Source organism: Mesocricetus auratus, unplaced genomic scaffold, assembly GCF_017639785.1.
Source record: "Mesocricetus auratus isolate SY011 unplaced genomic scaffold, BCM_Maur_2.0 Super-Scaffold_100062, whole genome shotgun sequence".
NCBI classification, from domain to species: Eukaryota; Metazoa; Chordata; class Mammalia; order Rodentia; family Cricetidae; genus Mesocricetus; species Mesocricetus auratus.
Genome location: NW_024429234.1, coordinates 3046477 through 3190655, shown reverse-complemented (window position 1 = coordinate 3190655; position 144179 = coordinate 3046477). Strand labels below are relative to the sequence as shown.

General features: G+C 42.5%; 2 protein-coding genes and 2 long non-coding RNA genes across 5 annotated transcripts in view; 2 read left to right on the top strand and 2 right to left on the bottom strand.

Annotated features, from left to right (window-relative positions):
- The window catches only part of LOC101844358 (liver carboxylesterase-like), a 21501-nt gene extending 2157 nt beyond the window's left edge, over positions 1–19344 (bottom strand). The window contains 8 exon segments of the mRNA XM_040736618.1: positions 125–205; positions 325–465; positions 739–837; positions 1962–2220; positions 2302–2435; positions 3091–3229; positions 18467–18671; positions 19203–19344. Of these exon segments, the coding sequence (XP_040592552.1) occupies positions 125–205; positions 325–465; positions 739–837; positions 1962–2220; positions 2302–2435; positions 3091–3229; positions 18467–18671; positions 19203–19281 (1137 nt within the window). The 5' untranslated portion in view covers positions 19282–19344.
- A 30778-nt stretch (positions 19345–50122) lies between these two features.
- Positions 50123–52239, bottom strand: LOC121136317. The gene is made up of 3 exons (XR_005873457.1): positions 52139–52239; positions 51387–51573; positions 50123–51308 (listed from the first exon to the last, which is right to left on the bottom strand). It is a non-coding gene; the product is annotated as an uncharacterized LOC121136317 (long non-coding RNA).
- Positions 52240–90949: 38710 nt separating this feature from the next.
- On the top strand, positions 90950–98327 carry LOC101844888 (acylcarnitine hydrolase-like). 2 transcript variants are annotated; one of them, XM_013126535.3, is made up of 12 exons: positions 90950–91149; positions 91776–91986; positions 93357–93498; positions 94146–94279; positions 94361–94616; positions 95370–95468; positions 95695–95835; positions 95957–96037; positions 96260–96404; positions 96757–96894; positions 97274–97346; positions 97784–98327. In XM_013126535.3, exons 1-12 carry the CDS (start codon positions 91074–91076, stop codon positions 97968–97970), a joined length of 1683 nt encoding a protein of 560 aa, XP_012981989.3. In that variant the 5' UTR covers positions 90950–91073; the 3' UTR covers positions 97971–98327. The 2 variants fall into 2 exon arrangements, with proteins under 2 accessions (XP_012981989.3, XP_040592574.1); XM_040736640.1 differs by having other exon boundaries at positions 91126–91149; positions 91776–91846.
- A 24930-nt stretch (positions 98328–123257) lies between these two features.
- LOC121136297 lies at positions 123258–125373 on the top strand. Its single transcript, XR_005873443.1, has 3 exons — positions 123258–123419; positions 123569–123766; positions 125271–125373. It is a non-coding gene; the product is annotated as an uncharacterized LOC121136297 (long non-coding RNA).
- Positions 125374–144179: the final 18806 nt, after the last annotated feature.

Genomic DNA, 144179 nt, shown 5'->3' with positions numbered 1-144179 from the left:
GGTAGCAGCTTTGGGAGAGCCCAAACTGAAGAACACACAGACACTATCCTTTAATTCTGAGCATGACATTTGGGAAGAATATATGGGACCCCTCTCTGTTAAGACAGGAGCCAAGGTCTCTTACCATCTGTGCTACTGTGCTCTTCATAACAGCTGGCAGGGTCTCTCTGGTTATGTTCTTAATGACATCATGAAGGCCTGTCAACTGGGGGAGAGAGGAGAGTCTTCTGTATAGGATGGGTTGGACCTAGATTAGAGTATCTCTGACTTTCCACGACCAGTCATTTGAGTTTAGGTTCCCAGGGGCTTAGAACAAGGCCTTACCAAGGGTATTACCCAGCCACACTCATCACTGTCTACACCAATAATGCTGGGGACAGGGTGGAAATCCACAGAGGCCAACAGCTCCCGAGGGTGCCTAGGTAGGAATGTCCCATCCACCACTGCAGGGATCAATTTGAAGACCTGTGGGGCATTAAGGATCAGTGTTGAAGATCATTCACATAAATATTATGATGCCCAGTAAATACACACATTTTTCCCCATTTCCTGTCTCATCTCAGGATGTTATGTTAACTGAAGATGAAACTGGTCATGAAAATTGCCCTATTTGTTACTTCTGTACATAGTACTAAAAGGAAACCTAACCACTGGGATTAGTTAACTGGTTCCAGTAGTAAGTACCATCAATCCCACATTATGGTGACCAGGTCTGTGAAGTCACACAATTCTCCCAACCTGGTTTATAGCCAGAATCTCTGCTTCAGTCTTGTCTCGTAGGCAGCGGACTATGGCCTCTGAGTCCTTGGCTTCACATCCTGATAAGTTGGCTACTATCTGTAAAAGAAAAAAGCAGTCTTTGGTTAGTCCTTCCCAGCATTGAACAGAGTTTCCTTGATTCCAAGTATTGTCATTGCCCCTAAATGTCTCATCCTACTGTTTCTTGTGAATTTTCCACTTAAGTGGAATTATTTACTCTTTTTTTGCTCAGAGGTTATAAACTGGGACAGGGACTGTTCTACTGTTTGTTTTTGTGTTTGGTGTTCATGTGTGACAATAAGCATGGAATGCCATGTTTGCCTCTGAAGGTCAGAGAGAGCAGCGATGGGTATCACTTGTCACCTTCTTTCCCTTGTTTCCTTTTGTCTACACCAGCTTACCTGGACTATGATGTCTCAGGCATTCTACTGTTTCTGCTTCCCATCTTTGCATAGGAGACTGGTTTTCATGACACATATGAATACTTCTAGCATTAAGTGGGCTCTGGAGATTTGAATTTGGAACCCCACAATTGAATAACAAGTATTTTTACCAGCTGGCCCTTTCCCACAATACATATGTCAGCGTTAACTTTTGTCAAGTTGACAGAAGGCAAAGTCATCTAGAAAGATGTCCTTCAACCGAGAAAAACACCTCTATTGGATTGTTCCAAAGGCAAATCCATGCATATTTCAGGTAAATGACTGAAGGTGAGGGCCCATCCTTGCTGGAGAGTACCACTTATGGGCAAGTGTAGAAAAAAGACACTGAGGAAGCCATGGGTAACAAGGCAGTAAGCAGTGTTTCTTCCTTGTCTCTGCTTTGGCTCTGGCCTACAGGGTCTTGACTGAGTGCCTATTCTCACTTCCCTTGAAGATGGACTATGAACTGGAAGCTGAAGTCAACCATTTGCTCTCCAAGTAGCTTTGGTCATGGTCTTTATCACAGACATAAAAAGTAAAATAGGACAGCATGCATATGTGTTTTTGCCAACTATGGAAGTCATCGTGTCCAGGATTTCTGTCAAATAACATACTCAGTAGACATAAAGCAGAGAGGTTGGATTCTAAATTTTATGCCTCAAAAATTGCTGTAAAGAAGCTATTTCCCATAATTGTTCTTTCCCTACTTATCATAGTAACAGAGTACCAGAGGCAAGGACTGATGCAGCAAGTAAGGACGATATTTTAGTGTATACTCACTGTGTAGACCATCTCATGGGTATCAGAGATCAGGTCAGGCAGCAAGGCTACTCCACTCTGCATAATTGCTCTGTGGAAGAGTCCTTTGGACATGGGGGACAGTACAAGTGAGGACACACTTGTGCCACCTGCTGATGCACCAAATATTGTGACCTGGCCTGGATTGCCTCCAAAGTAGGCTATATTCTGCTGGACCCACTGTAGGGCAGCTACTTGGTCCAGGTAACCCCAGTTTCCTCTGGCATGCTCGTCTCCAGTGCTGTGAAGTGTCAGGAACAGGAAACACAGGTTTGTCCATGTTCTACTCAAACAACATTACCCAGCCAAGTCCCAGAATTACCTGAAATATCCAAGGATACCCAAACGATACTGGATAGAGACTATCACTATATCCTCATTAGCTGTCAGTTTAGATCCATCAATCATGGAGGCCATTCCTACAACCAGTCCACCACCATGAATCCACACCATCACCTGAAGAAATCAACACAGATGTCATACCCATCACTAGCTCAACTGGACTGCCTATTAGATTATCAACTGCTTTTTTCTCTGTGCACATAGAATTACACACAGATCTCCTCAGGATTTTAGAACATGGTTCACCGGTGGAAAACTTTAGGCCAATAAGCAAATTCCACTCCATTTCCCCAACAGGAAATCTCAGCATGGATTAATGGTTCTTGCTCTAAAGTAATATCATTGTTACCCTCAGACCCATTAAAGTGGAGCAAATAGGGGTATCTCCATGAGTGTCTTCCTGAGTGTTGTTCAGAAGGGACATCACATCCCATTGGTATAACAGATAACTTGCAGCTAGAAATTTTCATAATGTCAATACGTAGCCCTCAAGCATTCTCCAGAGAAGTTCTGCCAAGTTCAACTTGGTAGAAGAATTTCTGTTTTAGTCAAACACTTAGAGCCTCTTGCCACTCAGAGCCTCAGGGCTCTGAGTCATACACCCAGGTTTAAGCATCTCACCAGGCCTGAGATGACCTTCTTGAACCTATTATTGTAAGACTACTAATTAGGGTCTAAACTATAGTGGAGCTCAGAATTAATGTGTCCCTTCCAATCTTCCAGAGAAAGAAACAACCTCTTCCCTAGCTGACTACAGTCTGACACTCACAGGTAGGTTAGAACCTTCATGGGCATGAGCTGGTGTGTAGATGTTGAGATACAGGCAGTCCTCAGACATAGACGTGGGAGGCACAATCAGATTCATTCCCTTTGCAACCACTAAAGTCATTATATCAGTCTGTGGACACCTGATGAAAATGGAAGACAGTTAGTCCCAGATATGTGATAATCAATCATAAATCTTTGTCTGAATTTTCCCTCAGCCACACCCAGATACCACTTTCCATGATTCACTGATAGTATATGAGTCTTCCCTACAGACCCATCCTAGCAAGGTAAAGACCACTAGCTTTGTAGAGATGGGGATAAAACAGGACCCTTAGGGAGGCCTCTGGTTGGATAGTAATATCCTGAGGTCTAGTGTATGAAGAATGTTGATATCCTCTATGAAAATGATTATCTTCCTGTACTGACATTCATCAGTGCTGTACCCTGTAAATTCTGGTGTTTTGCTTAGTTTTGATTGTTGATGTTCCATAATGTGGAATCACCTGGAAAATGAATCATAACAAGAAAGTATTTAGAACAGTGGTTCTCAACCTTTCTAATGACACTTTAATACAGTTCCTCATGGTGTTGAGACCACCCAACCATGAAATTATATTGTTGCTACTTGATAACTGTAATTTTCTACTGTTATGAACAGTGATGTAAATGTAAGATATGCAGGATGTCTCAATGTGACCTCTGGGGGCTTATAACCCACGTTGAGATCTCATGGTCTAGAGCCCGTTTGCCTTTGTCATACCTGTGGCAAATTAGCCTGATTACCTTCATTGGGATAGGAATGCCTGTCTATCGAAGAAGGCACCACTCCCTGGGAAAGGGTCTTTGCCTTGCCATCTCTCACACCACTCCATAGCTCAGGGCTATCAGGGGGAGCAAAACACTGTCAGCCTAAACTTAGCTTAATAATGGGAATTCTCAGGAAGGTTTTGACACCAAGGATTCCTGCCACATGTCCTCTGTGAGTGTGTGTGTGTGTGTGTGTGTGTGTATGTTTGTGTTTGTTACACACATGCATATTGTGACTGTCTGATTCATATCTTGTAAGTGGAAAGATTTCACATGGGGAATGAGACCTGGAAACCAGCAGATCCAGGGACACCAGGGGACCAGCTGTTCCAGCGGGACCAGAAACGGCAGGCTCTGCATCCGGGCCTGTGTTCCAGTGCCTGGGGATCACCTGGGAACTGCACTGAGCTTCCAATCCCGGCAGGAGCCAAGCACCCCAGACTCCAGATCTTCTCTCCCACCAATGAGACCAGGAAACCAGTGGATTCAGCAAAGGGACCAGGGGACCAGGTGGGAGGCTAAGCAGCCCAGAATCCTGGTCTTTTTCTCCACCCATGGGAACAGAGCAAAGGCAAGGAATAGAAGAACTACCAGATTATTGGACTTGCTAGCACCCACCAAAAGGGAACTCTGGTCCCCTAACCAAAAGACCAGTTAGGGACCCTTTCTGCACCCACTAAAAGAAGAGATGGGAAAGAGACAATACAAAAGCACACTCAGCAACAGAAAAATAAATATGACACTGCCAGATTCTAGACATTCCACATCAGCAAGATTCCAACATTCCAATGCAAATGATGCAGAAGAGAATGACCTTATAACCACTATCCTGAAAACGATAGAGGCCCTAAAAGAGGATATAGAAAAATCCCTCAAAGAAATGGATGAAAAAACAAACCAAAAAATGCAATAAGTGGAGGAAAAAACAAACCAAAAAAGGCAGGAAATGGAAGAAAAAAAAGCAAAAATGCAAGAAATGGAAGAAGAAGCAAACCAAAAAAGGCAGGAAATGGAATAAAAAACAAATCAAAAAATTCAAGAACTGAAAAAAACAAACCAAAAAAATGTGAGAAATGGAAGAAAGAACAAACCAAAAACTTCATAAAAGGCAACAAATGGACGAAAAGATGAACCAAAACTGCAAGAAACAATGCAAACAGTGCAAGGGTTGAAAACTGAAATAGAGACAATAAAAAAACACAATCCAAAGAAAGGCTGGAAATAGAAAAGCTGGGCAAACGGTCAGTTATTAATACAAGCATTACCAACAGAATACTAGAGATGGAAGAGAGAATCTCAGGTGTTGAAGATACACTAGGAGAAATGGATTCATCAACTAAAGAAAACCTTAAGTCCAACAAATCTTTAACACAAAACATCCAGGAAATATGGGACACCATGAAAAGACCAACCCAAGAATAATAGGTATAGAAGAAGGAGAAGAAAACCACCTCAAATTGGCAGAAAACATATTCAACAAAATCATAGAAGAAAACTTTCCCAACCTTAAGAAAGACATGCCAATGAAGGTACAAGAAGCCTACAGAACAACAAATAGAGTGGATCACAAAAAAAGTCCCCTTGCCCCATAATAATCAAGATCCCAAATATACAGAATAAAGAAAGAATATTAAGAGCAGCTAAGGAAAAAGGCCAAGTAACATATAAAGGCAAACCTATCAGAATTACACCTGACTTCTCCATGGAAACTCTGAAAGCCAGAAGGTCCTGGATAGATATTCTACCAACACTAAGAGACCATGGATGCCAGCCCAGACTACTATACCCGGCAAAGCTCTCAATCACTATAGATGGAGAAAGAAAGATATTCCATGACAAAACTAGATTCAAGCAGTATGTATCCACTAACCCAGCCCTACAGAAAGTTTTGGAAGGAAAACTCCAACCCAAGGAAGTTAACTACAACCAGAAAAACATAGGCATTAGAGAATCCATCTCTACCAACAGCCAAAAGAACAAAGGGGTGGAATTCCACACATAATTCCACCACCAACAACCATTCCAAATCAAAGAAGAATGAGCAGTCAATGGTCATTAATATCCCTCAACATTAATGGCCTTAACTCACCCATAAAAAAGCACAGGCTAGCAGAATGGATTCGAAGACAGAACCCATTCTGCTGCTGCATACAAGAAACACACCTCACCCTCAAGGACAGACATTACCTGAGAGTTAAAGGTTTAGAAAAAAATTTCCAATCAAATGGACGCAGGAAACAAGCAGGGGTAGCAATCCTAATATCTAACAAATTAGACTTTAAAATAAAATCAGTCAAAAGAGATGAAGGAGGTCATTACATACTCATCACAGGCGAAATCCACCAAGATGAAGCTTCTATCATGAACATCTATAACCCAAATACAAAGGCATTCACATTTATAAAAGAAACATTATCAAAATTTAATCACATATAAAGCCCCACACACTTATAGTGGGAGATTTCAACACACCACTCTCACCACTAGACAGGAAGATCAGACAGAAACTCAACAAAGAAGCAAAGGGTCTAATAGAAGTAATGACCCAACTGGGATTAACAGACATCTATAGAACATTTCATCCGCATAAAAAAGAATACACCTTCTTCTCACCACCACATGGAACCTTCTCAAAAATCGACCACATACTTGGCAACATGTCAAACCTCAGCAGATACAAAAAAAATTGGAATAACTACATGCATCTTATCAGACCACCATGCTTTAAAATTAGAATTCAACAACAACACTAATTGCAGAAAACCTACAAACTCATGGAAATTGAATACAGCTCAACTGCATCATTCCTGGATCAAAGAAGAAATAAAAAAATTAAAGACTTCCTCGTTTTCAATGAGAATGAAGACACCACATACACAAACCTATGGGACACTCTGAAAGCAGTGCTACAGGGGAAGTTCATAGCAATAAGTGCCCATATGAAGAAACTAGAGAATAGTTATACTAGAAAATTAACAGCTGAAAGCTCTTGAACACAAAGAAGCAAACTCCCTCAGGAGGAGTAGACGCCAGGAAATAATCAAATTGAGGGCTGAAATCAATAAAGTAGAAACTAGCAAAACAATACAAAGAATCAATGCAATGAAGAGTTGGTTCTTTGAGAAAATCAACAAGATAGACAAACCTTTGTCCAAACTTACCAAACAGCAGAGTGTGAACATGCAAATTAACAAAATCAGAAATGAAAAGGGGGACATAACAACAGACTCTTAGGAAATTCAGAGAATCATCAGGTCATACTTTGAAAACCTGTACTCCACAAAATTCAAAAATTTAAAGGAAATGGATGACTTCCTGGATATCTATCACTTACCAAAATTAAATCAAGAACAGATAAGAAATTTAAATAGACCTATAACCCCTATGGAAATAGAAGCAGTCATTAAAAGGCTCCCAACCAGAAAAGCCCAGGTTCAGATGGCCCCAGTGCAGAATTCTACCAGAAATTCAAAGAAGAGCTTGTACCAATTCTTCTCAAAGTATTCCACGCAATAGATGCATAAGGGTCTTTGCCAGACTCTTTCAATGTGGCTTCAATAACCTTGATCCCCAAGCTACACAAAGGCACAACGAAGAAAGAGAACTTCAGACCAATATCCCTCATGAACCTTAATGCAAAAATACTCAATAAAATACTGGCAAATCAGATCCAAGATCACATCAAAACAAACATTCACCATGATCAAGTAGGTTTCAACCCAGGGATGCGGGGATGGTTCAACAAATGAAAATCCATCAACGTAATCCACCATATAAACAAGCTGAAAAAAATCACATGATCATCTCACTAGATGCTGAAAAAGCTTTTGACATAATCCAACACCCCTTCATGATAAAGGTTTTAGAGAGATCTGGGATAACAGGAACATACTTAAACATAATAAAAGCTATATATAGCAAACCAAGAGCCAACATCAAGCTAAATGGACAGAAACTCAATGCAAGTCCTCTAAAATCAGGAACAAGACAAGGATGTCCACTCTCTCCATACCTTTTTAACATTGTACTTGAAGTTCTAGCCATTGCCATATGACAACAAAAGGAGATCAAGAGGATACAAATTGGGAAGGAAGCGGTCAAACTTTCACTATTTGCAGATGATATAATAGTTTATATAAATGACCCAAAGAACCCTACCAGGGAACTCTTACAGCTGATCAAAACCTTCAGCAAAGTGGCAGGCTACACGATCAACTCAGGAAAATCAGTATCCCTACTATATACAGATGATAAAGTGGCTGAGATAGAAATCAGAGAAACATCACACTTTATAGTTGCCACAAACAACATAAAATACCTTGGGGTAACACTAACCAAACAAGTGAAAGACCTGTATGGCAAGAACTTTGAATCATTAAAGAAAGCAATTAAAGAAGACCTCAGAAAATGGAAAGATCTCCCAATCTCTTGAATAGGTAGGATCAACGTAGTAAAAATGGCAATCCTGCCAAAATCAATCTACAGATTCAGTTCAATCCCCATTAAAATCCCAGCATAATTCTTCAAAGACCTTGAAAGAACAATAATCAATATTATACAGAAAAACAAAAGACCCAGGATAGCTAAACAACCGTGTTCAACAAGGCAATGTCCGGAGGCATCACCATCCCTGACTTCAAGCTCTATTATACAGATGTAGTCCTGAAAACAGCTTGTTATTGGCACAAAAATAGACAAGTAGACCAACGAAATCGAATTGAAAACCCTGATATTAACCCACACACGTAGGAACATCTGATCTTTGACAAAGAAGCTAAAAATATACAATGGACTAAAGAAAGCATCTTCAACAAATGGTGCTGACATAACTGGAGGCTGGCATGTAGAAGAATGAGGATCGATTCATGTTTGTCGCCATGCACAAAACTTAAGTCCAATTGGATCAAAGACCTCAACATACATCCAGCCACACTGAACCTCTTAGAAGAGAAAGTGGGTGGTACCCTTGAACGAATTGGTACAGGAGACAACTTCCTGAACATAACACCAGTAGCACAGACAGTGAGATCAACAATTATTAAATAGGACCTCCTGAACCTGAGAAGCTTCTGTAAGGCAAAGGCCACAGTCAGCAAGACAAAAAGCCAGCCCACAGAATGGGAAAAAATATTCACTAACCCCACATCTGACAGAGGGTTGATCTCCAAAATTTACAAAGAACTCATGAAGCAAGTCTCCAAAACACCAAAGGATCCAATTAAAAAGTGGGCTGCAGAACTAAATAGAGAATTTTCAATAGAGGAGTCTAAAATGCCTGAGAGGCACTTGAGAAAGTGCTCATCATCTCACTCCTGTCAGAATGGCTAAAATCAAAAACACCAATGACAATTTATGCTGGAGAGGATGTGGTAAAGGGGGAAACACTCCTCCATTGCTGGTGGGAGTGCCAACTTGTTCAGCCACTTTGGAAATCAGTATGGAGATTCCTCAGAAAAATGGGAATAAACATACCACAAGACCCAGCAACTCCACTCTTAGGCATATATCCAATAGACACCCATTCATACAATAAGGATGTCTGTTCCACTATGTTCATAGCAGCATTATTTGTAATAGGCAGAACTTGGAAGCAACCTAGATGCCCCTCAACCGAAGAGTGGATAGAGAAAATGTGGTACATTTACACAATGGAGTACTATTCAGCAGAAAAAAACAATGGAATCCTGAGATTTGCAGGCAAATGGATGACACTAGAAGAAACCATCCTGAGTGAGGTAACACAGTCACAAAAAGAGAAACATGGCAAGTACTCTCTCATATATGGATTTTAGACTTAGATCTGGGGAGTGCCAGCCTACCATCCCATGGCCAGAGAGTCTGGGAAACAGAACCTTCATTCAGTGGCTGATGGAAGAAGAGGCAGACTTCCACGGCTAATCACTGAGCTGAACTCAAGAAAGCCAGTAACAGAGAGGGAGGACTGATGACCAAAGGGAATAAGACTGGGCTGGTTTAACCCCCAGAAACAGATGACCTGACAAGGGTTAACTCTTGAATCCCAGGCTGATGCCTGGGAATCCAGCATGGGACTGATCAAGACCCCCTGAATGGGGGTGTCAGTGAGGAGGACTAGGTAATCTATTGAGCCTTGGGAAGTAGATCAGTATTCATCCCGAGTATACACATGGACTTTGGACTACTATCGAACAATGTGAGATGCTCTCTCACCCTGAACTCTTGGGAGAGGGTCTAGGCCTTGCCCTGAATGAAATGACAGACTATGGACACCTCCATGGAGGGCCTCACCCTCCGTCAGGAAATGAGGGGATATTGGGGGGGGGTTGCGGGCAGGGTGCGGGAGTAGGGGAGGGAAACAGAGAGGGAGCTGGAACTGACTTGTGAAGCAACCTTGTTTCTAATTTAAATTTAAAAATAAATAATAAAAAAAGAAGTACATGTGAGTGTACCTGCGGGCCTGCGTTGCACATGTTCAAGCATACCAATGCACACATACACCTATATAATTAGTTAATCAATGAATTCATAAGTCCCAAGATAAAAAATCAACATACAAAGATCAATCTTGCTTCTATAATCAATCAATCAGCTGAAAAGGAAATTATGGAAACAATTCTATTTGCAATAGTCTTTCTAAAACCTTAGGGAAAATTATTCAAGTAAGTGTGAGATTTGTATAGTGACCTACCAAAATGTTGAAACAAGCTTAAGACGACACAAATAAATGAAAGAATATATATATATATATATATATATATATATATATATGTATATATATATAATGATTCCATATGGGGAAGGTAACCTGGGTCCTCTTAGTTCGCTGTGGAGATGAGACCTTCTAGATTAGTTGGAATGGAAAACATGCTATTGCCCTTCTTAAAAATCATCAGGGCAGTTTTCTAGTCAACAAGGTGACAGGCTTGAAAGACCCCGGCCCAGCCTACACAGGCAAGCTGAGGCTCATGGAAAATTCCGTTTCCCCCACAGCTGAATAGTCATTTTTTTATCAGAAGGGAACTCTGCCCAGGGACACAGGTGTCTATAGCCAGCCCAGCAAGATTGGGCAAGCACAGAGACCTATTGTTCCTCAGATAGGGCCAAGGCCGAGACTTGAGTTCTGAGAGAAACCTTAATTGCCCTCGTTCTGAGCCCCCGCCTCATTTAAATTGCCCAATCAGGGTCCTGTAACTAGGCTTCTCGCTTCTGTACTGCGCTTTTTGCTATAAAAGAACCACTGAGTCCCCAGCTCGGGGCTCTCAGTTCCCGAGACTGAGATGCCCCGGGTACCCGTGTATTATCAATAAAGCCTCTTGCTGTTGCATCCAAGCTCGTGGTTTTGTTGCTCCTTGGGCTCGGGTCTCCCTCCCATGAAAGTCCCCCGCTTGGGGTCTTTCATTTGGTGCGTTGGCCGGGAAGTGAGACCCCGCCCAGGGACCACCGACCCACTTCTGGGAGGTAAGAATTGTCCGGACTAAATTTCTGTTGTTTCTGTTGTCTGCTGTCTGTCTATGCCTGTCATTCTCTCGCGCCTGCGTTTGTAGTATACAGCTGTATGCATTTGTAAGCTCCAGGAGACGTCCTGGTAGCGTTTGGAGTACTCTGTTGTTTGGGGCCCCGTTTGTATTTGGAGTACTCATTTGTAGGGGTGGATGTCAATCTGCCCCGTTTGTATTTGGAGTACTCATTTGTAGGGGTGGATGTCAATCTGCCCCGTTTGTATTTGGAGTACTCATTTGTAGGGGTGGATGTCAATCTGCCCCGTTTGTATTTGGGGTTCTTAAGGAACCGTTTGTTTGGGGTAGATGCCTAGGAATCTGCCCCGTTTGTATCTGGGAGTCCTTAGGGACTCGGTTGTTTGGAGTAGATGCCTAGGAATCTGCCCCGTCTGTTTGGGGAAATCCCACTGGCCGAGGGAGTTTCCATCCTGATAGGGGACAAGGACGGGAGCACAAGGCCCCCGTCCCCGATCTGAATTTGCTTTTGACTTTCGTCAAAGCCGCGCAGCGAAAATCTGTTTGTTTTTGTTTCTTATCTGTTCGTCCGTCTTAGTGTCGTTTGTCATCGCTCTCGAGAAAATGGGCCAGACAGTTACCACTCTGCTTAGCCTGACCTTTTCACATTGGCAACAGGTCCAGGAGTACGCTCGTAACCGGACTGTCGATGTGCGCAAGAAGCAATGAATCACCTTTTGCTCTTCTGAATGGCCAACTTTTGATGTTGGCTGGCCACGAGATGGCACCTTTAACCCTCAAATTATCTTCCAGGTGAAAGAGAAAGTCATGGATCCTGGACCCCAGGGCCACCCGGACCAAGTACCCTATATAGTTACCTGGGAAGTGCTGGTCTATGACCCTCCTCCCTGGGTGCGCTCCTTTGTACACCCAGGAGGTCACTCCTCCTCCTCTCCCCACCCCCTGGCCTCCGGACTGCGAGGCCGCAGGGAGCAGCCGCTCCGGATTCCACTGCCCTGCCTCCGGACGGGCCCTGATGGCCAGTTGCAGTACTGGCCGTTCTCTGCCTCAGATCTTTATAACTGGGAAAATAATAACCCCTCCTTTTCAGCAGACCCCGTGAGACTGACTGATCTATTAGAATCGGTTCTCACTACAGCGGATCCTTCTTGAAGCCCGGAAAAATTGTTCCTGGGACTGCCCAGACTGGGACTTCACCACTGAGGCAGGTAGGACCCATCTATTATTGCCAGTTGCTTGTAGCGGGTCTCCGGGGGTGCTCTACAAATTTGGCCCAGGTAAGACAGATAGTTCAGAAGGCAGAGGAATCGCCAGCTGCATTTTTTTAGAAAGACTTAAGGAAGCTTATGTATTGAGGGAGACAGAACGCATTTTTTTAATGAAAAGAGAAGCTCAGACAGAGAGAGAAAAGATGGAGACAGAATGTCAGAGACAGGAAATGAGAGAGAGGGACAGAAGGGGGCCTCACTTAGAAAGAAGGACCTTTCAGAGACCCAAACCCCCTGCCGGTCCCCCTGGAACATTCCCCTGTTGCCAGTCAAGAAGCCAGGAACCAATGACTATAGGCCAGTCCAGGACCTCTGGGAAGTCAATGAGCGGGTTGAGGACATACACCCCACGGTCCCCAATCCCTATAACCTCCTGAGTGGACTGCCACCTGACTATGTTTGGTACTCAGTCCTGGATTTAAAGGATGCCTTCTTCTGCCTGCGATTACACAAAGACAGTCAGCCACTGTTTGCCTTTGAATGGCAGGATGCAGACCTGGGAATCTCGGGACAGCTTTGACTGGGGGGAGAGCCAGGAGAAAGCCTTCATGGACATCAAGAAGGCTCTGCTCAGCTCCCCAGCTCTGGGGTTACCTGATCTGACTAAACCCTTTGACAAATTGACTTTGGGGCAGCCTTTGACTATCTATGCCCCCCTGCTATGGAGACGGTCATCAGACAGCCACCGGGCCGCTGGCTCACCATTGCCAGGATGACCCATTACCAGACTCTGTTGCTGGACAAAGACCGAATTCACTCCGGGGCTCCGGTGACCCTGAACCCCACCTCGCTACTCCCCCTTCCCGGGGAAGCAGAGACACATGATTGCTTGTAGGTCCTGGCTGAGGTCCATGGGACGAGAGCTGACCTCACGGATCAACCCCTTCCCAACCCTGACCTTGTCTGGTTCACGGACGAAAGCAGCTTTGTACATCAAGGAGAGCGGAAAGCCGGTGCTGCAGTGACCACTGAGTCAGAAACAATTTGGGCCGAGGCCCTGCCGCCAGGAACATCGGCCCAACGAGCAGAACTGATTGCCTTGACACAGGCCCTGAGACTGGCAGAAGGTAAGAAACTCACTGTCTACACAGACAGCCGCTATGCTTTTGCCACCGCTCACATCCATGGTGAAATTTATAGGCGAAGGGGGCTATTGACCTCAGAGGGCAGAGACATTAAAAACAAAAAGGAAATCCTGGCCCTCTTAGAGGCTCTGCACCTGCCAACCGCCCTCAGTATCATACATTGCCCAGGGCATCAGAAAGGCGACAGCCCAGTCGCCCGGGGAAACCGGAGGGCAGACCTGGCCGCCCGGGAGGCTGCCCTGGCCATGGAAAGCAGCAGTCACCTCCTCCAGGCAGCTGTAGTCCCTGTAACTAATGAGGCTTCCGAGAAGACCTCCCCGTCATGGGACTATGAGATAAAAGACTGGGGGCGACCCGAGTACATGATGGTCTCTGGACCTATCAAGGAAAAACTGTCCTTCCCCGCCTAATGACTAGATATCTGGTTAACAGCCTACACAAACTCACTCATTTGAGCTCCAGGAAAATGAGAGAACTGTTAGCCCGGGAAGAAAATACCCGCCACCTGTTGGGAAAATATACTAAAGCAAGTGACTGAGCGATGTGACGCCTGCGCCCGCGTAAATGCGACCAGGCTAAAGCTACCCATGGGGACCCGAGCTCGGGGGCACCGGCCTGGGGTGCACTGGGAAATAGATTTCACAGACCTCCTGGTTTTTGTTAACACCTTCTCGGGATGGACTGAAGCACACCCCACCAAGCACGAGACGACAAAGGTGGTCACCAAGAAACTTCTTGAAGAAATCTTCCCCCGTTACGGAATGCCACAGGTATTGGGGACAGACAACGGGCCTGCCTTTGTTTCTCAGGTAAGTCAGTCTGCGGCCACCTTGTTGGGGATTAATTGGAAATTGCACTGTGCTTACTGACCCCAAAGCTCAGGACAGGTAGAGCAAATGAATAGAACCATTGAGGAGACTCTAACTAAATTACCGCTTGCAGCTGGCACTAAAGACTGGGTCCTCTTGCTCCCCCTTGCCCTCTATTGTGTCCGGAATACACCGGGCCCCCATGGCCTCACCCCTTTTGAGATTTTATATGGAACCACCATTCCCTTTGTTCAGTTCTTTGACCAAGATATTTCTGATTATGCCAATTCCCCTTCTCTTCAAGCTCACCTGCAGGCACTCCAGCTGGTCCAGCAGGAAGTCTGGAAGCCTCTGGCCCAGGCCTACCGAGACCAGAGGAGACACCCTATCGTCCCTCACTCCTATTACGTGGGAGACAGCGTTTGGGTCCGGCGCCACCAGGCTAAGAACCTTGAACCCCGCTGGAAGGGACCATACACGGTCCTGTTGACCACCCCTACTGCTCTCAAGGTGGACGGGATTGCTGCTTGGATACATGCCTGGCACGTAAAAGCTGCCTTCCCTGAGGATCCGGACCCAGAATGGAAGGCTCAGCGCACTCAAAATCCTTTAAAAATAAAACTTACCCGCTCCCCTCCCTCCTGCTAATAGCCCTCCTCATAAAATCAGACACTGGTGTGGCCTCCAGTCCCCATACCGTTTATAAATTAACCTGGGAGGTTCTCTCCCAAGTGGGGGAGGTCATTTATGCTGTCACGGAACCACATGCACTTGGGACATGGTGGCCTACTCTGTGGCCTGAATTTTGTGATTTAGTAGCAGGGTTGGACACTTGGGACATTCCCCATTGCCACCCAAAGGTATGCGCCAGTGGCTCCCACTTTTACAGACGTCGACGTGCACTCATGGACTCCAGAGAAACCACCCCCGGATGTGTTGATCAAAGAGCCAGAGAGCAGCTAAGTTCAAAGGACTTCTATGTCTGCCCCCGAGATGGGCGTGCCTGGCAACAGGCCCAGACATGTGGGGGATATGACTACTTTTTCTGTGCAGCTTGGGGGTGCGAGACCACAGGGGACGCATATTGGAGGCCGTCCTCATCCTGGGATAAAATACAAGTACGCAGAGGCTGGGACAAAGGACAATCTGGAATGATAGGTATGCCTCTTGCCATTTCCTTCACTGCGCAGGGAAAGCAAGCCCCGGACTGGCAGACTGGGTATACTTGGGGTTTGCGTTGGTATCTGTACGGGCCAGAAAAGGGGGTAATCTTCAAAATCAGATGTAAGGTGGCTCCTGTCAATCCACAGGCCATAGGCCCTAATCAGGTCCTTGCTGATCAAAAGCAGCCTAGCCTACTCTGCCCAAGGCTGATACCAGGCCCCTGACCCTGCCTAAAACCACAGCTGCTCCCGCGCCTACAGAAAGCACTCCCAACCCCCCCCCCCCTCCTCAGGTCCCCCCCCCCCTTAAAGGCACGGGAAATAGAATATTAGCCCTGATCCAAGGGACATATGCCACTCTGAATTTAACTCGCCCAGATAAGACTAAGGAATGCTGGCTTTGTCTGACTCCGCAACCTCCCTATTATGAAGGCTTAGCGGTTGTGGGCAAATATACAAATCAGGCCACAGCCGAGGCAGGCTCTTTGTGGGACAGCCATGCAACATAAATTAACCATCTCAGAAGTGTCTGGAAAGGGGCTATGTATAGGTAAAGTCCCCGCTACGCATCAAGGACTATGCAATGCTACTGAGCCTTTGCCCCAAAGTAGCCGCTACTTGATAGCCCCCAATGGGACATATTGGGCATGCAACACTGGATTAACCCCTTGTGTCTCCACCACGGTACTTAATACCACCGTTGACTATTGTGTTCTGATCGAATTATGGCCTAAGGTAATTTACCACCCCTCTGACTATGACTTGATAAGAATTGGCCGCAGTAAGAGGGAACCTATCTCCATCACTACTGCCATCCTACTAGGGGGATTAACCATGGGAGGCATAGCAGCAGGAATAGGAACCGGTACTGTCGCACTGCAGGAAACTAAACAGTTCCAACTCCTACAACAAGTAATGCGTGCAGATATTCGGTCTTTAGAGGAATCTGTCGTTGCCCTAGAGAAGTCCCTGTCCTCCCTGGCAGAAGTAGCCCTCCAAAATAGAAGGGGACTAGACCTCTTATTTTTACAGCAGGGGGAATTTGTGCGGCCCTTAAAGAAGGATGCTGCTTTTACGCAGACCATACCGGAGTGGTAAGAGACAACCTGGCCAAGATAACCAGCAGCTAAAGCAAAGGGATTTCGAGATAGCAGAAACCTCTGAATGAAAGATTCCATTCAGTTACAAGAGCAATGGGGGAATGAAAGACCCCGGCCCAGCCTACACAGGCAAGCTGAGGCTCATGGAAAATTCCGTTTCCCCCACAGCTGAATAGTCATTTTTTTATCAGAAGGGAACTCTGCCCAGGGACACAGGTGTCTATAGCCAGCCCAGCAAGATTGGGCAAGCACAGAGACCTATTGTTCCTCAGATAGGGCCAAGGCCGAGACTTGAGTTCTGAGAGAAACCTTAATTGCCCTCGTTCTGAGCCCCCGCCTCATTTAAATTGCCCAATCAGGGTCCCGTAACTAGGCTTCTCGCTTCTGTACTGCGCTTTTTGCTATAAAAGAACCACTGAGTCCCCAGCTCGGGGCTCTCAGTTCCCGAGACTGAGATGTCCCGGGTACCCGTGTATTATCAATAAAGCCTCTTGCTGTTGCATCCAAGCTCGTGGTTTTGTTGCTCCTTGGGCTCGGGTCTCCCTCCCATGAAAGTCCCCCGCTTGGGGTCTTTCAGGCTCAGATACAAAGCAACAGGAAACAGAACAGGTAGGCCTTGCTCAGGAAGGAATTTGTACCTTTAGGGGTATAGGTGTCGAAATTTGGTTGAGCTGGGCAAAGTTCTTATTACAGGGGAATTGTTAAGGCAGAAGCTACAGGGAGTCAATAGTCAGCAGTCAGGGCAATGCCACCTCTGCACTTTCTGCACCTTCCCTGGCCTCTTGCATAAACCCAGCCCGGCATCTGAAGTCCTTTTGCAAAGAACACTGAGTCATCATAGAACAAATATCTAATATGCAGCATTTCTGATGTGCAACCCCTTAGAGGGGGTGTAACCCACAGGATGAAAACCACTAATCTAGATCCTGTTTGTCTGTGGAAAAGCCCAGGGCAAATTATCTTGATGACATTTATTGACAGAGGAATACCTGGCCTTTGCAGGAGGAAGCATTCCCTGGGAATGGGGATTCAGAATTGTATAACCGTGGAAAGAGTTAGTGAAGCATTCACAGGCATGCACGTGACCTATAGGCTTGGTTCCTGGTTACAGGTTTGTTGTGATCAGCTCCCTTAAGCTTCTGCCCCTGTGATTTCCACCTATTATAACCAGGAATTGTGACCCATAGTAAAATCTTTCTTCAGTATGTTGCTTTTGTCAGGATCCTCTGTCACAGCAACAGAACTCAAACTAAGATACTTGGGTATTGGGATGCTGTGCCAACATGGAATCTATGGAAATGAATGGACAATGTCATTGTGTAGTGAGACATTCTTCATCCCACTTCCAGACTCTCAAAGTACCTCCTTCTTCTACATAGTCTCTTCACAGGTGCAAGCATGTGTACCTGCTCCTTAGTCAGCAGTACCTGCACAATGAATGGTCACAGTGAAGGACAGACTTGGTTTCTTCTCCTCGCTCAAGAACCTGTAGCTAAATCCCTACAGATGTCAATTTCTTACCCAACAGTCTGGCACACTTGTTCTTCTCTAATTCTTAGCTCATTCATTGGGAAAATGCACTGGAGACTTCCCTTAGCACAGGCAGAAAGCTAGTATAGAGCTGAGACAGAGAGAACACTGCAGTGCAGCCTAGAGCTCAGGCAGAAGGTCCCATGAGCCCTAGAACTTACATGGCTGGGTGGGAGGTCCCATCTCTCACACCACTCCATGGCTCAGGAGGCTCAGGTGGTGCGAATCGCAGTGGTCCTACAGGTGGCTTGGCAAAGGGAATTCCCAGGAAGGTATAGACACCAACATCACTGTCTTTCACATGGACAAGGCTTCCTCTCACTTGCCCTGTGTGTGTGTTCCTGATGGGGCTGGCTGAGTCCTGTCCTGCAGATGAAGAGATGCCATCATCTATCACCACACTTGGAAATTCCTAGCTCATCATCACCATGGTATATGGGATGGTAATCTGGGTCCTCTCAGTTCAGTTGTGGGATATAGAGGTGAGGCTTTCTGGAAATCTGTCTATTGGCCCTTTTGAAAATTGTCATCAAGGTGACAGGTTCAGAGCCACTTGGCATCATGAAGGAATAATTGTCATTATCTGAGGTGGCTAGGAGTTCCACCCACAATCACACATAGAGGAGGGATATATATATATATATATATATATATATATACCCTTTGCTCTTCTGTCCTTGCTGGCTCCCTCTCTTAGACATCCCTAAACCTCCCAATGCCACAGGGCCCAGCCTGTGGGCTTTGGTGGTGATATTAGGGGGTGCCCACATCCACTCTCTCAGCTGTCATTTCTTCCAACTCCCCCGGCACTGATTATTCCTTCCAGCAAGTTCAGCCTCTAGCAGCAGAACTGGGCAGCTCTCACCTTGGTCCCTCTGCTCACTTAGATAGTCTCACCATGCACGTAGAGGAGGAGAAGCAGGAGCCCACAGGACACAGCATACAGCCATCCAGGAGAAAGCCTATAGAGTAGCATGTTGGAACTCAGGCCTAAATCTGTGCTGCTACAAGATGACAGTCTCTTGGCAGGAAACAGTAGAGGCGGGCCTTTCCCAGGCTGGGATTTATACCTTTAGGGGTGTAGGCGTCGAAATTTGGTTGAGCTGGGCAAAGTTCTTATTGCAGGAGAACTGATAAGGCAGAAACCACAGGGAGCCAATAGTTAGCAGGCAGGGAAAAGTGACCTTTGCAGTTTCTGCTCCTCCCTGGTCTCTTGAATAGACCCAGCATGGCATCTGAAGTCCTTCTGGAATGCCAGGATTCCCTGTCATTGAATGTGGAGTCGTCATGATCCCTGGCCCTTGTAGTCACCAACACACTGTAGATGTGCAAATGAATCAGGGAGAAGAAGTCTCTCACAGGAAAAACCATGGGGCATCTGTGAGTAGATACTCACTCAAGATGTCACAGATGGAGAGAAGTGAAAGGATGAGCTCTAAGTGGGACATTCATCACCGTGACTCCTCTCTGCTGTCCTGACCTATAGAATTATTCCTAGTGTCCCTTGTTGCTCATAATTATCTTAGGACCTGCAGGTACCCTCTCTGTTATGTCATGCTGGAATCATTGGTAGACACTGAAATTCTAGCTCTTCTGCCTAATGTCTTCAGGCACCAGAGCAAGGTTCTCAATCTCCCTAATGCTCTGACCCTTTAATATAGTTCAGCATGCTGTGCTGACCTCCAAACATAAAATTATTTTTATATCTACTTCATATATGTAACTTTGCTACTATTATGAATTGTATTATAAATATTTGATGGCTGATATGTGACCCTGTGAAAGGGTCATTTGACTCCAAAGTGGTCATGACCCACAGATTGAGAACCACTGTTCTAGTAGGAATCCCAGATCTCACCCCTCCTGCACTCAAAGGAGGGGCTTTCCTCTCTGCCCAGCTCCCGAGCCCAGCTGAAGCTCTTCCTCAATTCTCTCTGCTTACTGTGCTTAAAATTGGCATTACAAGAATCATGATTTTGGTAATGTATTCTGCTTGGCCTTCAAGACAATGAATAAAACTTTAAAAGCTAGTATCATACGATGACACAGGGTTTTTTTTTAATTCATCAGGCTTGGGAGTATCAATATTTGGAAACGAGGAATAGAGCTCTTTAACAACAGAAATAGAATTAATTGTGGGAACATAGAGGCAGATTGAACACCATTTGTTACCTTTGTATAATGGAATAAAGATGAAAGAGTTTTTAATAGAGGGTCTAGAAAAAGTTTATGGACAATAAAAAGTCAGAATATGAATAATGTGGAAGATGAAGGAGAATTCTTGTGTCACGTGAACCAAAGAGTTAATGGAGATCTGTGCAAGTTAGAAATAGCCTTCCTTAAATGATCAGGTCTTTGGGGAGGGGAGGATAGGATGCTCTTCTCCTGAATATTTCTGGACCTTCTGGTGCTCCCATCCCACTTCCTGAACAAACTTCCCATTCAAACATATTCACGGACACACCTCACAGTCAAACATATTCACTGATGTCCTGAGCATGAAACAAGAACCTCATAATATATCCAGGCCAAGAGGAATGGGGAAAAACTTCAACAGACTCCAACACACACACACACACATACACACACACACACACACACACACACTCACACACACGCGGAGGTGGAGAGACTCACACAGAGACACATGTACAACACACATAGATAAAGATAGACAGTCACACACACACACACACCACATATATACACACACAGTCACAGACACAGACACACACACATTCACTTATGCGTGCATGCATGTAATGACACACACACACACACATTCACTTATGCATGCACGCATGTAATGACACACCATCGTCTGTGCCAGCACTGACATATGATCTTCTGAGAGAAACACAGCAGTGACCTGCACACAAAATGCTGGCCTGCTGTGGTGGGGACCAGGAAATGAGGAGATAACACAAAGTCAATTAAGGACCTAAAAACCTACATGCTCTAAGTCTTGAAAATATGTGTTTGAACACCTTGGGTCTTTTATCTCTTTTTTACCTCAGAAAATCTCCCTGCTTTTGATATTGTGCCATCTGAAGCAGTCCTGGTTCTCTCTGCCTGGGAGTGCAGGGAGGTGTCCAGTGAGACCCTCCTTCTGTGTGTGTCTTCTCTATGAGCTTCTACCTCCTTAACACCTCCCCTCCCACACCACAACGTTCTGACATTGCAGAATTTGTCAGACCTGATGAGTCCAACAAGAAATGTTTAAAAGCCCCAAACTGGCCTAGTGAATCTTCTGTTGCAGGCCTCCTCCATTTGACCCACATGTACATAGCATCTTTGTTGTCACCTTTGTGAACAAGGCCGGCTACCTCTATCAGCCACCCAACAGTGACTTTTCAACATCTTTCTGAATTCATGAGCTCACTCTGTCCTGTAACCTGCTGCTTAAAGACAATGGCCTACCAGACAGCACCAGTGTTCATGTATCTCACTGAGGACTTCTACCTATGGTGCCTGAAAGCAATTGCTGCAGATGAAACCTATGGAAATGGTCCTTCTTAGAGCCTGCCTACACCCAAAAGGTTTTTTCTTCAAACAAAAATCTCCATGAAACCCCATGTAAGGAAGCAAAATGCCCTTCTAACTGGAAGCTAAAAAGCCATACTCATAACAAGAGTCATTGGTGAGAATCAAATTAGGTGAAGAAATTTATTCTTCTTCTGATTTTGAGATAGAGTATCATATGTAGTCCAGAGTAGCCTGCTATTTCAGCCTTCCAGGTTCTGTATAATAATACATGCAGCTAATACATTCCTAATATGTAATCCTGGGCATCATCTATAAGCCCCTGCCACTTTGATGTTCCTGAATGAAACAGAAGAGGACAGATATACTCCATCCCTCTTAGACAACCCACTCATGAGCACTGGAAGATGACTAGTGATTGACACCCGAAAACAACCACTGTCTGAATGTGATCTAGCTTTGGGTGTTTGGTTTCATGTGACTAAGCATATATGCATATGAGATATGTATATGAGGCTACCACAGACCACAGACCTGGCAAGCCATAGAGAAGTTAAGGGAATCAGGTCTATTTTCCCACATCATAAGTAGTTGACCCAGTATTTCATCACCTTCCTATTCAGAAGTTCCTCTTGCTCAGTGAGGCCTGAAATAAATACAAGTAAAACAAGGTTCCACGTCCAAGTCACCCCATATTGCTCCACTGTCATGCTCCACACTCACAATCCTGAAACTGTAGTCTGACAACTGGGAAAGTACTGATTCCAACTAATACCATCTTCCAGGTCTAGGCTCAACCCTTGCCCATTCTGCCGTTACCCATCCCAGCCTGTAACTAAATCTTACCCAGGCTTAGTCTTAATCAGGAGGCATCTTTTTCATAGTGTTACGGTGACACAGAGGCATCTTCTTCTAACATAGTGAAGCCATTTAGGAAAATACAAAGCCTACATACTCAGGTACTCTGATCCTTAAGAAACTCCCCTAGGTCCGCTCCTGGTTTCTCTGCCTTCCTGATATGTTCCATGATAAATAATAGAATTAATGAGTCAAAGATAGAATTGACATATAAAATAGTATTATGGTGTTTGTTTTTCTGAGCCTGTGTTACCTCATTCAGTATAATGCTTTTCCAGTTCAATTTACCTCCCTGAAAAATCTCATAATTGCAGTTATCTTTACAGCTGAATAAAATTCCACAATGTAGGCCAGGCAGCAGTGCACAACTTTAATTCCAGCTCTTGGGAGGCAGAGATAGATGGATCTTTGAGCTTGAGGTCAGCCTGGTCTACCTAGGAATTCCAAGACAGCCAGGAGGACATAGAGATACCCTGTTGTCAGAAGAAAAAAAAACGTGCATTATACAGATATAGTATTTTCATTATCCTTTCTCCAGTTGATGGGCATCTGAGTTGCTTCAATACCTTAGCTTTTCTGAACCTGAATATACAGGTATCATTATAGAGGATATAATGTTCAGAATGGTACATCTAGATCACATAGTAGTTTACATTCCAACCTTTTGAAGAAGCTCCAAACCGATTTCCATAATTGTTGTACCATTTTGAAATGCCCACAATACTGAATAGGGATTCCTTTTTCCCCTTTCCCCATATCTGTATCTTCATTTGTTTTTACTTTTATTCTTGATGATAGCCATTCTGACCAGGGTGAGATGGTATCTTAGCTCTGGTTTCTGCTGCTGTGAAGAGACACCATGACCGTAGCAACTCTTAAAAAGAAAACATTTCATCTGATGTCTTGCTTACAGTTCAGAGGTTCAGTCAGTCCATTATCACCATGCCAAAGAGCATGGCAACACATGGGCATACATGGAGCTGGCTGACTCTCAGTCAGAAGGCAATAAGAAGTGACTGGGACACTCAGTGTGATTTGAGCATATACAAGACTTCAAAACCTGCCTCCAGAGTGGCACACTTCATCCAACAAGACTGAACCTACTCTAACAAAATCAAACCTCCCAATATTGCCACTCCATTTGAGAACCATTTTCTTTCAAAAATACTCCAGTTCCTGGTCCCCAAAGGCTTATAATGCAAAAAAAATACATTCAGTCTAAAAGTCTATCACAGTCTCAACAATGTTTAAAAGTTCAAACCCCAACATCTCTACTGATATCCATGCAATCTCTTAACTATAATCCCCAATAAAATAAATAAAGTAAAATAAAGTAAAATACAGATCATATGCTCCCAACATATAATGGCACAAGATATACATCAACACTCTAAAATATATTGGAAAGGAGCACAATTTGGATATATTGGACCAAAGCCAAGTCCAAAAACCAGCTGGGAAACTCCAAATTGTGCATCTCCATGTCTGATGCCAAAATTCTCTTCAGATCTTTAACTCCTTTCAGCCTTGTTGACTGAAACACAATTCTCCTTCTTGGGCTGCTTTTGCTTCCTGTTGGCAAATTTCCTCAGCAAGTATAGCATGGCTCTTGTGGTCTCCAAATCAATCTAGCTTTCAACTTCACAGCTTCACAAAATGGCCTTTCTAGGACTCCATTCATGGACACCCCTGAAACATGCCTGGCTTTATTTAGTTACTGAGGCAAATTGTACAACACCTTTCTTCTACCTATGACTCCAGAACCACATGGCTGAGGCTGCCAAGTTCTTCTTCTTGATGGGCCTGGAACATGGCCCTCTCATTTAATTATATCTTCATCAGCTTTCTGTTTGCCTTCATTGACTAAGCTTGACTGTCCTGAAACTTTCTCTATAGTTCAGGCTGTCCTCAAACTCAGAGATCTGCCAGCCTCTGCTTTCTGAGCTCTGGAATTAAAGGCATGCACCACCACAGAAGACTCTAAGCTTTTCTTAAATTCCTTTTCACAAGTTTGAAACTTAACTGGGTGGGATCTTGTCCTGAGGTCATCACTGCCTTTCTTCAATTTCTTAATTTGTTCATCTCCTTAAACACAGGACTTATCTCCATTCTACTTCCTAGTGCCGATTTTCTCAATCTATACATTTTATATTATTGTCTGCTCAACCTGCTCCTTTACATTATAAATTTTCATTAGAGTTACCACTAATATCTCACAACAGAATCTATGCTAGGATGTTTTGAGTTTTTCTCTAACAACAGAATTAATCCAAAACTCTACTTTAGCCTGAGGCAGACTCTTGGGAGAAGAGCAAAAAGCATTCATATTCTTCACCAAAATATCACAAGACTGATCTCTATGTCATATATGAACATTCTTCTCCTCTGAAATCTGTTGATCCAGACACCCACAGTTCTACAAATCATACTCAGCACCAGTCCAACAAATCACATTAAGCTGTGGTTAAAGCATTCAACCAGAACTGTCAATGTCCAAACTCCTCCAAACAAAAACATGGTCAGTCCTATCCAGTATTATTCCATTCTGGGTACCACCTTCTGTCTTAATTACAGTTTCTATTGCTGTTAAGAGACACCATGACCATGGCAACTCTTACAAAGAAAACATTTCATTTGGTGGCTTGTGATGGGAAATGTTCTTCTGTATATATGTTGATGAATAAAAGACTGATTGTCAAGTAGCCAGGCAGGAAGTATAGGAGGGGCTACCAGACAAGGAGAATGATGGGGAAAATAGGCAGAAAGAAGCCACAAAGACATGCTATGAAGCCGAGGAAGGAGCAAGGGGTCTGGGCCCTTCTCTGGTAAGATAAAACCACATGAAAACACTTAGATTAATAGAAATGGGTTAATAACTAAGAGAGAGATATCCAATCAGAAGCCTGAGCTATCAGCCAAACAGGTTATAATTAATATGCCTCAGTGTGCTTACATGGGGCTAATTGACTGTGGGACCAGGCTGGAACGAAACTCCATCTTCAGGCTTGCTTACAGTTCAGATGTTCAGTCCATTATTATCATGATGGAGAGCAAGGCACCATGCAGGCAGACATGCTGCTGGCTACAACTTCATTGGAAGGCAACAGGTAGTGGACTGACTTACTGGGAATTGCTTAAGCACATATGAAACATCAAAGCATGTCACCATAGTGACACACTCCCTCTAACAAGGCCACAATTAATCCAACCAATCCACACCTCCCAGCAGTGTCACTCCCTTTGGGGGACATATTCTTTTAAACCAGCACAAATGGAATCAGAAAGTAAGTTCAGTTTTCATTTTCCTGGTGGCTAATAAGGTTGAAACAACTTTGTGCCTTCTGGCAATTTGAATTTACTTTTTAAGCCTGTTTCCTAATTAGATTGTCTGCTTTCTTGGTGTTTAGATACTTTACTTCTTGAATGAGATCTTTGTATACTCTGTCAGGTGTACAGCTGCCAAAGATTTCCTTCATTCTGTTGGCTGTCTCTTTACTCCGCTGACAGGTATTTTTTAGATGTATAGAAAATTTTTTAATGAAATGAGATCTCATTATCAACTGTTGATCTTATTTCTTGTGACACTAGACTCCTATTCAGAGAACCATGACCTGTACCTGTATGCTGAAGTATACTCAATACCTTTCCTCTGGCATTTTCCAGTACAGGTTTTATGTTGAGGCCCATTATCCCTTTGCAGTTGTGTGTCAACTGTCAGGAATCTAGCTTCATTATTCTACATGTTGATATCCAGACTTTGTAGTATGACTTATAGAAGATGCTGTCCTTTTAATTACATGTTTGGCATCTTTGTGAAAAAGGTCAGCTGGCCACAAACTTATACCTGGTTCCCATATTCTATTCTATTCCATTCACTTATATGTCTATCTTGTGCCATTCTATGCTGGTTTTACTACTATGGTTCTGTAAATTATATAATCTATGTTTTAGAACAACATAAATGTATCCCTACTAACTAAATTCTGTATAAATAAAGAAGTATTATGGTTGCTAGTCAGTCAGGCTACAAGATTCTCCAAATCATCATGACCTATTTCGCTTCCTTCCCTTGCCAAGAATATGGACCAGCAGAGGTAATCTACTTGCTGCAAGTATTGGGCTTTACCCAAAGTGTTTCAAGAGCCCCATGGATAAGAAATAGAAGGAACTAGAGTGAAAAGTTAAGAACTATATGTAAGTCATGGGCCAAAAGAGTTGAAAAAAGGTATGGCCATAATGAGTCTAAAGAAAAAAGCTATTGAGATCCCTTTTTGTTGGCTGCAGAGTATTAAGTTTTGCCCGCCTTGTCTGCCCCAGAGAATACTGCTTAAATAATAAAGTCTAATACTTGCTGATACTGTGGATTCCTTTCAAGCCTTGTGCTGCTTGAGGCTTGGCCTTCAGGCAGTGATTCCTGGAACACCCAGAACAGGGATATTGAAAGTATAATCACTTTCAAAGACTGCCCACGGTAGAGCAGCAGTTCTTCTCAGAGATTTAAAAGATAGAGGCATCTCCTAGGTGTAGGATACACTACCAGCCTACCCAATCCGCAGTTGCCCTGTCTGGGTGCCCAGGCCAGCCCGCAGGAGCATGTGTGGCAGGTACTTTCTCCCTGAGCCACGCCTGCTTCTAAGCCTAGAGACCACTGAGGAAGAGACACCTGACTGGAGATGCCAATGAGGAAAACAATGCAGCAGAGTTAGCCACCTTGGGCAGGGGTATGAAGGCAGCCATAACTTTCTTAATGAATGTGTCTGCAACATGCTCTGCTACTCACTGACTCCCAGTGCCTGAGTCATTGGTGCTGTGTCATCTCAGCCCTTCCCCCAAAGGGTGTCTGAGCAGGGTTGCCCGCAACACCTTTTGTGATTGTCCAAGAAGAGAGACAACCTCCTAATTGTCACAACTAGGACTTCACTAAAGGATGCTGCAGATCTCCAGTATAAGAAACACTGGGTGAGCAGTAAGAAATACAAACATGGGACATACTAACTCCTCTGAGAAATAAATGTATATTGATATCCTTTAAAGTTCCTTTAAAAAGGATATAAAAGTTCAAGAAGACAGTTTGTTAGAATTTTACAGTTTGTGTAAAAGACTAAACATTGGTTTGCAGACTGTGGAATTTTAGACTCAGAAGTTTGAAAAGTTGAAAAAGATATAAGCTGAAAAGGTGCCTATTCAAACAGTTTCTTTATGAGGACTTATTAAGCAAATTATGTCCGCAGAAGCAGGGGCATATCCTCCAGACAATGTTTCTAAAGAAATTTCTCCTGTTAAGGGGTGTGGAATGGTTAAGACACCTGTCTTACGGAACCCCTTTCTAAGCCTACTTTAATAAAGCATGGAGATTTAATTGGTTGGTTAAATGATGATTTGGAAACAACCAAGAATTTCTTAAGGAGCCTTTAGATCCTCATGATGCTTCTGATTTAGAAGAAGAAACTACAAAATATAATAAAGATTGGCCTCCACCTTATAATCTGCCCTCTGCTCCTCTTCTTAGTAAAAATAAAATGGAGAGACTTAAACATCATAGTTCAGGACTCTTAGGCTTGTCTGCACTGCTCGGGAGGCAGCTTTATCTGGAGATGTTCTTTTAAGATGCTTTCCTGTTAAGTTATAAACGGTGATTCCCCCACCCTCCCCTTAATGCCAACACTTGGGATAATTTTACTTACTCGTCTCTCCAGCTGTTTTTTCACTTTCCTACTCTGAGTATTTGTCTTTCCATTTCCTCTGGGCAAGTGCCACTACAGAGCTTCCTGTTTTGTTGTGTTCTACTAGAAAAATGACACCTGTGTGTCAGGAAGCTTTCCTTAGACCTACCAGCCCTCATCACAAGGAGAAGGACACCTCTCCTCTGTGGCTTGAGATATTTCTGACAAGTCTTTCAGTCCATTTGGACCATCCTGGATTGAAACTTGTTACCAGGACACTTAACCTCTCTGCTTCCTCATAATTCCTCTCAGCTCCTGTTTTAACTTCCTTACCTCTCACTAAAAAATGCCTACATTCTCCAATTCTCATGTATTCCTGAGAACCTTTCCTCTAATTATTTTGGTTTCGTTATTGTGCCTATTTTATTTCATGATGCACTATGAAAGGATTTATAAAATTAACTGTCTCTCTATATGTATTGTATTTATGATTAAAAGCTTTTGTTTCTAAATACTAAAAGAACATGAATTCAAAATTATTATTTCTTATACTAAATCTAACAGGGATAAAACATAACATAAATTTACACAAACGAGTAACCTATAACCTGTTAAAAATAAATTTGCTTAAATTGTGAACTATTGAGGATAATTAGGAATTCAGTTTAATGAAGTATGCTAAGTAATGTAAACAATTCCTTACTTATTCCCTGGCATTTAAAATGTTTGAGTTCCCCACTATAAACAATACTGTGCCATACCTTTTGCTTGCTGCCAAGGCTTTGTTTAAATTACACCTTTGGGTCATTTATAGTATATCTTTGTTTACCAGGTCTATAAATAATTTCCCTTGCTATCAAATTCCATATACAGGACATCTCACCAAAGAGGTTTCAAAATAACATTTTACTATTTCTTTTTTTAAAGGAAGTCACTCTACATTGGCTATACTTGTAATCAGTCACCTATGCATCTTGAATTAAATAGAAGATGTTTTAAGATGCAAAGATTTTTTAAGACTATAAGAGTTTAGTTATGAAGATGAAAGTACAAGTAAGTCATCAGAGTTTGAATATAGAAAAAGTGAGTTATAAGACATGTAGGCTTAAGGTATGGGGACATATGAAGGCTTATTTATGAAGAATATTTGGAAAAGAAAGAAATTAACTTAGGATATGTGAAATGCAAGTTATTGGGATAGGTAAAAAAGTTATGAAAATCTGAGAATGAGAATAATTAGGTGATGATAAAAGAAAATAAATTAAAGTGTATAAAAGAATGAAACATGTTACAGATTTTTTTCTATTGCTTTTTGATGATGTATTGAGACTCTAAAGGTTCTTAATTTTGACATTAATTTAATAAAATCCTGATAAACTACTAATCTGGCTCTGGCAAAATACCACCACTATTATAATTACCAAATATAATAGTAATGCTATGGAAATTTGTGTTTTAAGAAGGTTCTTATAGACTGGAGGCCCTTAACTGGAGCAAATCGCACCCCCATCCTGCCTCATGACACCCAGAGACCTGAAAGCAGCCCCAAAGCAACCAGGGTCACATCTGCTGCCATTAGAGCTTTGTCCCCAGCCTCATCGGGAGAGGTGAGTGCTGGGCCTTCTCCTGCCCCCACCCCCTATTGGAGGCACTTACCCAGGGCATAGCACATCCCCATCTTGCCTACCCAAACCCCAGAGACCTGGGAACAACCCCAAACTATCTAACACTATATCTGTCACCATTGCAGCCTTGACCCCACCCGCACCTAAGTCACAGGCCCCACCTACAACAATTGGAGGAAAAGATCCCCTGAATCACAGGCCCTACTTTCACCCACTGGAGGAAAGGCAGATGGAAGTTTAAGAACACATTCAACAACATAAAAAGTAATATGACACCACTAGAGACTAGGGATTCTACACCAGCAAAATCTGAACATCCTAACACCGATGCAGAAGAAAATGACCTTAAAAATAACTTTATGAAGAAGATAGATGCCCTAAAAGAGAAAATGAGAACTCCCTTAAAGAAATGAAGGAAAAGACAAACAAAAATGGAAGAAATGGAGGAGAAGGCAAATCAAAAATGCAAGAAATAAAACAAATCTCTTAAAGCAAGGAAAGCCAAGAAAAAACAATCAAACAGGGAAAGGAAACAATTCAAACAGTTCAAGACTTGAAAACTGAAAAAAAGGCAATAAAGAAAACACAAACTGAGGGAATGCCAGAAATAAAAATCTTGGTAAACAACCAGGAACTACAGATGTAAGCAAAACTGACAGAACACAAGAGATGGAAGAATCTCAAGTGTTGAAGATACACTAGAAGAAGTAGATTCATAGACCAAAGAAAATGATGAATTCAACAAATCCTTAACACAAAATATCCAAGAAATCTGGGACAATGTGAAAAGACCAAATCTAAGAATAATAGGTACACAGGGTGAAAAAGTTTATCTCAAAGGCACAGAAAACATACTCAACAAAATCATAGAAGAAAACTTTCCCAACCTCAAGAAAGTCATGCCTATGAACATACAAGAAGCTTATAGAACAACAAATAGACTGGACCCAAAAAAAGTCCCCTCACCATATAATAATCAAAATGCCAGACATACAGAATAAAGATATAATATTAAGAACAACAAAGGAAAAATAACAAGTAACATATACTGTATAGTCAGACTGTACAGACTGATCTGTATAGTCAGACCTATCAGAATCACACCTGACTTGTCGATGGAAACTCTGAAAGCCAGAAGGTCCTGGATAGGTGTTCTACAGACACTAAGAGACCTCAGATAATGGCCCAGACTACTATACCCAGAAAAGCTTTCAATCACTATAAATGGAGAAAACAAGATATTCCATGTCAAAACTAGATTTAAACAATACATATCACATAATCATTTCACTAGATGCTGAAACAGCCTTTGACAAAATACAACACCCCTTCATGATAAAGGTCTTGGAGAGATCAGGGATAACAAGAACTTATCTAAACATAATAAAAGCCATATACAGCAAAACAACTGCCAATATTAAACTAAATGGACAGAAACTCAAGGCAATTCCTCTAAAATCAGGAGTAAGACAAGTCTGTCTCTCTCTCCTTACCTCTTCAATGTGGTACTTGAAGTTCTAGCTTGAGCAATAAGACAACAAAAGGAGATCAAGGGCATACAGATTAGAAAGGAAGAAGTCAAACTTCCACTGTTGCAGTTGATAAGATAGTTTACATAAGTGACCCGAAAACTCTACCACGGAACTCCTACAGCTGATAAACAACTTCAGCAAAGTGGCAGGATACAAGATCAACTCGAAAAAATCAGCAGCCCTACTATATACAGATGATAAAAGGGCTGAGAAAGAAGTCAGAGAAACATCACGCAACTGAACCCAAGGAACCCAATGACAGAGAGAGAGGAGCGATGAGCAAATTGGCAAAGAATGGGTTGGCAAAACCAGCAGAGACAGCTGATCTGAACAGGGCAGAGCTCTTGGACCCCAGACCAACAGCTGGGAGGCTAGCATGGGAATGATCCAGACCCCCTGAATGTGAGAGTCAGTGAGGAAGCCTGGGCAACCTATGGGGCCCTGGGCAGTGGATCAGTGTTTATCCCTGGCATACAAACAGACATAGTGTGTCCATAACACAAAGAGGGATGCTCTTTCAGCCTCGACTCTTAGGGGAGTGCCTGGCCCCTGCCCTGAGTGAAATGACAGACTATAGATATCCGCTATGTGGAAGGAAATGGCAAGAGGGTGGGAGGCTGGGGGGATGGTGGGAGGTGTGCGGGAGGAGGGGAGGGAGAGGGAACTGGGATTGACATGTAAAACAAGCTATTTAAGATTAAAATAATAAAAAACAATTGCCACAAACAAAATAAAATACCTTGGGGTACCACTAACCAAACAATTGAAAGACCTGTATTGCAAGAACTTTGAGTCTTTAAAGAAAGAATTTAAAGACACCAGAAAATGGAAAGATCTCCCATGCTCTTGGATAGGTAGGATCAATGTAGTTAAAAAGGCAATCTTGCAAAAAGTGATCTACCGATTCAATGCAATCCCCATCTTACTCTTGTCAGAATGGGTAAAATCAAAAACACCAATGACAGTTTATGCTGGAGAGGATGTGGAGATAATATCTAAGGATGAGAATGTTAAGTCTTCAGAGTCATATGAAAGAAGAGAACATGAAACTGACTGATTTGATGAAATCGCTGGAAGTTTATATTGTCCAGGAAACACAAACACTCTAAGAAACAAAGGTAAATGGATTACAGGCCATAGAAAACCTTAAAACTGAGACACTAGAAGCTGAGGTATAATTGAAAGAGAATGAAAGGGATTTAACATCACCAGTACCTTTCATAGTCAGAGATGACTTACCAAAAGTCATAACATGATCACTTGCTATGGTCTGTCCTCTACTGTTACTGAAAGCCAGCATGTAAGAAACATCCAGAGAAGCCGGGCAGTGGTGGCACAGGCCTTTAATCCCAGCACTCGGGAGGCAGAGGCAGGCAGATCTCTGTGAGTTTGAGGCCGGGCTGGACTGACAGCCTCCAAAACAATACAGAGAAACCCTGTCTCGTACAAACCAAAAAAAAAAAAAAAAAAAAAAAAAAAAAAAGGAACATCCAGAGGGATTCGTGAAATATCATTGGGAGCCAACATCTGAAAGATTTAAATGGTATGAAGGAGGCAGTACTTTGTTATGGCATGCATTCACCAAATGTGAGGCAAATGAAGCCACTTAGTCTCAGGTGTCCTAGATATTGGTCCTCACAGGGACAAGCATTTTATGAAGGGAAGAGGACAAAGCCCATGAACTTCATGGCCAAAAAGAAAGGTTGTAAGTTCCCCAAGATACAATTCTTTGTGAATGTCTATTTATAAAGACTCAAGCTACACAAGATGAATCCATCTTGTCGCTATTCCATACAGCAGCCTTGAATGCTTGGGAAAACATTCAAGAACCAAGGAAAAGAATTGAGTCCTATACTAAGGTTATACAAGGCCCAATAGAACATTGTAATGAATTTTTGCAAAGATTGACTTAAGCGCCACAAATAGGGGTAGCAGATCCAGATGCTAGATGAGTACTCATTGAATCCCCAGCTAATTTAGAATGCCAAAAGATCCTTAGGGCCTTAAAGATCAGATCAACACCAATGGATGAACAGATCCTGACAACAAAAAAAATTCAGTCTTATGATTATAACAGACCATTGGGTATGAGGAGAAATCTCCAAAGTTATGAAAAGACATCAAAATGTCAAATGTTTTAATTGTGGTAGAATGGGATATTTGAGAATATTTTCTAGACAAGGCATTCCTAGAAATAATGCTTCTTGTAAGAATAACTCAGACAGAAGGCCCTAACCTTCCGAATTATGTAGAAGATGTAGCAAAAGTTGACACTAGACCAAAGAATGTATATCTTTGTGAAATAAGCAAGGAACCCTGATGGGGAAGTCCTGTGTGTATGTCAAGAAAGCACTGTTGGCCAATCGGGAAGCAAGATAGGTGGGACTAGGAGTCCAGGAGGAAGTTGGGTAGGAGAAACACAGGGAGTCACCATGTAGCCACCATGGGGGTAAGAAGTCCGGACCTTTCTCTGCTAAGAGAAATATTTAAGATTAACAATTATGGAGTAAATACTTAAGTCAGAGCTAGCCAGTAAGAAATAAGCAAGGCCAACAGCTTCATAAGTAATACAGCGTCTTGTGTGTTATTTGGAGACTACAATGTGGCAGAGCCCAGGTGACTGGTGGGGAAAAACCAAAGCGGCTGACAAGGAAAAGGCTTCTCTCTACAGAACTCCTTTACCAACGGGAAACTCCTTGAAGGCCCCCATTTTGAACATATTCCAGTCATTCCCAGTCCCTGTGAAGGACAATCCTCCTGAGAACAATCAGAAATCCAGTACCTATTGTAAAATACCATACCACTCTGGATGGTAGATAAGCTTTGGAGGATGAATCAAACATATGCTTTGGCAGACTTCAATAAATGACCAAATACGAAAACTTAGATACACTCTAAGGTTATACTCGAAGGTTGGCTTGACACTGAGAAAGATATTTCCATTATAACTCAAGAATTTCAGCATGCAAGTTTGCCTCTTCAGGAGGTAAACATTGAATTTTTAGGGATTGGAACCCTATATGTTGTAAAACAAAGAGCAATATGAGTTGAATGTATAGGGTCATAAGGACAAAGAAGAAGGCTGAGGACATATGTGGCTAATATAACAATAAAACTATGGGGTCGTGATCGATTGCAGCAATGGAATACCCAGATTAGCATTCCTCCAGTATCAGATATGAACAAAAAACAAACTCATGTTCGTGGAAAAAATATTGTAAGGTACTATATCAAACAGATACCAGCAATCCAGGCTGTGCATTAACAGAGTACAAGTGCCACACTAACAGAGGAACCAAAATCCCTAGCCTTAAAGTGGTTAACTGATGAACCTGTCTGGGTGGGGCAATGGCCTATGACATCTGAGAAACTAGAGGCTTTAGAAAAGCTGCTTCAGGAACAACTAAATGCTGGACATATTGAGGAATCTACCAGCACTTGGAATTCTGTATTTGTTCTTAAAAAGTATCTGTAAAATGAAGAATGCTTACAGACCTGTGAACCATCAATAAAGTAATTCAGTCAATGGGATCTCTACAGCCTGGAATGCCCATGCTTTCTTTGATACATAAAGAATGGCCTATTATAGCTACTGACTTAAAAGACTGTCTCTTCACTATTCTTTTCAAGAAAGAGATAAAGAAAAATTTGCCTTCATGGTGACTACTTACAGTAATTCTCAGCTGGTCTAGAGATATCAATGGAAGGCCCTCTCACAGGGCATGTTCATAGTCCCTTTCTCCACCCATGGAGATAGATAGGACTGGGCCTGTTTACATCCTGCCTTCCAGTGATCTGCACACAACTAGCCCAGGCCAGGGTACTATGCACTGCAGCTCCGACCCTGGCAGGAGACAGCCCTCCCAGAGACTGCCAGCATCCAAGTCCCATTCTCCACTCACAGGACAGGTGAGCCTAACTTCTGGTGCCCTGAGCAGAACCACCAGAAACCTAGGGACTATACACTGCAGATCCCGTCCAGACAGGTTCCAGCCTACCCAAAGATTGCCAAGGCCCTGGTACTAGCACCACATCCATCCACACAAGAGGAAAGCCACCAGAGTATTGGACCTGCTGGCACCCACCAGAAAGGAACCATGGTCACATATCCATCAGGAGGAATAGACACCTTCTGCACCCACTGGGAGACATGATGGGAAGGAGACAACAGAAAAACCAATATGACACCACCAGAGTATAGGGATGCTATAAACACGACCTGAACAGATGATAAAGACCTTAAAAACAACTTCAAGAAAATGATAGAGACCCCCAAAGATGATATGATAAAATATCTTAAAGAAATGGAAGAAAAAAACCAAAAAATGCAAGAAAAAACCTACAAAATCCAACAATTGCAAGAAATAGGGGAAAAGACAAAGCAAAAATTGCAAGAAACAATTCAAACAGTGCAAGGATTGAAAGCTGAAATACAGACAATAAAAAACACAGTCTGAAGGAATCCTGGAAATGGAAAAGCTGGCCAAAAGGACAGGTAAATACAGATGCAAGCATAACCAACAGAATACAAGAGATGTAAGAGAGAATCTCAGGTGTTGAAGATACACTAGAGGAAATAGATTCATTGACCAAAGAAAATCTTAAATCCAACAAATCCCTAATGCAAAATATCCAGGAAATAGGTGACACCATGAAAAGACCAAGCCTAAATATAATACCTATAGAAGAAGGTGAAGAAAACCACCTCAAAGGGGCGGAAAACATATTAAACAAAATCACAGAAGGAAATTTCCCTACCTGAAGAAAGACATGGCAATGAAGGTAGAAGAAGCTTACAGAACAACAAATAGAGTGGACCCAAAAAATCCCCTCAACACATAATAATCAAGACCCCAAACATACAGAATAAAGAATGAATATTAAGAGCAGCTAAGGAAAAAGGCCAAGTAACATAATACAAATCCAAACCTATCAGATTTACACATGACTTCTCTATGGAAACTCTGAAAGCCAGAAGGCCCTGGATAGATATTGTACCAACACTGAGAGACCACAGATGCCAGCCCAGACTGCTATACCCATCAAAGATTTCAATCACTATAGATGGAGAAAACAAGATATTGCATGAAAAACCACATGTAAACAATATGTGTCCACTAATCCAGTCCTACAGAAAGTCCTGGAAGGAAAACTCGAACCCAAGGAAACTAACTACAACTAGAAAAATTAGAATTCAAGAACAACACAAATTGCAGAAATCCTACAAACTTATGGAAATCGAATAATGCACAATTGCACCATTATTGGATCAAAGAAGAAATTAAAGACTTCCTAGAATTCAATTAGAATGAAGATACAACATACCCAAACTTATAGGACACTTTGAAAGCAGTGTTAAGAGGAAAGTTCTTAGCACTAAGTGCCCACATGAAGAAACTGGAGAATAGACACACTAGAGAATTAACAGCACAACTGAAAGCCCTAAAACACAAATAAGCAAACTCATCCCAGAGGAATAGACAACAGAAAATATTCAAATTGAGGGCTAAAATCAATAAAGTAGAAACTAGGAAAACAAAGAATCCATGTAACCAAGAGTTGGTTCTTTGAGAAAATCAACAAAATAGACAAACCTTTATCCAAATTTACCATTGGCAAAGGGAATATGCAAATTGACAAAATCAGAAATGAAAAGGGGGTCATAACAACAGACAGTGAGGAAAACCCAGAGAATCATCAGGTCATACTTTGAAAAACATGTACTCCACAAAATTTGAAATTTAAAGTAAATGGACAATTTTCTGGATAGATATCACTTGCCAAAAGAACAGATAAGCAATTTAAATAGGCCTATAACCCCTAAGGAAATAGAAGCAGTCATCAAAAGACCAGGTCCAGATGGTCTCAATGCAGAATTCTACCAGATATTCAAAGAACAGTTTATACCAATTCTCCTCAAAGTTTTCCACGCAATAGAAACAGAAGGGTCTTTGCCAAACTCTTTTATGAGGCTTCAATAAGCTTGATACCCACGTCAAACAAAGACAGAACTAAGAAAGAGAACTTCAGACCAATTTCCCTCATTAAAATTGATGCAAAAATACTCAATAAAATACTGGCAAATCAGATCCAAGAACACATCCGAAAACTCATTCACCATGATCAAATATGCTTCATTCCAGGGATGCCAGGATGGTTTAACATAAGAAAACCCATCAAAGAAATCCACAAGATAAACAAACTGAGAAACAAAAATCACATGATCAACTCACTAGATGCTGAAAAAGCCTTTGAAAAAATCCAACACTCTTTCATGATAAAGGTCTTGGAGAGATCTGTAATAATAGGAACTTACCTTAGCATAATAAAAGCTACATACAGCAAACCAACAGCCAACATCAAACTAAATTGACAGAAATGGAATGTGATTCTTCTGAAATCAGGAACAAGACTGTCCACTCTCTCCATACCTATTCAATATTGTCCTTGAAGTTCTAGATACAGCAATAAGACAACAAAAAGGGATCGGGGGGGATACAAATTGGAAAGAAAGAGGTCAGACTTTCACTATTTGCAAATGATATGAAGATTTACATAAATGACCTGAAAAACTCTACCAGGAAACTCCTTCAACCAAGTGGCAGGCTACAATATCAACTCAAGAAAATCAGTATCCCTACTATATACAGATGACAAAACGTTTGAGAAAGAAATCAGAGAAATATTGCCCTTTACAATAGCCAAAACCAACATAAAATACCTTGGGGTAATGCTAGCCAAACAATGGGAAACCTGTATCACAGAATTTGGAGTCTTTAAAGAAAAATTAAAGAAGACACAAGAAAATGGAAAGATCTCCCATGCTCTTGGATAGGTAGGATCAACATAGTCAAAATGTCAAGAAAAATGCAGCACAATTCTTCACAGACCTTGAAAGAACAATTCCTAACTTTATGTGGAAAAACTAAAGACCCAAGATAGCCAAAACAGCCCTGTTCAACAAGGGAATATCTGGAGGCATCACCATCCCTGACTTCAAGCAGTACTACAGAGCTCTAGTCCAGAGAAACAGCTTGGTATTGGCACAAGAATAGACAGATAGACCAAAGGAATCTAATTGAACACTCCAACGTTAACTCATACACATATGACCACCTGATCTTTGACAAAGAAGCTAAAATTATACAATGGAAAAAAGAAAGCATCTTTAACAAAGGGTGCTGGCATAACTGTAGGCTGGCATGTAGAAGAATGTGGATAGATTCATGTCTATCACCATGCACAAAACTGAAATCCAAATGGATCAAAGAAATCAACATAAATCCAGCCACACTGAACTTGTTAGAAGAGAAAGAGGGAGGTACCCTTGAACGAATTGGTACAGGAGACTGCTTCCTGAACATAACTCCAGTAGCATGGACACTAAGATCCACAATTAATAAGTGTGACCTCCTGCAACTGAGAAACTTCTGTAAGGCAAAGGACACAGCCAGCAAGACAAAAAGGCAACCCACAGATTGGGAAAAGATATTCACTAACCCCACATCTGGCAGAGGGCTGATCTCTAAAACTTACAAAGTACTCAAGAAGCAAGTCTCCAAAGCACCAAAGGATGCAATTAAAATGTGGGGTACAGAACTAAATAGAAAATTCTCATAAGAGGAGTCTAAAAAGGGGATAAGGACTTATATAGTCCAAGAATATTGTCAGCTGAATCTGAGAAAGAATTAGAATGTGTAGCAAATAGAATACTAGAGGCACACGTGGACCATGTGAATCCAAAGCTCAACTAAATTCTGATTATAGTATCATCTAGGAAATACACTTCAGGGATTTCGGTTAGAGGGAAGATACCATATTAGAATGGATATTTCTACCACATAAACAGAATAAAAATTACAAACATATATAGAAATGATTTCTCATTTGTTTTTTAAAGGAAAATTAAGACTTCCTCAACTGACTGGAAAGGACCCAGCAGAAATTACAGTACCTTTAACTAATGAGGAAATTTCCTCCTTATGGAAAGATAATGAATATTGGCAAAGAGCTTGCAGTAACTTTTTGGGAAAGATTAGCAACATTTATTCCAAAAGTGAGAGAATAAAATCATAAAGAACACCATTTGGATCCTACCACAGAAGGGCAGAGAAAGTCTGTGGGAGCACTTTATGATTGTTAGTTACTACCCAGTAAAACATCCATTTATCATTTGTCTTGTGTCTAGTGAATTCATTATCACCTGCCTTCTCAGTATCTGCTCTATCTTTTCAGAGCTCTCGGTGTTATGGGAACACAAGAATAGCATGGAGTGGTTGAGGCTTCTTGTGTCTGACTCAGATAAAAAGGACACAGGACACTGTTTATTCCATCAACAGAAATGCTCTTTTCCTTGATGAGGCTAGGGGAGTTACTTGATCAACATGCCTACATAAGGATGCTTTGCAGTTGTTAGGTGATGACAGGAGAATTCATGACAGCCAGTAATGCATGTGCCTCACTTGCCTAGGATTGACAACTACTCCACCACTGGGTCAGGACAGGCTTCCTGGAAAAGGGGTCCAGAGTCACTGGGTTGCCATTGAGATGATACCTGTTGTTTCATGTTTGCTGAGGATTTCATGGTTTATGTTGGTCATGTGACCATCGATGTGCAAATGCATTGGTTGCTTCTGGTTCATTCTGGAATGGTTGACCATATACAGGTCTGTGTTCATGATTATTTACTAGATGTTGCCTAGTGCATAGGTCCTAAATTCTAGTTGGATGAAGAAAAGGTTCAGACTCAAACATAGGAACCTACTTGTGCTGACTGTGAACATGGACTCCAATCTCAACTGGCTGCTAGGACATAGTGAGCTGCACCCACAGTTCCATCCTGACCAGTTGCGTGAAACTTTCTGAGCACAATTTGGGGTGTGTTGTGTGTTACATATATGCTCATTTCTATGTGTAGTTGTTCAAGAATCCATAAGTAAACCTCAAGGTTCTCTTTTCTTTGATCTTCCATGTTGATTTTTCTATTTTTTTCATTATATATAGAGTTCTGTCTGCATGTATTCCTTCAGGCAAGAAGATGCTTGTGAACTATCATGTAGTTGCTTGGAATTGAACTCAGGACTTCTGGAAGTCCAGCTAGTGTTATTAATCACCGAGCCATCTGTCTAGCCCCCCCCTACCTTGATTTTTCATAAACAGTCTATCATCAGTTTTGGAACTCACCAGTTCTCCTAGACACCTTCCTGACAATCTCAAAAGTAGGAATCACCACTGTGTGGTAGTGTGCCCATCACTGTGTCTGGGTATTGGACAAGGATGCAGGTCCTCATTGTTTTCTAACTAGGACTTTGCTGACTGACGCATATCACCAACACAAACCCCTAGTCTTACTTTCTTAAATCCAATATTCACCATGAATTTTCCTCTGTGTCTTCCTCATGAACTGGTGGTTCCTCAAAATGTGGAAGTCCATATTCAATTCCCAGGGCAGAGGGTAAGTGGTCCCTGTCCATCTGTGTTAATTTGACTTTGGCCTATGCACTGACCACAAGATAATGAATCAAATAAACAACACAAAGAAATTTCCAGCCTGTTGTTCAGAACTGTCATGAAATGCGGGCAGTTTGGCTGTGTGGATTCAGCATGACTCCTGGCCTCCTCATTCGTACCAGGAATTGTCTTAGCTGAGGCTTTGAGGGGACTCTGTCTCTTGTTTTTCTGAGCTTTGGGAATTGAAGGCAACCATTGTGTCCACTGATACTTTTCATCCTGTAATACCATTTCTGAGGTTTCTGACTCTTTTTCTCAGTGTGTCTGTCTGCTACGAAGGACCCACTCTACACTGTATACATTGAGAGCATTTACATTGATCCCAAGTGCAGAGGAGATTCCTTCTTCCATGTCCTGACACCAGGACTCCATATAAAATGGTTTATGGATGTACTTCAGTCAGAGTGCTGCCCCATCACACCACAGAATCTGTTACATGTTTGTATCCTGTACTGATGAAGACACAGGCCAATACCTGTAAGGTCAGCACTTGGGCAGTGGAGGCAGAAGGAGAAGGTGTCTGAGGTCACCATGAGATACATAGAGCCTTTGTTTAGCTTCAGAATAGGCAACTGGCCCTGTCCAAAGAATCAGAAATAAAAATAACATTAAAAGGCCTGGAGAGACCAATTAGTGGTTATGAGCATTGTATGCTCTTCAAGAGGATCTGGGTTCAATTCCAGGAACCCTCACATGGATGCTCACAACTGTCTGTAATTCTAGGGGAGAGGAAACCCATGGAAAAACATTAATGGACATAAATGAAAACCCTGCAATTAAAAATAGTTTGAAATAGGATTTTTGTATATGACTTTATTCCCAACACTCCTGAGGCAGAAACAGGTGGATATCTGTGAGCACAAGTCAGTCTCTTCTACACAGTTAGTTTCAGGACAGACTCAATAAACAAGACCTTGAGAGTCACAAACCATACCGAAAAAGTTTATATGATGCTTTATGAATCTCTGCATGATTGTGTGTGTGTGTGTGTGTGTGTGAATATGAGTGTGTGTTTCTTATTGCATGTGTGCAGACACACTTGTCTCTGTTTCCGTTTACACTATTTTGTTGTGTGTGCATGTGGAAGCCACAGGAAAGCCTCACTGTTCCTCAGACACATTCACTGTGTGTTTTTTGGAGACAGTATTGATATGGGCTTCAGTGATTCTGCTACGCTGGGACTGACAGTGAGACCCAAGCATCAGTATTTGCTGCCTTGTCAGTGGTGGGACTCCAAGCATATGCCAGCATACCTGTTTGTTAAAGGTGAGGGATGAAGTCAGGTCTCATGCTTGCCTACAAAGCAGTCAGCAGACATCACTCTCAAGCTTCATTTGCTTTTTTTCCATTCCTTTTGTTTGTTTGTTTTATGTTTGAAATTTCATGAGAGTGTTTCTCTGTGTAATGGCCTTTGCTATCTGGAACTCCCATTGTAGATATCTTGAACTCACAGAGATCCCCCTGCCTCTCCCTCCTGAGTGTTCTTCCTTTGTTTTCATTCTCATGTTTTCTCTAGCTGCTCAGAGGTCGTTGTGTGTATGAATTTCCTGATGCAGGTTTGTGCTGACGGCTGCACAGCTGAGGCAGGGCCATCTGAACTGAAGGACTCCTGTGACCTCGGCTCTCTCATTGACCTATAAATGGTTTCCTACCTGGTTGGAAGATTTACATCCCTTGAGGTCGCCTTTGCATTTGCCCATCCCAGGAAATGTCTGTGTTGTTCCCACCAATGAGAACCCAGTGACATGTGACCCTGAGAATAGCAGACCTTCCTAGTTCCTTCCTGTACTACTCACATCAATGCCATCAAGAAGCATTGGGTATCCGACAACCTGCAGACTTGACATATCTGTGGGATTCAAACACAGCTACCAACCAGATATAGGTGCCCTGACCCAAAAGATGCTACAAGTGTCAATACTACAGCTTTGGTACGGAACAGCCCCAGGAAGTCCATGCCACAGTGAAGAGCACTCAGGATTAGAAATCCTATCTGAGGAATTGTACTACAATATTTAATTTACTTGAGAAAGGATATCATAGGTTTCTTTCAAAGACAAGATATGGGTCAGGATGAAAATCAAGTGAACATTTAATAAAATAAAGAAATTTTCATGTCAGGCCAGGGAAATCTTAGTGCAACTACGGAGAGTGTAACACTGCTCCAGGTTCAAATACAGTCCTGATGTGTCAACATCAAACAGAAGTGACCCATAGGGTCCACAGTACTAAGTGAATGTGGGAATGGCTTCCACACACAGTTAACAGTTGCTGCTCTCTGGTGGTCACACAGAGGCTACTGCCAAGGGTTCACCCTTCAGTTCTTCATGGATTAGAACAGACTCATCTGAGACAAAAAGTAAATTGAAACCACAGTTATGTAGGAGCCTGTCACTAGAATGCTGGTGTACACAGGCATAATTATTGCAGGTTGAGAGACAGATCCCACATGAGAGAACAATTATTCATGAAATATGAAACCTTCATCATGTCTTGTTCTATTCCCTTTTCTTCATGCCTCCCATCTTTAGTGTGTATCTGCTTCATCCGTGTGTTCTGGAGCACTTGCATGTGATCACTCATATGTGATAGGAGGGATCTCAGTGTCCTCATGACCTGGTTTTCTGAGACACTCTCCTTGACTCTGGAGGTTGTCAATAAGCCTAGACCACCTTTACAAGCATCAGAAAGGACTTCTCCCTTCCATCTCCACAGAGGTGGAGTATATGCTCACACTGGTGTGCAAAGCTTTGATGAAGTAACTGCTTCTAAGCTCATGTCCTCATGTTTGCAGACCAAGTAGTTGGTGGAGTGAGTTACCCCTGCCTCTAGGGGGACAGTTTATGGCTAGATTCTCATCTGATATCTCTCAGGAGCCTACTGTAGTCAACAGAGCAATGGGTCATGGGCCCTTTGTGGTGGTCAGTTCCCTGTAGCAGCTGTGCAAGTGAAGCTTGAAAACCTTGAGGTTGAATATGGTCCTTGTGTTGTGGAGATTTGGGACTCATGAGAGCCTGCAAACTAAGGAAGACAAAAGTTATTATCCATCTCTTGCATGTGAGCAGCATGGGGAATCAGGAAGTATGGCCAAAAACCTTGAGGTTGAATATGTTCCTTGTGTTATGGAGATTTGGGACTCATGAGAGCATGCAAACTAAGGAAGACAAAGGTTATTATCCATCTCTTGTATGTGAGCAGCATGGGGAATCAGGAAGTATGTCCAAAAAAACCTTGTGTCTTTATTTGTGTTAAGGCAAGCAGTGCGGATTTGCTGACTAAAGGGGGCAGAGAAGTGACCATATGCATTACTGAGGAAAGACACCAGGGAAGGTGAGGCTTCGTGCCCTCGAAGCTTTGAAAGGAAGTGACCTGGCTCATTGGATGGGGTCCCTAATGGATTCTCTAACCTTGTCTCTTAGGACAAGGTTATCTCTCATTGGCCCTGGCTAGACAGACTTTGTTTTGAGGATAGATGTCCAGACATATGACCCGGGTTCTCTACTTACATGGTACTTAGACTAAGTTCTCTGACCATGCCCATCCCATCCCCTATTCAGCTTCACAATGACATGGAATAGATCATGAAGTAACAGTCACACACAGTTTGTCATTTTCCCCACTTCCAAGGCCCCATGGCCAAAACTGTGAAAATCATCCATTGTTGCTTAGAAGACTTTGCTGACCCAAGGAGCTTATTGACAGGACACTCCCTGAACTCCATGGTGCCCTGGGCTGGTCCAGCACTTACCTTTACATTGACTACTGTGTCTATGATGGACAGGGGCTGTAAGACCCTAACACTAATGTCGAATGTCCCACATGATTGAGAAGTTTCCACAGAGTCCGTGGCATGGGCTGGTTGACAGGTTATCCCTGTGGTCAGACCACATTGTCACATATGACAGACTACTGATGGTTTTGTGTGCTCTGCATCCCAATGAAAAATGTGGGGTGTACCTGTTATGTGTTCTTTTTCATAGACATAGTCTCATGATCAAGCCTATTCTCATGTTGTGAGGTAATCACAATCATCCAACTATGTTTGGGGTGCCAAACAGTGCTCCCCTAGTTGAAGGGCTCCACAAAAGAAGCTTCTTTGAGATAAGAGTGGAGAACAGGAGTCTCTTACATCTCTTATGTGTTCATGAAGGTGCAGGTCTGTAAATCTGGAATATCTTAATTGGAAAACAGACATTGGTGTTATCTGCTCTCTGAAAATGCAGGAAGAGCAGAGGGGTGGGGAAATCAACATATCTCAGTGTCCCAACCCACAGGACATTCAACGTGGGTCTGGTGGACACCTAGGAGAAAGATGGAGGACAGGGGATACAGGAATGGATGCCAAGACAGGATTCTGATGAAGGTGACAACTTTTATGCCAAGGGATTTATATAGGAGAACTGAGGAGGGAAAGGGGGAAGGTGTACTTGCAGCTGCAGGGGCAAGAGGTCAGTGGGAGAGGTGGTCTGCTGCGTTGCCTGGCTACCTAATCTACAGGGCAAGAGGTCAGGGGTAGGAATTCCTATGTTTCTTGCTAACCTGACAGCAGGATCAGATCCTATCTATTGTAATTTACTGATGCTCAGGCCTGTTTCCTGAGGACCTTGTAGTTTTTCCAATTAAGCTAATCTTTAACTGACTGGTAAACCCCAGGCTTGTTACTTGGAATTTGCTTTATGTCAGAAGGGGTGGCAGGGTGGTCTTAGTGTCATGTTGTCTCTATGAGTACATGATACAGCCTAGCTGACTGATGGCTGGAGGTCCCTGACATCTCCCCCTTTCTGGTTAAACAGAAAATAGGTGTAGCTGGAGTATAAGTTACCCCCCAAAACCAAAAAGATGATGGAGTCTGTCTTAGGATTGATCTGAGAGGCTTCACCCCTTACCTCTCATCAGATTACTTTGCCAGCCTTCAAAGCTCCTGTCTTGGGGGAGGGGGCATCAGAAGGGAGCCCGTCCATGGTCATCCATCAATAGTGGTGGTTATTTATTTTGTGGGTAAAGGGGCCTTCCAAGGCCCCTGGCTGGGGCTGCAGGGGGTGGGTCACGAGCAGATTATGTGCCCCAGGGGATTTTGTTTCCATTTGCTATGTGGAGACTGGGAACATTAGGCAAAGTTCACCTTCCTCCTTGCCATTACTATCATCAGCCTTCAGATAAGGACCCCTCTCCTTCATGGCCAGCCTCTGATAATGGATCTGGATAGGCTTTGTGACATGATTATCCATTTGCTGTTTAATAAAGTCTGTCACGCACCTAAGGGCCCATGGGCCAAAATAAATAAGCAATATAAAGCCTAAAGAAGGGGGCAGGAGCAAAATGTTGGGCAATAAGGTAGATAGTCAGGGAGAAGTAGAAAACCAATTATACCAGCTCTTCTGTTGCTCCCTCTCTCTTTCTTTTCTCTATACCCTCTCTGTTTTTCTTCATGCTATCTTTGACTCTCCTTGTTTTGTTAACATAGAAACAGCATTCTTCTTTAAGGGCTGAACAGATTCCTCCTTGTTAGAGAGCACAAGGAATGAAATCCTAGTGCCTGCTCCTGTGGATCCCAGCCCCAAAAGCACGTCGTGCTTAGAATAATAGTCAAGGCAGGGAACTAATTTAACTATAATGTAAAACATAGGGGCAGAATTTAGCAGGTAGTAAGGCCATGCTTGACAGGCTTACCATTCTCAGGGATCAGATAAGAGGAGGAGTTAGTATACTAGAAGAGAGTGAGGTTGCAGAGGTGAGGATGGCTTGAGGCAATTTGGAAACTGGGCAGGGGCGGGGACTGTGCAGTCAGGAACACTGGTTCAGCATGTTTCACTGGAGCTGGTTTGGACAGCTTTCCATGGTTTCAGGTCCGGTTTTTTCCTCACTCCATGCATCCCACCAAGTTGTTGGCAGCCACAAAGCTTTCTTCTTTTCCTGTAAGAAAACACAAACATTCCCTCCCCCCCCCAAATTGGGTCTTTTCCACTGTCTCGTGTATGGATGTTTTATCTGACAGATGCTCGAGTTCCATCATGCCAGAATCTGTCTGTAGCAGATTGTTTTGCTGGCATCCACATTTTCAAAGTTTAAAATGAAGGCTGCAGGATTTAATACATCATGTGGAGACAAAGGTGGTTTTATAGCCATTTTTGTAGGCAGCATGTGACTAACGTTCATTTTGGAGTATGTCTGAATTGCTACTGCCATGCCTGCAGAGCCAGTGGCTAAGGACCGATACTCCAAGTCCCACTAACAGGGGGATGAATTAGATGGCTCTCTTATGTCTAGGAATAAGATAATCTATGGTCTCACTTCCTGGAATAAACTCCACATCTGGGAGAAGTGTGGCTAATACATATAACCCTGTCCAATTTGTAGACAACATGGAAGAAGCCATTTCATTTTCACATGTAAAAACTTACCAGGTGGGGTTTAGTGACATTACTATTACTCCCCCCTTTTTAGTTTTTAGAAGTTGTATTTTAAGGAGCTATGAGCATGCTCTAAAATTCCCTGAGAATTGTAAGGAATACCTGGTGATTGATTTTCTATTGAGTACAAAGTAGCTGAATGTCTTATTAGAATATCCAGACTTATTGTATATTTTTTATCAACATTGGAACTCCCATGTAAGCAAAACATTTTAAACAGTGACTTATCATATGCTTGATAACCTTTTCAGTTTATGTGGTGGCCATCAAAAAACCTGAATACAATGTGTACATATTATAACTTGTCAAATTCTGTAACATAAATGTATAAATTTATTGCATGATTAGGAAGTAGGCCTCTAGGGTTCACTCCTAAATTAGTTACAGATAATTATTGTGGGCACATCTCATTGTTTGACAATTTTGATAAGCAGTCTCTATGGTTAAACCAAATTGCTTTCCTAGACTTTTGTTATTTTGATGATGAAAATTAATGAGACTGAAGAGCTTTCTCCACCAGAATCAAAGTGAGCAACTATGTTAGTTTGTTTGTTGACTCATTTCCCTTAGCCAATAGGCTGGGATGGTTTGAATGAGCTCTTATATTACCCACAAAACATGGCAATTGTATTTTGAATTTGTTTAAATAATTTTTTAACCTGATCATTGTTAGTTTTAATGTACTGAACTGTCCTTATTATTTGAGGAGATTTAAAAACATAATGATTGTCACTATACAATTAAGTGAATTATTTTCTAGAAGTTGAAGAACCATTGTAACATCTCATAACTTGACTATCTGAGCTGAAGACAGAGATGTTTGCTCTACATATTTCTTACAATCTATACCATAAGTCGTTCTTCCATTAGAATAACCATTAGTAAAAACTAGCACAACATTTTTTACAGGACTATGTTTTATTATTTTGGAGAACATAAAAGGATGTATTCGCTCAAACTTTAACAGCCTATGAGCTATAAACTGATTATCAATTCTCCCTGAAAACTGAGCAAATCAGTTGTCCACAAATCACTGTTCTGAAACAATCAACTTGTTGCTTGCTATATGCAACATGTATTGAGGAATTAAAAGATAAAATTAAAAGTTTAAAAACCTGAACCCTAAATCTATACAGAGAGAGGCAACTTAATGATAAAGGAAGATTTAACTCCTTAAATCAGGGGTGCCTGAGCCCCTGCTCTCAGAGAAGGGGAGGCAGCTGTCCACCACTCCTGTTAACATTCCTTTGCTAATTGTAGGTCACAAAGGTCCTCTGCCAGTTGTAAAGATTCTCTGGCCCAGGGACTAACTGACAGACCCTGGTAGCCTCAATAACTCTGTAAGTCTTATCTTACTCAGATACATCTAGCCCAAAACATATAGTTACTGTTTTACTCCAGATATTATATGACCCTAAGTAACCATGGAAACTGAAACTTGTGGCCCCCTTTTTAACACCCCCCCCTCTTTATTTTGTTGGTGGATATCTCATCTCCTCCATCATGGAAAGAAATCCAATCTGACAAGCCTGGACTAACACAACCTTTTTCCTTTGCATCAGAAGTGTCAACTCCTTGGGTTAGTCTCGGGGAATCCATAAACCTGGCACAACAGTATTACACTTTGTTTTCTGTCAAAATATCTCCCAGATTCTATGTGCTATTTCAGCACCATATAGACTACTGCTAAAATAAGGATTTAACACTTTGGCTGGGGAAACAGCATAAGCTTTCCATGGTATTGTATTGTTAGTATAACATCTGCTGATGCCAGACTATACTTTCTAACACTAAGCCTTGTTACCTTCTTTAGTCAACCATCTAGGTGAATTGGGATCACTATTTTCTTTTAGAATCTCAGTTAAGGGTTTTAAGTCACAGTAGAACACTTTAAAAAAGGACACAACCATTGAATATTTCCCAGCAATTTCTGAAAATCGCTCAAAATATTGTGAACTCTCCTTTTTTAATTGTCCAAATTGAGGTTTAATTTCTTTTAGAATATAACATATGTTCCAAATAACTTTTGAAAATTACTAAGTCTGTGAGGAATCTTTTCCAGTCTAACAGGAAGAGCTCTCACTAGCTGACAAGGCCTCATTTGTATCTTAGCTGACAAGGGCTAATTTGCATCTACACAGACACCTTTGGGGGTGGGGCCTGACCAAGACTAGTTCCCTGAAAAACCTTTTCAAATCATGTATTAACTTCTAACTTCTAGGTTTTGTTTTTTAACCATAAAAATTTAGGAGGATCTCTGTATCCTCTCCTTTGTTAAACTCCATAGAATCATCCATGCAGATTCTCCTGGCTCCTAGGCTTCTGCTATTTTCTATTGACTGTCTCTGAAGGCTTAAATCTTTCATCTCTCCTGTTAAGGCATTAACTGACTGGATGGATGCTCCTTTTGGCTATATCTAAAGCAATTTAGGTAGCTTTTTAGCTATGTCTGAAGTGATTTAAGTATCCTTTTAATCATATCCAAGGCAATTCGAACAGTTGCTTGTGTCAACATTCACACATTTACACTCACATTCCAAACATACTGGTGTGGCCACAGTTTATACACAGAACATGCACACATATCTCTCATCTCTCCTATTGCCTAGGTTATGATTAGTTAGTTGAAATGAAACATGCTTAATTGAAGTCTCTTGTAACCCAGCAGCTATAGCCAATTTTTGTTTTATGAGCATCCAAAATCTGAACAACTCAATTTATCTATGTTGTCTTTCTTTCTTTATAAGGCCCGCTATCTGAACAAATCTTTAATAGACTCGTTTGTGTCACTTTCCTTTCTATAAGGTCTTAGCATGGCCTGGCATGTTGTATTAGCATTTTATAAACTAGTTGTCTCAAAGATTTAACATCTGTATCTCCCCTTATTTTGGATGAAGCCTGCATTATCCTAGAGACAAAAATTTTTGAAACAACTCCTTAGGTCCATGCCTGCTCTTTCTGAAGCCTTTACTTAGCCTGTGTCCTGGCAGCTGGAAGCTTGTTCCAAGTTCTCTCTGCTGCTGGGCCAATCTGTTTATACACTGCTATCTCAAGCGTTAACTGCTGATCTATGTCTTTGTATTTGTCCTTCCTCAGGGAGCACCTTATAACAAACAGGAAGGTTTTGGGCTCTTTTTGTTTATTTGTATTGTTTGCCTCTTCTCTAACACTAACCTGCACTGAAGACATCTGACCTGTTGCAGCTGTTGTGACTTGAGGGGTGCTTGCCCCTAGGCTGCCTTAGACAAAGAACATTTCTCTGATCTGAGGAAACTTGAAAAGTTCTTATCTCCTGTGAGAGCGATTTTGCTAAATCTTTCAAGCCTCTTAGTTTTTGCTGAATTTCACCACTAGGTTTCTGTCTGTCTGTATTTCTAGTTCCTAATCTCTCTGTCCTGTACGGTTTTTGTTTATTTGTTTGTGTGTTTTCTGATCTAGCTGCTCCTCAGTAGGTACTGAGGTCTCTTATCATACTGCTAACTGGTCAGGGGCAGATATTTCCTGCTGTTCTGCAAGTATGCAAGTTTGCAGGTAGCACCTTCGCTTCCCCAGCCCTGGCACAGCACCTGTGATACAACTGCAGCAGTGGTTTCTGTGAGACGGGAAGGAGCCTTTAAAACTCCAAAGTCCTCTGCAGTTTTGCTTCATTTTAGCTCTCCTGGCTATCAAAACACACACAAGTGAATATACAATTATCTGACCAACAATTTCCTTCTTATACATTCCCTTAATAATCTTGAAGGCAGTTACCACCTTTTCTTTGTCTATATTTATCAGCCCCTCCAGGGACAAACATTTCCCATATTCTCATATAAGTTATAACCTCTTTAAACCTTTATTTTTAACCTGTGTTACTCCTAAGAATTGTATAAGATCCTTCTTTTTCACCCTAATTCCTCGTATCCTGAGGGCTTCTTTGAGCCTGGAAAGAAAGAGAGACTTTTGAGAGAATGCCTGTCCCATCACTTACATTGGCTGTAAGATCTGCGCCATTGCTCACCACCTCATCTGTCTTGCTCTTTTCGGCGGGTCACCAAAATGAAGACTGTGCCATCATCTGGGGGACAATCTGGAAGGGCCCTTCACTCCGTGAGCGGCATCTTCCTCCTGGCTATCCGACTTCAGTCCACGCTGGGCACCAAATATGTCCCAACCCGCAGGACATTTAACGTGGGTCTGGTGGACACCTAGGAGAAAGATGGAGGACAGGGGATACAGGAACGGACGCCAAGACAGGAGTCTGATCAAGGCTACAACATTCATACAAAGGGATTTATATAGGAGAACTGAGGAGGGAAAGGGGGAAGGTGTACTTGCAGCTACAGGGGCAAGAGGTCAGTGGGAGAGGTGGTCTGCTGTGTTGCCTAGCTACCTAATCTATAGGGCAAGAGGTCGGGGGTAGGAACTCCTATGTTGCTTGTTAACCTGGCAGCAGAATCCGATCCTATCTATTGTAATTTACTGGTGCTCAGGCCTGTTTCCTGAGGACCTTGTAGATTTTCCAATTAAGCTAATCTTTAACTGACTGGTAAACCCCAGGCTTGTTACTTGGAATTTGCTTTATGTCAGAGTGGTCTTAGTGTCACATCTTCCCTACGAGTGCATGATACAGCCTAGCTGACTGATGGCTGGAGGTCCCTGACATCTCAGTGCAATGCTACCCAAAGAGATTCCTTTCCAAGTCCCTTGTTAATAAGCAGTGTTGGTTAGAATAAGAGTGTCCCTCATAGATGAGCATGTTTAGGTACTTACCGCACTAGCTGAAGGTGAGAAGGAGCAGGAGGTGTGGCCTTGTTGGAGGAGGTGTCAGCAGGGGTCACAGAGCTTTAAAGATTCAAAATCCAAATCCATTCAAAGTCATCTCTGTGTGTGTCACGCTTGAGAATCAGAGGTAAGTCATCAGGTACAGCTCCAATGCCACGTCATCCTGCCTGATGCTAGTTTCCCATAACAATGGAAGTGTACTGTCACCCTCTGCAACTGTGTACCCTTAAGTCCCATGCTTTCTCTAAGTTGCCTTGGTCACAGGGCTTCTTCACGACAATAGGTTGGAAACAGCATGAAGGGAGTTAATTCAGTGAGTGAATGCCAGAAAAGAATGTATTTTTGCAGAGTGGTGGTGGTGCATATCTTTAATCCCAACACTTGGGAGGCAGCGGCAGGTGGATCTCTGTGAGTTTGAGGACAGCCAAGTCTACAGAGTGAGAGACAAGATAGGCTCCAAAGGTACACAGAGAAACCCTGTCTCAAAAAACGGAAAAAAAGAATGTACTTTGTGTCTGACATCACTACCTCCCAGGCCTTGGGCATCTGGGAAATGTTACACCAAACAGGGAGACAAGTGTCAAGCCCTCCTTGCCAAGACCTGCTGACCCACTGCCCCATCACTGCCAGTAGGACTGGGCATGTAGGCTTCCCTAGAAACTCTGTATGCAAGACGTCCTCAGATATGGCACGGGAGTGGATTGAAATGTGCCAAACTAATACAATGCCCATATTCCCAAGACCAATGCCAGGATTCTCAGCATAAAAAAGAAACCCAAGTTCATTGGTGAATTACGTAGAGATCATGTTTCAGAAACTCGTATTCCACCCAAAGAGACACTCATGGAACTCAAACTGCTTTATCTAAACCAGTGGTTCTAAACCTGATGGTCTCAAGCACTTTGGCGGTGTGTTGACCATTTCACAGGGTCACTTAAGACCATCATAATACACAGATATTTACATTATGACTCATAATAGTTATCAAATTATGTATGAAGTAACAACTAAAATAATTGTATGGTTGGAGGTCACCACAACAATAGGTTCTGTACAAAGGGTCACAACATTGGGAAGGCTGAGAACCACTAATCTACAGGATCCCCTCAAACAACACTCTGGATCCCCTGCCATCTGGACAGACCCTGCTGACTCAGTGATCTGATCACAGCCTGCGTGGTAACCAGGAGGACTCTACAGACACCCCACTCAGCAAGAATGCACATTACATCATTGACTGACATCTTGTACCAACCTAACAATGAATGTTTGCTAGACCCTGAATGTGGGCACTGGACACAAATAGTCCAAGGATGTTGGCCTTGTCTGGAGTGATGTTCTACAGCCTTCTCAAGCCCTATGGAAACATTCTGTCATTTTAGTCAATTGAAAGCAAAGGATCACTCACTGGAATAAAAATATTACACCAGGTTCTCGACTTCTAGGACAGGGGAAGAGCACCACGGGAGCCTGGTGGAAGTTGCAGGTGAAGAAAAGAATACAGATGTCAGTTACCTGATCAGTCCAAGACTGGTTAGAACAGAAAGGGAAAGAGGCTCATGGGAAGGGTTTGACTTGACCTCCCTGGGGTGGCATGCTCTTCTACTCATAGGAACCCATGCCCTGCACCCCCAACTCTGCTCTGCAGGAAATTTGCTCCTGCCCCTGCCCGTCCAACATCTCAGCCCCAACCACACATGCTCCTCCCTTTCTTACAGCTGCCTGACTGGAACTAGAACTTTCTATAGGAAGACTCTCCTCCCCTTCACCCAGCTCATGCCCTTGCCTCCTCACTGTCTTCCTTTCCTCTCCCTGGGTCATACACGCCCCTCTCCTCCTCTCTGCGCCTCTCCCTGGGTCTCCTCACATCCTGGGCTTACAGAGTGTATGCACTTATTTACATCTGATCATTGATGAGCATGAAGATTAGGGGAGGAGTGATGTAGACCTCAAGTCATGTGGAACACGAAGTTGTATAACATGGTTGCAGAAGCTGGACAGTTGACTCTTTAAAACAAGGTGGCCGTGTGGCTGACTTCTCTGTCTTGCAATAGTTCTGGGACAGCTGTGAGAATGAGTTGTAGGAGCTGACAGCTTCCACTGCAGGGAGAGGAGGAGGGGTAGAGAGCTTGTGTCCTTGTTGCTGGAGGTATCTGGTAGGGAACACCATATGTGGGGTACACAGCTCTGTCAGGTTCTGGCCTGGCTCCCTCCTATGGCTGGTAGGCCACACCAGGCCGAACTGAGTCCCGTGGCTTAAGACCCATGGGCCCAGGCCTGTTCTTCAGACCTTGAAAGAGGCACAAGAAAAGGACTCTGTTAGTGACTGTGACATCGGCACAGTGACTTAACACTGAGCCACCCTGATGTCCCATAGCTCTCCATGTGATTCCTCTCCCCTAACCTTTTCTCAGTCCCCAGGCCCAACTCCCATCTCCTCCTCTGAACTGTCTCTGGCTGCATCTTTTGCTTGTCTGTTTCAGGCTCTACTTCCCCAGGATCCACATAAAGCGGTCCAGTGAGAAAGCTCCTTCTTGGGCCACAGACATCTTAGGGCTCATGTCCTACACATGGGAGCAGAGTATCAGTGGCTACGGGCCTTAAGATTCAAAGATGAAATACGTAAGGGAAAGTCACTGACCATTCCTACTGGGTTTCCTTGGGACTCCATTTCCCATGCCTTGCTGTCCCTTACCTGGGGACTGTATCTTCTGTCTTTGGGGTGAGGAGGCAACAGAATAAGCTGGAAAACAGATGACTAATTTGCCTCCTCACCCCTTTCCAGCCCCTTCTGTGCTTCTTCTTGGAGGCCGTGGCTACCTCCTGGGGCTGGTCCTTGCTAGATTTTGGTGGTGACTCCTCAACTTTTATTTCGTTGTCATCGAGGGGTGTGATACTGAGCATGGTGTCACTGCCCGTCTCCTCACTCTCAGCCTCCTCAGCATCGTGGGGAGTTGAGTTATAATAAGCACTGGTGTCCCTCAGGCAGGAGAGGGAATCCTCAGATGTGTCACTGTCATCAGATGAGGCAGTGCCGTCTGTGTCCTCTGTTGTTTTATTCTTAATGGGGGCAGGCACAGGAGAAAACCGTGGGGCAGAATTCCAAGGCCAGCTCATATCCAGCAGCTTGTGCAAATCTGGAGAGCTGGACCTAGAGGAGCTCTTGCTTTCTGTCACTTTATTTATCTCCTGCCCTTTGGTGTCTTCAGATGCCACGAATGTGGGCAAGGCGGGTTCACTCCTTGCCCTCTTTAGGGTAGGACGGGCAGTGGGAGGACCTGTAGGACTCTTGGGAGAATGGGTCTTTGGGACATGCCATATTTCTCCTAGGATGTTACCACCACGTTTTCTCCCGCTGATCACATTGATTTTTGTCGGGGCATCATTAAGCCTATTTTTTTTCTATGAGTCCCAGGGTTTCTTCGGCCATGGGGCCTAAGCAACACATAGCACCTACAATGGTGGATATGGACAGCCTGGAACCAGTTTCTCTGGATGGTGATGGAAAATCTCCATCCAAGATATTCATGAACAGAAATTGTTCCTCCATGTTCACCACTGTGACAGATGGAGTTTGGACTACCACAAGATGTTACAAGTAAAAAGACAAAAGTATGTTTAGGAGAGGAGTTTGTGGCTCTAATTTATACTTCATGAAAATTATAGCTACCTCAACATCCTAATGATAATCTTGGGGTCAGAGGTTTTAAAAAAAACCAACCCAAACCCCAAAGCAATTATGATTAAGCATAAAGAAGCTCAGAGTTGAGATAAGTGGTTACTTAGAGATTGAAACAAATACCAAAGGAACAAAGATCAAATGGAAAATTTGGTGATTTGAAAGGATGAAGAAGTCTGACAACCCAGTGTCACCCAGAGACATGATAGGAATCAGTGAAATGTAAGACAAGACACATGTATGAACGAAAGACAAGTAAGATCTAGGGCATCGTGTGAGTGTGTGTGTGTGTGTGTGTGTGTGTGTGTGTGTGTTACGAATTAACTCTAGAGAGGTGATATTCATGAAAGAAGGCAATTTCTTTAACTATGAAAAGTCACCAGCATTGATAAGTTGTTATTAACTCTACATACAACCTGCTGCCTGCCACCTAATATACTCTGTGTGCGATGAATATTTGTGGACGTTACAAAACATGCAAAGGGATCAATTTAGGGATAAGATGGAAAGGGTAATACAATTTCTGCTAACAAGGAAACACCAGGCCAGCAGATTGCCCGATGGATTTACCTACAGACCTCACAGTATACTAGGGACAGATTCTCCTCAAGAAGAATCACCAGACACAAGGATACATTAGTCTTGACATCCAGTATTCCCCTGAGGCCAAATCCATAACATGCACACACACAGTGCTGGTGCACAAGTGAACATTCATGCACATACACATACTACAAATAGGTACATGCATGCAGAAACACATAGGTTCAGGCACTGAAACACACACACTTACTCACACGTGCACACAAGTATACTCCAATGTCCTTGATGAAAATTCAGTTGTACATCTGTTAGCAGCTTAGTAATTCACACAAAGTTCAAAAACACATGAAACAGCTGATGTTCACAGTGAGTTCAACAGGGATTCCTAGGATAATTCCCCAGGAAAAATATTGGACAAGAAGCATGGAAGGAGATCCAGTTAGGAGGCCCATGCTCAGGTACAAAAAATGGAATTGTGTTATTTTCTGAAATAGAAATAGACACAAGGCTTGTGTCTGTAACCCCAGGTCCAGAGAGATGGTGATCCTGACTAGAGCCATAGAGCAGTAGGTGGACCCTTAACTGAAATGGAACCTTTTGTGGGACATAAAAGGGGCAGCTGCAATGTAACAGAGCAGAGGTAATGATCCCAGGTCACTATGCAGTTCCAGAAGCATTACAGAGGACTGACTTACATCACATACTTAAGATTTAAAACAAGAAAATGAAACCAAAGTAAAATATGGCAAAAGATTTTTAAGCAAACAAAGTTGAACACAAACATAAACCCATGCCTCAACCAAAAGCACTGAGTGCATGAATCAAGACAACAAACAAACAACAAAATCCAACCAAAAAGAAGAAATCTCCCAATGCCAAGGTCCAAGAGATTTGGAGAATCCAGTTGATCACGACAAATGTAGAAGTCTGACTGCTCTCCACCCACAAGAGTTGCTCTGCATCTTCAAGACAAGCCCAGCCCTCTGCAGGGACTATATGAACCAATTTTCATTAACTTCTCACCAAGGTTTTTTGTGATGTCACACTAAGAAATGGTCCAGTAGCAGCCGGGAATAACCCAAAGCTATTAATCTATCCAGCTTCAGGGAATGCATACCTTTCGTCAAATTTGTGAGCAAATCCCCAGGAAGATGCACCTTAAAGAACAACAGGAAACCCTACTCTCTCTTAGGCTCTCAGAGGACATGGAGCTATGACTGATGAGGAGATGGGGACTTGACAAGATGGGTGTGAAGCAGATGGGTATATGATTTTGGCCTGCACCTTATGCATCCGGTCACCCAATTCCTCCTGCGGTTCCCACATCCCTGGACTTTTACAGCCTTCCCAAAGCTCACACCCTGCTAGAGCCCAAGAATTTAGACACCTGAGAAGTTTGATACCACTCATTTCAAGCCTGAAGAGGACACTTGGACTTTAAGAACCTAGGGACTAGGTAACATAGTAACAAGGTAACAAGTGCCTTAGTAACAAGGTGGACAGACTCAGGAATCTAATGTTGACCTTTTTAAGGGACACGTGTATGGAGTAGTGAAAGACAGAAACCATGCCCCAATGTCCTTTGCACTCTAAGAATCCCGACTACTACAGACCTCATCTCTACACTTAAGCTATTCAATTCCTTTATCTGAGATTCATACAGATGAGCATCTAAAGGATGTCAGTCCTCCCCAACCTGGGATGCTCTAAACAAATGGACTTAAGCTCATGATACACATGACATGGTTTTGGTTGTTTTTGCAGGGTGTTGTGGTGTGACATAGCAAGGGTGGAAGACAGTTACCAAGACGGATGAGCGTTTAAGAAGTTCAAAGACTGTAGATGATAGCAGAGCAGATGTGATAAACATTCTCATGGTAATGAAGTGTCATGTTTCACACTTGTCCACACTAACAGAACTTTTATAACCTGAAAAATTAAATTTATAAATGTCAAAGAATCATGCTGAAGAATAGAAATATGGAGCTAGTAAAAAGAAATTGAATGGAAGCAGTAATTCAACAAAGAAATAATTAAGCGATGTCAATCAAACCAACAAACCAGGACACAAACTCACATTTGGCTGTCAAAGCAGATGAACAGTGTCTGTTTTTCAGAGATCAGTAATACCAATGTCTGAGTCCTATAACTCTGCACCCAACCAAGCAATAGTTTCTCTGCAGAGTGAGAAACCCCAGCCCCAGCCAGTGCCTCATGTGGGCAGGGTCTGCAACTTCTCACAATGGTCCTGTGAGGTCATGGGAGGAAATGAACCAATCACAGCCGTCCACAACCAAAAAAAATCCCAATCCAGAAAGTCTTCACTTTCTGACTCCAAGGACTGCATTAGTGTTCTCACAACCATGACCAATTCTTTGAGAAGCAGCAGTGTGTGGGTGCCACACAGGTTTTGCTTTGGCTCATGCTCTCAGAGGACATGGAAATCCTTGTCTGGGGACTTGGGAAGATGGGTCTGAAGCAGGTGCTTACATGGATTTGGCAGGTCCCCTTGCCCTAATGACCCAATTCCCCCGCTAGGTTCCACCACCATGTGATTTTACAACCTCCTGATCGCACTCCTGCTGGAGACCAAAAACTCAGAGCCATGAGATGATTTGAAACCTCTCGCATTCCAATCTTGAGGAGGACATTTGGACTTCAGCAGCAGCAGGAACAACAAGAATGGACTCAGTCAGTGTTGGACAGCCTGGGTTAGATACATGGTTATGGACTAGACAGAGAATGAACACACAGGCTTCTCCAAGGTCCGTGTCACTCAGAGCCTCAAATTCTCTAATGACACCAACTACTGCAGACCTCTTCATCTATATAGTCATGATACCATTCCTGTTCCTTACACTCATATTTACGGGCATCCAAAGGATGGCAGCCTGTCTATGACACTGGAGGCCATGAGGAAATGGCTATCCCTCAAGTTTCCCCAGTGCTGTTTGTGTCAGGAGTCGAATGGTGGGCAGGAGAAGACCCTGAATATGATAAGGGAAAGTATAACAACAGGGAAAGGCCAACGGATGTAACAAAGTGGGTGAATATGCCCCAAGCCCATGAAAAAATCAAGTTCCTTATCTTTTACAGCTAATAGAGACTAACAGAAGTTAAGGTAAAGAAATAAACCAATGTACAAAATTTCAAAGATAAATAGATAGAGAATGATAGAAAATGGCTGATAATAACATAAACTGAAGCACAGGCACAAATTAAATCTAAATCAAACAGTAAGTCAACATTATATGCAAATCTAATCTACTGGTCAGCACACACTCACGATTTTCAGGTCAGTGCTGATCACAGTTATTCAGTGTCAAAACAGACAATACAATATAAAGCTCTCACGACCAAAGTCTTGAGTCAAGTTCTCTGCAGCCAGCCAGCAGCTTCACTGCAACAAAAGAACAAGATCCAGGCCCAGGTGGTGCCTTACATGGGTGGCGGCTCTCATTCCTCACAATGGCTCCTTGTGAGCTCACCCACCCATCGACCAATCACAGCTAGACAGAAGCCGTCATATCATCTTTCTAGTGTTTTGCTCCAGGCTCCTCCCAAACCTGTGCCAACAGTCAGCTTCAGAGAGGCCCAGGTTACTTTGGCTCAGGCTTCCAGAGGAGCAGGCACAGCCTGGTGCTGGGCTCTGCTGGTGGCAGTGGCAGCAGGGCCTGAGGCAACTGCTTTCACTCCATCAACTCTCCTCATGCTCAAGCTTATTTAAATATGTGTCACCTAGGCTGATCCTAAAATTCATTTCTGTCAAAACCACGGATCCAGGTTCATCCTACAGAGTGTGGCCTCACTGGTTCATATGCCTGCACACTTTCCTGAAATACTCAGAAAATGTAACTTTTTCTTTTCTTTCAGTTTCTGTTTCTGCACACTTAAACTCAAATTTTACTCCTTCTCTAAGATCTCCTTCTTCCTGCCCTGTGCCTGTTTGTCTGTCCTATGTCTGACCTCCATGGATAAAGGGAATATGTCCTCTCCACCATTTCTCTCTCCTCCATTACCTGCTATTTGGTACTTTCCTTTTACTAGAATAAAACTTTCCTCCAGTTAAAAAAAAAAGAAATCTGTAATCTCATCCATGTTGCATTTCAGGATTAGAGAAACAAAACATGAATTTTCCAGGAGGCATCATTATAATTGCTGGCCCTTCAGATTCATGATGCCTGGCCTAGGGATCTATACCTTTGTTTTTGCAATTTCTTAAGAGTCCTATGCCCACTGAAAATTTTTCATTTACCTTTAGTAGAATAAAAAGATATTTAATATCTACTATATTTTTATGCACAATTAAAATCATGTGTGCACAGGTAAATGTGCCTTAAAGATACTCAAAAGTCCCTTAGTTCAGTGATACTCAACCTTTCTCGTGTTGCAACCCTTTAATACAGTTCCTGATGATGTGCTGCACCTAACTATAAAAATATCTTCATTGCTACCTTTTAACCGTAATTTTGTTATTGAGTTGTAATAATAATATCTGAGTGTTCTGATGGTCTTGGTTGACCCCTGTGAAAGTTTCATTTGTCCTCCCAGGGGTCATCACCCTCATGTTATGATCCCAGGCTTGCTGGGTAAAGATATTTGATGTTGATTGAGCCTAACAGCCAGAATGACTCTCTTCTAGAAATGGTTGGGCTATGAAAGATCCCCAAAGTTTTAAATTAAGGAAGTAGCTTCTTTGTGCTGCTTGGACAACCTGATTTCTGGGCTGCTGTGTAGCATGACAGCATGACTTGACAGATGGTCCCCATGTGCTCTGTCACCCAGTGCACCATCTTTCAGTGGCCTTTTGTCGATGATGGAGCAGATCACAGTGAACATGTAGAATGAAAAAGACTCTCAAATCTGTGTGCATGGATCAGTTGTTAAAACATTCGTATGTAGAGACAGATATAGATAGATAGATAGATAGATAGATAGATAGATAGATAGATAGATATTCACAAACTCAATTCCAAACCCCAGTCTTATCCCTAGGTCTCTACACCAGACCACACGCTGCAGCCCCTTCCTCCTCCTGTACACATCTCCAGGGGATCCTACAGGTCTTCCTTTCTTAAAGTCCTTGTCCCTGTTTATTGCTTTGTTCCAGCGCCTGACTCCAGCAGGCACTCCCTGGGAACCCACAGGACACTTGGACCAGGGAAGTGATCTTTAACTCTCCCTACATTCTTCCAAGTCCAGTCCCTCAGTGTCATCCCCATCACTGTAGCAGACCTTCAGATGTGGCCTCTCCTAACTCACTCCCTCATTCCTGGAGTACTAACTAAACACATCCTGCTTTCCTCATCCTGTGAATCCCGTCAGATGCCCCAGACCCCCTCCCAGCTACATTCCCAAGTGTCAGCTCCAAATTGAGAAGCAAGTTTTACCTGGAAACCCTAGCTAGGACACCTATCAGGACCCCAGAAGAATTGCCTGAATCAACTATCAGCCACTACATTCTCCTGAGAGCCAGAAAGAATAACAGAGATCAAGGAATGAAACACCCACCTGACAAAGACAAGACCAGATGTCAACAACTAGAATTAATTACTATCTTCCCAATCCGATATGCCTACTATGGCAGTGTATAAATATACAACAAAGTCCCACTAGTATTACTTCATAATGGGCAAGGCCATCTGGGCTGTTTTCCCCTTCTCTCTATAATAGGTTCATACACACAAAATTAGAATAATTTGACCACAAACAGGCTACATCACAGAAGGATGACTACTGACTGGCTCTCAAATGGGACCACAGTGTGAGAGGAACCTAATATATATGATATAGATACAGATTTATAGATATAGATATGCATACATGTTCTTATGAGGCTTCCACAAACAGAAGGATGACATGGGAGATTCAGGGGCCATGTCTTCTCACCCAGTTTTTGCAAGGTTGACCCAGTATTTCATTATCTTCCTGCTTAGCAGCTCCTCTTCCTCAGTGAGGTCAACTGTGGCCATGGGGAAGACGAAGGTCCAGGTCCCAGTCACCCCGTGCAGTTGCTGCATTCAGCTGTAGTCTAACTCTGGTGCACATTGCCCTACCTGCCTAGATCCAGGATCTTCCATTTCCCACCCTTCTATTAATTGTGTCAGCCTCTAACTGAATTCAGCACTACAATCCCCAGCTTATTCTTAGTTCAGTGGCATTTTCTTTGCTCTGGCATAGTCATTAAGGAAACATCATGGCTTTAACTGACCCTCTTTGGTACCAGGCCTGATACTACCATCAGGGCAGGGACAGGGACAGAAAGTACAGTCTGGACTGGGAAGGATTTGAAGTCCAATAATAGTATAACATCTTGAGCTACAAGATGACTGTGAAAGGCTCTCCAAGAGCTTCAATTTCCTCTGTTGGACACTGTGATCAGTCATCTTGCAGGTACTCATCTGAGTCCCAATCCTACAAAATGAACCAAGCGAAGACTCACAATTACTGCCCCAGAAGGAGGATCCAAAGACAAAGCAAATATCATTGCCGTAGTCTGTCTTCAAATGGGGTAGCCAGGTATCTTTGAAGAGGTTGGGTGGCTGCTATAACCCATCATAACATAGTAGCCTCTTTACCTGTGGACACATCATAACATAGTATTCTCTTACCTGGACCTGTCCTGCCTCATAATTTGTGCAAGGTACCTTGGTCTAGTGTTGTCTGGAATCACAATGTCTGGGGATTTGAGGTAGTGTGAACTCCAAGGCTGAAACATGAGCCTTGGGAAAGAAAGGCCTTGGTTAAATCATGACATTGAGTAGTTTGTGGGGGGTCTTGGGGCATCGTTACCTTGCTTTATCTGTTCATGTAAAAGATGCCATGCTCTTACATTAGACATAAGGATTTACTGAGATAAGAGCCTCAGAAGTCTGGGACTTGAAAACAAATAAAGACATAGAAGGGGACATGGACACCAGAAAGCTGTTCTTAGACCCACAGCATGAGACCTTTAATCAGGCCTTTTATATTATTTTGGCTATCCTGAAGATTAAACACATGACATTATGAATATGAAGCAATCATTCTAGTAGTGCTAGCTAAAGTCCCCAACCCAGAGGTATTCTTATAGACATATTCACTCTGAGCATGTGCTACTTGCAAGGCAGGGATCACAAACATGAAGTCTGCCATCATCTCCTAGAACTGTACTTGGAGAGTCTGAGGGTCGTCAATGTCTTCCAAGTACTCTTCTACCAACATGTCAGTAAAATCAGGAGACAATATCTAGTTCAGAGAGATCCAAAAAAGATGGGTGAGGAAAAATTCAGCAAAAGGAAGCAGGATCCTTGGGTGAAGAGAGAGGGATCTGGGATGGGAGAAGGTAAATGAGCAATGAACAAGCTTGAGAGAGGCCCCATCCCCAAACAGAGGCATACTCCATTATTTGATCAAATGGCTCTTGGCATTGGCAAATAACCAGAATCTCTATTTTCATTGACTTTATAACATTAAGAATTTTACCAGTTGTATTCATGTTCTCTGTAGACCAGCCTTGATAGTCTCTCTGCCCATTTTCTTTTCCAGTATCAATGTTGCTCATGTACTGAGAGGTAGATGGAAAGGTCCAAGTTGATTTTGAAATAGGATGTAGTTGGGGTTATGGAGCTGTGAGCACCCTCTCCACCCAAGGCATTCCCCAGTTAAGCAAGGAGTTGTATCTGGGACATACCATTGGGATGTCCCAGCTATACTCACCACTGGAGATACCTATGGTGCTGGAAACAGGTCAAAAATAAGCAGAGGATAACAGCTCCTCAGGGTGCCTGGGAAAAAACTTCCCATCCACAACAGCAGGGATGATCTTGAGAATCTGAGGGGCATTCAAGGTGAGGGATCAAATCCAAGGCCCAGATATTTTCTGATTTCAAATTATCCCATGATATCCATATACATTCCTATTTTAGTTGAATTTGTGTCAATGTTACATTGATGGCTACAAAGGCATCACGTCATGTGCATGGGATAATTGTCCCCAAGTAAAAAGGACTTTCTGTTCCACTCCCTATTGGATCCCTTCCTAAACACTAGTACTGTGCAATCAAACCTTGGTAATAGCCAGAAGCTCCTCATCGCTCTTTCCTCTCAGGCAGCCCTCCAGGACTTCTGAGTCAATCTGACCACATCCAGACATTTTGGCCACTTTCTGTACAGAGCACAAGCAGGAGCCAGCCTGTCCATCCTTCTATACAGGGAAAGATGTTTTCCCAATAATCCTATTTAATGTGTTTTCTGGGCACCATCCCCCAATTCATTAAGTTACAGACTGGCCTCTCAGGGCCTCCGGGGATTTCTGTCCCTATGCCCATGAGTTAACTGTCTATGGTGAGAAAGAAGGCATTCTTGGACAGAGTCTATGCCAAAGAAATGCCAGAAGATCTTAGCACTCCTATATCCCTTCAGATGAATGGTCCTTCCAACCCTAGTTGGCCATGGCCTGACACTCACAGGCAGCTTGAAGCCCTCAGACATATGAGCAGATGAGTAGATGCTGAGGTACCAGAAGTCTTCAGACACAGAAAGAAGAGGCAGGGTTTTTTTTTGAACAGGAACTGGACTAATGCTCAAATTTCAGGGATACTCGTAAACACCTATTGACAATGTTAAACAATTACCTATTCCAAGCGCTGAGCAATAGTTAAAACCAGAACCTGAATAGATTTGTTCCTAGAAAACTACCTATTCACCATGATGAATTGGGAATATGAAATCATTTTCTAAAGTACTTCTTGGGGCTGGAATGATAACTCAGTGGTTGCAATCACTGACTGCTCTTCTAGAGGGCGTGAGTTAGATCCCCAACACCCACATAGCATCTCACAACCCCCGGCAAACCAAGTTTCAGGGGATTTAAGGATAGTGAATGACATTGAACACAGGCATACATTCAGCAAAACATAAAATATATACAAATTAATAAATTAATAAGATGAAGTCACTTCTATACAGATATACGCCTCAGGCTCTGGGGAAGCTGTGACAGAGTCCACACTTCCAGACAGAGATTTAGATTCTACCTATTGGAAGGTCAGGAAATTGAGGACCCTGGGTGTGTCAATGGTAGCCTTTGACCATGGGTTTTGATACTTTTACCACTTCTCCTGTCCTCATTAAGGCCTGAAACAGACTAGTTTCCCCTACAGAGCTATTGCATAAATGAGTATGAATACGTTTCTCCCAAGATAACAGGACCTCTTTCACCTAAAGTCAGAATTTCCAGGGTTCCTCATCTCTCCCACAGGCTTTCTAGTTGTTAGGACATACACTTGTTCCTTGTCAAGTGGCGTCTGGCCACATGGGTTGGCACAGTGACTGTGGAGGGTATGGGCCTTAGTAGTCCACGGCTTCACAGTTTAGGATTCTTCATTCTCTATTATCTAACACAGGAGTTCTGGTTAAGTGATGGAGCCTCATCTCTTTCCAGAGCATTTCCCATTGTGTCAGAGACACAAGGCATAACCTAACCCTCAAGACAAATGTGCCTGTGCTCGTATCTGAAGTACTCAAGGTTAGCTCCTTGTGAGTGCCAAGCACTGTACCCAGGGCCTGGCACATGTTGCTCCATTCTGAATTTCTTGGGGAAATGAGTGTTGGAAACCCCTATTCCATGACAAAGAGGAACTGGATATGGGACTGTGAAGTAGGAACCACTGAGGCCTGGGTGGTTCTAGAGGGCCTGAGTTAGATCCCCAACACTCACATAGCATCTCACAACCCCCTGCAAACCAAGCTTCAGGGGTTATTAACACTTCTTTCCCTCAGACAGGCTCATGGCTGTGGTATGGTCCATACACAGCACAGGCCCTTTGTGCCTGAGATTGTCTGATGAAGCCCTCCTTTTCCTGCTGTGTTTGTCAACTCCACCAGCTCCCACTTCTCCACCATTCCACAGGTACACACAGCACCATGTACTGACACTGCAGAATTTGGCAGCTCTGATTTATTTCCACAAGGAAAGTGAAAAACCCAAATCAGACAGATGGCTCTGATGCTACCCCACACCATCTGATCCACATACATCAAAAATCTTTGGCACCACTTGGCATAGAAGAGGGTAGGGCAGTAGCCACAAAGAACTACTCAAAAAAATTGCCAACTTCTTGCCAAATCCTGTTACTTTCTCTCTATATGCAATATCCTGCCAAATGTTATCTGTGCCTATGTAGCATACTGAGCTCACCAGCCACTGACCCCTGACACTGTTACAGCAGCAGACAAAAGCTGCTGAATTGGTCCTGCTTATAGCCTAGCTACATGCACAATATGCCATGCTCACACAAAAGTTCTTTATACCGCTTCTATGGAATCTGGTAAACTGTCCTTCCCATCTGAAACTGTAAGCCATAACCCTGAATGGGACAGGTAAAATTAAACATAGTGAAGAAATTTCATTTTCTGATTTTCTTTGTTTTGTTTTGTTTTGTTTTTGACACAAGATCTTGCTTGGTAGCCCACCCTGGTTTGAACTGGAGATCCTCCTGTCTCAGCCTCCTGGGTACAAAATTTGCTGCTGTATGTGGCTACACCCAGATCACACATCTCCTCTTGACTAATCCTGGGCACCTTGCACATGGAAGAGAAAGCAGAAGCCCACAGGTCACAGAATTCAGCCATCCAGAAGTCTGTCTGATATCATGATTACCTTCCAGTCCTGAATCTGTGCTGCTGTGCAATTTACCTCATGTTAGTATATGAACCTTGCCCAGACAGGAACTTGGAACAAAGAGAGTAGGCACAGTTTGGGCAAGGGGCCAGCACAGGTCAAAGTCCTTGAACTCTACTGACGGGGCCACATGGTTCCCAATGAGCAGCAAGTGAGACAAAGCTGCCTCCCATTCCTGCTCTTCCTTTCATCCCTTGGGAGGCAGAGCAGGAATTCTGAAGCCCTTTCTCCAAATCGGGAGTCACCATTTTCAGGCGTATTAAGCGGGCACACAACACACTTAATGAAGGTATTGGAGTAAAGAGGAGGGAGGAGAAATCTATAGCTGGAGAAGCTGGGGGCTTTTCTGAGTAGATGCATACTCAGGATGTCACAGATGGAGGGTGGAGTGGAACTTGAGGATATGTGAACTGGGTAAAGCAGAACTGCGCACACATGCCCACCACCCTGAAAACACCTCCCTGCTTTCGGGACTTACACTTTCCTGAATCCATGTTCAGGGTCTCACTAGTCTCCCATGTGGTTTTCTACATATGTGAAAATTGTGACATGGAGCAACTGATACAACTACAGTTGGCTAGAAAGGAAACAATTTACTATGTGTTGATTTGCGTAGGGAATTTTGCATTTCTCTGTTCTAAGACTCAACAATTCCACCCCAGGAATTTAGCCCAAAGAAATGAGCGAATGTCGTCAACCAAGTCAGGGGTTTTGTTGGTTTTCTTGTATTTTCTTTGGATACAGAGTCTCTCTACATAGTCCTGGCTGTACAGGAACTTATTTGTCAGGGCCCAAATATGATATTTCAATATAGGCCTCAGCTCAATTCCTGGGACCCAAATCTCCTATTGTCTTTTAAATGTAGGCTGGTTCCTCCAGATGGCCTGGCCACAGTGGAGAATGATTTCTAGTTTGCATAGTGATATACCTTGGCCCCACACCCAACATGGGACCTAGTGGGATGTACCTGGGGTCAGTGAGACAAACCTGAAGACTCATAAGACATGTGTTATGGGGAGCCTGAGGGATGGTTCTAGGACCATCTCTAGGCTAAAGGAAGTGTTTCCTAGTCAGTGCTATGTACATGATAATAGATGTCTTCTGCCAGTACCCCTGCTTTTAGAAAGCTATTTAAGAGGATGCTTGAATAAACCAGTGTCTGCAGTATAGACTGAGAGTCCTCCTGAAATGACAAGATGTCTCTGTCTTGTTCTTAACGCCATTGGGTATCTAGGACTTCCCTGATCCACACTCCCCCACTCAGCGTCAAACCCGGGGGCTATTCAGCTGGTTCTGAACACAACCCCAAAGACATCAGTCCAGGATAGATGACTCCTGTAGCATAGGACTGATACAGGCTGGACCTTGGAACTTACTATGTAGACTAAGCTGGCCAAAACGCAAAGATATTCCTGCCTCTACCTTCTGAGTGGTGGGATTAAAGGTGTGCACCACAATGCCAAGCTAAAGTCTTGTTTGAACAAGTGCATGACAGCTAGATTAAAATAGCCCAAACCAGAAGTCACTCAGAAATGCATCAACAGTGGTGTGGGGACAATGTGTGTGCTTACTCACTGTGCTGTCTAGTCTTATGTCAACTTGACACAAGCTAGAGTTATCTGAAATGAGGAACCTCAATTGAGAAAATACCTATGTAATATCCAATAGTAAGTCATTTTCTTAATTAATGGTTGATGGGGAAGGACCCAGCCCATTGTTGGGTAGTATCACCCTAGGCCAGTTGGTCCTGGTTTCTATAAGAAATCATGCTGAGCAAACCAGTAAGCAGCATCCCTCCACAAACTCTGCATCAGGTCCTGCCTCTAGGTCCCTGCCCTGTGTGAGTTCCTATCCTTCCTTCCATGACAAAAAGCAATATGGAAGTATAACCCAAATAAACCCTTTAGTCCTCAACTTGCCTTTTGGTCATGGTGTTTCATTGCAGTAATAGAAACCCTAAGACACTCACAATCAAAGGAAAACGCCATTTGGATCTCAAAGACATTATTCTCAGTGACAGAACTTTCACATGTTGTTCTTTTCCATGGTACAGCAGATAAGACTCTGATATTTCTGAATTATATTCCATTTCCAACTTCAGCTCCAGAAAGCAGCTAGTTGGTTACAATAGGACCCAGGTCAATGGTCAATGACAAGGGGCATAGAGAAACTTATTTAGTCAGAAAATAACAAATATGTTCATGCTTGAAGTGGGGGAAGTTACATGTCTCATATTTTTATTCCAATTTACTAAGCCATGGAGGTAAATGAGTGATATAAATGCAAACTTATCATTTGACTATAAAGCTGTACAAAAATAAGACAAGTCCTGGAATCTAGAAAGTACCCTGCTGACACTCTTGATGAGGTGCTGAAATGTGCTTGCAGCCAGCAATATGTTCAGGCTTTAGCAGAACTATGAGGCAGGCGTCTTCCTGTACTCAAAGGCTGTCTAGAGGCTAAGCCCTTGTGGGGCTTAATCTGCACCTGCCCTTTGGTGTCCAGGGTGAGAAATGCAAGAGTCATCACGTCATGATGTCTTATGGTGGGTCTTAAATGGAGTGGATGAAAAATGAGGGACTTGGAGAACCTGGAAAAACGCGAACCCTAGAAGGACAGTTTCTCAGAGGCAAGGAGCTATGGCCATCTGGGATTTGTAGGACGAAGGACCTTGCTGCCTGGTGACAGACATAAAATGGTTTAGGAAAACAAGTGCAGACAATGTAATTTGGCACATTTATGTAAAGACAAAATATAAGGGTTTTGTTTATTTAGAAGATGAGTAAAAACTTAGGGATGAAAATAAGGTAATAATGAAAATTATGGGAGAAGACAAGGGTGGGCAAATGGTGGTCAGAATATAATATATGAGAGAGGAAAAAATAAAAAGGAAAACTTATGAAATGGTGGAAGTGGCTGCCATCACCCACCTTAGAGCTCAGAGGAGTCTAGGAGACCCATGGCCACTACAAAGAGAGACATGGCAGTGGAAAAAGAGTCTGCAGAGCCCACAATAGTTCCATAACAATTGAGAAAAAAGGAAAGTTTTATGGAAAGATGCTTTTAAAATGTAGACTCACAAAATTGGAAAGAAAGCTGGCAGAAAAAAATGGATAATGATGAATCTATATCCTTCACTGTGTCGTCCCAGCTAGCAAGCTATGAGCACAAAGGTGAGATTTGTGGCTGGTGGCACTGACAACAGATATCCCTGATTCTGAGCAACAATAAGATGTCAGAAATGAAGAACTCTTCTTTTTCTGAATTGACCTTTCTTAAAAGACATCTATGGTCCATGCCACATCTAAGGCCATGCTGGTATATGCGGCCCACTGCTTCAGGACATTGTGAATCCTGAGGTTCATGTGACTGTGTGAAATCTTACAGCAGCCAGGGGATATGAGGTAGAATATTATTTTAAGGTGTTTGATTTTTGTTTATTCTGCATTTGATTAACTGTGTGAAGCTGTGATTCTTTGTCTAAAACACCTGATGATAAAGAGATGAATGACCAATAGCAAGGCAGGAACAAGTGTAGGAGGGGCTGGCAGGCAGAGGGTGTAATAGGAAAACTGAGAAAGGAGAGGAGAACAAGGGGAGGAGGACTCCCGGGGCCGGCTACCCAGACACCCAGCTACACAGCAAGCCACAGACTAACAAGCAAAGACAGATATACAGGAATAGAAAGGAAAAGCCCAGAGGAAAAAAGGTAGATGGGATAAATTTAAGTTAAGAAAATCTGGCAAGAAACAAGCCAATCTAAGACTGAGTTTTATAACTAAGACTAGACCTCTCTCTCTCTCTCTCTCTCTCTCTCTCTCTCTCTCTCTCTCTCTCTCTCTCTCTCTCTCTCTCTCTCTCTCTCTCTCTCTCTCTGTGTGTGTGTGTGTGTGTGTGTGTGTGTGTGTGTGTGTGTGTATGTGTGTGATATGTATGGGAGCTGGTTGACAGCCCCTCAATAGAGCAAAAGAATAAAAACCATCAAACAATAAGACTAAGTTGATGTCTATGGCCCAAGTTACTAACAAAAGCCATGTGAATGTCCAGACTCTGTGCTGCCTCCTGATGCCATGGGCTGTGTTGTAGACTAAGATGTGTTTAAGCCGGGTGGTGGTAGTGCTCACCTTTAATCCCAGCACTCGGGAGGCAGAGGCAGGCAGATCTCTGTGAGTTCGAGGCCAGGCTGAACCAACAGCCTCCAAAACAACACAGAGAAACCCAGTCTCATAAAAAACCAAAAAAAAAAAAAAAGATGTGTTGATGTCCATTGTCTGTGTTACCACCTAATGCCATGTGGCAGTCTGTGGTCTATGCTATTGCCTGAAACCATGTTGATGTCCAAGGACCGTGCTGTAATCAAGGGTTATGATATTGTCCATGACCTGTGCTTCTGCAGAGGGGCATGTTGATATCTGTGGTCTGAACCTGCTGAAGTCAATGGCACATGCTGACACTGGAGACCATGTGGATGTCAGTGGTCCATGATGTCACCAAAACCATAGGCAAGCTCATGATCCATACTTCCAGTGACTGTAAAGGGCACAGCAGAAGCTACTTTTTCAGTGGCGTTGATGACTGCAGACTCATAGTTGAGAAAAAGGACACAGAAGACTTCTGTGACAACCTATAACCCCAGCCCGTTCCCCTAAAGACAAAGATAACACCCTAGACAGAAAGTAGTAGGAGAGAACTCTTGAAACTAGTGAGATTTCCAGAGACCTACAAGGATGACGACAACTGACAAACTAAGCAATAGTGAAGAAACTATCTTAAATTCCCCTCCCTGATAATGAGTTTGACACTACCTTATATACCATCCTAGAACCTCCATCCAGTGACAGATGGAAGCAGAGGCAGACACCCACAGCTAAACACTGAACTCCTGGAACCCAGTGATAGAGAGGGAGGAGTGACAAGCAAAGGGCTCAAGACTGGGCTGGTGAAACCCAGAGAATCAGCTGACCTGAACAAGGGGAAGATCTTGGACCCTAGACTGAAGGCTGAGAGGCCAGAATGGAACTGATCCAGACCCCCTGAAAGTGGATATCAATGAGGCGGCCTAGGCAACCTAGGGGGCTTTGGATAGTAGATCAGTATTTATCCCTGGCACACAAATGAACTTTGCATGCCCATTCCACAATGAGGGATGCTCTCTCAGCCTGGACACTTGGGGGAGGGCCTAGGTCCTGCCCTGTATGAAATAACAGACTCTGGAGATCCTCCATGGATAGCCTCAACCTCTCTGGGAAATGGATTGGGGACTGGGTGGGAGGCTGGGGGTGCAGGGGAGGAGGGGAGGGAGAGAGAGCTGGGATTGACATATGAAGCAAGCTTGTTTCTAATTTAAAAAATATATAAAAAATTACAATAAGAATGGTGAAATATAGCTGTCCACAATTTATGGCTTCTGGCAGGTATGTTGGTGGGGAGGGATTCAGTTTCCTTTAAGGAGCAGGCCACTGGGAATTGACCATACTCAGTGGGAATATGGGCAACACAAGTTGGACTTGTTTTGGAAGGATTTTTGGTTTTTTTCTTTTTTCTTCTTTTTTTGGGTGGAGAGTCATGAAAGTGGGCAGGCAGACCTTGGATGAATCCAATGAGCTTGGAGTTCATGATGTGAAATTCCCAAATAATCAATAAAAATATTATGTGTAAATAGAATGTAAATTAAGGACATGGGGGACCAAGGATAATAGGGGTGTCATAGGAGCCAGAAGTGTGCAGAGAATTGTAAAAGTCAGAAGGACCCTCAATACATAAATAGGTGCTCAGGGAGATAGGAGACAGCACTCTATTCTGATGGACATGCCAGGACCTTTTGACACCCCCATTCTCATTTCAGATACCCATAGTCAAACATCTTCACAGTGTAGATGTCATCTCTGACCATGTAACTTACTGAAGCCACCAATGATGACTGACACTTGTTACATCAAGAGACATCCTCATTGAAATGGTCCCAACATACCTAACCCTCTTTCAGGGTATTCTTTTAGTCCCCATCCCCAATACATTGCACATTCATCCTCACCCTTGGGTTCCTGTTCCTACAAGATCAAGTTCCCCACTGCAAACCATTCACAGGTAAAGCTATCATACCTACATATGGAAGTTTCCTCATATACATAGACTTTCAGAAGCTTCTTCATTCTACATTTTTACTGTTGTCTCTATCTCCATCATCGTCATCAATGGAGAGCCTCTGAATGGTGATCATACAGGGACTTCCCCCAAGCCAGGCTATACAGCCTCCCAGGATTCAGAGTTAACACTAGGCTATCCAAGTATGACATGAGTTTGAAGGAGCTGTAGACTTTTAAGCTCCTACAGCCCCAATGTTTTTATGGCTGGGGTGTTGAGAGAGAAAACATCTCCCCAGCTAGCCTGTGACCACAACGGTTGTTGGAGGAGACACACTGAAAGGATAGCACTCTTTGCTGGTTGGTGGAGGTGGGTAAGCCATGGCTGCACCATGCCAGTGGAAACACTCAGAAGGGCTAAGGAGGAAGCCTGCTTTGCCAGCCTGCAGGTGCCTGTTATTCTATTAGTGAATGAACAGAAAAAAAGCATGGTCACTTCTTAGAAGGCACTAAAGTCTGTGTGAGGCTGAGCCCCACATCACTGCCTCTAGGAAGTCTGGCTAGGATCCTGTTGGTGTATCCTTGCAGGGTTTTCTGTGATTCTGAAACTACTACTTATATGCCTCTATATTCAGCCTTTTTATTTTATTATTTTAATTTTAAATAGCTTGCTTCACATGTCAATCCCAGTTCCCTCTCCCTCCCCTCCTCGTGCACGCATTCAGCTTTATAATAGGCTTGAGAACTTAGATTGTCCTCAGTGTGCAAAGCAACAAAACCCAATTTAATGTTGTGAGGTGGATTTAAATGACTGTGAACTCATGTTTATTAAGAGCTTGCTGTCATTATAGTACAGGATAGAAGTTGGATGAGAAGAGATAGGTACTTAAGGAGTACCACACAAAGCATACGGAAATATTGGAATTAAATGATGTCATAAATATAATAGACATCATACATCTAGAGAACATTTCATCCAAACGCTTCAGAATATACATTTTTCCTCGGAATATACATGGTTTTCTATACAGTAGTTTGTATATTAGGACTCGAAGCAAAACTTAACAAAAACAGAGTTGAAATAATTCTGTTTTTTTATAGAAATGGAAAGAAACTGATAAAAGACAAGAGAAATTATAATAATATAAGAAATTATAAGACTATAAGAATATATGCATGTATATATATAATCTTATGGGATTAAACAACATGCTGTTGAAAGATGGGTATATTCAAGAAATCAAATGGGAAATTAATATTGTGAAAATGACCATCTTACCAACTTTCATGCAATTCCAATTTTAAAAAATTACAAGACCTTTCCACACATACAGTGGAAAAGAATCCTAAAATTTCCACAAAACAAAAAATACTATGGGTAGACAAAGAGTTCTTTAACAAAAAGAACATGTTTGGATGTATCCCCACGCTGTATTTTAAGCTATAGTGCAGAGCCATAGTATAAAAGTAGCACAGTATGACACAAAACAGACACATAGGTCAATGGAATAGAATATGGGAGACAGATATAAGTCTATAGCCGTCTGATTTTTTCACAAAGATGCCAAAAATATAATTGAAAGAAGGACAGCATCTTGTATAAGTCATACTAGAAAGGCTGTATATCAACATGCAGAGTAATGAAGCTAGATTTCTGTCTCTCTTCTTTTCATGAATCTCAACTGTAAAGGGATCATAGACTTCACATAAAATCTGTACTCTAAAATGCCAGAGGAAAGGTACAGAGTATACTTCAGCATACAGGCACAGATTGTGGTTTTCCAGTGTCACAAAAAATAAGATCAATAGCCCACAATGAGATCACACGAAATTAAAAAGCTTCTGTACATCTAAACAAAAGAATACCTGTCAACCAAGTAAAGAGACATCCAACAGAATGGGAGAAAATCTTTGAGAGCTGTACATGTGACAAAGTATACAAAGATCTCACACAAAAAACAAAAATATCTGAATACCAAGAAAACAAACTAAGAAACAGGCTACAAAAACAAACATATTTTAAAAGAAAAATTCAAATGACCAGGAGACACAAAACTGTTTCAACATTCTTAGCCACCAGAAAAAATAGCAATGTAAAATTACTCTCAGATTCCATCATACTCTGGTCAGGATGCTGATCTTCAAGAATGCAATTTACAACAAACACAGATGCAGATGTAGGGGAAGAATTCCTGTTAACTGACAGTGGGATTGCAAACTGGCAAAGCCATTCTGGAAATAAGTCTGGAGGTTCTTCAAAAGGCTAAAATGTAAACTACCGTGTGATCTAGATGAACCACTCTTGGACTCTACTCATTTGTAACCTGCCTATGCATGTTCAGTAAAGTTAAGAAGTTGAAGCAGCTCAGATGTCCATCAACTGATGAATGGATAATGAAAATATGATGTCTGTATATTGTGTGGTGTTTTATTTATTAATTTTTTTGAAATTAGGTCTCTTGTGTAGCCCTGGCAGTCCAGAAACTCACTGTGTTGGCCATAATGGCCTCAAACTCAGAGATCCACCTGCTTCTGCCTCCAATGTGCTGGGATTAAAGACATGCACCTGGTCTACACAGTGGATTTTTATTCAGCTGTAAGATAACTGCAATTACGAAATTTGCAGAAAGATAGGTTTAACCAGAAAAAAATTATACTGACTGAGGCATCCCAGACTCAGAAAGACAAACACCATATTTCTCTCTGATATGTCAGTTCTAGCTTTGACTCCTGTTTATTATGGAATAAACCTGGAAGCCAGAAAAACCAGGAGGGGACATGGATGAGGGTCTTAAGGGGATGATGGAGCAACATAGGTAAAAGGAAAGAGGAGGTTTTGTAGGTCATAAGGTTAGATCAGGGAAGGGGTGGGAGGGAAGGGTGGGAGGATTAGCTGGGATAAAGGGAATGCAAAGAAGCTGTATGGAAGCCACTGCCCTGATCTTAAAACAAAAGAGGGATTGGAGGGTTTTACCCTTTGTGACTAGAGTATTACTCCCACAAACAGTGGATTACAACACACATTTCCCAGTCCCAAGTATGAGACTCCTCTACAGAAGTGGATCAGAGCGGTCCCAGAAGCCCTCCAAAAAGACAGGCCACAGTGTGCTCCACTTTCCTGTCCCCACCATGACAGGGCTTTGCATTTTTCAAAATATCTTCACTATGTCAGAGATAGTGAAGAAGGTGCCTCCAGGTTAAGACTAAGCCTGGGGAGACTCAGTTACAGACTGCAATGGGTAAAGGCAGAATGGGCAAGGAAAGCCTGGAGCCTAGAAGATGGCTTTAGGTGGAACCAGAGCTGGGCCCAAGAATCAGATTACAGCTTTGGGATGGTGATTGTGGAACATGAGTGGGGAGTGGCATGGGGTGACTGGGACATAGACCCTTGTTTCACTTCTGTTTATTGTTGACCTCACTGAGGAAGAGGAACTTCTGAGCAGGAAAGTAATGAAGTAGTGTGTCAACTATGCGTGACAAGAAAGAACAGACACGATTCCCTCAACTTTCCCATGACTTGCTGGTCTGGGGTAGCCTCATATGCATAGATCCTTAGTCACATGAAACCATACTCCCCAATCCCACATCCCACATCACATTTAGACAGAGGTTATTCAGGGGTGTCAATCACTAGTCATCTTCTAGTGCCCATAGGTAAGGTGGCGAAAGTGTAAAAACCCACATGGGTTGTGTGTATGTGAGCCTGCCACTGAGAGAATGGGAAAACTGATCCAGAGAGTCCTGCCCCATAAGGAGCAGATACTATTGGGGTTTCCTTGCCTGCACAGATCAGGACACCAGACCTATTTGTATCCAACACCTGGGCTTCTTCACCTATCATATTGACCTAAAGCAGGAATTAGGCCAGGGCACGACAGGCTTCAGAGTGTCTTTCACCCTAGGAGTGAGGACAAGGCTTTGGGTAATTCAACCCAAAGAATCCCAAGAAGGGTCAGGCCCTCTTCTCCATGTAGAACCAGGATGAACAATTTAATCATCCAATCTGCAAATGACAATGTCCTGAAGGCTGAAAGGCTGCAACTATGGATCAAGTGTGCCACAGAAAATACATGAGCTTGACTGAGCTGAGGACAGACAAGCAGGACTGTAACATGTTATGTAAGGTTGCAAGGTGTCATGAGTGCAAATGGATTTTGCATGGCTTACCTACACTTTGAAAACACAGAGCCAACTGTATCTTTCATGTATCCATGTAACTACTCTTCATTTATCTGTTTAGACAACACTTATGCATGCCACTTGTTACCAAGACTGCCTGGGTCTTTTTTAAATTAAATTCCCTTGACAATGATTTGTGTGAGCACCAATGGATAACAAGCTTCCTTCATACCCCACTGTACCCCCATCTCTTCCTCCCTTCTTTACCTCACCTCCTCCCCATCCTCCTTCTCCTTCTCTCCCAGTCCCAGACCTCTTCATATGAATCAGAAGCTTTAAAGAATATTGACTACAGCAGAGGTGGGCAGGTGCCAGTATCCACCTCTCAGCAAGTCCCCTATTTATGATATCTATATGTGACTTATGGAACAGCCCCTCATTAGTCATAGCCCCATTGTCTAATAAACTCCAAATACCATAACTAAGTTAACATTACCTGAAATGTCAGTGCTGTGGTGGATAGAGTCCCAAACAATAGGGAGACTGAGGCAGGAAGTTTTCATGAGCTCAAGAGTAAATCTGCTCCATAATGACATTGTAGCTAAATGCATATGAATACAATACATGCACATGTCAATGTGAACCAACCATAAGATGTGTGGCTTATAAATAGAAAATCTCCCCCAAGGTTTGTGACCATGAAGCTCAGGTTTATGATGCCAGCATACTTAATGTGTGGTAAGGATTAACTCCCTAACTCAAACATTACTGCTGTGTGGCCCCACGTCTGAAGAGACAATTGTGATTTGCCTAAAGATTCTAAATCATAATATTGTAACAATGGATGCTGGGCTTCAATATATAAATATGACACTTTCAGAATAAGTGCTAAATGTCCTGAATCAGCTGATAAAGTTGCCACCAACTGAAAATGATTCCAATGGCTTGACATTCAAAAGTCACTTCATGTATTTCTGTTCCAAAGTCATTTCTTCAAAATGGGAAACAGGTCTGGGCATGTGCATTAGATTTTCAAGTGGTGAGGTGGGGAGGGGCTGCAGAAGAACTATTTTCTGGTAGTTGTTGTCTGCTGAGTGTTTATGTATATGGAAATTGCCATAACAACTCCATACACACAGACATGCACCAAGGAACAGTTTATCTGGGAAACCATCAGTGGACATCCTTTGAATAATGTTCTGTAAGTCGCAGAAGAAACATCCCCTCAACATGATGCCAGACTCCAGCTTTGAAAAAAAAGGCACCAGTGTATCCAGAAATGGAGGAGCTGAAATTGGAACATCTCTCATGGTAGCTCTCAGCCTCACAGCCCACCAATTCTCTGCATCAGAAAATTCAGAGTAGAGAAAACAGCTGCCAGCAAGGCCTAGGCCCACAAATTGGAGGGGCTGCAGTCAAATGACAACAACCTTGCTGATTGGAGGAGGCAAGAGAAGCTATGGCTGTGCCGTGCTAGGAGAAAGGAGGAAGTTCTGCAGTGCCAGGCTGTGGGTGCCCAAGACTGGGGGACTGGAAAAAATGGAGGCAAGACCAATCCTCAGATGGCACCCCATGCTGTATGACACTGATGCCCACACCCTCCAGGGAGTCAGCCTCGGCTAGGAGGGAGCTGCTCCTGATCCTCCACTCTTGGATGTAACCTGCCAGGGCTCTTTGGGATTCTGAAGTTCCTACAGAGAGACCTGTGTTATAGGTTCTGAAAGCATAGCTAGTCCCAGACACTGGAACCAGAGTGTCCCTGTTGAACATTTGCTGAGTAGGTAAAGGACTGTAAATTGATCTCTGTAGGATCTGGCTATGGTAACTAAGGCAGTATGGAGATGGGGTGGTGGGGGATAGGTACTTCAGAGATTCAGGTTTGCAGTGTTTCAATGAAATAGCTGTGTTTGAGCAGGAGTGTGGTGTGTAGACTTAAATCATGACTGCAGTGGATGAGGGACCCTGAATGTGGACTCAGGAAACTAAGTCCTGGAAGTGGGGAGCAGTTTTAAGGGTGGTGGGCTTGCTCATGCAATTCTCTTTTATCTATGTCATCTTTCTCAGAGCTGCATCCATTCTCCTGTGACATCCTCAGCACGCATCTCCTAGAGAAGCCCTCCTGATGTTTACAGTTACATATTTCTGCAGCCTCCTCTCCACCCCAACACCTCCCTGGGCTTGATACTGAAGAACTGTGAACTTGGTGACTCCAGGTTAAGGGAGGGTTGTAAGTATCCTAGAAGGACGTTGGGTGGAGTGCTGTGCCTTCCACAGAGGCTAAAGGTGAGGCAGGAATGGTGGACCTGGTTTGGCCCTACCTGCTGCCCACTGGCTCTTGTAACCACTGCTTTGTCAGTTCACTTCAATGACCTTGCCCTGTCGCAGCAAACTCTCCACCTACTCCACTTTGGATCCAAATTCCTGTCTGACCAAGGTCCCTATATTCTGTTCACCCCTTTGTAGCACACAATTGGGACTGGGAGCCCATCAATTCACCAGACTAACTTCCCAAGTGGCTAAATGCTGTGCCCTATGGCCCTCTTCTTCCTCTTCTCCTCATGCAGGGCAAGACGTTTTTCCTCCAAATTCATTTTATTATTAGCATCACTATTTTTTAGGAATTTTAAAAAATATTTATTTTACATTCAGACCTCAGTTTCCTATCCCTCCTCTCTTCCCAATCCCTCTACCATATCTCCCCTCTCCTCACCACAATCCATTCCTCTTATGTGTTTCCATTCATAAAAGGTCAGGTTTCCAATGGATATCAACAAAAGATGGCATAACAAGTTGCAATAAGACTAAGCACTTCTTTTGTATTAAAGCTGGGCCAGGCAACCCAGCATGAGGAGTAGGATCCCAAAAATCTACAAATGAGCCAGAGACACTGTTAGGAGTCCCACAAGAAGACCAAGCTACAGAATTGTCACATATACACAGAGGCCTATGTCAATCCAATGCAGACTCCCTAGTTCTTGGTTCACTCTCTATGGGCTCCCATGAGCCCAGGTTAGTTGATTGCATGGGTTTTCTTCTGGTGTCCTTGACCCCTCTGCTCCTACAATCCTTAATCTCTGTCTGCTGTGGGATTCTCAGGAGAGACTCTGAAGGGGACAGAGAGAGTCTTGGATTAAACTGGTAAATTCTGCAGAGTGAGAAACTGAGACTACAGAGATGAATTAACTCACAGACACACCAGAAGAAATTGTAGGAAGTGTGTCTTCAAATTCCCTTACTAGTACCGGTGAAATGACACAGCAGATAAAGGTGTCTGCCTCCAAGCTGGTGGCCAGAGTTCAATCCCTGAACCCACAATGAGGAAGGAGAGAATTGACTCCAAGTACCCCACCAAAGCCCACAGAGTATTCTTCTCCCAAGCAAACCATCATTGATACAGGAGGAGGTTACCCATACTGAGGAGTCAGCCTAGTAGCAGGTGATCTGAGCTGTGCTGAACCTACAGGTCAGGTGATAAATGAGCAGATGGATCTTTTCAGTATTTTTGAAGCTGTATTGCTCCTGGACTTTTGTATAATAATAATAATAATAATAATAATAATAATATAAAATATTATTATTGCCAGATATCTCTGAGTGTGTCACCTCCTAAAACAGAAAAGTGACATGGAAGCCTTCAAAGGGTACAGAGTTATTAGGCATACCGTAGTTCCTGGTGTCCCACATGCCTCAGTTGAACTTAATTGTCCCTGGGTTCCCTTCACCACGCACCTAACCTGGGTCAACGACAGTTTAGATTCCTGAGCAAAGGGCATGTGTGCTCTGGGCCTATCAGCAGCTTCAAGGTTCTTATCTGAAGTTGAGCCAAAATGGCTTCATGCCCAGGGTGTATGTGCAGCACTTACACTTTCCTAGTGTGAACCCCTTGTCCTCCTACTGAGGCTCTGTTATCTGATACTGTAAACTTTGTTGACCTCTTCCTGAGTTTCCTGTCATGTCCACTGAACTCACATCACCTGTGATCCCTGCTATGGGTCACCAGGCTCTGGGAAGTCACCAGAATTCTCCATGCAGGAAGATACCTCTAACTCACTCACGACTACTGTTTGGAGTATTCTTTGTTTGGATTCCTGGGCTCACAGTCAGTGACAACTGTAAGAGGGATGGAGTTTATCCTGTCTTCTTCTGTCTCATCCTGACCTGTGTTGTCCATAGAACATCAAAGTGGCAGGGGCTTAAAGATGATGCCCTGGATTACTTAGATGGAATATATTAGCTTCATGTTTTGTGACACACCTGTAAACCCAGAACCTGAGAAGTTGAGATAGCAGTATTGTACTGCATACAATACTCTGTCTCAAAATCAGCACGAAAATGAAAGGCAGAAAGAGAAGAAATTTGTTCACCTAACTTGATTTTCACCAATGACTCCTGTTCTGGAGTATGGCTCTTTAGCTTCCAGCCAGAAGGCATTTTTATCCATTACACAGCGTTTCATGAAGATGTTTTCTTTGAAGATAAAACATTGTAGGTGTGGTCAGGCTCTATTTGGACCGTTTCTGCAGGTTTTGTCTGTTGTAATAACTGTCAGTCATCACAGGCAGTTTCTCTTAGTGAGATACATGGACAAAGATGTTGCCTGCAAGGCCATTGTGTGTAGGCAGCAAATCACAGGACAGGAAGAGCACATAGACTCAGAAAGATGTTGAAAAGTCAGTTGGTGGCTGTGAGTAGCTGCTGCCCTGACCTCATCCACAAAAATGGCACCAAAAATGCTGATTCCTGTGGGTCAGAATGAGGAGGGCTGCATTGGAAGATTTGTGGGCTGATTTGGGGCTTTTAACTTTTCTTGTTGGACTCATCAGGTCTGCCAAATTCTGCAATGTCAGAACGTGGTGCTGTGGGAGGGGAGGTGTCAGGAAGGTGGGAGCTGATAGAGATGACACACACAGAAGGAGAGTCTCACAGGACACCTCCCTGCACTCCAGGCAGAGAGGATCAGGGCTGCCTAAGACTGCACAACATCCAAAGCAGGGCATTTTCTGAGTAAAAGAAGAGTTAACAAACCCACAGTGTTGAAGCACTTATTTCATCCTGGGTCAAGACTTAGAGCATGCAGGTTTTTTAGGTTCTTAGGTGACTTTCTCTGGTCTCCTCATTTCATGATCCCACAACAAGCAGTCATTTTGTGTGCAGGTCACAGCTGTGCTTCTCTCAGCCACTCTCATGGCAGTCTGCTGCTGTGTGCATGAAAGTGTGACTGTGTGTCTGTGTATCTGTCTGTGTGTCTCTGTGTATTGTTGTGTATGTATATTTGTGAGTGACTATGTGTGACTCTGTGTGTGTATATTTGTTGTGATGTGTATGATTGTGTGTGTATATTTGTGTGTGATGTGTATGATTGTGTGTGTATATTTGTGTGTGACTATGTGTGACTCTGTGCGTGTGACAGTGTATGTGTGTGTATGTGTGAGTGTGTGAGTGTGTGAGTGTGTGTGTATGTGTGTTTGTTTAAGTCTGTTGAAGTTTCTCCCCATCACATAGAGGGCCTCACCTGGGAAATGAGGGGGTATGGGGGGGTTGTTGGGAGGGCTTGGGAGGAGGGGAGGGAAAGGGAGAGGGACCTGGGATTGACATATGAAGCAACCTTGTTTCTAATTTAAATTTAAATTTAAAAATAAAAAAATTAAAAATTTCTCTCATCTTTATTCCATTAAACAAAGGTGACAAATGGTGCTCAATGTGCATCTGTGTTCTCATAATGAAGTCTATCTGTGTTGTTAAAGAGTTCTATCACCTCTTCTCTAAATCTTGATGCTCCCAAGCCCCCTGAATACTAAAAACCCATGCCATCCCAGGATACTAGATTTTACACATTTCATTCATTGCCTAGGTGGCCAACCATAGGAAATTACCAAAATGATGACCCTTGCAATGTCAGTCAGGAAGCATAGAGAGATGAGGATGAGCTTCATCTGGGCTCATGAACTGGGCAGAGTGAAAACCCTTCCTTTGAGTACAAGAGGGCTGATGCCTGGGATATCCACTAGGGCAGTGGGTCTCATTGTGTGGGTCATGACCTCTTGGGTATCAAATGACCTTTTCACAGGGGTCACATATCAGATATTTACACTGTAATCCATAACAGTAACACGATTACAGTTATGAAGTAGCCTCAAAATAATTTTATGTTTCAGGGTCACCACAACAAGAGGAAATATGCTAAAGTCACAGCATTAGGGATATTGAGAACCGCTGCACTAGGGTCCGAAGGCATTATTGAACTGCTGCACACACAGGCAGAAGTGCCAGAATTTGGGTCTTTCAATGAAACTAGCATGAGCTAACAGGAAGTGTACCTGCAGATACGAAGATCAGCATAAGTGACAAGTGACTCTGAGAGTGGACTCACTACTCTGAGTCTTGACAGCACAGAGGAGTCTTTTTTTTCCTTTTTTGATTCTTCAAGACAGGCTTTCTCTGTGTAGCTTTGGGGCCTGTCATGTAACTTGCTCTGTAGACCAGATGGCCTCAAACTCACAGAGATCTGCCTGCCTCTGCCTCCCGAGTGCTGGGATTAAAGGTCAAACCACCACCACCTGGCCAGGGGAGTGTTGAGGATGAGTTCACACTTAGAGCTCCTGCCCCTTCATTTCTTGAATGTGTCTCTACTCACAGAAGCTCTTCCTGCTACAGCTTTCTGCTCCCCGATCTTCACTTCCACACCCACCGTGTGTTGGTGAGTAAAAGGGCCAGGGATCACGGCGGCTCCATGTTCAAGGATAGGGAACCTGGTGCTCCAGAAGGATTTCTCATGCTAGGTAGTGTCCATTGCAGAGGCCAGAGAAGGAGCAGGAACTACAGAGTGGCTGCCCTGTCTGCTGACTATTGGCTCCCTGTGGCTTCTGCCTTATCAGTTCCCCTGCAATAAGAACTTTGCCCAGATCTAATTTCCACACCTATACCCTGAAAGGTATAAATTCCTGCCTGGGCCAGGCCTACCTGTACTGTTTCCTGTAGAGAGATTGTCATCTTGCAGCAGCACAGACTTAGGCCCAGGATTCAGCCATGCCACTCAGTAGCTTTCCTGGCTGTCTCTATGCTGTGGCCTGTGGGCTCCTGCTTCTCCTGCTCCACATGCATGGTGATACTGTCTAAGTGAGCAGAGGAGATCAGGATTAGTGCTGTCCCAGTTCTGCAGAGTTGGAGGCTGAGCTTGTGGGAAGGAAGCACCAGGAAGGGAGGAGCAGGATGACATGACAGATGAAAGTGTGGATGTGTGCACCCCCTATCACCTCCACAAAAGCCCACAGGGTAGGCCCTGTGGCACAGGGTGATTCAGATAAGTGTGAAATTACTATGTACTGAGGAGCCAGCAGGAACAGAAGAACAGCAGGAACATGCCCCTCCTCTGTGTGTGGCTGTACCTACTGACCTTGGATAATGACAATAATTCGTTTGTAATGCCAAGTGGCTCAGACCCTGTCACCTTGATGACTGGAGAAGTGCCCTATCAATTTATAGAGGGCCAACATCAAGGTTTCCATGACTAGATAATCCAGTAGGCCTCATCTTCACCTCCTGTAGTTGAACTGAGAGAACCCAGGTTACCTTCCCAATGTACCAAGGGGACAATGAGGTAGGAATTCCTAAGTGTGGTGACAGTTGATGTCATCTCTCCACCTACAGGACAGGACTCAGCCAGCCCCATTAGGAACACACACACTGGGCAGGTGAGAGGAAGCCTTGTCCATGTGAAAGACAGTGATGTTGGTGTCCACACCTTCCTGGGAATTCCCTTTGCCAAGCCACCTGTAGGACCACTGTGCTTTGCCCCCCCCAGCCCCCTGAGCTGTAGAGTGGTGTGCGAGATGGGACCTCCTACCAGCCATGTAAGTTCTGGGGTTCAGGGGACCTCGGGCTTGATCTCTAGGCCACAGTGCAGTGTTTCCTCCATCTCAGTTCTATAGCAGCTTTCTCTGAGTACTAAGGGCAGTCTCCAGTGCATTTCCTGATGGATGTGCTATTTACTTAAAATAACTGTACCAGGCTCCTGACAGAGAGCTGTACTGCAGTGAGGAGCAGAGATTAAGGCCATTCTTCACAGTCACTGTGGCCATCCATTGCCCAGGTGCCACCGACTAAGAAACTAGTCCATATGCTTTCTACTGGGGACCATGTGGAAGAAGGAGGCCCCTGGAGAGTCTGGAGTGAGATGAAGAATACATCACTGCCCTATTCATTCTTGTAGTTCCCATGTGAGCACAGTATCCCAATACTCATGTACCTTCGCTTGTTTTCTGTTGTTGTGTTAGAGGACCCTGGCAAAAGAGACTTGGTGAAGAAATAGTTTTACCATAGGTCACAAATCCTGGTTATAATCAACCATAGGTGGAAACCACAAGGGCAGAAGTTTAAGGGAGCTGATCACATCTCATCTGTAACTAGGAAGAGAGCCTGTAGGCCACATGCATGCCTGCTAATGCTTCACTTACTCTCTCCATTCTTACACACTTCAGAAGTTCTTCCTAGGGAATGGTGCCGCCTACTCTAAGCAGGTGTTCCTGATCAATGAACATAAGATGATTTTTTCCACAGGCATGCCCAGAGGCCAAGAGGATCTAGACCAGTGATTCTCAACATGTGGGTTCCTATCCCCACAGGAGTTAATATCAGATATCTTGCATATCATATATTTATATTACTATTCATAACAGTAGCAAAATTATACTCATGAAGTAGCAACAAGATAATCTTATAGTGGGGTCATCACAACATGACAAACTGTATTAAAGTATCACAGCATTAGTAAGGTTGAGAACTGCTGATCTAGTCAAACCCTCATTAAGATTTTCTTTCCAGGTGATTCCACATCCTGTCAGTCAAAAATCAAAACTAACCACCACACTTGGATTTAAATGGTACAGGAGTTATGAATGTCAGTACAGGAAGACAATCATTTTCATAGAGGATGCCAGTGGTCTCTCTATACTATTTAGCCTGACTCGGATTATTACTGTTCAGCCAGAGACCTCGCTAAAAGTATTGCCCAATTCCCATTTCTACAGAGCTGGTGGACTCTACATTGGTAGAAAAGGAATTTAGAGAGGGGTCAGATGTTGGCAGGGCATCGTGGAAAGTAGTCGCTGAAGGTGGCTGAGAGAAAACTCAGAATAAGATTTAGATTTGATATCACATATCTGGGACTAACTGTCTTCCATTTTCACCAGGTGTCTGCAGACTGATATAATGGCTATAGGGGGAGCAAAGGAAATGAATCTGTTAATGCATCCCATCTCTATGTCTGAGGACTGCCTGTATCTCAACATCTGCACACCAGCTCATGCCCATGAGGGCTCTAACTTACCCGTGAGTGTCAGATTGTAGTCAGCTGGGGAAGAGTATGTTTATTCTTTTGGAAGATTGGAAGGGACAAAGTAATTCTGAGCTCCATTGTAGTTTACACCCTGATTAGTAGTCTTAATTTATTGGGTTCAAGAAGTTCATCTCAGTCATGGTGAGCTGCTTAAACCTGGGTGTGTAGCTCAGCACACTGGGACTCTGAGATGTAAAAGGCTTTAAGTATTTTAAACCAGGAATTCTTCTATCAACTTGAACCTGGCAGACCCATTCTGGAGGGTGCTCAGGGGCTCCATATTGACATAACCAAAATTTCTAGCTGCAGGTTATCTGTTGTGCTAATGGGATCTGATGACTCTTCTGGTTAGCAATGATGAAAGACACTAATGGAAACACTCCTATTTGCTCCACTTTGATGGGTCAGAGAGTTATGATAACATTACTTTAGATATAGAGCCATTAATTCATGCTGAGATGGGGAACTGGGAATGGAAATATGCTTATATATCTAGAATATCCCATCTGTGGACTATGTCCTGAAATCTTTAGGAAATCTGTGTATATGTTGACCTAAATAGAGGCAAAGCAGTAGATAATCTAATAGGCAGTCCTATTGACCTTTGAGTGGCTATGGGCCTCCTAAGATCTGTGTTGATATCTCTAGGTGATGGTGTGGATACATGGTGGTGGGCTGGTTATAGGAATGGCTTCCATGACTGATGGATCCATACTGGCAGGTACTGAGAATATAGTAATGGTTGCTATCCAGTATCATTTGGGTATCCTTGGCTTCTTCAGGCGACTCTGGGATTGGGGTGTATAATGGGTTTCTGAGTTAAACATGGACAGACCTGTGATTCTTGTCCCTTCCATTTCTCAGAACTGGAGATGAGCACGCCAGAGGCAACTGGGGCTACCTGGACGAAGTGGCTGCCTTACACTGGGTCCAACAGAATATTGCCTACTTTGGAGGCAACCCTATATTTAGTGGGTCAGCAGGTGGCACAGTGTTTCCTCACTTGTCATGTCCCCAATGAACAAAGGACTCTTCCCTGGAGCCAATATGCAGAGTGGAGTGGCCCTGCTGCCTGACCTTATCTCTGAGAAGTCTGAGGTGGTCTACACAGTGAGTGCCCTCAACAATACTAGCCCATACTTTGCTGCTTCAGTCCTTGTCTGTCTCTGGTTCTCTATTATTCTGCTAAGTAAGGAAAACAAGGATCATGGGAAAGAGCCTCTTTCCATTATTTCTGAGGCATAAAATTTAGAATCTACTCCCTTTACTTCATGTCTGCTAAGTATGTTATATGAAATCAAGGCTGTGTCCAGTGGCTTCCATCACTGGCAAAACCATGTATGCATGGTTTTCTTGTTTGCTTCTTATTGCTGTGATAAAGACCCATGACCAAAAGTTACTTAGGTAAAAAAGGTTTATTTCAGCCTCCAATTTATAGTTCATCTTGAGAAGAAGGTAGAGTAGGAACTCTGGTGGGTACAGGTGGCCAAAACTGAAGTAGAGACCATGGAGGAACACTGCTCACCAGCTTGATACCCAATGCTTCCTCGGTTTGCTTTCCTATACACCACAGGACACCTGCATATGAGTGGCACTGCACACAGTGTAATGGGGCCTTCTACATCAGTAATTTACCAGAAAAAGGCCCAGAATTTTCTACTAGCCAATCTGATAGGGCATTTTCTCAATCTCGGTTGCTTTTTCCAGATGACAGTTGCTTTTGTCAAGTAGAAAAAAAAACCTAACTGGGACATGTGGATTGAGGAAAAGGGTCATTTCACTCCGGGTAGGGTCTAGGCATTCCCCTAAGAGTCCAGGCTGAGAGAGCATCCCTCTTTGTGCTATGGGCACACAATGACTGTTTGTATTCCAGGGATAGACACTGATCCACTGCTCAAGGCCCCTTAGGTTGCCCAGGGCTTCTCACTGACACTCACATTTGGAGGGGTCCAGATCAGTCCCATGTTAGCCTCCCTGCTGTCAGTCTGGGGTCCAAGAGCTCTCCCCTGTTCAGATCAGCTGTCTCTGCTGGTTTTGCCAGCCCATTCTTTGCCAATTTGCTCATCACTCCTCTCTCTCTGCCACTGGGTTCCTTGGGTTCAGTTCAGTGTTTAACTGTGTGTTTGCCTCTGCTTCCATCAGCCACTGGATGAAGGCTCCCAGATGGTTATAGACATTTAGTTCACTATCAGGAATGGGCATTCGAGGTGGTCTCTCCCCTATTACTTAGCTTGCCAATTGGTGTTATCCCTTTAGATCACTGGAGGTCACTCTGGTGCCTGATCCGTCTTCTAACCTATGATTCCCTCTTCCCCTTATTCTACCCCCACCCACTCAACTTCCTGTTCCCCCATGACCTCTCCCCCTCTCTTCTTCCCAGCTCCCACTCCCCCTTACCCCTCACCGTGTTCCCCATCCATTCAGAGGATCTTGTCTCAATCCTCTTCTCTTGGGTACTATGCATATATGCATATCTTTTAGGTTCATTCCTGTTTCCCAGAGTCTCTAGAAACCATATATGAGTGAGTACATACCATGTTTGCCTTTTTGTGACTGGGTTACCTCACTCAGGATGGCTTCCTCCAGTGCCATCCATTTACCTGTGAATTTTAAAATTCCATTGTTTTTTTCTGCTGAGTAATACTCCATTGTGTAAATGTACCACATTTTCTCCACCCACTCTTCAGTTGAGGGGCATCTAGGTTGCTTCCAGGTTCTGGCTATTACAAATAATGCTGCTATGAACATAGTGGAGCAGATGCCCTTGTTGTATGAATTTGCCTCATTTGTATATATGCCCAAGAGTGCAATTGCTGGGTCTTGTGGAAGATTAATTCCCATTTTCCTGAGGAATCTCCACACTGATTTCCAAAGAGGCTGTATGAGTTGGCACTCTCACCAGCAGTGGAGTAGAGTTCCCCTCTCTCCACATCCTCTCCAGCATAAATTGTCTTCGGTGTTTTTGATTTTAGCCATTCTGACAGGAGTAAGATGGTATCTCAGAGTTGTTTTGATTTGCATTTCCCTGATGGCTAAGGATGTTGAGCACTTTCTTAAGTGTCTCTTGGCCATTTTAGCCTCCTCTACTGAGAATTCTCTATTTAGCTCTGTACCCCACCTTTCAAGTGGATCCTTTGGTGTTTTGGAGACTTGTTTCTTGAGTTCTTTGTAAATTTTGGAGATTAGCCTTCTGTCAGATGTGGGGTTAGTGAATATCTTTTCCCATTCTGTGGACTGCCTTCTTGTCTTGTTGACTGTGTCCTTTGCCTTACAGAAGCTTTTTAGTTTCAGGAGGTCCCATTTGTTAATTGTCGATCTCAGTGTTTGCGCCACTGGTGTTATGTTTAGGAAGTGGTCTCCTGTACCAACTCGTTGAAGAGTATCTCCCACTTTCTCTTCTATTTATAGACTTTTATCTCTGATTTTGATATAACATGTTAATTTTTTATTGTGACTCATAAACTTCTATTTGTAGACTTTTATCTCTGATTCATCATAGGTTCTGAGATATCAGCTTGACCCTAGTGTTGGAGCAAGCAAGGCCCAATAATTGCTTGCCAATGATATGTGTGATATTGATCAAGAAGTGGTGGTAGGAGAACTTTCATCCAATCCTGAAGACCTAACTTCCACTTTTTGCTGCACATGGTGCAATTAGAGGATAGACTTACACAAATTGCCCCTTCACCTCCATGTGAGAGCCGTGGCCAGGGAGAATCCATACACATATGTACATGAGCACAATAAATAAATAAATGCAAAACTAAAAATATTTGTTAAATGGATCAATGACTGTGAAGTTGATCTTGGCAGGAACTGGATACTAGAGGACACACATCATGAGGGTGGAGTGAATAGGGGCTGTCGATTTTAAAAGCCCCAGAATTGCTTTGATCAAACAACTATGACCCAACAGTGAGGTGCCTAAGTAGACCCTAAGATTGTTGCAGGGACCAGGGACCCTGCAAGCAGGCTCACTAAACTTGAGTCTTAAAAGCACAGAGGAGTCTTGAGGATGAGGTCACACCTAGACTTGTCTGTCTCTCCTGTGACATCTTGAGTGTGTGCCTACTCAGAGCCCTCTGTCTCTCCTGTGACATCTTGGTTGTGTAACTACTCACAGAGTCCTCTGTCTCTCCTGTGAAATCTTGAATATGTAACTACTCACAGAGTCCTCTGTCTCTCCTATTAAAGCTTTCTGCCCAGGAGGACAGAGCTCCTGGTATAACAGAATAGCTTCAGAATCCATACTGTGCCTTATCAGAAGGCCAAAGAGGAATGAGAAAGCAGACGAGACTTTGCCCTGCCTCCTGAACATTGACTCCTTTTCATTTCTGACTAATCTGTTCTCCAACAAAGGTAACTCTGCCAACCACACCAAGTTCCCGCCTACATCCTTTTTATTTAAAATCCTGCCTGAGCAAGCCTAGAAGTTTCTGCTTCCTGTTTGTGAAATGTGGCCATCCTATATAGCAGCAGAGACTCTGGCCTGAGACCTGACAATGCCACTGAACCAACTTCATGGCTGGCTGAATGCTGTGGTCTTTGGGCTCCTGCTTATCCTCCTCCATGTGCAGGGTGAGGCTCACTAAATGGGGAATTATGAGAGTCAGAACTGCCAAATTCTGCAAAATCAGAGGCTGAGTTTGTGGGAGGGAAGACAAAGGGATTGGGGGGGCTTGTGGAAATGATAGGATCTGGCAGATAGACAAAATTCTGGGAAATGTGTGCCTCCCAGTCTCCTGACCAAAGCCCACAGGTTTTGTGGCTCACTAGCACACAGAGACTTGGAGATATCTAAGACCACTGAATCCTAAGGAGACAGTTCAGTGTAAGAATCTCTGGAGAGTGCTAGATAATTCAAGAAAAAGTGAGCTGAAGGCATTTTTCCCATCCTCAGTGTGGCTATGAATGCAGCTGCTACTGACCTTTCAATTAAAATAACAATAATCATAAATTCATGTGGACAAATGACTCAGAGTGTGTGACTTCTTTGGCCACAGAAATACAGTGACACCCTTTACATAGCAATAGGAAATGTTCCTGGCCCTGAGTGATAGGGAGCTTCCACACTCACACCCCATAGCTGAACCAGGAGGTCCTGGGTTCCCTTCCTGTGTCCTGGTAATCGTAAGATGAGAATTCCCACAGCCTGCTGGCAGCTGACTGCACAAAACTAACCCTGATGGCATCTCTCCCCACAGGTCAGGACTCACCAGAGGACAGGCCCATCAGGAACACAATCACAGGCCCGGTCCGAGGCAGCCTCATCCAAGTGAGTGACACAAAAGTTGGTGTCCACACCTTCCTGGGAATTCCCTTTGCCAAGCCACCTGTAGGACCACTGCGCTTTGCACCCCCTGAAGCCCCTGAGCCATGGAGTGGTGTGAGAGATGGAAGCTCATATCCAGCCATGTAAGTTCTGGACCTAGAGGATGTCAGGTCCTGGGGTGAAAAGATGCTGTGAGCTATGAGCCATGGTGAAGCGTTTCCTCCATTTCAGCTACACAGTATTTTCTCTCATTGTGGGGTTAACCCCATTCATTGTTGTAACCCACGTGGTAAGGTTGAATATAATAACCTTGCCAGTCTACTAGGTCAGAGCTTGGAAGCCATAGAGAATTAGATGCCAATGCTTTAGAGAGAAACAAAGAATAAATTGTTTACAGATTCAAATTAAGCCCAGTGTTCACTTCCACAATGGCAGAGATCTCTAGGCATCAGTTGTGTGACCTATTAAGCAGAGAGCACCCCTGACTGCAGTAGAATATGCTCCAGGTCCTGAGGAGTGTAGCAGAGATGGATACTTGCCAACCCCACCCTTGCAGTCACACTGACAACCTATAGGGCCAAGCAATATTGACCAAGGAATTATATGTAATTAATTCCCTCTAGAGACACCGTAGAAAAAATTCCCTAGGAGCCTGTACATGGGATGAAGGATTTCTCACTGCTCTTTAGGCCAGTATTGTCCACTGATTCTCTAGCACATGTGGAGTACCACACTCCAGTACTGCAGTCTTAGTTTGTTTTCTGTGGCTGATAAAGTACTGATAAAAGCAACTTAGGGGAGAAAACTACTACCAAAGGCTCCAGATTACAAACCATAATATGAGGGAATTCACATTGAAAGAGAATTACAGGAGCTGGTTGCATCATATCAATAAACAGGAACAGAGAGTGGAAAAAGCTTGTATGACTGCTAATTCTTAAGTCACTTTTCTATTCTTATGAATTTCAGTGAATGCCACTACATACAGCCAATCATTTCCATAGAGACACCTAAAAGTCTCTGTAGGGACAGATCTCCGGTACTCTTAGCACTGACCATGCTGTGGTCACAGGTATGTGGGGGGGTGAGGCAGGGATAAAAGACTGGGAGGATAGACATTTGGCTCTCTCTTGCTGGGGATTCGAGTTGGGTCTCTGAAGCCACTGAGACCAACTTGGGTTGTCAGTTTCTCTTGTAAGAAGCTTCCACAATAAATAGCCATCCTTACCCTTCTAAAGTGTGTGATTCATATTTCAGAAACAAGTCTCTATATCCTAGACTTAGAAAAAATATGCAGACAAACATAACTGGAGGACTCCCTAGAAATCTGGCTTCACCCTAACTGCCATACAGTCTGTGGCTTTACCTTGGTGGGACGGACTTTAGAGGGGGAATATGTACTAATGGGGCATCAAAAAGAGCAGTAGCTATAGTTGGCTGAGAAAGGCCTAGACTCACAACTGGTTTTGATCACCATACATCTCTTTGAATATCTGTCTTCTATTTCCATCAGGTGTCTGCAAAACATTGAAAAGATGAATGTAGAAGGTCTGGAGGATAGGAAACTGACCCTGCCTCCTATATCTATGTCTGAGGACTGCCTGCACCTCAACATCTATGCACCAGCTCATGCCCATGAGGGCTCTAACCTGCCTGTGAGTCTCAGGACATGGTCAGCTTGGGGACAGGACATGTTTTTCAAGATGATTAGAAGGGGCAAAAGCAACCTGAGCTCTGCTGTAGACTCTAATGAAAAGCCTTGTCTTGTTCTTGTCAAAGAAGACCTTCTCAGCCATACTATGCAGCAGATACCTGGGCATGAGACACAAAGCATTGAGTGATCAAAGGCTCTAGATCTTTGGTAACACCAGGAATCTGCTACAACCTGAGCCCTAAAGAACCACTTGTGTGTTTAAGCCTCAAAGTTGAGGTCCCCATTTCTACTTCTGGGTTTTCTGCAGTGCCAATGAGAGTTTATGGTCCTTTCCTCTTTTTTAAAAGTCTGGAAGATATCCATGGAGACACCACTCATTGTTCCACTACAGCATGTCTGAATAGTGATACCATTACTGTATACATAGAACCATTAATTAAAACTAAGGTACATGATGAGTGTGTGGACTATAAATACACTGATGGTGTTACTAGAGGACCCTGTCATGAAACAATGCCTTAAAGTGCTGAATATTTATTTGTATGTAGTTGTAAAGCTGCAGAGGCACAGCAGTTAATACTCTAGGAAGTAGTCCTTCAGAGCTTGGGCTGCTTGGGAGCTTCCAGGAATCTCTCTTGCCTTCTCCAGGTGATGGTGTGGATCCATGGAGGTGGTCTGGTTGTAGGAATGGCTTCTATGTATGATGGATCCATGCTAGCAGCCATTGAGGATGTGGTAGTGGTCACTATCCAGTACCGTCTGGGTGTCCTGGGCTTCTTCAGGTGAGACTAGGGCTGAGCTGAGCAATGGCAGCAGAGAAGACCCTAAACAATCCTTTGATCCATGTCCCTTCCATTTCTCAGCACTGGAGATCAACATGCCAGAGGCAACTGGGGCTACCTCGACCAAGTGGCTGCCCTGCACTGGGTCCAACAGAATATCGCCCACTTTGGAGGCAATCCTGACAAGGTCACCATTTTTGGGGAGTCTGCAGGTGGCACAAGTGTGTCTTCACTTGTTGTGTCCCCCATGTCCAAAGGACTCTTCCACAGAGCCATCATGGAGAGTGGGGTTGTCCTGCTACCTGGCCTTACTGATACCCATGAGAAGGTCTACACTGTAAGTGCCTCAAGCATCATAACCCTAGTCTGCCCCTCAGCCTTTATCTTCTGCTACCTGGTGTTCTGTTCAGTGGGGAACCCAATGACCAGAGAAATCAGTTTCTTTCCAGTAATTTTTGAGAAACTCTGGGGCTAGTCTCTACTAACCTTTTCTTCAAACTGTGTGAGTATGCTATTAGAAAGCTGCTCATGAAAGCTTCCGTCACTGACAAAAAATATGGGTGTGTTTTGGGAGGTGGCTCAGTGGGGTTTTTTAAATGCAAGACTAACAACCTAATTTCAACACTCCAGAACTCACAAAATCTTGGAGATAGTGACATGTATCTGTAATTCCAATGTTCCTATGGCCAGGTAGGAGGCAGAGACAAGATAATCCTTTAATGTTCACAGAGCAGCCCAACTAGTTCAGGGAGCAGAAAACAAGAGGGCACCCTGTCTCAAATAAAGGGGTGTCTTGAAGAAAGGAGACTTGGTCCTCTAACAATCACATACAAACATTGGCATCCTTACTCCTTCTCTTATATATGAAACACAAAAAGATGGATAGAGTAAATAAAACTACCCTGAGAACAAAAACTATGGAGGTAGACAGGATACTGCTTACTGGCTATCAACTTTGAGGAAAAGGATATGGGGAACAATTTATATTTATACTGATCACCAAACAACAGACACTATAGTGTGGTATTTAAGGCACTAGTATTTAGTTAGAATTGTAAAAATTCCAATCCCTGCTTGTTCCCCTTCACAGACGGTGGCTAACATATCTGGATGTGAGACCATGGACTCAGAGGCCCTGGTGCACTGTCTGAGAGGCAAGAGTGAAGCAGAGATTCTGGTTATTAACAATGTAAGTAGAATAATGCATCTTGGAAGATATAATCAGACTTTGTTGTGTTCTTTAGTTCTGTGTACAGTGTGAACAACAAGATAGACTAATCTAAATGTAGATTGTCTTCCAGAGTGAGCTGAGCACACGGAGCCAAGGAAGAAATGAGAAAATAATGGAGCTAACACACTGGGCATCACCATATGTATTTGAATGGCCTTTAGCATTGACTTTTAATTCCCCTTAGGTCTTCATGATGATCCCTTCTGTGGTAGATGGTGTATTCCTACCCAGGCATCCGCAGGAATTGTTGGCTTCTGTGGATTTTCACCCTGTCCCTAGCATAATCGGCATCAACAACGATGAATATAGTTGGATTATCCCCATGGTGAGGTTCATTTCCAATCCGCTAGGGGTCGGGAGACTCATATGATAAGCAGTGGGAACTCAATGCATCTTTAATCTAAGTCCATCATATTCCACACTTAGCACTATCTTCTGCCTTCCAGGTCATGGGCTCTGCTCAGACAATAAAGGGAATAACGAGAGAGAACCTGAAGGCTGTTGTGAAGAATACAGCAGCACAAATGGTGAGTGAGATATCTCTGGTCCCTCATATCTCCTTCTCAGACATCACCCCTATTAATGAAGATCAATATATATGTGTGATTCTGTGAGGGATGATCTCAGAGAATGAATCTTATTATTTATACTCTAACTCGTCTAAGGGCTCATTCTCCCCATACCAAAGGCTGATGCTCACATAAGTGAAAACATGCCTAGCCTCATTCTTCCTGCTCTCTTTGGTGTAGATGCTGCCTCCTGAGTGCAGTGACCTGCTAATGGAAGAGTATATGGGGGACACTGAGGACCCCCAGAGCCTCCAAATACAGTTCACAGAGATGATGGGAGACTTCATGTTTGTGATCCCTGCTCTCCAAGTAGCACATTTTCAGAGTAAGTGCATCTGTAACAAGGCTTATGGGAGCAACTCGGGGATTTAGGTGATGGGTGAGCACTGTGGAGCAGTGTGGTACCCAGGTCTCATGTCTAGTTGTAGAGAGTGACATATAGTACAGAGGAGAAAATGGGTCACTGATACTCTATTCACTCTCAAAACAACTATGCTGGAAAGGCCATGACCACCCTATAGCCAGGGCTTTTCCACAGCTAGTGCTCCAGCTTGGAGCCCCTTACATTTAAATATTATGATTCCAGGTAACTTTATAGCAAGGTACCTTGTTACAAAATAGGTATCAGAAAACTCCAGATGAGGAGCCACTAAATCACGTTTTGTCCCCACTTCCAGGTTCCCACGCCCCTGTCTACTTCTATGAGTTCCAACACCAACCCTCCTTTGTAAAGGATGTCAGGCCACCGCATGTGAAAGCTGACCATGCTGATGAGGTTCCTTTTGTTTTTGGGTACATCTTGTTTGGCATGAAACGTGAGTCTTCCTTATTCTCCTTGAACTGACTGGGGTCCCAGATGATACTTCAGGTACTCCTGAGCACTCAGTCCATTTGAGGAAAGGTAGGCTCTGACAGAAAAGAAAATCAAATGTGTGACATACTGTAGCCTAAAAAATTATATCAGAATTAGAATCAGGACCCATCTCAGTCTAGCCTGTGCTGGAGCTGTCAGCACATTGGGGCAGGAATTCAATTAGAGGCATGCACGGATGTTGGATAAAGTAAGTAACGAAGCAAGGTGACAAAAACAGTAGTCCTGGATCTGTAAACAGCTGAGGCTGTCATTATAAATCATGAGTTGGCAGTTGTGTGAGGAGTCATGGACTTCAACATTTGTCTTCCTCATAACTCCAGTTGAACTCACTGAGGAGGAGAAACTACTGAACAAGAGAATGATGAAGTACTGGGCCAACTTTGCAAGACATGGGTGAGAACACACCCTTCTCTCAACCTTCCCTATATGAGTTACAGGGCTCTGTGTGTCCCTATCTAGTCTCCCTTTTGGATGGTGGTCTCTTCAGCATTCATGGGTCTTCCATCACAAGATATAGATTTCTGTACTGGATAGCACATTTATATAGACACTTCGTAGGTGTCAGTTATTGGTCATCTCACAGTAACCTGGCTCATGAGCCATAGTGTTACGGTACTGTTCTTTAGATCTTACCTCTTATATGCAGACATAAAAAAGGTCGAGTAGTCGTTCCCTACATGGAGCAGAAACCAGTGGATGACAATAGTAGCTCTATATCAGGACACCTGTCTCATCACTGGCCTAATTGCTCCACTGCTCTGACCCAAATCAGGGGATCAGACTTTGAATCATAGTGACCTCACCTTTCTCACTGGTTATCATATCCACAGGAACCCCAACAGCGAGGGTCTACCCTACTGGCCCATGTTGGACCATGATGAGCAGTACCTGAAGCTGGATACTCAACCTGCTGTGGGACAAGCCCTGAAGGCCAGAAGGCTGCAGTTCTGGACCAAGACTCTACCCCAGAAGATCCAGGAGCTAAAGAGTTCACAGAACATACACAAAGAGCTGTAGCAACCTGTGTTTAGAATGGCATGTTGGGTTGCCTGCTGGTGGGGTCAGCTTGGGGTTCCCAAAACATATTGAGGTACCTGGGTTGATTCTAACATTCGCATAACCTCTGAACTTGTATGTTCTTCTATGTTTATCACAAATCCTCTGCATGTGACTCTTTATCCTGCTGAGTCATCTTTAGTCAGACCCACTCAATAAGTGCTCAAATAACAGTGTGCATTTGTGAGCCCTAAAGTACCCATCTCCTTTCACATTCCACTAGTACTAGGTCCCTTTCTTCCTCCCTTAACTTCTAATCCTTATGTCATCTTCTCTAAAACCAAAACTGTCTTTGTAATAAAGAAGAAATTTGATGAACATTGATATCAATAAGAGACCAGATCCTTTGTGCTAGAGGCCCTGAAATATCCAAGCCCCTTACCTCTGTTCTGTTTGCACAACAAGCCAAGTTTTCCTGGGTGGGAAAACCCCATTTCCCAATCCAGTGCAAGGAAGATCAACCAAAGGACAGCATGAACTTTGGGGTCAAAGTGAAGATTATTGATTGTCCATCCTGGACACCATGATTAGAGAACAATATCATGCAGGAGGGCTGGTGCCAGGTTCTCCAACTCTGGGCTCATTTTCCAGTCCCTGCTGCCAATGGATAAAACACATCAGGCAGTTCAGGTAACACAAAAATTCTAATGCATGTCTTTGAGTTTAGAAGAGCTGGGATACTCTATAACAAGATTCTTCCCTCCATCTTGGTCCCAGAGCCTCATCAGTACCAAATGAGCATGCAGAACACTATATTAATTATGAAGCTGTTGGTCATTTGCTATGGATTCTTATTGGCTAGCTCTGACTTAATTATTAACCCGTAACTGCTAATCTGAGTATTTCCATGTGGCCCTCTCTTCCTGGAAAAAAGGGTCCAGACTTCTTATTTCTCTTGGGTCCTACATGGTGACTGACTATGCCTTCATTTCCCAGAATCCTCCACCTATCCTAGTCCCATCTATCTTGTTTCCCTATTGGTCAATAGTGCTTTATTTATCAACCAATAAGACAAACACATACACAGAAGGACTTCCCCTATCAACAGTCCATCTCCCAAAGCCTAGCTTTTCCTTCAGAGGGGAAGTTGTGGAAAGAGATAACATCTGCCAAGGCCAAGAATGGGAGCACAGAGAATTTGAAGGGAGACACTGAATTGACATCATGCCTTGCTGACTGGCGAAGTCAGGCACATCCATGGTTGTTCCATGCCAGTGGAAACATCAGAAAAGCACTGAGAAGGAAGGCCTGCAGAGCCAGGCCGTGGGTGCTCTAGATTTCTGAGTACTAGAGAAATAGAGCCAGGTTCTCAGGTGGCACTGATGGCTGGCAGAAGTAAACACCTATCCAGTTCCCTCCATGAAGTCTGCCCCAGCCAAATGGGAATTCGTGACAGGGTTCTCTGGGATTTAAAACTCCTGTTCATGTCCCAGTATGTCAGTGTTATCATAAGTCCTGAGGATCAAGAGGGTCCAAGTGCTGGGACCAACAGGACCTAAAAATGTTTGTCAGGTGGATAAATGACTCTGACTTTGTTCTCAGTAGGAGTTGCCATCATACTAACCACAGGATACAGGATAAATAAACATCATTCCAATAATTGCCAATTTAGGAAAAGCTGCTCTTGGTGAATGAAACATCATGGTTGTGTCAGGCTCCAAGTACAGCAATTTCTCCAAGTTTTGTCTAATGCTATACTAATGTCAGGCATAGCTGGTTGATTCAGTGAACTTCATAGTCAGAGAAACCATGTGGCAAGGATTCCCATGCAGGCAGCAAGTCACTGAGAGCAGAGGGTGATCCGTCGGCCTTGGAAAGATGTTTAGCAAAATCATCTGATGCATGCATATGCTGCTGCTCTGGCCTCATGGACATCACTTGGCACAAGAGATGCTGGTTTGTGTGGATCAGATGGGGGAAGGCATCCCAGAAACACTAGGCACATTTGAAGTTTAGGTCTGTCATATTGTACAGTGTCACAACATGATGCTCTATGAGGTGAGGGGCAAGGGAGGTGAGAGCATGTGGAGGTGACAAACCCAGACGGGGAAGAAGGGCTTCCCCTGGACACCTCCCTGCACCTTTGTGCATGGAAAGAGTCAGAGTTACCTAAGGAGTCAATGGTATCCAAGGTAACCCCAGTCTGAGACAGAGAAGAGTCAGCATTCTCCTGATGTCCATCGTCAACTTCACTCAAATCAGAACTTGCACAGCCTAGGTTTATTAGGATCATTAGATGAAAATGGTGCTTCTTGCACGTTCTTCCCTGGACACTAAAGGGTAGACAAGCATACAGCACAGCCTGCCTCAAGTGCTGGGGGAGGGAATAGTGCAGGAAGGTGGCGACCTGATGCTTCCACTGCAATCCTAAGGCATTATGGAGCTCCTCCTACAAACACACCTCTGTGTGCTTAGGGGACTCACAGAACACCTTAGAATTTCAATAGCCATATCATTTTTAAGAGCTTCATTAGTAAATGAGCCATATATGACAAACCCATCAATTTATCTTCACGCCTTTCTGATTTTGAACAAATGGAGTAGACATTGTAACCATGTCCACTTCAAGTGGACATAACACTACCATCTCCTCCCTTTACATTGGCTACTGTCCTGAGCCATGTTTTCTGACAAGCAGACACCTGCTTTCTGGTCCTGGGGTTTAGAAAAGGAACATAATTTAGAAATTTTAAATCTCTGCATATATTGTCATGGAAATGACATTTTCTGTGGCACAATTGTGCTTGACATGTCATGTTGCCTATGTCCCAAGGACTCTTCCGATATGCCATCAGGTGAAGTAGAGAAACTCTGGTGTCTATTCTCATCTCCATTTTCCCTGGGATTGGCTACAGTGAGTGCCATCTCACCCTGTCCTGACCCACTGTCTCTCTGTTCATTTTGTGAACTCCTGGCTCTGTCTACAGTGTGAGGATATGAAGGACCATACGAATGCCTAGGGAAGTGCCGTGTACCAGGGAACTGCTGAGCATCTCAAAGGGCATATTAATACCCCTCTGAATCTCACAGGGTTAGTATTCTCTTTGGCCAACAAATTGTACTTAATGGTCCCCATTTCTTTATAAGCATGTGAAGATGTAGAGCAGCACCTATCAGGGCTTTTCTTTTCAGCATTGAGAAGTGGGAACAGTTTCATACTAGCCACAATGTACCCAGGGTACCCTATAGTATTTTCAGGACACATACTATCGGTTGGAGATGCTGAAATTTTTCTTTTTTCTTAATGAAAGAATGAACCAGTCCTTCCCCACCTAATTCTTGTACAGTTACTGTCCAAGATGTCTTGGTGTTGCAGCTGAAAAGCCATTGGAGGGTTAGAATTCAAGCTCCTCCCACTCCAGCCTGTCCTACTTCCTCCTGTACACACCCCATGTGAGCACAGTACAAGAATCCAGGTAAAGGGAAGAGCCCGTCCTTTAAGTAAAGATGATGTGCGACTGGTACCGCCAAGGGACCCTGGAGGCATTACTGAGCTTCTGCTGTAAACACATCTCTGTGGGGTTTGCATTTCTGAGGATGTACAGGACAGTTCACCAAGGGAATTTTATAAACTTTGTAGCTCTCTTACCATTAGAAAGCTTTGTTGTCAGATGATTTCTTTGCATTCAAATTTACCTTTTATCAGCATAACTTGGTAAATTTGCATAGGAGTAGGAGATAAGCAACAGCCCATGCTTCAAGTATGAGAATAATTCTTCGTTTGGAAAATTTAGCTCATGATCCTTTATGTTTCTGGCCTCTGCTTCCTACAATCACTTGACTACTTTCTGATGGAACAGTTTGGACAAACCACAGAATTTAAAAACAGAACCCTGGCCATCCTAACACTGAATAGGAATCATTTGTTACTGGTTGGTCCTGCTACTAGGTACAAGTGTGTTGTCCTGTGGCTATCAGTGCCATTCTGCACATGCAGGCAACACATTTTACACACTACCCAGTTCAGGCAAACATGAGTGATCTGATTTGACTACGATTAATCCAGTTCTTATGAACCACTCAAACATGGGTCTTTGATATCGCTATTTTCTTTTCATTGCTCTAAATAACTTGGAGCAGACTGCTGAATAAATTAACACCAGTCTTGAAAAAATAAACACACACACACACAGAGAAAGGGGAATTGAGTGGGGATCTGGGAAGAGTTGGTCTAGCTAGGGGAATAAACATCATCTCAATACATTGTATACACGTATGAAATTATCAAAGACTAAATATAGGTCCTAGATATACACTTAAGTGACAGAGAACTTGTCTCAAGTGTATGACACTAGATCCAATATCCTGTTTCCACTTCAGATGTTTCTTCAGATGTTTGGGGAAACTGATACCATAGAGGTGTTTGGATGTCAAAATCTCATGTCAATCTGTTAACAATCCTTAAATATATTCATCTATGAGTAGTTTATAAAGCCTGTGATTTGTCTCAGCCCTGGTGTCATAAAAAGTTCATGTGATCACAACAAAACCATCATAAGCTTCAAGCTCAGGTCTAAGGCAGATATATATGGACTGACTACTTGGAAGACCAAGGCAGAAGGACTTCATGAGCTTGAGTTGAAGGTCAACCTATATCACACACATACACTGCATTTCAACTGCATATATGCATAGATTAATCCATGTTACTTACATACATAAGTATGTATCTATATTAAGCTAATTGACTTATAACAATTAGAAATTTGATCACAAATTTTGGAGAATAGGTAGTTCATACTTAATGTACCATCAAGCGTACTGTATGTTGAGGGCTAGCTTCCTCATTCAAAGACTATTCCTTTTATTTACATTAGGCAGGTGGAACAAATAATGGTGCTCTTGACCTGAGCTACCTAGTGACCCATCTCATAACATCCTCCCTGTAGAGTTCAGGTTCAAGTTGACATGATAACAGATGACATAGAGGCAAAGACCAAGGTCAGATAGAGACAGGAAAAGGCATGAAGAGACACCTGGTTATGCAACTAGTCTATATCAACAGCAGTAGAATTGTTGAGTTCCAGCACAAGTGTGTGTTTACCTTTTGAAGGAGAGGTCAACCTGCTTTTCATCATGACTACACCATTTTGCGTCTGCTCTAGCCATGCGTTGTGAGTATGCCAAGGGTTCCATGTCTTTGCCAACACTGATTATATTTGTATGCTATAGCGGTACCTGGGGGGCTCTCTAGGAGGTTCAAGCATTGCAGACAGGTTTTGTCCTTTGCCCTTTTTTCTATCTTGCTGAGCTGTTAGACTACATTCCTAAAGCTAGGCACCAGGATCTATTTTATTTGCCCATTCACTCATTCTTAAAGCTGATCCCCAAGGTCCAACTATCAAAACACCAAAGTCCAGCAATCAAAATGCACTATTTAACTACCGTGTCCAACCTGTTCAAACAGGACTTGCCAACTCATCTTAACATAAACTTCTTTTTTTTTTTTCACATAAAACCCACTTTTGCAAAAACTCCCGCCTTTGTCTGATCCAGAGGCAGCCCCCAACCCTTGCTTCTTCTTCCAGGGCAGTAATTCTTTCTCCTTTGTTCTGAGAACTTTGTGTTTGGGAGTGTTCTGTACAGATTCTGACTCTGAGAGAACCCTGTAGTGGTTATAATAAAAATGGCCTACATAGACCCATAGGGAATGTCACTATTAGGAGGTAAGGCCTTGTTGGAGGAAATGTGTCACTGTGGGTGTTCTTTGAGGTCAAATGCTCAAGCCACACCCAGTGTCACAGTCTCTTCCTGCTGCCCATGGATCAAGATGTGGAACTCTCAGCTACTTCTTGCCTCTAACATTCATACCATGATGATAATGGACTAAACCTCTGAAATGTAAGCCATGCCCAATTAAATATTTTCCTTTATAAAGTTGTCATGGTCATAGTGTATCTTGACAGCAATAAAACCATAACTAAGGCAGTCTCCAGCAGCTAGCCAGCAGGTGAGAGACCTGCCTGCAAGCTGTACAACCATGGCCATCATCCACTGAATTTTGTCTCTCCAAGACCTATTCCACTGCCCAACTCCACCTACCTTATCATGATCCCCTTTGCCAGTCCTCACCAAAATTACAGCAGACTCAATAGGCAAGGCACAACTCACACCAGAAGCAAGAACAGGTGAATGACTAGCCTCCCTTCTGAACTGCACCACCCCCTCTCATCTCAGCACCACTAAGGCAACTGGACCCTGCTCCCAACTCTGGTGGAACTCCACTACTCTGGTGCAGTCCCCAGCAGCTGTCCAGCAGGTAAGAGATCTGCCTGCAGGCTGTACTACCACCACTGTCACACACTGAATTGTTACCCCAAGACCCACATTGCCACCTAACCAGACCCACCTCATCACTGTCCCTGTGGCCAGCCCTCCCTCAAAATTCCAGAGGACTCCATAGGCACAAGGGCAACCCATACCAGATGGAAGAACAGGAGGACACACTGGATCTAGGAAAACCAAACCCCCAAAAACCTCAGCTGACACAACCCTACATGATCTGAAGACCTACCAATCACTAGAATCTGCCCATTCAGTTCAAAAGAAATTAATGAAATGAATAATGAAGGAACAGAATACCAATACAACAAAGACATTCTTGTTAAGAATCAACACTTGTACCTATAATTATTCCAAACCCAGGGTAAATGCCAGGGTAAAAATATACTCATCAATAGAAAGAGCAATATGATACCACCAGAACCCAGTGATCCTACAACAGCAAGACATGAATTTTCCAACATGGCTGAAGCACAAGAAAACAACCTTAAAAACAACTATATGAGCTGAACTCTGGTGTCCAATGCCTTTAATAGCCAGAACTCAGGAGGCAGAGGCAGGAAGTTCTGTGAGCTTGAGACCAGCCTGGTTTACACAGCTAGATCCAGGACAGCCAGGGCTACACAAGAAACCAACCCTGTCTCAAAAGTAAAAACAACTTTATGAGGATTATTGAAGCCCTTAAAAAAGAAAGGAAAAATTCCATTAAGGAAATCAAGGAAAAGACAATAAAAAGCTGGAAGAAATCAATAAATCCTTTAAAAAAGGCAAGAAAAAAACAAACTGATGAAGGAAATGATTCAATACTTTAAAAAATTGAAATAGAAGCAATATAGAAAACAAAAAAATGAGGAAATTCTGAAAATGTAAAATCTGGGTAAATAATAAGGAACTATAGATGCAAACATCCCCAACAGAATATGAGATGAAAAAAAGAATCTCAGGAGTTGAAGAGATGAGAGAAGAAATAGATTCATTGGTCAAAGAAAATGTTAAATCTAAACAATTTCTAATACAAAATACCCAGGAAATCTGGGAAGCCATAAAAAGACAAAAACCTAAGAATAACAGGAATAGAAGGAGGAGAAAGGTCCCAGATCAAGGTCACAGAAAATAACAAAATTATGGAAGAAAAATTTCCCAACCTAAAGACAAGCCTACAAAGGTACAAGAAGCTTACAAAGCATCAAATTGACTGGACCCAAAATAAAGTCCTCATGCCACATAATAATCAAAACACTAAACATACAATAAAGAAAGAATATTAAGACCTGAAAAGGAAAATGCCAAATAGCATAGAACATCAGACCTATAAGAAATACACCTGACTTCTAAATAGAGAACTCTAAAAGCCAGAAAGTCTTGAAGAGACATTTTGTAGACACAAAGAGATCATGAATGCGTGTAGGGTTTCTCTGTGTCCCAGCAGCTGCTCCCTAATAACCATACTGAGATTATAAATGCTTGGCCAATGTCAGGCTTGTTACTAGCTAACTTGTACATTTTAAATTAACCTGTATTTCTTATGTACACTCTGCCACATGGCTTGATACCTTTTCTTCATATGGAAAGTTTATCTCTCTATCTGTATTTCCTTGAGACTCCTTTTCTTCTTCACACTCTCTTTTTGCCTGCAAGTCCACCTAACTTACCTCTACCTGTCCAGCTATTGGCCAGTCAGCTTGTCTATTAAAACAATCACTATGATAAATCTTCACAGTGTACAAAGGGATTATTTCACAGCAGGATATAATATTACCTGAGGAAACAGGAAGTACAGAACAAGTGACTTTCAAAATTAAGAGATTACAAAAACAGCCGGCTGTCTGATGAGACACCCAAAGTTCTGCTGCAATATTGGAGCATCCAACTTCAGCCTACAGGTCTAGTATATCTGACAGACATTTTTGAAAATCAGGGAAATTTGAATGACTGCCCAACCTTGTCTTAGCAAAGTTTTGGTAGTTGCTTTTTTTATCTTGTTGGTCCAGTTTGGATAGTATATTGAGGCAAGATCAGTTTCACTGTCCAAATGGCCATCTTAGAAAGAAAACAGACTCCATACAGAATTTCTTCAATGCCTATTATCCTCTTTTAATGTAAATTCCTGCTATCAGATGCAGATGTGTCTCCATTGTCATAAAAAAGCCCTAGGTTATTAAACATATTACATGTCATATTCTGTAGGTCTTTGAAGTATTTGAAGACCATATATATACATATATATATGTGTGTGTGTGTGTGTGTGTGTATGACCTTCAAAACATATTAACATGATGATAAGTTTGACTATTAAAGATGACTATTAATCTGTATTTCTTAATTATACATCACCTTCTTAAATGAGCTGCATAAACATAGTACCCTAGAAAAGAGTAGAAACATACATACAGTATGACAAAAAATGGACTTTAAATTCATATTAATAAACCAGAATCCATACCAATGTAAAATACTCTGAGATTAATAGCAGTTTTTGGTGGTATCTTACTTGAACAATAAAGTCTGTCTGGAGGTCAGAGAATGGAGCTTGTCACTAGCTAACCATAGAGGTCTGGAGGTCTGTACAGACAGGAAGTGAGGTAGTTGGGCAGATATAAGCAGGGAGAAATAGGAAATGGCTCCCTGCTGAGACACTTAGGAGGTAAGGTGTGCTGTGCCTTGCTCCTTCTCTCTCTACAGTAGATTCAATAATCTGCCCTTTTTTCCTCTCATTCCTAAGTCATAGGCCCCTTTTGTCCTTTGGAAGGAGATCTTTGAATTTAGCTCTTCTGCTTAGTTTTTTTTGTTTTTTAATAACAAATAACAACTTGTAACCACCCCCAAAAATAACGACTAACATTCATAATCCATTGAATAAGAAAAACCCAACTGTTGTGCCCAAGTTGCAAAGATCCCCAGAGACCACCAGGAACACAGACTCACCAAACTGCAAAAGCAAGGTTTCATTTGTATTGATTGTTCATCCAACCATAAGAAGGACCCTATCTGTCTAGCTGTCACAGCAGCTTCCAGAGGGAGTGTAGTTCCCTGTCTACTACTAGGTTTTAAAGACAAAAGTTACAGGATTACATCAGTAGGTATGGATTGGATTCTGTTTGGTTGACATTGGGAACAAGTGGGAGAATTTCTCAAAGTTACATTTTGGCATGAAATACCTGTGTACCAATTATTCTCATTGGTCAGTGCTGAGAGGGAACATTCTGTGGTTTCCATGACTTTGTCTTGTTACCTACAGGTAGCCTGTTTTTCATAGACAACAATAGTTTCACTGTATCCTGGAGAGTAGAGGGGAGGTTTTTGTTCCCCCTGGAGTTTCTTTTGTGGCCAAGTAGTTCCAAAAAACCAACTACCTAGGAGTCTGGAGGGTGGGTCTGGAGTTTCTATGCGTTCAGTTATGGCCCTAGGCCCTGGGAAGACAGGGGATCTGGAATTTCCGTGTGTCAGAGGCCTATGTGTCTTTTCCATAGCCTGTCATGGATGTTAAAGCAGGAGGCTAAGTGAGGATCTGGTCCCTTTATTTTTAAATTATTAAAAATGAAGCCTTTGGGTTTATCTTACCTCTTTCACCAACCATACCCCATCCTTTGGAAATGTGGGTGCCATCCTCTAGACTACTTCCTGTTGTCTGTGGGCACTGGTATCTTTGGAGAAACGTTGAGAAAATTAGGATAATTATTAGATCTTCACTGGAGTGGTGTGTGAGCCTTGATCTTCTCAACCAGTATTCTTGAAGCTGTTTTGGATGCAGAATTCTGAGGAGACTGTAACAGAGGAATTTTGAGATGCTGCATATCCTGGACCAGTTGTTTCCATTGGTGTCTAGTCTCCTTGTCCTAAAAATATATAAACTTTTAAAGGTAACATGAATTTCTTTATTAATACAAGTATAGACTGTGTATTGTACATAAGTTAGCCAAAATTGATTTTTTGTTTTATGTTTGAACAGGTAAAACATACATTTCAAGTTCTGTAGTTTTTCTATGTTTATTTTTTATGTCTATAGCCAGGATTTTCATGGGGTCTTACATAATCAAACCTGATCCATATCAACTTGGAATGAATCCACAGCCTCTCATTTAATGTGGAAGTAAAAGCATAATTTCTTCCACAAAGGAACATATCTTTTGACTGGCATTTTGATTTCAAGAATTTTAAAAATACATAGATTGGTTTAATCTACAATCTTTCATAATCAAATGTCTCTTAGCAGATATCACTATCTCAGTAGCAGTCATCAATTTAAAAACAACATAATAACCTAACCCTGTCTCCACCTCCCTAGTACTTGGATTAAAGATGTGTGATCCTAGGTGCTGAGAACACCTTGTAAGCTGTATTCTTTTAGGTAATGATCAATTTCCTGTATTCAGTGTGGCCCTGAACTAACAGAGATCTGTCTACCTCTTAATCTTGAGTCCTGGGATTAAAGGTATTGACCACCACTACTGAGCTCTATGGCTCCTGGGATTGAAGGGGTGTATCACCACTGCCTGACCTCTATAGCTTGTAGCTGACTTTGCTTTCTGAATCCTGGGGCAAGCTTTAATAAATCACAAATACAATATCACCACCAAGGGGAACATAACAGCAGACACTGAGGAAATCCAGAGAATCATTAGGTCATACTTCAAAACTCTATATACCACAAAATTGGAAATCTAAAAGAAATGGACAATTTTCTTGATACACAAATACATACCAAAATTAAATCAAGACCATTAAATCAAGTTAAACAAGTGAAATAGACCTATCATCCCTAAGGAAATAGAAGCAGTCATTAAAACTCTCCCAAATAAAAAAAGCCCAGGACACCAGATTAATTCATCACAGAATTCTACCAGAAATTCCAAGAACTAATACCAACACTTTCCAAATAGTAACAGAAGGAACATTACTAAATTATTTTTATGAGGCTACAATTACACTGACAACCAAACAACACAAACATAAAACAAAGAAAGAGAATTACAGACCAATTTCCCACATGAATATTGAAGCAAAAATGCACAATAAAATATGCACAAACTAAATCCAGGAACATAACAAAAATATTATCCACCATGATCAAGTAGTTTTCATACCAGAGAGGCAGAGATAGTTCAATATACAAAAATATGTCAAAGTAATCCACCATATAAAAAAACTGAAATAAAAAACACATGACCATCTCATTATGCTGAAAAAGGCTTCCACAAAATTCACCACCCCTTCTTGATAAAACTCTTGGAGACAATAATGATAGAAGGTACATATCTAAACATAATAAAAGCAAATTACAGCAAGATGATAGCCAACACCAGGTTAAATGGAGAAAAATTTAAAAACAATTCCACTAAAATCAGGAAGAAGACAAGGATATCCACACTCTCCATATCTATTCAATATAGTAGTTGAAATTCTAGGTAAGGCAATAAAACAAGTGAAGTAGATCAATGCAGTGCAAACTGAAAAATAAGAAGTCAAAATATCTTAATTGCATATGATATTATAGTTTATATAAGAGATCACCAAAAATTCTACCAAGAAACTCCTAAAACTGATACCTTCAGCAAAGTGGCTAGACATAGCAATAACTCAAAAAATTCATTAGTGCTCCTATGCACAAATGACAAATGGGTTGAGAAAGAAATCAGGGAAACAACACCCTTCACAGATAGGCACAAATGATGTAAAAATGCTTGGTGTAATTCTCATCAAGCAAGTGGAAAGCATGTATGCACAATAGCTTCTAGTCTTTGAAGAAATAACATTGAAGAAGATACCAGAAGTTGGAAAGATCTCCCATGCTCTTGGGTGGGTAAGATTTATATGGTGAAAAGGCCATTTATCAAAAACCAATCTACAGATTTAACTCAATCCCCATCAATAATCCAACACAATTCATTACAGATTTGAAAGGACAATACTTAACTTTACATGGAAAAAAACAAAAAATCCAGGATAGCTAAAACAATAAAAGAACTTCCAGTGGTATCACAATCTCTGATCTCAAGCTCTACTATAGAACTATAGTAATAAAAACTGCATGGTAACAACAAAAAAATAGACAGGTTTTTCAGGTAGGCTAGGGGATGGAGGGGATGGGAACAGGGGGGTTGGGGTGTAAGAAGAGACTACTGGGTGAAAATACTGGAATCCAGAAGGTAACCCTAGTGATGTCTCCTAGCAATGAGGTATATGGAGCCTGAAATGGCTATCTTATGTAACAAGGCAACACTTACAGCAGAAGTGTTGACACCAATTTGATCTACAGTTTATCCTGCTTGTAAAATGTGCTGGGGTAATGATGACACACAACTTGTGACTAACCAATGACTGGTCCAACTTGAGACCCATGCCATAAGAGGGAGCCCATGTCTGACAATGCCTGGAGGGCCAGGAACCAGAATCTAGAGAGAGTTCAGAGAACTAGGACTGAACCAAACATGACTGGAAATGGGAAAAAAGCTAATGAAATTATTCCTACTGATATTCTGCTATACTCATAGACCAGAGCCTAGCATAATTTTCATCAGAGAGGCCTCATCCAGCAACTTAAAAGAAACGGAGGCAGTGAACAACAGTCAAACCTAAGGTGGAGCTTGTGGAATCCTATATAAGAGGAGAAGGAAGGATTGTAGGAGTCAGAGGGTTCAAGGAAACCACAAGAAAACCCACAGAATCAACTAATCAAAGCTTATAGATGCTCACAGAGACTGAAGCAACAATCAAGAAGCCTGTATTGTTCTGATCTAGGTCCTCTGCATATATGTTATGGTTGTGTAGCTTGCTGCTCTTGGGAGACCTAACAGTGGGAGCAGAGACTATCCCTGAGTCTTTTGCCTGCTTTTGGGATCCTTTTCTTCCTACTGGTTTCCCTTGTGTAGACTTGATATGAGGGTAGGTAACTAGTCTTATTTTAACTTGTTTGCTGTGTTGTTTGATATCCCTGGAATACCTGAATGGAAACGTAGGAGAAGTGGATATGGGGGAGAAGTGAAAGGAGGGTAGAAAACTGCATTTGGGATATAATGTATGCAGAAAGAATAAATAAAAAAGAAAACATCAAAAATTTGCCTTGGAGGACAGGGAGAGTATATACCATTTGACACCACAGGACTGAAATGAACTACATTGATAAATTGTCTTAAATACTGATCATAGGTGACATTTGACTTGCAGACACAATGGGTAGAGACATTTTCATTGTTTATAACCTTAGTGGCTGAAAAAGGGACCTCTAGGACTATGTTCTGAAAGTTAATACGTCACATACCTATGTTGATACATAGTCTGCAATGGGACCTTAGTAAGTGTTCAGTCTTTAGAATTGTCACAGGAGATCAAATTTCAAAAGGCCAGGACAAAGAACTGTATCTAGGATCTTGCACAAGCCAAATAAGTATTCTACCATTGAGCTATATTACCAGAACTTTTGGGGTGTTATTTATTGTTTGGTAATTTCATATATGGATACAATGTGTCCAGATCTTGAACACCATTAGTTATCCCATCTGTACAGTTGAAGACACATGGTTCAATGACTGGCATAGTGAGCTAGCAGTCACCACATAGTGCATATGCTGATATGTTCACCATGAGCTTCATGGTCTCCAAAACTATAAACACATTAAAATATTTTTCCAGAAATATTTTAATAAAAATTGGTCTTTTCCAAGAAACACCCAAAGCATCTCCATCAGTAAAATAGAAAATTTACCATATGGCTATGATGTAAAGCAAAAAAATATGCAGATCCTGGAGCCCATTAAACAAGTCCAACATTCAATCCAATTCTTCTGTTAGACCCATCAGGAACCAGGATAAACAGCAGGGTATAATGTGGGACATCCACTTAGGTCAGAGGCCTTCCAGAAGCACCTTCTTCAAAAGCATTCCAGCCTGGAGATGACTTTAGGAGAAGGCATGAATATATAAACATGTATCTATTGCTTATAAGCCATCCATGTTATAATACATGCATGTTCACATGTATATAGCATATATGTTATTGAGATGCAGTGTATGCATATAGAGTGGGTAGCCCTTTAGCTCCTGACATCATCAAACCCTGCTTTAATCTTCCAAAAGATTGAGCCACAGACATCTATCTCAGGACAGTATTAGCTAGCACCTTGAACTGATGAGGACAGCAGGGCTGTGGCTCCGCAGAAGTGTTATAAGTCATTTGTACATATGAGAAGACTTGGTGGTTGGTAAGAAATGGACATGGAAATTTGACAGTCAATCAGCTTCAGTGTAGACAGTTACCCCAAAGCTTCTAAGGAGCAGACAGAGAATTGGATCTAGGGTCTTACACATGTCAGATAAGTAATCTACCACTGGACTGTATTCCATGAACCATGGGATTTTTTATTCATTTGTAGTTTCATATATGAATACAATGTGTCATATGCATTCCTAGTACTATCATTCCCAAGACTCTCAGGCCCCACCTTGTTCTCCTTCCAATTTCATTATTTCTTCTTCTTCTTCTTCTTCTTCTTCTTCTTCTTCTTCTTCTTCTTCTTCTTCTTCTTCTTCTTCTTCTTCTCTCCTCCTCCTCCTCTTACACATTCTTTTTCAACTTTTTCAACTCCCTGTATTTAATTAGCCCATTAATTCAAAATGGAGGGTTTTTTTTAAATTTTTGTACTTTTCATGTGGAGAAAGACCATAACTAAAATCCCTACCTTGTCTGGACCTTGATCTACTTCTCAGAAAGGTCTTAACTTGTGGTCCCTTGCTTTAACCCTCTGAGTAGGTAAGATGGCAGGCTTATGTCATCTGATCTGGCTTTATTTTATTTTCTGTGTTGCTGGGTATCACACCTAGGACTTTGTACATACAGGGCAATGTCTCTACCACAGAGATACCTCCATAGCCTTACAACTTCTTATATTGTTTAATACATGTGTCTCATAACTTAGCAATTCTGATCTAGGTTGCCAATACAAAAATTGAATCCATCTGATACCATGAAATCATGTGTAAGAATACCAAACAGCTGTATTAAAACCCAAACCTGGAAATGGAGGTCCATACCTATAATTCAATCACTTGGTAAGCCAAGACACTGTGATTGTGAATTCTGGGCCCACCTTATCCAAAAAAAGAAGAGCAAATAAGAAAGTGACTCAGTGGTCATAGATTTGGTAAGTGTATAGAATGTGTCCTGTGCATATTTTGATGACATTCCATATTGTAGAATATTATTTTAAGGTGTGTTACTTTTGCAGTCAAATGCTCTACCACTGAGCTATACCCCCAGGTGTGTTACTTTTGTTTATGCTCTGGAGCATTTGTCTAATGATGTAAACATTTGTTTGATTAAATAAAATTCACCTGAAGTCAGGAGACTGGGTCAGCAACTAGCTGACAGGAAGTTGTACGGAGGAGCCAGGTGGAGAAGGGTTTATTATAAGGATGGGTGAGAAAAAGCACAAAGACTTCTTGGGAGAAATGAGGAGGTGAGCTAGGTGAGCTGCTTTCTATTCAGTCTCTCTGAGGAGGACTCTATCTCAACATTTGAATCTTGAGTCCTTTAGCAGGGCAGAGATTAAATAGGTTTCCTCAGTAGCTTTGAAAGACTGGGTGCCTGAGGGAACAAAATTCCCTCAGGGTTCAGCTCTTGTGGCCTAGGCTGTGCTGGTATCAGCAGGGTAGCAGTGCTGAATAGGATAGTCATTGCATAAAAGATAGCAACAGTCTAAAAAGAAAAACAACAAATTATTGTCCCATGTTGGGTGTCATTATATTGTTTAAGATGTTTTTTTACTCTTTTGGTTTTTTTACGGGGACTGCCACCCAGCTCTCAAGTAAATCACACATGAAGGCTTATTCTTACTTATGAATAAGCCCAGCCTTAGCTTGACTTGTTTCTAGCCAGCTTTTCTTATCTTTAAGTTAACCCATTTACCTTTCCTTTCTGGATTTTTAATATTTCTTACTTCTGAATATCTTACTTTTACTTTTGCTCTGTGGTGCCTGGGTGGCTGGCACCTGATGTCCTCCTCTCCTGGTTCTCTTCCTGCTCCTCCTTCTTTGTTTCACCTTTTATTTCTCCTCTCTTCCTGCCAGCCCCAGATATCCTTGCTTGTGCCTTGCTATTGACCATTCAGCTCTTTATTAAAACCATCGGGTTTTTAGATGAGGAAAGTAACACAGCTTCACAGAGTTAAACAAATGCAGCATATACAAAATTCATACACCTTTAAATAATATTCCCCAACAATTCCACAATGAAAGAAACCAAAAATATTATGCAAGGAGACATACAGTCACAAAAAATCTATTTATATTAGATTTCAGACAATCCTCAATATAACAAGATAAAGTAATGCCATGGTTATTTTAAAACCAGGCTAAAAGTAATGAATAATAACCCAAGGGCCTGAGGATATCCTTGGTAGGGTTTGGAGGGTTATTCTAACTCTGATGGGCAGTTACATGCCTTGAGAATTTTCTCAGACTTACTAAACCATATATCTAAAAGAGATTAATTGCATCTAAACAATCCACAGTAATCTGAGGATATAATTCATGGGTAGAGCACTTGCCTAACATACACTAGCCCTAAGATCGAGCTCTAGCCCCATAAAAACAATCCACACGCAAGCTACTAAAAATGAGATAATTATGAAAAGTCTAAAATGTATTTTAACTCCCAGTTGGAAGTTTAGTGTGTATATACAGAAGTGTAAAGGAAAGACAAGCTAGCAGTATGAAAGTCAATAAATGCTCTACATATAGAATGGAAGCAACCTGCATGGTCAGTCTCACTACAGGAAAATCTTCCCTGACCACAGTTCAATTCAGCAGGGACCCAATGTTGTCCATGCAATGCCATTGTTCACACATTCTACCACCAGAGGGCACAACATGTAATCCTTGAAACAACTAGCCAACGACATGTTTCTCACCACAAAACAGATCTGTGTGTGTCCTAAGCAAGGATTTCCCAATATATTAAAAAAAAAAACCTGTACATTTGTTACGGCTTGTAGGTTACTGAGGTTATTGTTTCTGTGGTATGGGTCTTGTTATCTTGTTCTGGGTTTATGCAATCCTCCTGTCTCAACTTGCAAAGATCTCAGGCCACAGACACTAAGAGTCTAGTTTGTAGTCTATTATCTATTGGGAACAGCATTGTGAAGATAAGAAGGTAATACAGCTTGGGGAACTCAGGTTTTCTGCTGGCAACTTAGAAATATGTGAAAACATGAACTTGCTGAGAGAAGACATGGGCTTCACTATAGTCAACAGTGCCTGAAGCTTATGATTCATTTGAAGAGGGTCTGAGGCTTGGAGAAGATGAGAAAGAGAATGGGGAAAAGGTTATTGGATGGATGGAGGGAAGAAGGGAGGGAGAGATGAAGGGGAGGGAGGGAGGGAGGGAAAGGAAGGAGGAGAGAGGAGGGAGGAGGGGAGGAGGGAGGGACACAGCATAACAGAGTGAGGTGTTAAAGAGAATGAGAGGAGCACACATCCATATGGATGTGGGACCATATATTGAGTCTAATAAAAAGTGTACAGAAGGATGAGTGACAAACAGTGGGGTTTGTCATACGTGACTGAAAGGACAAATGCTGAGGGCAAAAATGCTTATGCAAAATTTGGAATGAATACAAATGCATAAATGGACTTTGAAACCTCAGGATGACCACATCTGCTCTCAAAAACACACCCCTTCCTGGAACTAGCACTGAAGCTCTCCATGCTTGTGCTGGGACAGAAGATCTTCTGGGCAGAGTCTTGGTCCAGAACTGCAGCTTTCTAGCCTTCAGGGCTTGGCCACAGCAGGCTGAATGTCCAGCTTCAGGTACTGATCATCATGAACCAGCTCAGGCCAGTAGGGTAGACCCTTACTGTTGGGGTTCCTATGGATATGACACCAAGATGAAAGGGTGAGGTCACTCTCATCCAAGGCCTGACCCCTTGATGTGTGTCAGAGTAATAGATGAGCAGTCCAAGGAGCCTAGGGGACAGATGAACTGGTGTCCTGATGTAGAATACAAGTGTCACTCACTAGTGTCTGGTTCATATGAGGCAAGGGAAGATGTCTGGTTTTTTGTCTCCCTCTCAGAGGGAAAATCTAAAGAACTGCATCACCATGCTATGACTCACCAACCAGATCACTGTGGGATGAGCAGTAACTGAGAGCTAGAAGGTATCTGTCTAGGTGTGCCCTGGATTGAGGAAAGCTATGGTGTAATTGAGGACCCATGCATGCTAATGAGGCATATGCACATGGGAGCCCTGGATGGAGACAAAACCATAGGAGGTTGAGAGAGGGGCATGTTCTCACCCATGTCTTGCAAAGTTGGTTCAGTACTTCATTATTCTCTTGTTCAGCATCTCCTCCTACTCAGTGAAGACAACTGCAGACAGAAGGAGACAAGGATCCAAGCACTACCCACCTCATGCAGGTGCAACTCATGCCTCACTCAGGATGGTTTCTTTTAGTGTGATCCATTGACCTGCGAATCTCAGGATTCCATTGTTTTTTTTTCTGCTGAATAGTACTCCATTGTATAAATGTACCACATTTTCTCTATCCACTCTTCTGTTGAGGGACATCTAGGTTGCTTCCAAGTTCTGGCTATTACAAATAATGCTGCTATGAACATAATGGAACAGACATCCTTGTTGTATGAATGGGCATTTTTGGATATATGCCTAAGAGTGGAGTTGCTGGGTCTTGTGGTATGTTTATTCCCATTTTTCTGAGGAATCTCCATACTGATTTCCAAAGTGGCTGAACCAGTTGGCACTCCCACCAGCAATGGAGGTGTGTCCCCCTTTTACCACATCCTCTCCAGCATAAATTGTCGTGGTGTTTTTTATTTTAGCCATTCTGACAGGAGTGAAAAGGTATCTCAGAGTTGTTTTGATTTGCATTTCCCGGATGGCTAAGGATGTTGAGCACTTTCACAAGTGCCTCATAGCCATTTTAGACTCCTCTATTGAAAACTCTCTATTTAGTTCTGCAGCCCACTTTTTAAATGGGTCCTTTGATGTTTTGGAGACATGCTTCTTGAGTTCTTTGTAAATTTTGGAGATCAACCCTCTGTCAGATGTGGGATTAGTGAATATTTTTTCCCATTCTTTGGACTGCCTTTTTGTCTTGTTGACTGTGTCCTTTGCCTTACAGAAGCTTCTCAGTTTCAGTAGGTCCCATTTATTAATTGTTGATCTCACTGTCTGTGCTACTGGTGTTATGTTCAGGAAGCTGTCTCCTGTACCAATTCGTTCAAGGGTACCACCCACTTTCTCTTCTATGAGGTTCAGTGTGGCTGGATTTATGTTGAGGTCTTTGATCCATTTGGACTTAAGTTTTGTGCATGGCGATAAACATGGATCGATCCGCATTCTTCTACATGCCAGCCTCCAGTTATGCCAGCACCATTTGTTGAAGATGCTTTCTTTATTCCATTGTATATTTTTAGCTTCTTTGTCAAAGATCAGATGTTCGTACGTGTGTGGGTTAATATCCGGGTTTTCAATTCGATTCCATTGGTCTACCTGTCTATTTTTGTGCCAATACCAAGCTGTTTTCAGGACTATAGCTCTATAATAGAGCTTGAGGTCAGGGATGGTGATGCCTCCGGACGTTGCCTTGTTGAACAGGGTTATTGTGGCTATCCTGGGTCTATGGTTTTTCCATAGAAAATTGATTATTGTTCTTTCAAGGTCTGTGAAGAATTGTGCTGGGATTTTAATGGGGATGACATTGAATCTGTAGATTGCTTTTGGCAGGATTGCCATTTTTACTACATTGATCCTACCTATTCAAGAGCATGGGAGATCTTTCCATTTTTTGAGGGCTTCTTTAATTTCTTTCTTTAAATATTCAAAGTTCTTATGATACAGGTCTTTCACTTGTTTGGTTAGCGTTACCCCAAGGTATTTTATGTGGTTTGTGGCAATTGTAAAGGGTGATGTTTCTCTGATTTCTTTCTCAGCCCTTTTATCATCTGTATATAGTAGGGCTACTGATTTTCTTGAGTTGATCTTGTAGCCTGCCACTTTGCTGAAGGTGTTAATCAGCTGTAAGAGTTCCCTGGTAGAGTTCTTTGTGTCATTGATATAAACTATCATATCGTCTGCAAACAGTGAAAGTTTGACCTCTTCCTTCCCAATTTGTGTCCCCTTGATTCCCCTTTGTTGTCATATGGCAATAGCTAGAACTTCAAGTACCATGTTGAACAGGTATGGAGATAGTGGAAAGCCTTGTTTTGTTCCTGATTTTAGAGGAATTGTGTTGTGTTTCTGTCCATTTAGTTTAATGTTGGCTGTTGGTTTTCTGTATATAGCTTTTATTATGTTTAAGTATGTCCCTGTTATCCCAGATCTCTCCAAGACCTTCATCATGAAGGGGTGTTGGATTTTGTCAAAGGCTTTTTCAGCATCTAGTGAGATGATCATGTGATTTTTGTTTTTCAGCTTGTTTATATGGTGGATTGAATTGATGGATTTTCGTATGTTGAACCATCCCTGCATCCCTGGGAGGAAACGTACTTGATCGTGGTGAATGATTGTTTTGATGTGTTCTTGGATCCGTTTTGCCAGTATTTTATTGAGTATTTTTGCATCAATGTTCATGAGAGATATTGGTCTGAAGTTCTCTATCTTAGTTGTATCTTTGTGTGGCTTGGGGATCAAGGTTATTGAAGCCTCATAGAAAGAGTTTGGCAAACACCCTTCTGCTTCTATTGTGTGGAATACTTTGAGAAGAATTGGTATAAGCTGTTCTTTGAATTTCTGGTAGAATTCTGCACTGAGGCCATCTGGATCTGGACTTTTTTTTGGTTGGGAGACTTTTGATGACTGCTTCTATTTCCATAGGGGTTATAGGTCTATTTAAATTGCTTATCTGTTCTTGATTTAGTTTTGGCAAGTGATAGCTATCCAGGAAGTCGTCCATTTCCTTTAAATTTTTGAATTTTGTCGAGTACAGGTTTTTAAAGTATGACCTAATGATTCTCTGAATTTCCTCAGAGTCTGTTGTTATGTCCCCCTTTTCATTTCTGATTTTGTTAATTTGCATGTTAACTCTCTGCTGTTTGGTAAGTTTGGACAAAGGTTTGTCTATCTTGTTGATTTTCTCAAAGAACCAACTCTTCGTTTCATTGATTCCTTGTATTGTTTTCCTAGTTTCCACTTCATTGATTTCAGCCCTCAATTTGATTATTTCCTGGCATCTACTATGTTACCTAGTTCCTAGGTTCTGTCCAAGTGTCCTCTTCAGGCTTGGTCTGAGTGGTCTCAAAACTTCTCTGGTATCTAGATGCTTGGGCTCTAGCAGGATGTGAACTTTGGGAAGACCTAAAAGCCCAGGTATGTGGGAAGCATCAGGAGGAACTGGGTGACTGGATGCAGGAGGAGCCTGTCAAAGTCATGTACCCGGCTGCTTCACACCCATCTTGCCAAGTCCCCATCTTCTCATCTGGCTTAGCTGCCTGTCTTCTGAGAGCATGAGAGAGAGAATAGAGTTTCCCACTGCCCTTTAAGATACATCTTCTTAGGGATTTACTCACAATTTTGACCAAAGTTATGCAGTCCCTGGAGCTGGAGAGAGCAACATCTTTGGGTTATTCCCAGCTGCTACTAGACCGTTCCTTAGTGTGACATCACAAAATGCCTTGGTGAGAAGTGATGGACATTGATTCACATAAGCCCTGCAGAGTGGTGGGGCTTATCGATGCTGCAGAGCATCTCTTGGGGGGTGGAGGGCAGTTAGTCTTCTCCATTTGTCCAGATAAACTGGATTCTCCAAATCTCTTGGACCATGACATGGGGAGATTTCCTCTTTTTGGCTGGATTTTGTTTTTTGTTTGTCGTTTTGATTCATGCATTCAGTGCTTTTGGTTGAGGCATGGGTTTATGTTTATGTGTTCACTTTAATTGTTTGCTTAAAAATCTTTTGTCATATTTTACTTTGGTTTCATTTTCTTGTTTTAAATCTTAAGTATGTGATGTAAGTCATTCCTCTGTAACACTTCTGGAATTGCATAGTGACCTGGGATCATTTCCTCTGCTCTGTTAAATTACAGCTGCCCCCTTTATGTCCTGTAAAGGGTTGTATTTCAGTTGAGAGTTCACCTACTGCTCCATGGCTCTAGTCAGCATCACCATCTCTCTGGACCTGAGGTTGCAGACAAAAGCCTCATGTCTATTTCTATTTCAAAAAATGACACAAATTCATTTTTTCGGTCTAAGCATGGACCTCCTTCCATGCTTGTTGTCCAATAGTTTTCATGTGGAATTATCCTAGGAAGCCCTGTTGAACTCACTGTGAACATGAAGCATCAACTATGCCATGTGTTTTTGAACTTTGTGTGAATTATCAAGCTGATAACAGATGTACAATTGAATGTTCATCAAGAACATTGGAGTGTAGTCAAGCTTGTGTGCATGCGTGAGTGTGTGTGTCTGTGTGTGTGTTAGTGCGTGAATCTGTGTGTGTGCATGCATGTACCTATTTGTAGCATTATGTGTACATAAGTGTGCACTTGTGCACCAGCAACTGTTTATTTCCTCTGTGTGTGTGTGTGTGTGTGTGTGTGCGTGTGTGCGTGCACGAGATTGCGCGCTACGTGTTTGACCTCAGGGGAATATTAGATTTTAAGACTAAGTTTGGAATGGTCTTAAGTAGTATCTGTCTCCATTATACTGTGAGGTCAGTAGGTAAGTCCATCATGCAATCTGTTGTCCTGGGATGTCCTTGTTAGCAAAAATTGCATTACTTTTTCCATCTTATCCCTAAATTGATTCCTTTGCATGGTTTGTAACATCCATAATTATTCATCATACACACAGTGAAGTAGCTGGCAGGCAGCAGGTGGTATGTAGAGTTAATAACAACTTATCAATGTGGGTGACTCTTTCATAGTTCAAGAAATCACCTTCTTTTATGAATATCACCTCTCTAGAGTTAATTCATAACACACATACACACACACACACACACACACACACCCCATGTCATAGATCTTACTTGTCTTTCATTCATACATTGTGTCTTATCTTACATTTTACTGATTCCTATCATGTCTGTAAGCCCAGGATGTGAGGAGACCCAGGGCAAGGCACAGAGAGGAGGAGAGGGGCGTGTATGACCCAGGGAGAGGAAAGGAAGACAGTGAGGAGGCAAGGGCATGAGATGGGTGAAGGGGAGGAGAGTCTTCCCATAGGAAGTTCTAGTTCCAGTCAGGCAGCTGTAAGAAAGGGAGGAGCGTGTGGTTGGGGCTGAGATGTTGGACGGGCAGAGGCAGGGGCAAATTTCCTGCAGAGCAGAGTTGGGGGTGCAGGGCACGGGTTCCCATGAGTAGAAGAGCATGCCACCCCAGGGAGGTCAAGCCAAACCCCTCCCAGGAGCCTCTTTCTCTTTCTGTTCTAACCAGTCTTGGACTAATCAGGTAACTGACATCTGCATTCTTTTCTTCACCTGCAGCTTCCACCAGCCTCCCATGGTGCTCTTCCCCTGTCCCAGAACTCGAGAAACTGGTGTAACATTTGTATTCCAGTGAGTGATTCTTTGCCTTCAATTGACTAAAATGACTGAATGTTTCCTGCTTACTCTGAAAAGGTAAGTAGGGCTTGAGAAGGCTGTGGAACATCACTCCAGACAAGGCCAACATCCTTGGACTATTTGTGTCCAGTGCCCACATTCAGGATCTAGATTCAGAGCAAGCATTCATTGTCATGTTGGTACAAGATGTCAGTCAGTGATGTAGTGTGCGTTCTTGCTGACTCGGGTGTCTGCAGAGTCCTCCTGGTCACCACGCAGGCTGTGATCAGATCACTGAATCATCGGGGTCTGTCTAGATGGCATGGGATCCAGAGTGTTGTCTGAGGGCATTTTGTAGATTAGTGGTTCTCTACCTTCATAATGCTGTGACCCTTTGTACAGCTCCTCTCGTGGTGGTGACCTCCAACCATACAATTATTTTAGTTGTTACTTCATACATAATTTGGTAACTATTATGTGTCATAATGTAAATATCTGTGTATTCTGATGGTCTTAAGTGACCCTGTGAAATAGTCACCTCACCCCCAAAGTGCTTGAGACCATCATGTTGAGAACCCCAATTTAGATGAAACAGTTTGAGTTCCCTGAGTGTCTCTTTGGGTGGAATATGAGTTTCTGAAGCATGATCTCAATGTAATTCACCAATGAACTTGGGCTTTCTTTTCTGTGCTGAGAATGCTGGCATTGTTCTTGGGAATATGGGCATTGTGTCAGTTTAGCACATTTCAATCCACTCCTGTGGTGATATCTGAGGACAGCTTGCATACACGAGTTTCTGGGGCAGCCTACATGCCCAGTCCTACTGGCAGTGATGGCACAGTGGGTCAGCAGGTCTTGGCAAGTAGGGCTTGACACTTGTCTCCCTGTTTGGTGTAACATTTCTCAGATGCCCAAGGCCTGGGAGGTAGTGAAGTCAGACACAAAGTACATTCTTTTTTCTGTTTTTCGAGACAGGGTATCTCTGTGTAGCTTTGGAGCCTATCTTGTCACTCACTCTGTAGACCAGGCTGGCCTCAAATTCAGAGAAGATCCACCTGCCTCTGCCTCCTGAGTGATGGGATTAAAGGCCTGCTGCAACCAAACTCTACCAAATATTTAATTTTAAAAAAATTTGGGGGGTTTTCAAGACAAGGTTCTCCTGTGTAGCTTTGGGGCCTGTCCTTGAACTGGCTCTTGTGGATCAGGTTGCTCTCAAACTCACAGAGATTCACCTGCCCTTGAATCCCAAGTGCTGGCACTAAAAACATACACCACCATTGCCCGGCAAAAGTACATTCTTTTCTGGAATTCACTCACTGAATTAACTCCCTTCATGCTGTTTCCAAACTATTGCTGTGATGAAACGCTGTAACCATGGCAACTTAGAGAAAGCATGGGACTTAAGGGTCCACAGTTGCACAGGGTAACAGTACGTGTCCATTGTTATGGGAAACTAGCATCAGGCAGGATGACATGGCATTGGAGCTGTAGCTGATGACTTACCTCTGATTCTCAAGTGTGACACACAGAGAGATGACTTTGAATGGATTTGGATTTTGAATCTCTTTAATGCTCTGTGATGCCTCCTTCAAAAGGGCCAAACCTCCTGTTCCTTCTCAGTTTCAGCTAGTGGGGTAAGTACCTAAACATGTTCACCTATAAGGGACATTCTTACTCTAACTAACACTGCTTATTAACCAGGGGCTTGGAAAGGAATTTCTTTGGGTAGCATTGCATTGAGATATGTTTATGTCCCACCCCTCTGCTCTTCCTGCCTTTTCAGAGAGCAGATAACACCAATGTCTCTCTCCCCATGAAGATGCTCCAGATTTACAGACCTGTGCCTTCATGAACACTTAAGAGATATGAGAGACTCCTGCACTCCACTCATATCCCAAAGAAGCTTCTTTTGTGGAGTCCCTCAACTAGGGGAGCCGTTTGGCACCCCAAATCCAGTTGGATGATCATGACTACCTAACAGGTCAGAATGGGCTGAATCATGACTATGTTTATGAAAAAGAACACATAACAGGTACACCCCACAATTTTCATTGGGAGACCAAGCACACATCAGTGGTCTGCCATATGTCATAATGGAGGTATCACCACAGGGGCAGCCTGTCAACCAGCCCATGCCACGGCCTCTGTGGCAACTTGCTCAAGCATGTGGGACATTCTGCATTAGTGTTTGTGTCTTCTAGCCCCTGCCTATCATAGACACAGTAGTCAATGTAAACATAAGTTCTGGACCAGCCCAGGCACCATGGAGTTCAGGGAGTGTCCTGTCAATCAGCTCCTTGGGTTAGGAAAGTCTTCTAAGCAACAATGGATTATTTTCACAGCTTTGGCCATGGGGAATTATAAAGGGGAAAAATGACAAATTCTATGTGACTGTTACCTCATGATCTGTTTCATATCATGATGGTGCCGAAGGGGTGGAGGAGTGGGCATTGCCAGATAATCAGCCTAATGGAACCAGGTCATAAGTCTGGACAAAAGAAAGGCTGTCTAGCCAGGGCCAATGTTAGATAAACATGTCCGAAACAGACAAGGTCACAGAATCCATTAGGGACACCATCCAAAGAGCCAGGTCACTTCCTTTCAAAGCTTTGAGGGCACCAAGTCTCACCTTCCCTGGTGTCTTTGCTCAGGAATGCATATGGTCACTTCTCTGCCCCTTTAGCCAGCAAATTCACACTGCTCATCTTAACACAAGTCAAGATGTGAGTCTTTTTGGCCATACTTCCTGATTCCCCATGCTGCTCACATGCAGGAAATGGATAATATCCTTTGTCTTCCTTAGTTTGCAGGCTCTCATGAGTCCTAAAATCTCCATAACACAGGAAACATATTCAACCTCAAGCTTTTCATGCCTCACTAACAGCTGCTACAGGAGACTGATCACCACACAGGACCCATGAACCATTGCAATGCTGACTACAGTAGGTTCCTGAGAGTTATCATATCATCAGATGAAAATCTAGCCATCAACTGTCCTGCTAGAGGCAGGGATAACTCACTCCACCAAACTTGGTCTGCAAACATGAGGACATGAGCTCAGAAGCAGTTACCATATCAAGCCTTGCACACCAGTGTGAGCATATACTCCACCTCTGTGAAGATAGAAAGGAGATGTCCCCTTCTGATGATTGTAAAGGTGGTCTAGGCTTATTGACAACCTCCAGCTTCAAGGAGAGTGTCTCAGAAAACCAGGTAACTAGGACACTTGAGACTCCCTCCTATCACACATGAGTGATCACATGCAAGTAATCGAAAACATGGATGAACAAGACACACATAAAAGATGGGAGGCATGAAGAAAACGGAATAGAACAAGACATGATGAAGGTTTCATCTTTCATGAATAATTGTTCTCTCGTGTGGGATCTGTTTCTCAACCTGCAATAATTGTGACTGTGTCCACCAGCATTCAAGTGACAGGCTCCTACATAACTGTGGTTTCAATTTACTTTTTGTCTCCTCAGGTGAGTCTGCTCAAAAGCCTGTGTGTGGGCCGGCCAGTGGTGGCACATGCCTTTAATCCCAGCACTCGGCAGGCAGAGGCAGGCAGATCTCTGTGAGTTCGAGGCCGAGCTGGACCGATAGCCTCCGAAACAATGCAGAGAAACCCTGTCTCATAAAAACCAAAAAAAAGCCTGTGTGTGGCTCCAATCTGTGAAGAACTGAAGGGTGAACCCTTGGCAGTAGCCTCTGAGTGACCCCCAATGAATGGCAACTGTTCACTTTGTGTGGGAGCCATTCCCACATTCACTCAGTACTGTGGACCCTATGGGTCACTTCTGTTTGATGTTGACACATCAGGACTGTATTTGAACCTGGAGCAGTGTTACACTCTCTGTAGTTGCACTAAGATTTCCCTGGACTGACATGAAAATTCCTTTACTTTATTAAATGTTCACTTGATTTTCATCCTCACCCATAACTTGTCTTTGAAAGAAACCTATGATATTCAGCCTCAAGTAAATTAAATATTGCAGTACAATTCCTCAGACAGGATTTCTAATCCTGAGTACTCTTCACTGTGGCATGGGCTTTCTGGGGATGCTCCACACCAAAGCTATGTCATTGACACTTGTAGCATCTTTTGGGTCAGGGCACCTATATCTGGATGGTAGCTGTGTTTGAATCCCACAGATATGTCAAGTCTGCAGCTTGTCCACAGGGATACCCAATGCTTCTTGATGGCATTGATGTGAGTAGTACACAAAAGAGTTAGGATCACATGGCACAGGGTTCTCATTGGTGGGAACAGCACAGACATTTCCTGGGATGGGAGATGCAAAGGTGACCTCAAGGGATGTAAAGCTGCCAGCCATGGAGGAAACCATTTATAGGTCAATGAGAGAGCCGAGGTCACAGGAGGCCCTCAGTTCAGATGGCCCTGCCTCAGCTGTGCAGCCATCAGCACAGATCTGCATCAGGATATTCAGACCCACAAGGACCTCTGAGCAGCTAGAGGAAACATGAAAATGAAAACAACGGAAGAACACTCAGGAGGCAGAGGCAGGGGGATCTCTGTGAGTTCAAGATGTCTACAATGGGAGTTCCAGATAGCAAAGTCCATTACACAGAGAAACACTCTCATGAAAAACCAAACACCAAAAATACAAACAAACAAACAAACAAACAAAAGGAATGGAAAACAGCAAATGAAGCTTGAGAGAATGGTGTTGCTGACTGCTTGGTAGGCAAGCATGAGACCTGACTTCATCCCTCTCCTTTAACAAACAGGTATGCTGGCATATGCTTGGAGTCCCACCACTGACAAGGCAGCAAATACTGATGCTTGGGTCTCACTGTCAGTCCCAGCCTAGCAGAATCACTGAAGCCCATATCAATACTGTCTCCAAAAAACACACAGTGAATGTGTCTGGGGAGCAGTGAGGCTTTCCTGTGGCTTCCACATGCACATACAGCAAAATAAACATACACACAGACAAGTGTGTCTGCACACATGCAATAAGAAGCATACACACGCACTCATACTCACACTCACATAGAGATTCATAAAAGAAAATATAAACTTTTCTGGTATGATTTGTGACTCTCAAGGTATTGTTTATTGAGCCTGTCCTGAATTTATCTGTGTAGACCAGGCTGACATTGTGTTCACCGATATCCACCTGTCTCTGCCTCATGAGTGCTGGGATTAAAGTCATGCACAACCATCCGGTTTCAAATTATTTTTATTTAATTGCAGGGTTTTGATTTATGATTATTAGTATTTTACCTTGGGCGTACTGTCCCCTGGAACTGGAATTAGAGACAGTTGTGAGCTTCCATGTGGGTGCTTGGAATTGACCCCAGATCATCATGAAGAGCATGCAATGCTCCTAGTCACTAATGCACCTCTCCACCCCCTCTCAAGGTATTTTTGTTTCTGATTCTTTGAGATGGGGCCAGCAACCTGTTCTGTAGGTGAATGAAGGCCCTATGTATCTCACGGTGACCTCAAATATCTGTTGCATCTGCCTCCACTGCCCAAGCGCTGGTCCTACAGTTATTGGCCTGTGCCTTCATCTGTATGTGCTACAAACCTCTATCAGATTCTGTGTTATGATGGGGCAGCACTCTGTGACTGAAATACATCCCTCATTACACACATTTTATAGAGAACTGGTGTCAGGACATGGAAGATGGAATCTCCTCTGCACTTGAGATCACCATGAATGTTCTCGATGTACAGAGTGTAGCTTTGGTCCTTTATAGCAGACAGACACACTGAGAAATGAGCCAGAAACTTCAGAAACGGTATTACAGGATGAAAAGTTTCGATGGACACCATGGTTGCCTGCAATTCCCAAAGCTCAGAGAAACAAGAGAAAGAGCCCCCTCAGAGCCTCAGCTAAGACAATTCCTGGTAAGAATGAGGAGGCCAGGAGCCATGCTGACTCCACACAGCCAAACCGCCAGAATTTCATGACAGTTCTAAACAACAGGCAGGAAATGTCTTTGTGTTGTTTATTTGGTTCATCTTCTTTGGGTCAGTGCACAGGCCAAAGTCAAATTAGCACAGATAGACAGGTACCACTTACCCTCTGCCCAGAAAACTGAATGTGGATTTTCACATTCTGGGGAACACAAAGTTCATGAGAACCAGAGATAGGAATATTCATGGTGAGCATTGGTATTAAGAAAGTGGGACTAGGGAGTAGTGTTGGGGAGATGCCTCAGGCAGCAAAGTCCTTGTCAGAAAACAATAAGGACCTGTATCCTTGTCCAGCACCCAGGTACATTGATGGCTACACCACCACATAAAGGTGATTCCTACTCTTGAGATTCTCAGGGAGGCGTCTAGGAGAACTGGTGAGTTCTGCAACTGCTGACAGACTGCTTTTGAAAAATCAAAGTGGGTGGCTGGAGAGATGGCTCAGGGTTAAGAACACTAGCTGGTCTTCCAGAAGTCCTGGGTTCAATTCCCAGCCACTACATGATGCCTCAAGAGCATCTGTAATGAAATCTAGTGCCCTCTTCTTCCCTGGAGGGATACATGCTAACAGAGCACTATATATAATATGAATAATCAACGTGGAAGGCTAAAGAAAAGAGAAACTTGAGGGTGATTTATGAATCCTTGAACAACTACACACAGAAATGAACACATGTGTAACACACACCCAAAATAATGCTCAGAAGGCTTCCAGCAACTGGTCAGAATGGAACTGTGGGTACAGCATACTATGTGCCAGCAGCCAGTTGAGATTGGAGTCCATGTTCAGTCAACACACATAGCTTCCTATGCTTGTGTCAGAATCTCTTCTTCATCTAACTAGAATTTAGGATCTATGCACTAGGCAACATCTAGCAAATAACCATAAACACAGACCTCTACATGGTCAACCATTCCAGAAGGAACCAGAAACGACCAATGCATTTGCACAGCGAAGTTCACATGACCTGCATAAACCAGGAAATCCTCAGCAAACATGAAACAACAGGTATAATCTCAATGGCAACCCAGTGACTCTGGACCCCTTTCCAGTGGTGGGGTAGCTGTCAAACCTGGGAAAGTGAAGCACATGCATTACTGGCTGTCATGAATTCTCCTGTCATCACCTAACAACTGCAAAGCATCCTTATGTAGGCATGTTGATCAAGTAACTCCCATAGCCTCATCATGGAAAAGAGCGATTCTGTTGATGCGTCCTGTGTTGTTTTTATCTGAACCAGACACAGGAAGCCTCAACCGCTCCCTGCTATTCCTGTGTTCCCTCAAGATTGAGAGCTCTGAGAGGATAGAACAAGCATTATGAAGGTGGGTGAGAATAGTAAGTTCACTAGACCCAAGATAAATGATAAATGGATGTTTTATTGGGTAACAACTAACATAAACAATCATAAAGAGCCCCTGCAGCCTTTCTCTGCCCTTCTGTGGAAGGATCCAAATGGTTTTCTTTATGAATTTTATTCTCTTACTTCTGGGGAAATTGTTGCTAATCATTTCCAAAAATTTACTGCAAGCTCTTTGCCAATATTCATTATCTTTTCATAAGGAGGAAATTTAGTCATTAGTTAAAGGTACTATAATTTCTGCTGGGTCTGTTACTGTCAGTTGATGAGGTCTTAATTTTCCTTTTAAAATCAAATCGGAAATCTTTTCTGTACATGTTTTAATTTTTATTATGTTTATGTGTTAGAAATATCCATTCTAATATGATATCTTCTCTCTAATCAAAATCCCTGAAGGGTATTCCTTAGATGGTATTATAACAGAATTTAGTCTCACTTTGGTTTGGCTCCACATGGTCCACATGTGCCTCTAGCATTCTCTTTCATACACATTCTGATTCTTTCTCAGCTTCAGCTGATAATATTCTTGGACTATTTAAGTCCTTGTCCCCTTTTATGATCTTTTTCAAATTTTTTTACATCCTGTCCTTCTACTCCAATAATAGTCTGTAGTTGGGAGATCTCTCCTACTAATTTTTCAAGATCATTAATAGTCTGATTTTGATCTCTCCTGTGATGTACTTTTTGTTGTTTAACTTTCTGTAGACCTATTTTATACACTAAATAATTGATAAAATATCTTCTTTGTATTTTTGGAGGCAATTTGTAATCTCCAGTGAGGCAAAACTTTCTTTACTTCCTCAATCATTTTTTCTAACACCTCTGCATTCGAAGGAGCGATCAACATATCATCCATATAATGGTAAACTATCCATTGTGGAAACAGTTCATGAATTATATCCAATGGTTTTTGCACAAAATATTGGCACAGGGTGCGACTATTGAACATTCTCTGTGGGAGGACCTTCCGTTGATACTTCTGAGAATAGTTGTAAATAGACACCATGATGGCAAAATTTTCTTTATCTCTTTCTTGAAAAGGGATAGTGAAGAAGCAAACTTTTAAGTCGTTAACTATAATAAGCCATTCTTTGGATATCAGAGAAGGCAAGGGCATTCCAGGCTGTAGAGAGCCCATTGACTGAATTACTTTATTGATGGCTCCCAAGTCTGTAAGCATTCTCCATTTTACACATTTCTTTTTAAGAACAAATAGATGAGAATTCCAAGAGTTGGTAGATTCTTTAATATGTCCAGCATTTAGCTGTTCCAGAACCACCTTTTATAAAGCCTCTAGCTTCTCAGAAGTCATAGGCCAATGTCCCACCCAAACAGGTTCATCAGTTAGCCACTTTAAGGCTAGGAATTTTGGTTCCTCTGTTAGTGTGGCACTTGTAATCTGTTTTTGTACAGCCTGGAGAGTTGGTATCTGTTTTATATAGTGCCTTACAATATTTTTTCCAGAAACATGAGTTTGTTTATGGTTCCAATCTGAAACTGGAGGAATGCAAATCTGGGTATTCCATTGCTACAATTGATCATGACACCATAAGTTTATTGCTATATTGGCCAATTATGGTCTCAGCCTACCTCTTTGTCCTTAATGGCCCTATACATTCAACCCATCTCATTCTTTGTTTTACCTAAGATAGGGTTCAAATGCATAAGAATTCAATGTTTAGCAGAATTCAACGTTAGAGGCCAACTTGGATGCCAAGATTGTTGAGTTATAATGGTAATGTCTGCTCCAGTGTAAGCTAACCTTCAAGTATAATGCTCTTTATTGATACCCTCAATTTTGATCTTTGGTCATTTATTGAAGTCTGCCAAAGGATACATTTTCTTTTTCCTGCCTGAACATTTGATTCATTCTCCAAAGTTAATCTACAACCCAGAGAAGTATGGGGTATACAATATGCACTGGATTTTCTGGGAAGGATTGTCCTCCACAGTGTCTAGGAATGACTGGACTACGTTCATTTCCCAGTGGTAATTGGTTTCCTTGCTTGTCTTGCATAGACATACATTCATTGGTCCAGTGTCAGCCTTTGCTGAATATTCTACATAATCCAGAAGGTTGGGCCTTCTGTCTGAGTTATTCCTAGAAGATGTATTATTTCTAGGAATGCCTTGTCTAGAATTTCTTCTAAAAGTCCCCTTCTACCACAATTAAAACATTTGACATTTTGATTTCTCTTCATACCTTTGGAGATTTCTTCTCATACCCAGTCCCCTGTGTTATAATCAAAAGACTCAATATTGTCTGTATGCAGAATCTATTCATCCATTTGTGCTGATCTGTTCATTAAAAACTTCAAGCAACTTTTTCCATTTTCAAAAGCTAGAGATTCAATGAGTACTCATCTAGCATCTGGAAGTATTACCCTATTTGTAGCACTTTAGTTAATCTTTGCAAAAATTCCCTAAAATATTCATAAAAGCCTTGTGTAACCTTAGTGTAGAACTCAATTCTTTTCCCTGGTTCTTGAATTTTTCCCAAGCATTCAAGGCTGCTGTATGGCATAGGGACAAGATGTGTTTAGCTTATGCAGGTTGATTCTCTTCATCAGCATAAAGACCTTCACCAAGGGGAGTCATATAGCCTTTCTTTAGACCTTCATGTTCAAGGGCTTTGTTCTCTTCACTCCATAAAGAATGCCTCTTCATCTGAGGACCAATCTCTAGGATACCTGAGACTAAGTGACTCCATTCATTTGCCCCACATCTGTTGAATACATGCCATGAGGAATTACTGCTTCCTTCATATCTTTTAAATCTTTTGTATATATTGGCACCCAATGACATTCTATAAATCCTTCTGGATGTTTCTTACATGCTGCCTTTCTGTAACAATACAGGACAGACCATAGCAGGTGATCATGTTATGACTTTTGGTAAGTCATCTCTGACTGGTGATGTCAAATCCCTTTCATTAGCTTTGAATGTGTCTCAGCTCCTAGTGTCTCAGTTTTAAGGTTTTCTATGGCCTGTAATCTATTCACCATTGTTTCTCAGAGTATTTTAGTTTCCTAGATAATATAAACTTCCAGCAATTTCGTTAAACCAGTCAGTTCCATGTTCTCTTCATTTATATTTAATTCTAGAGATTTAATATTCTAATCCTTAAAGATTATCTGATGGCATGTAGGTTGCCTTCCAAAAACACTGTTCTATCTGCTAGCTTTTCATTAATCTCAGACATGGAACAATTTTTTTCTGTTAGCATTTCAATAATTATGTGCCTTTTTTTGCATTCTGTTTGTTGAACCATCATCGTTGTTTCCAATGGTCTGAAATCTTTTTAATAAGCTCTCATTACCATTCTTTAAAGTCTGTATGAGTTCTATAAATTCTGCATTCTTTGATCTATTACCAAACCATGTCTTTAAAGATGTCATATGGATTTTTCAAGCTAACAGCAGCTAATGCTAATTGGATGTATGTTCCGGACAAATCATAAACCTCTTCTTTTATCCCATCTATAAAAAAATAAATTTTTTCCTGTCTAGTAATATTATCTGCCATTGGTGTGGAGTCGCTAATTGTATGTATTTATGTCTTTATTTATTCAATGGCTTGAATTGCAAATGATACTATACCTTAAGTACAATCCTGGAAGAATGAGGTCTTGGTGCTTGTTGACTCCCTTATTGATGGTCCACAAGATCTGGGTGCTTGTTGACTCTCTTGTTGATGGTCCACAAGTATTGCAGGGGTACTGCCAAAACGAGTCCAGGGGCAAAGAATCTCTGGCCTTTCTCATCTCTACTGTACTACAAACTACTATTTCTAACCAACATTCAACAAACACAAACTGAATGAAATTTTGTTAGAGAGAAGACAGGGGACTCATCCTGTGTGAACCACCAGTGGTGCTGGTCCAGCTGAGCAGAGCAGTCATGTTAGCAATTAGAAGCTCAGGGAACCTTGCAGCTGGGTAGCAAATCCCAGCAGTAAGAAAAACTGCTGCACAAGTATGCACCAGTGAATTCACAACATGCAGAGGGCATAGGGAAGTGTGGAAAACTCAGCAGCCAGCATAAAATACAGGAGCCACAGGCAAAAAGGGCCACCAGAATGCAGTGAGGCTGGCCTGTTGATTGGCTCATGGAATTCCGGCTAGAAGGACTGAATAGTTGAGATTGCCTAATCCCAGTCACTAGACCACTAATCTAGCCAGGTGGGCTGGTCGTGGGAATTCATCCACCCTGTTTGAGTGTCAGTTGAAGGTGGGTGATGAGTTCACTACACACAAGATAAATGATAAACAGGTGTTTTGTTGAGGAACAAAATACACAGTTGATAATAAAGAACTACCACAGATTTTCTCTGCCCTTCCTGTCTGATCCTTGGTCCAAGAGAGACAGAGCTTGAGAGTTTCCTTGCTGCACACTTCCCTCTTTCTGGTTGGTTCCCACCTGAAGTCATGCTCAAAGGGGTGTGGCCACTAACACATATACTCTGGCAAGGATAGATAGTGCTACAGTGTGTATAACACACCCAGTTCAAGCACAGCCTCCCAAAGATGCACACACTGAATCCAGGTTAAACAGAGATTTCCTTATACTGTGGCATAGAAAATTAAACGTATCTGCACAAGCAGGGGCCATATCGCACATAACACAATTCATATTAAACATCCCTGCCAAGTCTACATGGGGTTGTCCGTTGAGTCCTGATGTTGGCTGGTTCAATCTAGAAAATGACAGCAACTTCCCTATGGAACCTAACAGCAAGGTCCTCAACTAAAAATCACAGCATGTCTAAGGGTCACATTTTCATGTGCACAGGCTTTGTACTGTGTTTCACTGTTATTGTCTTTGATTTTCTAAACCCCTCCCCTATACTACCTACCAAATGCAGTTTCCATTAGCATTTTCAAAGGAAGGGACACGACACTCCTACTGCCTCATGAGGAAAGGTCTAATGCTAAAATTAATTTTCATTATTGTGTATTTATGTATTTGGTGTGTGTGTGTGTGTGTGTGTGTGTGCAAGCTCCATATGTGTGTCTGATGCCGTCTGTGATCAGAAGAAAGCATTGGGTCCCCTTAATGTGGAATTACAAATGGCTGCCACATGGATGCTATAATCAACTCCAAGTGATCTGCAAAACCAACAAGTTCTCTCCACTGATGAACCACCTGCCCAGAGCCCTATTTTATTAGATTTTTAAAAGTTTAGAGTGGGACTGGAGAGTTGGCTCAGGTTCAATCCTTAGACCCACGTGGTAGCTTACGACAAAGATAGTTCTTTGGGATCTGATGACTGAACCCAACTCTGAAGATACCAGGCACAAAAATTGTGTGTGTGTGTGTGTGTGTGTGTGTGTGTGTGTGTGTGTGTGTGTGTGTGTGTGTGTGAGAGAGAGAGAGAGAGAGAGAGAGAGAGAGAGAGAGAGAGAGAGAGAGATTCGATGACCTGTGGGAGTTAGTACTCCTCTTAAATCTTGTGGGTCCTGGTGACCTCATTCTGATTGTTAGGCTCAACATCAAGTATCTTTACTCAGCAATCCTGGGATCTTAACATGTGAGTAATGGCCCCTGGGATGACAAATGACACTTTCACAGGGGTCAATCAAGACAATCAGAACACTCAGGTGTTTTTATTATGACTCAAACAATAGCAAAATTACAGTTACCAGGTAGCAATGAGAATACTTTCATAGTTAGGGACAGAACAACATGAGGAACTATATTAAAGGGTCACAACAGGAGGAAGGTTGAGTACCCCTGTACTAAGACCTCTCATCAGCAACCCCTGGGACTTTAAGTATCTTCAAGGCACATTTAGCTATGCACACATGCAATTTCATTGTGTATAACAATATACAATAAGTATTAAACATCTTTTCATTGTACTAAAGATAAACTAAAATTTTTGAATGGCCATAAGACTTGTAAGAAATTAAAAAAAAACAAAGGTATAGATTCCCAGGTCGGGCATCATGTATCTGAAGAATCAGCAATTATAATGCTGCCTCCTGAAAAATTCATGTTTTGTTCCATCTAATCCTGAAATGCAACATGGATGAGATTGCAGGATTGTTTTTTTTTTTTTAACTGGAGGAAATTTTTATTCTAGTAAAAGGAAAAGTACGAAATAGCAAGAAATGGAGGTGAAAGAAATGGTGGAGAGAGCATATTAGAACATTTTAGAAATTTGTATGGTGGTATCTCAGAAAATTTGGAAACAATCTACCTCAAAATTCAGCTATAACACTCTTGTGCATATACCCGAATAATGCACACTCACACTATAAAGACATTTGTTCAACTATGTTCATAGCAACATTATTCACAAGAACCAAAGCCTAGAAACAACCTAGATTTCTCTCGTCCAAAGAATGCAAAAAGAAAATGTGGCACATTACACAATGGAGTATTACTCAGTTGTTAAAATATATATATATGAATCATGAAATTTGCAGGCAAATGTATGGAAGTAGAAAAATCATCCTGAGTGAGGTAACCAAGACCCAGAAATGCAAATGCAAATGGACATTAGCTATAAAGTAAAGGATGATCATGTTACAAGTCACAGTCCCAGAGAGGCTAGGTAACAAGGAAGGCCCAAAGAGGGACACATGGATTTACCTGGGAAGAGGAAATAGAAGAGATTTCCTGGGTAACTGGGATCAGGGGAAGTGGAGGGATGGGGGATGGGAACATGAGGGGTTGTGTTTGGTGTTAGGAGGACAGAGCAGGATAATAATGAAAGAGGGGTCTTGATGGGGGAATACTTCAGTATTAGAGAGAAACCTGGTGCCAGAGAAACTACCAGAAATCCACAAAGATGATCCCAGTTATGACTCCTAGCAATAGTGGAGAGGTTTCCTGAACAGGCCATCTTTTGTAACCAGAGTGGTTACCATTGTCATCAGAGAGCCTGTAGTTACTGATGGAAGCAGATGCAAAGATCCACAGACAAACACTGGGTCAAGCTCCAGGAGTCCTGCTGAAGAGGAGGAGGAGGGATTTGTAAGAGCCAGGGTAGTCAAGGTCATGACAGGAGAACCCACAGAGACACCGGACCTGAGCTCCTGGGAAGTGGCAGATGCTGAGTCTGCAGCTAAGGAACTTGCATGATGGTCCTAGGCCCTCTGCATGTGTGTGACAGTTGTGTAGCTTGGTCTATTTGTGGGACTCCTAGCAGTGGGATCAGGGCCATTCCCTGGTGCTTCACCTGGCTTTTGGGAACCTATTCCCCATGCTGGGTTTCCTTGCCCAGACGGAGGCAGTAGAAAGGAGTTGATCCTGCCTCAAATTAAAGTGCCATTCTTTGTTGACACCCATTGGAGGTCTGTCACTTTCTGAATGGAGACAAACATTAGGTGGAGCTCAGAGAATCCTATAGAAGAAGAGGAAGGATTATAGGAATCAGAGAGTTCAAGGCCACAAGAAAACCCATATTCAACTAATCAAGACACATAGTGGCTCACAGAAACTGAAGCAACAATCAGGAAGCCTGCATTGCTCTGAACTACATCCTCTGCATATATGTTATGGCTATGTAGCTTGGTGTTCTTGTGAGACTCCTAACAGTGGGAGCAAAGACTGTCTCTGGGTCTTTTGTCAACTTTTGGAACCCTTCTCTTCCTACTGGGTTGCCTTTGTCCAGCCTTGATATGAGAGAATATACTTAGTCTTACTGTAACTGCCTTTTTTGTTGATATCCCTTGGAGGTTGGAACTTTGGTGAAGGGAAATGGAGGAAAAGTGTATATGGGGGAGAAGGTAGTGGGAATTAGGAAGACAGAGGGAGGGAGAAATGTGGTCATGATGTAATATATGAGAGAAGAATAAAAAATAACAAAATAACAAAAAATAGAAGATCATTTCATATTCATCACAGGGAAAGTTCATCAAGATGAAGTCTCAATTCTGAACATCTATGCCCCAAATACAAAGGCACCCACATTCGTAAAAGAAACATTACTAAAGCTCAAATCACACATTTATAGTTGGAGGCTTCAACACCCAACTCTCACCATTATATAGGTCCCCCAGACAGAAACTTAACAAAGAAACAAAAGAACTAAGAGAACTCCTGATCCAGTTGTTATTAACGTTTATAGACCATTCCATCCAAACACAAAAAATATACCTTCTTCTCAGCACCACATGGAACATTCTCTAAAATTGACCACATACTTGGCAACCTAGCAAACCTCCATGGATACAAAAATCTTGGAATAACCCCCTGTAGTTTATCAGATCACCATGCTTTAAAGTGAGAATTGAACTACAACACAAATTGCAGAAACCCTACAAACTCATGGAAATTGAACAATGCACAATTGTACCATTACTGGGTCAAGGAAGAAATTAAAGATGTCCTAGAATTCAATGAGAATGAAGACACAATATACCCAAACTTAAGGGACACTTTGAAAGCAGTGCTATGGGGAAACTTCATAGAACTAAGTGCCCACATGAAGAAACTGGAGAATAGTCACACTAGAGAATTAACAGCATGACTGAAAGCTCTAGAACACAAAGAAAGCAAACTCGCCCCAGAGGAATAGACGCCAGGAAATAATCAAATTGAGGGCTGAAATCAATAAAGTAGAAACTAGGAAAACCATACAAAGAATCATTGCAATGAAGAGTTGGTTCTTTGAGAAATTCAACAAGATAGACAAACCTTTATCTAAACTTACCAAACAGCAGAGTGTGAACATGCAAATTTTTAAAAAATCGGGAATGAAAAGGGGGACATAACAATAGACTCTGAGTGGTGAGAGTGGGGTGTTGAAGTCTCCCACTACAAGTGTGTGAGGTTTTTATATGTGCTTTGAATTTAAATAATGTTCCTTTTTTGAACATGGATGGCTTTGTATTTGTGGCGTAGGTGTTCAGAATTGAGACTTGATTGGTTGATTTCTCCTGTGATGAGTATGAAGTGACCTTCTTCATTGCTTTTGATTGATTTTAGTTTAAAGCCTAATTTGTTAGATAATAGGATTGCTACCCTCACTTGTTTCTTGGGTCCATTTGTTTGGAAAATGTTTTCCCAACCCTCAACTCTGAAATATCATCTGTCTTTGAAGCTGAGGTGTGTTTCTTGTATGCAGCAGAAGAATGGATTCTCTCTTCGAATCCATTCTGTCAGCCTGTATCTTTTCATGGGTGAGTTAAGACTACTAATATTGAGGGAAATTAGTGACCATTGATAGCTCATATTCGGTTTTTTTGGAATGGTTATTGGTGGTGGAATTGTATGTGGATTTCCACCACTTTTCTCTTGCCTGTTGTTAAAGTGGGATAATCTATTGCCTATGTTTTCTGGTTGTAGTTAACTTCCTTGGATTGGAGTTTTCCTTCCAGAATTTTCTGTAGGGCTGGGTTAGTGGATGTGTATTGTTTAAATCTGATTTTGTAATGAAATATCTTTTTTTCTCCATCTATATTAATTGAAAGCTTTGCTGTGTATAGTAGTCTGGGCTGGCATCCATGGTCTCTTAGTGTTGGTAGAATATCTATCTAGGACCTTCTAGAAGGCTTTCAGTGTTTCCATGGAGAAGTCAGGTATGATTCTGATAGGTTTGCATTTTTAATGTTACTTGGCCTTTTTCCTTAGCTGCTCTTAATATTCTTTCTTTATTCTGTATGTTTAGGCTCTTGATTATTATTTATCGAGGGGATTTTTTTTTGGTCCACTCTTTTTGGTAAGCTTCTTGCACATTCATTGGCATGTCTTTCTTTAGGTTGGGAAAGTTTTCTTCTATGATTTTGATGAATATGTTTTCTGCCCCTTTGAGGTGGGTTTCTTCACCTTCTTTTATACCTATTATTCTTAAGTTTGGTCTTTTCACAGTGTCCCATATTTCCTGCATATTTTGTGTTAGGTATTTGTTGGAATTAAAATTTTCTTTGGTCGATGAATCTAACTCTCCTAGTGTATCTTCAACACATGAGATTCTCTCTTCCATCTCTTGTATTTTGTTGGTTAAGCTTGCATCTATAGTACCTGATGGTTTTCTCAACTTTTCTATTTCCAATATTCCTTCAGACTGTTGCTTTTATTGTTTCTATTTCAGATTTCAGCCCTTGCACTGTTTGAATTGTTTCTTGCAATTTTTGCTTTATCTTTTCTTCAATTTCATGCCTTTTTTGGGTTGTTTTTTCTTCCATCTCTTTAAGGGATTTTCTCATATCCTCTTTGAGGACCTCTATCATTTTCATGAAGTTGTTTTTAATGTCATTCTCTTCTGGTTCATTTGTGTTGGGGTGTTCCAGTCTTGCTGGTGTAGGGTCTCTGGACTCTGGCGGTGTCATGTTGGTTTTTCTGTTGCTTCTTGTTTTTTTATATTGTCATCTTCCCATCCATTCTTGCAGTGGGTTCCAGAAGGTGCCTCTTCCTCTCCTGGTGGTTGTAGGACCAGGGTTCCCTTCTAGTGGGTGTAGGCAAGTACAATGCTCTGGTAGCTCTCCACTTCCTAGTCTTATGGGTGGAGAAATGGACTAGGATGCTAGGGTGCATTGGATCCCCCTGGGATGGATGGGAGCCCCAGTGGTAGATCCCAGGCGCAGGAGTGTAACCTGGAGACAGACCCTGATATTCTTATTCACGTGTGTGGAGCAGGAGACTAGGATGCTGGGGTGTGTTGGCTCATGCCACCTGGATGGAAGCCACAGTGGCAGACCCCAAGCACAGGCAGGCAGACAAGAAATGGGCCCTGGTTTACCTAGTCCCATGGGTAGAGTAGGAGACTAGGTTGCATTGGCTCTGGCACCTGGGATGGAATATGCAGCAGTAGACACCAAGCACAGGCAGCTGGTCTAGTCCTAGTCCTGTGGGTAGAGCAGATTAGGAAACCTTGGCTCCCACCAATGCCAGGATGGAAGCCACATTGGCCGACCCAAGCACCCTCAGATAAAGATACATATATATATATATATGTATATATATATATATCATTAAATTTTGAAGTCATTGTCCTCATGCTCCATGCATGTTTAAAGATTGTTCAATTTATATATGGGAATATTTAGTCAGTAAGCAACATATGTTTTTGAGAATTACAGGTTATAGTCATCCATGCTTCTTATACCTAGTTATGTTAGTCAAGTTCTCTATATACTCAGAGATGTACTCAACATAGATATTTGATCTTCAAACATTTCAAAGACCTACAGAATATGGCATTTAAATACCATTGATGTGAGACACAATTGCTCCTGGCAGCACCGAGTTATTCCAAAGATTATAATGGGCACTGGTGATACTCCATTTGGAGCTCATTTGTTAATTGTCAAAACTACCACTTTATGCAAAGAATTGCCCTTGCCTTGACCTCTGACAATGGACATGCTGTCCTAACTGGACAAGCAGGAGACAATCAAAAAGAGACTGTTGATTTGCTGTATATAACTTTTATTATACTTAGGTATGTTCCTATTATCCCAGATCTCTCCAAGACCTTTATCATGAATGGGTGTTGGATTTTGTCAAAGGCTTTATCAGCATCTAGTGATATGATCATGTGATTTTTGTTTTGCAACTTGTTTATATGGTGGATTACATTGATGGATTTTTCTGTTGAACCATCCCTGCATCACTAGGTTGAAACCTACTTGATCATAGATGATGAATTTTCAGATGTGTCCTTGGATCCAATTTGCCATTACTTTATTGTATTTTTTGCATCAATATTCATGAGGGAAATTGGTCTGAAATTCTCTTTCTTAGTTGTGTCTTTGTGTACCTTGGGTATCAATGTTATTAAAGCCTCATAAAAAGAGTTGACAAAGACCCTTCTGCTTCTATTGAGTGGAATACTTTGAGGAGAATTGGTATAAGCTGATCTTTGAATTTCTGGTAGAATTCTACACTGAGACCACCTGGACCTGAGCTTTATTTGGTTGGGAGACTTTTGATGACTGCTTCTTTTTCGTTAGGGATTACAGGTCTATTTCAATTGCTTATCTGTCCCTGATTTAATTTTGGCAAGCTATATACAGCAAACCAACAGCCAACATCAAACTAAATGTAGAGAAACTAAAAGTAATTCCTCTAAAACCAGAAACAAGGCAAGGCTTTCTACTCTCTCCATACCTCTTCAATATTGTACTTGAAGTTCCAGCCAGGGCAATAAAACAACAAAAGGAGATCAATGGAATACAAATTGGAAAGGAAGAGATCAAACTTTCACTATTTGCAAATAATATGATAGTTTACATAAGTGACCCAAAAACTCTACCAGGGAACACCTACAGCTGATAAATACCTTCAAGATAGTAGCAGAATATAAGATCAACTCAAGAAAATCAGTAGCCCTACTATATACAGATGCTAAAAGGGTTGAGAAAGAAATCAGAGAAACATCACTCTTTACAATTGCCACAAACAACATAAAATACCTAGGGGTAACCCTAACCAAACAAGTGAAAGACCTGTATCACAAGAACTTCAAGTCTTTAAAGAAAGAAATTAAAGAAGACAACAGAAAATGGAAAGATCTCCCATGCTCTTTGATAGGTAGAATCAACATAGTAAAATGGCAATCTTGCCAAAAGCAATCAATGCAATCGCCATTGAAATCCCAGCATAATTCTTCACAGACCTTGAAAGAACAATTTTCAACTTTATATGGAAAAAGAAAATACCCAGGATAGCCAAAACAACCCTGTTCAACAAGTCAAAGTCTGGAGGCATCACCATCCCTGACTTCAAGCTCTATTATAGAACTATAGTCCTGAAAACAGCTTGGTACTAGCACAAAAATAGACATGTAGAACAAGGAAATCAAGTTGAAAACCCTTATATTAACCCACACATGTATGAACATTTTATTCTTGACAAAGAAGCTAAAATTATACAATGGAAAAAAGATAGCATCTTTGACAAATGGTCCTGGCATAACTGGATGCTGGCATGTAGAAGACTGCAGATAGATCCATGTCTATTGCCATGCACAAAACTTAAGTCCAAATGGATTAAAGACATCAGTCTAAATCCATTCACACTGAACTTCTTAGAAGAGAAAGTGGGGGGCACCCTTAAACAAATCGGTACAGGAAACTGCTTCTTGAATGTAACACCAGTAGCACAGACACTGAGATCAGCAATTAATACATAGGACCTCCTGAAATTGAGAAGCTTCTATAATCCAAAGGACGGAGTCAGGAAGACAAAAAGCAGCCCACAGAATAGGAAAAGATATTCATTATCCCCACATCTGACAGAGGGATGATTTCCAAACCCTACAAAGAACTCAAGAAGCAAGGCTCCAAAGCACCAAAGGATCCAATTAAAAAGTGGTCTACAGAACTAAATAGAGAATTCTAATTAGAGGAGACTAAAATGGTTGAGAGACACTTAAGAAAGTACTCAACATCCTTAGCAATCTGGGAAATGCAAATCAAAACGACTCTGAGATACCATTTTACTCCTTTCAGAATGGCTAAAATCAAAAACATCAATGACAGTTTATGCTGGAGAGGATGTGGAGAAAGGGGAACACTCTTGCACTGCTGGTGGGAGTGCCAACTCATACAGCAACTATGCAAATCAGTATAGAGATTCCTCAGGAAAGTGGGAATCAGTCTAACACAAGAGCCAGCAATTCCACTCTTAGGCATATACCCAAAAGATGCACATTCATACAACAAGGACATCTGTTCTATTGTGGTTATAGCAGCACTGTTTGTAATAGCCAGAACCTGGAAGCAACCTAAATGCCCCTCAACTGAAGAGTGGATAGAGAAGATGTGACACATTTACACAATGGAGTACTACTCAGTGGACAAAAGCAATGGAATCTTGAAATTTGCAGGCAAATGGATGGCACTAGAAGAAACTATCTTGAGTGAGGTAACCCACTCACAAAAAGACAAACATGGTATGCATTCACTCATACATGGATTTTAGACATGCATCCCAGAGAAAGTGGAATGAGGCAAGATCACCTGAGCAGATTGGGAGCATAGGGGGAAGGGGAGAGCCAGATAAAAGAGAGGAGAGGAGGACATGGGGGAGCAGGAAGTTTGAGTTTGGGGAAGAATAGAGGAGAGCAGGATGAGAGATACCATAATAGAGGGAGTCATTCCAGGTTTGACAAGAGATCTGGCAGTAGTGAGATTTCCAGAGATCTACAAGGATGACACCAAATGGCAAACTAAGCAATAGTGGAGAGACTACCTTAAATGTCCTTCCCTGATAATGATTTTGAACACTATCTTATATACCATCCTAGAACCTCCATCCAGTGGCAGACAGAAGCAGAGGCAGATACCCACAGCTAAACACTGAGCTGAACTCCTGGAACCCAGTGACAGAGAGGGAGGAGTAATGAACAAAGGGGTCAAGACTGGGCTGTTGAAACCCAGATAAACAGCTGACCTTAACAAGAGGGAGATCTTGGACCCCAGACGGATGGCTGAGAGGCCAGCTTGGAACTGATCCAGACCCCCTGAATGTGGGTGTCAATGAGGAGACCTAGGCAATCTATGGGGTTTTGGGTAGTAGATCAGTATTTAACCCTGGCACACAAATGGACTATGGGTGCCCATCCCACAATGAGGGATGCTCTCTCAATCTGGACACTTGGGGGAGGGCCTGGGCTCTACCCAGAACTAAATGACAGACTCTAGGGATCAACCATCGAAGGCCTTACCCTCCCTGGGGAATGGAGTGGGGATGGGTGGGGGTCTGGATGCCTGTTGGGGGAAGCAGTTGTGGAGGGGAAGGAGAGGGAGCTGGGACTGACATAGGAAGCAAGCTTGTTTCTAATTTAAATATATAATTTAAAATGTTGTCTCTTTTTAGAAGAGAGACTGCTGAACATTGCCTAGTAAGGGTAAGACAGTCTTTAAAATTTTAGGCCTTAGTCAAAGTTGGTTGCCCTGACATTACTGTGAGACCTTGGGTGACTGTCCTACTGTTTCTGTCATTTATTACATCTTTAGGAAGTTGCCTGCTTGCATTTCCTGCTTACCCTAATAATATTGTTTTCTTTCTTAGGTCTGTGATGAGATTGAAGACCAGATAGTCACAGGTAATGTCTTGTCTTATCTTAACTAGAGCATATTATGTACAAGACTTAGACTTTCCAGAATAGGACAACTATTGGAGTAATCT

Coding starts and splice junctions, on each gene's coding strand:
- LOC101844888 (XM_013126535.3), top strand. CDS start 91,074: ATGCCACTGAACCAACTTCATGGCTGGCTGAATGCTGTGGTCTTTGGG. Junction 96,405..96,756: donor CCAAGTAGCACATTTTCAGA/GTAAGTGCATCT, acceptor CCCCACTTCCAG/GTTCCCACGCCCCTGTCTAC. Junction 96,895..97,273: donor CATCTTGTTTGGCATGAAAC/GTGAGTCTTCCT, acceptor TCATAACTCCAG/TTGAACTCACTGAGGAGGAG.